General features: G+C 40.5%; 10 protein-coding genes across 18 annotated transcripts; 3 read left to right on the top strand and 7 right to left on the bottom strand.

The window, feature by feature from the left end:
* Positions 1-439: 439 nt before the first annotated feature.
* On the bottom strand, positions 440-8,682 carry pcgf6 (polycomb group ring finger 6). Its single transcript, XM_072391477.1, has 10 exons — positions 8,199-8,682; positions 7,927-8,026; positions 7,639-7,735; positions 7,297-7,352; positions 5,992-6,051; positions 5,595-5,712; positions 4,247-4,274; positions 2,577-2,675; positions 1,381-1,467; positions 440-1,290 (listed from the first exon to the last, which is right to left on the bottom strand). Exons 1-10 carry the CDS (start codon positions 8,271-8,273, stop codon positions 1,240-1,242), a joined length of 771 nt encoding a protein of 256 aa, XP_072247578.1. The 5' UTR covers positions 8,274-8,682; the 3' UTR covers positions 440-1,239.
* Positions 8,683-13,265: 4,583 nt separating this feature from the next.
* Positions 13,266-26,240, bottom strand: LOC140313391 (RING finger protein 122-like). 2 transcript variants are annotated; one of them, XM_072391476.1, is made up of 6 exons: positions 26,186-26,240; positions 20,880-21,036; positions 19,852-19,894; positions 18,090-18,131; positions 17,605-17,687; positions 13,266-16,996 (listed from the first exon to the last, which is right to left on the bottom strand). In XM_072391476.1, exons 2-6 carry the CDS (start codon positions 20,987-20,989, stop codon positions 16,876-16,878), a joined length of 399 nt encoding a protein of 132 aa, XP_072247577.1. In that variant the 5' UTR covers positions 20,990-21,036; positions 26,186-26,240; the 3' UTR covers positions 13,266-16,875. The 2 variants fall into 2 exon arrangements, with proteins under 2 accessions (XP_072247577.1, XP_072247576.1); XM_072391475.1 differs by lacking the exon at positions 26,186-26,240 and adding an exon at positions 24,722-25,737.
* Positions 26,241-33,697: 7,457 nt separating this feature from the next.
* On the top strand, positions 33,698-52,988 carry xpo1b (exportin 1 (CRM1 homolog, yeast) b). Its single transcript, XM_072391481.1, has 25 exons — positions 33,698-34,089; positions 35,586-35,717; positions 35,894-35,995; positions 38,663-38,735; positions 40,246-40,307; positions 41,478-41,522; positions 43,032-43,213; positions 43,451-43,499; positions 43,607-43,726; positions 43,825-43,953; positions 44,043-44,201; positions 44,357-44,554; positions 44,971-45,109; positions 45,698-45,879; positions 46,089-46,245; positions 46,356-46,519; positions 46,622-46,756; positions 46,842-47,025; positions 48,014-48,120; positions 48,443-48,637; positions 49,544-49,712; positions 50,006-50,140; positions 50,449-50,608; positions 50,699-50,795; positions 51,503-52,988. The coding sequence occupies exons 2-25, from the start codon at positions 35,592-35,594 to the stop codon at positions 51,647-51,649; spliced, it is 3,216 nt and encodes a 1,071-aa protein (XP_072247582.1). The 5' UTR covers positions 33,698-34,089; positions 35,586-35,591; the 3' UTR covers positions 51,650-52,988.
* Positions 52,989-54,462: 1,474 nt separating this feature from the next.
* sanbr (SANT and BTB domain regulator of CSR) lies at positions 54,463-69,310 on the bottom strand. Of its 3 annotated transcripts, none has more exons than XM_072391482.1 (21): positions 68,549-69,310; positions 67,856-68,007; positions 67,536-67,710; positions 65,234-65,330; positions 64,851-65,089; positions 64,575-64,633; positions 64,008-64,168; positions 62,254-62,340; positions 62,050-62,160; positions 61,830-61,953; positions 61,537-61,689; positions 59,687-59,829; positions 59,471-59,564; positions 59,335-59,367; positions 59,127-59,226; positions 56,667-56,752; positions 56,357-56,385; positions 56,099-56,172; positions 55,901-55,989; positions 55,604-55,686; positions 54,463-55,519 (listed from the first exon to the last, which is right to left on the bottom strand). In XM_072391482.1, the coding sequence occupies exons 1-21, from the start codon at positions 68,592-68,594 to the stop codon at positions 55,483-55,485; spliced, it is 2,172 nt and encodes a 723-aa protein (XP_072247583.1). In that variant the 5' UTR covers positions 68,595-69,310; the 3' UTR covers positions 54,463-55,482. The 3 variants fall into 3 exon arrangements, with proteins under 3 accessions (XP_072247583.1, XP_072247585.1, XP_072247584.1); XM_072391484.1 differs by having other exon boundaries at positions 68,670-69,310; XM_072391483.1 differs by having other exon boundaries at positions 68,675-69,310.
* Positions 69,311-69,533: 223 nt separating this feature from the next.
* pex13 (peroxisomal biogenesis factor 13) lies at positions 69,534-72,913 on the bottom strand. Its single transcript, XM_072391474.1, has 4 exons — positions 72,408-72,913; positions 71,090-71,796; positions 70,727-70,849; positions 69,534-70,445 (listed from the first exon to the last, which is right to left on the bottom strand). The coding sequence occupies exons 1-4, from the start codon at positions 72,479-72,481 to the stop codon at positions 70,078-70,080; spliced, it is 1,272 nt and encodes a 423-aa protein (XP_072247575.1). The 5' UTR covers positions 72,482-72,913; the 3' UTR covers positions 69,534-70,077.
* Positions 72,914-82,650: 9,737 nt separating this feature from the next.
* rel (v-rel avian reticuloendotheliosis viral oncogene homolog) lies at positions 82,651-95,968 on the bottom strand. The gene is made up of 11 exons (XM_072391471.1): positions 95,896-95,968; positions 95,475-95,510; positions 94,235-94,374; positions 93,953-94,101; positions 93,139-93,230; positions 86,776-86,916; positions 85,929-86,033; positions 85,487-85,705; positions 85,285-85,356; positions 85,094-85,159; positions 82,651-84,977 (listed from the first exon to the last, which is right to left on the bottom strand). Exons 1-11 carry the CDS (start codon positions 95,900-95,902, stop codon positions 84,079-84,081), a joined length of 1,926 nt encoding a protein of 641 aa, XP_072247572.1. The 5' UTR covers positions 95,903-95,968; the 3' UTR covers positions 82,651-84,078.
* Positions 95,969-98,599: 2,631 nt separating this feature from the next.
* Positions 98,600-116,654, bottom strand: papolg (poly(A) polymerase gamma). Of its 5 annotated transcripts, none has more exons than XM_072391466.1 (24): positions 116,194-116,654; positions 115,279-115,437; positions 114,349-114,415; positions 114,100-114,181; positions 112,329-112,438; positions 112,156-112,209; positions 110,475-110,586; positions 110,216-110,305; positions 109,561-109,699; positions 109,355-109,427; positions 107,475-107,595; positions 107,250-107,334; positions 106,868-106,921; positions 106,523-106,642; positions 106,318-106,427; positions 105,204-105,325; positions 104,941-105,098; positions 104,413-104,823; positions 104,004-104,166; positions 103,810-103,893; positions 103,648-103,707; positions 103,422-103,525; positions 103,203-103,303; positions 98,600-99,302 (listed from the first exon to the last, which is right to left on the bottom strand). In XM_072391466.1, exons 1-24 carry the CDS (start codon positions 116,208-116,210, stop codon positions 99,127-99,129), a joined length of 2,772 nt encoding a protein of 923 aa, XP_072247567.1. In that variant the 5' UTR covers positions 116,211-116,654; the 3' UTR covers positions 98,600-99,126. The 5 variants fall into 5 exon arrangements, with proteins under 5 accessions (XP_072247567.1, XP_072247566.1, XP_072247569.1 ...); XM_072391465.1 differs by having other exon boundaries at positions 104,004-104,206; positions 104,417-104,823; XM_072391468.1 differs by lacking the exons at positions 98,600-99,302; positions 103,203-103,303; positions 103,422-103,525; ... (9 more) ...; positions 107,250-107,334; positions 107,475-107,595 and adding an exon at positions 108,285-109,136 and having other exon boundaries at positions 109,233-109,427; positions 116,194-116,594.
* Positions 116,655-118,581: 1,927 nt separating this feature from the next.
* haao (3-hydroxyanthranilate 3,4-dioxygenase) lies at positions 118,582-123,280 on the top strand. Of its 2 annotated transcripts, none has more exons than XM_072391462.1 (10): positions 118,582-118,752; positions 118,966-119,044; positions 119,975-120,058; positions 120,248-120,354; positions 121,514-121,603; positions 121,699-121,742; positions 121,842-121,987; positions 122,116-122,184; positions 122,264-122,346; positions 122,527-123,280. In XM_072391462.1, the coding sequence occupies exons 1-10, from the start codon at positions 118,664-118,666 to the stop codon at positions 122,624-122,626; spliced, it is 891 nt and encodes a 296-aa protein (XP_072247563.1). In that variant the 5' UTR covers positions 118,582-118,663; the 3' UTR covers positions 122,627-123,280. The 2 variants fall into 2 exon arrangements, with proteins under 2 accessions (XP_072247563.1, XP_072247564.1); XM_072391463.1 differs by having other exon boundaries at positions 118,585-118,752; positions 122,554-123,280.
* Positions 122,525-125,781, bottom strand: LOC140313385 (transmembrane protein 229B-like). Its single transcript, XM_072391464.1, has 2 exons — positions 125,528-125,781; positions 122,525-123,811 (listed from the first exon to the last, which is right to left on the bottom strand). Exons 1-2 carry the CDS (start codon positions 125,574-125,576, stop codon positions 123,339-123,341), a joined length of 522 nt encoding a protein of 173 aa, XP_072247565.1. The 5' UTR covers positions 125,577-125,781; the 3' UTR covers positions 122,525-123,338.
* A 6,134-nt stretch (positions 125,782-131,915) lies between these two features.
* LOC140312511 (hydroxycarboxylic acid receptor 2-like) lies at positions 131,916-133,834 on the top strand. Its single transcript, XM_072390306.1, has 2 exons — positions 131,916-132,069; positions 132,872-133,834. Exon 2 carries the CDS (start codon positions 132,881-132,883, stop codon positions 133,832-133,834), a length of 954 nt encoding a protein of 317 aa, XP_072246407.1. The 5' UTR covers positions 131,916-132,069; positions 132,872-132,880.
* Positions 133,835-140,980: the final 7,146 nt, after the last annotated feature.

The following is a 140,980-nucleotide window of genomic DNA, read 5'->3' as shown; positions in this document are numbered from 1 at the left end:
ACGCATGCAATGCCTGAACATCCATTTCTGTCCACAGTAGCTCAAACTTCTTTGCCGAGACCATTTGCTGATGGTGTGAAGGTCCAACTGCTGCGTCGTCTTCTCCAGCACATTCCAAAGATTCTAACCGGAGTTAAGGGCTGGATTCTGGTGTCCAATTCACATGTGAAAAGGATGTTGTGTGCTATCTGAACCACTCTCCAGAAACTGAGCCCAAATCGTGGCATTGTTATCTTGGAAAAAAATGTATTCATTATATTCTGGCTGTAAGCTCACCTCATTTTCTGCTAAACCTCGACCTGATCAACTGACCCTCAGATCAATTCCTCAGTTCCAGGTATCTAAAAAAAACAAAAAAAAATTTTTCCCATCATACCCATTTCCCACGCCCCACATAAAACAGCAGACATGAGCGAATTAGGAATTTTTCAGTGTTTTATTATTTCAAACTGACAAAAGCAAGTAGAAAATCTATTTGCTCCTAAGCTATATCAAATAGATTTTTCTACAAACTCCTTTTAAATAACCTCTCTGTTGCGATGAAAGCATTTCTCATCGAGTCAGTTTGATCAGTTTACATCAGACAGCTTTAAAATGCCTCAATCAATAGGAGGCAGGTTGCAACTCAGTACTGTACATCTGAGCTTTATTCACATACAGACCTTTGGTCCTTGTAGCCCTTTTGCATGAAGCCCTTTGAAAAGTCATTTGAAATCACAGTTAACTCATGAGGTGATTGATAAATACAGGTTATGGTTCCCAAATAAATAGGTTAAACAAGAAGGATGTCACTTGTGTTGTCTTATAATAGTCAAGAGTTTCTGAGGCATAAATAGCAGTTTAGTCCAGTTTCAGCTCCAGCAGCAGTCACATTCCTGTAACTCAACAAAACCTTTGAAGAAATTCAGCAAAATATATTTTGTGCATGCTGGTCGAGTAAATATGTCCCATGTGTCCTGCAAAATCTGGGCACAAGACACAAGGGTTGTCCTGAATATTAGACAAGAATGATGTCGCTACAAATTAGATGAAAAGATAAGCTTCCTTTTTCATGCCAGCATGTTCACACAGAAGGAAAAAGAAATCCAAACAACCTAAAACAATCGGAGTTTAGACGCTTTCCTCGTACACTTAAAGGTTTTGTCAGCAGCCCGCTAAACCCTGCTATATTCACTTTAAACGGTCGATCAAATGTTTGGGAAGCAGATTCAGACAAAGAAGGAAATCCGCTTCTTGTGTTCAAGGCTGCGTGGGCAGGACCAAGCCGAAGTGGAGCACCAACAGGCCATCCTGAGGCAAAGCAAAGCCGGACAAACAGTCATTATTTCAAACCTTAAAATAGTCAGGGTTGTTTCTACTGTGCGGTTTCTTTTCTTTTACCTGTAGTGCGTCTTCACCCACAGAGCTCTGTACGTCTTTCAGTGACTGATAATGATCGAGGAGGTGATCTCCACAAACCACATCCACCTGCAGGAAGCACAAGCATTTCCGACCATTACAGAAGCAACACTCGCTGCTGGGTTTGAAAAATAAATAAATAGAATAAAAAAAAAGGCATTTCAATCTCAACTCATCAAAGCACTCAAATTACTCTTGATTACTTGTTTAAAGTGAAAAACTGGAGGGACAGTGAGTTGACTCAAACTTTTAAGTGTTTTTAGCCAGTTCCACAATGGAAAAAGTGCTGTAACAGCAAAGTTGACATCACTGCAGGGAACTGTGCTCGAGTGAACAGCGGCCTCCAGGTTTGTCCAGACTGATCACAGCAGCGCAGCACTGAGAGCAGGAAATTAGTCTAAGCTGCTAATCTTCATCCTGTGTCCCTAAACACGCCCCCGCACGCCTTCATCTGATCCTACCTGGACATTTCTGTTCAGGAAAGCAGGACACTTCCAATTAGAAGATAAAAACACAAGCTTTCTATCAAAGCTTGTCCATCTCTCTGAGGCAGACGTGGTCTCACTGTAATGATAATTTGGGGGTCATGAACAGATTAAGGACTCACACACACAGCACGTCTTAAGATATACATAACTACGTGCTTTCTAATCATTCACACACATTCATACCCCCAATGAAACACTGGGGGGGTTCAGTGTCTTGCCCAAGGACGCTTCGACATGTATCCTGGGGAAGCCAGAGTCGAACCACCGACCTTCCGATTGGTGGGCGACTGCTCTTCCTCCTGAGCTACAGCTGTCACATCTCAGGAAGTAAGACGTGCAAAATGATTCAATATGAAAACTCAAATAGTCCTTTTTTCTATCGACATACTAAGAATTTATGTTAAAGATTTTTTCCCCTCCGTTTTCAGAGCTCTTTGTTTAGATGGGATTTCATACTTGTAATATCGGACTCATTTCTCCCAGACAGAGAGAAACCAAGCAGCTGCTTTGCTGCAGGCACAAAAGTCCTTTTAAACAATAAATCCAGGTTGACCGGCGTCTCCCTTGACTCAGTGAGAGGAATAGGGACCTCACCCTCTCCCCGTGTGCCAGTGTCTCCTTTTTGAAACCAAAGCACCGGATTGTGCCCATGTTTTTGGGGCAGTTTGGACCGATAAGCTGCAGACTCACCTGGCATGTTGGACTCAGCTCCATCTTCCTCCTGATGAACAGCTCTACGTGGCGGACAGTGGCCTCACCAGACACACGGACGTACCGCCTCTCTAGTGGCTAAACAGAGGTGAAGCGGTTAGGACGGAGAACACTCATTTATTCTTATACATCTATCATTTACAGAGAACACTGGTCCATCCCTTGAGTGAATTCTCTTCTTAATGCTTTAATGGTTCATAGGTCATGTTGAACAGTTACAGGTGTGGTTAACTCAAGCTACAGTTACAGCTTGGCTTGACCATTTAACTGGTCCATCGTCCTTGTCCCAGAATACAGTCATGGGAGGAGAATCAAGTAGTTGGCTGAAGTTTGTCGGACAGCGCAACAATATGGACTGTGTGAGAAAGTAGGTTTGTTTCCATCAGCCTGCTGAGATGCACATAGAGTATGGAATCGGAAAATTATGATGGAAACGCCATCATTCGAATTAAAATCCCCTGATTCTAACAAATGAAAATATGCTCGCTTGCGCCGGGTTTTGGTTGATTTGAAAGGGATGGAAACAGCTGTGTTCGCATCAACTCTGATGTAGCACACTTTCACCTCTGCTTGGGCATTAAATAACACTTCTTGCCACCTTCTCCTCATCACAGCCCCTCTAATCACCTGGGCTGACATCTCCAATACCACTTGTCTGATTCTTAATAAAGGTTCAAGTCCTCTCTCCATGGTGATACACTCCGGGTCGGGAAAACATTTACAGGTTGGTTGTCATGCCAACCTGCGGAAAACTTGCGTGAGTTAGAAGTTTTCACCAAAGTCCGTACTTTTGATGGAAACACATGATTCAAATTTGTTTTAATGTGCATTTCCCAATGATTTGAATCACTTTTGGATGGAAACATGACTAATGTTAAAGACATTCCGGTGCTTCCAATGTTCTCTGTGGGTGATCATCATACATGCAAGTATAGCTAAATTCACTGCACAGACATTCTCTTAAAGTTACTCGAATGACGCTCTGGTTCTGATTTTATTAGAGCAGAGCGACAGTCTGAAAATACTTTAAGCAACCACGAAGTGACGTTTAGTCTTAATAGGCTGAATTTGACCAAAGACAAAGAACACAATCTACTGTTTTAGTAAAAAGATGCAACTTCCGAGCCTGTATGGAGTGCTTATTCCCATCTGAGTGTAGCAGAGTGTATACATGCAAGTTTCCCCAAATAATTATCATGGTGTGTTCAGTCCAGTTTTGACAATCACCATTTTGTACGATTTAAATCAGAGACAAGTGCACCAGAGCAGAAGAAGCCCCTGACTGAACACACTTTGTTATGTAGAGCGTGTGCAGTGTTGTCCAATACATTCTTTTTTTGCCTGATCAGTTCCAGGTCCTTTATATGAGGGTGGCTCAAGATCCTTCCACAGCAGTACATATTGTTTTTAACTGTCAAACATCAGTACTGAATCCCAGGCACACTTGACATCACTTTAAAATAGGAATTTCTGTGACTCCTTTTTATATTGCATTAAATCATATGCAACTCAGAGCAGATGCAGCTATGACCTCTCTTCATTTGTCATCCATTTTGTCCTTGTACTTACTGCAGTATAACTATACCAACTACACTCTGTTAACTGTGCTCCAAACACTTGTTCAGTTTCTCAAGATTTAAAGCCTTTACCTTAAAGTTGGAGATGCCTTCTTCAGCCCTAAAAACAAAGCAAACAGTCAAGAGGAGCACAAACGTTTGATACTAAGTTTCTGTATTGAATCCATGTGAGACAATGGGACAGCCTGCTGGCATATGTATGTAACTGCCAGATGTTTTCATTCAGCTTTAAAATGACTTTACAACAGTTACAACACAAGGCAAATACACAGCAAAAATAAATAATGAACACCGATTCTGCTTCTACCTACTCTGCCCCACCGTAGCTCAGGAGTGGCCCCCAGCCTTTTTTTCCCCTAGAAGATCGTGAGACTCCCACCTTACACACACTGGTGCGCACATGTTATGAAAACGATCTCCAAAACTTTACCAAAACCAGTGTCTAGTTCTGAATTTTCTTTCCAGAAAAAAAAAGCCCAAGTAAGATAAGCTGTCAGGTGTAATGTTTGCCTGTTACAGGCTTCCTTTTTTATTAGAAGGTGCTGAAGTTTTTGCCAGTGTGAAGAACGGCGTGTTCTTTGAAAATCCAAACCATTGTGTATGTGCTCTCCTTTTTTGACACTGTATCGGGTTGATAGTGAGCAAGCTTTACATTTTCGAGGCTGCAAACGAAGCCAGGCACTAACGATTCCTTTAACAAGTTGCCTATGCATCAAACTCTGTAAACCTTTCATTTCCTCCTGAAAAACGCTGATTTGCAGAGTAAATGGACGTGCAAATGGGCGCGTAAATCAGCCTGCACAGTGCCACTGGGGAGAAAATGTGTTATGGCTTCCCTTCTGACAGTTTTTCCAACTCTGATCACCAGCTTGTTTCTGAAGAGGGACGTTTTATTGCATATTTGATTCAGGACCCTGCATCTGCTGTGGAGACTGAATATGTCCGCTGAGTATGCCGTTTTAATTAAAAAGGCATCACTCAGCTGTTTGCACAGTGGTACATGCACTTTTTCAATCATTCTTTTATTTCCTGTAATCCCATAAACCACACAAGCATGTGTGCATGTAGCAGCCCATGTACCTCTGCATGTTTCATGTGCCTCATCCTAATCCAGACCAATAAAAATGCAGGACATTTTTTATGATTTAGTACACACGCAGGACCAAATTTTGGCAACCTCTCTCAGACCTGAACTGAAAAACCCCCTGTAGTATTTGGCAGAATAAACAGAATAAACCTCATATACAGAGACTTACGTTGTGGTCTGCAATGTATAAAAGAAATTAGGTTTTCTTTTGTCCAACAGTTGCACAAGTCCTGTAGGGCCTTCAGTTACATTTAAGTGGTTCTACTCAAAGATGCTGGATACCTTTAATAGCTCCTATATTCAGGAACATGAAAGCACAGTGGAAGTTATTACCCCACAAACTCCAGAAGCAGAGACACATCCAGCTCAGGAGGAATGGTAAACACAGACTGGGGATAGCTATCCTTCTTCTGCCTCCTCGATGCAACGGGACATTGAGGGGAAAGAACCACTGCAAAAGGAGGCAACACAGAGTTTAAGTCATGAACGTACATGCTTTTACTACTGCGTCTTTACAGTTTTATTCCAGAAATATTCATACTTTAAATTTTAAGAAAAATAGAACGAGCAAAATGCCAACCACATTCTACCCGCTTCGGTCAAACACGGCATGTTGCAGAAGGATCAGTTATAATACGCTCCTTCAGTGACATGCTGTACTTTAAAGTGTGTAATCACAGGTATTATTGCCACAAATGTTTCCTTAAGCTTTTATGCTGAATTATTTTACCTGGTTTAGGCACTGGCAGCCCTCTCTCTTTGTAGAAGTTACACATTTGTTCTCTTTCCACTGTTGCAAAAAACGAAAAAGAGTTCAAATAAATTTGAAAATGGAAGGTTAATAGAACACAACACAAGTCAATAACACCTAACAGCAAATTCATGTCCACCAGTCTGCCACAACTTTAAAAACCAGCCGTGTTAAGGGCTGACCATAGATCTCTGTCCACTCGACAAACACACGTCTACATTAGGGACGGGCAATGATTTTTAGATACTAATGGTGCACAACAAGAGAAACCTGCAAAGCAAAAGATCGCAGCTGTCAACCACTTCTGTGTGGAACACAAATGAGAATAATGTCCGGTGCTACAACTCTTTTTCAGGTAAAGCTAGCATTCTATAAGTTTACCACAACTAAAAAGGTTTGTGATTTCAATCAGGATTTTCACGTGAAACGCACATGTTATAGCTTTTTTTTTTTGCTGCCACTATGGGGAAGTATAAAAAGTAGTGCTCTTGGTAGTGTTAGTGCTATTGTTGTTCCTTTAGCTTTGCTCTGCTGCAGGGAAAGACTGAAATCAAAGCGCATAATGATCAGCTTTGTGATGGTGTGAATCATATTGTTAAGATAATGAAGATTAACCAGCGCAGCTGTTTTCATCGTTTCTCTTCTGTTTCTTTGCTGTTTATGGTTTTCAGTGCTTTGTCCTCTTTGTTATGAAATTGATTGTAGCTCCAGCTAACTTTCAACCAATCAGCATTAAAATCAAAGCATGGTGGCAGCTAGGGGCCTTTGGATATGTGCGATGTTTGTTACCCATCCACGTGTGATGTTACAAAGTAGCCAAACAAGCTTGGAAATTTCAGTGGGATTATTTTGCTGTTTGTTGTATAAGTCTGCTAAAAGTGTTGACAAGCGGTCAGGGAGGAGTTTCTCTTAAACGGTGGGAAAAATGTTGGCAAGTGGGAGATGTAGCCTTTAAACAACCATTCACTGTGTCAAATGCTGCCAAGATCAATATTCCACAGAGGAAGAAAATACCAAAATACAATCAATTGCTGGTTAATGTACAGCTTGAAATTAAACCTATTCAGCGAAGTTATTAATTCAAGAAAACCTTAAGTGTTTGGCATCCAAGCAAATGCTGTTGTGATTGTAAAAATATCTGGTATATGTACAAGCTTATACACTGCTATACAGTATAATGTTGAGACGCACAGTCTATTTGGCATGCTTGTGGTGTGGGCCCAGAGGTTACAATGATGTGGCTAATCGGCATAAATACAAACACTGAGACACAGACATACTTACATTCTTCCAAATAGGGAATCATTTTGTAAACAATATCCTGCAGCTGTCTGTCAGGCCTGAGGACAAATTAAACATAAAACCTATTAAGCAAAAAAAGTCTGCTTTAGTACATACAGGAGTGGCAACAGTTTCTCAGCATATTCAAAAGGTCTGTTCTTACATCGATCGCAACTGGGTTTCAAAACTTACACGAAATACCTCCATATGCTTCTTTATCTTAATTCCATGCCATTCTGCTTTACTTAAACTCAGCTACGGAAAATGTGGTAGACATCTAACTATTCATTAAACAGTTGCAGAAAATAAGGAACTCGTCCAGTCTGACAACAGTAAGTGACCCACCTGATGTTGTAAAGGGGCTGTGTCTGGTGGACCACAATGCTGCATGTGGGACATCTGTTGCTGTAGAAGAAATGCTTCACAATGCAACTTTTGCAAACTGAGAAAAAGACAGACCACAATATAAACTTACATTAATGGTACATTTTCAAGGAGCATTCTTTTTTTGATCAGTTAATATTGGCTGAACTATTTGGCAAGCCCAATCAATACCCATCGGTGGCAAATAGAATGGCTTTGAATGGACAACTGAAAACTCAGGATCTAATTGATGGCTTTGTTCAAACTTACATGTGTGCAGGCACTCTGTGATGGTGGTGGCATCTATAAGGAAACCGCAGCAAAGGGCACAACGGATGTATGGATAGAACTGATTGAGAGGGAGCTTGGGCTGTTGAAAAGTGACAAATCACAGTAAATTACTTCTGCATTGAAACACATGAAGAGACTGCCTCTTTGTCAGTTGTCTGAATAGATTTTTTAATTTCTTTTTAAAAACAGCTCCATTATTAATGAAGTTTGGTGTAAAGACCTCTATTAAGAGAAAACCCCTGAGAAAATACCTCTTCGTCCGAGTCGCTGTCTGATATGTTCGTTGACGTGTCATGACTCCTGTGACCAAGGGGAGGCGATGACATACCCAACAGCTTCCTACAACTCTACAAGAACTTGTCTGTTATCTTTCAAAATTGAAAACAAAACACCACATTAATATGTTCGCATAATAAGTTTAAAATTAGCCGAATACGCCGAGGTTTTTTTTCTTTTCCTTGTGTGTCAACAAACTTTCGGTAAGTTAGCTACGCGTGGCTGGTCGGCTAATGTTAGCCTCCGTATTCTATAGCAGAATAAAACAATAGCATGAGTGTACTGACTGCAGTCTGGGTGTTAATGTCACCGACGTCGGCACATTGGTACCTGCCTTCTAGTACTAACGCCGTGAAATAACCCGTGACCTCAAAATACTATACTAAGTTCTCACGATAGAGAGGCTACTTTGTTGCTTTAATCTTTCCTATGTAATTTAATTTCCCTCGTCGTTGGCGAGTTGAGACAACACTTCCGGGCTAGATTTTTCAGAATAAATGTAGCTACAACAAAGTAAAGAAATTCGGTTTACATTTTTTTTACAAACTCCGTAAGCGTTATTACTTACTCTGAATAAAAAAAAAAAAAGGCCCATAAAAGCTAGAATTAGGAAATAATAACAACATATAACAAAACTTTCCAGTAAACATGGCTGTTTCTACAGTTTAAACGTTACTCAGTTGTATGAATTGATGAATAATTTGGGAGAATTTGACTTAATTTAAACCAGCAGCATAGGACAAAATTACTAATGGGACTAAAATGCATAAATATGCTTTAATGTTTGCCTTATACTAGAATGTGTTGTTGAAAAAAAATCGTGAATTATTGTTATTTCTTTAAAAATCGCAATTTCTAGCACATATTCTCGCCTATGGGCACAGCCATTGTTTTATGCCATCGGCAGGAGACGCTAAATGTTCTCCTGTCCTCAACCTGCTCCTGCAAAAGTAGCCTCTGATGGCGAACCATCAGGCACGATCACGGAGGAAGCTGATGAGAGTCACCCGATCAGTCAACACAATAGTCCCTAAGTCTACAGTGTTCTCCTACTCACTTACAGCTCTCTCAGGTTCAAATTGAAAACGTTGCACAGATGACATGGTTTTGCACCGCAGGGTAAAATGAATGGGATTAAGCTCAGTGCAACGCTGTGACGTCACTAACCAGACAGGATTGCGATGTAAACAACAATGGCGGCCTACGAATGAAAACATTTTTTCAAATTTTATTCAAACTAAGATATTTTGAGAGACTTTAATGTCGTTTTTATATAGCTGGTACAAAAATGTATCATATAGGACAATAAGTGTTGGTAGCCGGGGTTCTTTTTAATGGATTTATTCTGAAGGCGTGATGACGTCCAAATCGGTTAGAGCGAAAGTAACAGGGCGGTCAAAACCGGACGGTGCAAGTTTTTTAAAACTCTATTTACTTTATTTTTTAGATGAGAAGCCATTCGTATCATTCTTGTGTCTGTTTGCGTTTGTTTGCTTTCTTTCAAACATTTTTATATGTCTCTACTATTTTAGAGAAATCGCTGTCACTCCTACGCACGTCAATGATCAACTCCACAGGAAGTCAGGTGTCACAGCACGAGGCCACCCGAGACGATCCCTGGGTCAGGAGCGAAACGAGAAAAACCCAGCGGCTCTGTGCAGTCCAGCAGTTTGATTGATTGCTATTATTTCCAGCTGCGTGTCAGGGGCAGTTCATTCACTGACATCTTATAAAGGCTGTCTAGCACTTGAAGTCAATCATGTTTAATGCTTCTTATGATTAAACTTCCTGTGATGGAGTTGAAACGAATCCACATTTCTTTATATTTTTTAATATTAAACTTCAATTTTCAGTTGATGATAGTATAGAAACAACATGCTTTTGAATGTCCATTAAACAGGCACAGGTGGTCTGATGTTATTTATCAAAACCTGCTACTGTCCTAACCATATCCAAAAATGAAACCATTTCATTAAACCTTTTCATTTGTCAGGCTTATTTTCTAACGAGATTTATTCAATGATAAAACTGTCCTCTGGTTGTATCAATATGATACAAGAGGAGGCCTATTATTTGGAAGAAGAAGAGCAGCTATCTCACATGGTTCTGAGGAACCTTTTCCGTGCAGTGCCGTCCAGAGTTGGCACTGCGTTTCCAGATAGTGTGGCTGCTGTTATATGCCCCTGCTGAATGATTCCCAGAGCACCTTGACGTGGTCTAGGTCTGAATTTACGGCAGAACAAGGAAGAAGGTTGATATTTGTTCACCACAAGCTATGCCAGATTTGTGCCTTGTTGTCAGGTATTGCGATTAAAGGGTGGAACAACTGGATGCAGTAGTTCTTCACAATATAATTTAGATTTTACCTAATGAAATTAAAGTTGGTGTGAAGGTCAGAAATTATACTGACCCACACCATGAGGCAGGCAGATTTGTTGAACCTGGCCTGGATAAAACTGCCAATGCCCCAGTCGTGTTGTAGCAGCGGGTGCACAGGCATGGAATGATTTGACATTCATTTGTTTGACTATGGCCTTGAATTTAGCACTGTACAACTTGTGATTTTGTGGGCAAAGGGTTTGTCATCGTACTCAACTTGAAACAAAATCAAGATGGTTTTCTCTTACAAATTAGTGTAAGAGAGAAATTATCATATGCATTTAAAAATAATTTTTTTATTGAAGTGGGTAAACAGTTGCAGGTAACTTAAATATTTTTGATTACATTCTTTAAGCTTTAAGCCAGAATTAAGTTCTTTATATTGTAATTAAGCTCCAGGTATAATACAAATTTCCCACTTCCCCTTTTTAACAATAACCCACTGGCAGCTTTACAACTTCAACACACTTTGAGTATCAGTCAATCAGCCAGTGTTTGGGAAGCTTGTCTTATTTTGCAGGGCCACCTTTTTCCCCTCTGGCGAGCATTGGCAGGAAGGTGCAGCTCAACAGGAAATAATAGTCAACGTAATTGCTGTGGAAAGATTTTGTGCTTTCGTTAGATAAAGATGAAAGGAAATTAGACAAGGTATGATGTGCAGCAAATGTCTCTGGCTAGACTCGAACACAAACATTTCAGATAACGACTGCAGGCTACCAGAGAATCCCTCAACTTAAAGGACGTGTTTATTGTTTGATGCATTTCAAATCGAGCCATTGCACTTTTTCATGTACATGTCAATTTAAAGAATTGATTGTAATAAATTCTTAAACGTTTAGATACATTTCAGAGGGAGAGATACTGGTGTTTTTAAAGAAATCGATGTTTGTCCTTAAAGTGCTGCTCTCAGTTCTCCCACATTTTCAGAGAAAAAATGAAAGCTACAAGACTAGAAAGGGCAAGTCAGAAGCTGAGACAAACCAGCATGTGGTTAGATCATTTTTTTATACTACTTTCTGCATTATGGAACATTGTTGACCAATACACAAGATAACTAGAAATAACAGACATGGAACGATGTGGTAAATAGAAAACTGTAAAAAATAAAATAAAATTTAAAAAGAAAGAGCAAAAGTATGGTTCATATAGTTTTCAAAGTAGCCAACTTTGGTTTGAAATCAGCTTTATACACATTTAGTTTTTTCTTCTCATCCAGCTTCCAGCTTCTCATCCAGATACTCACCCAGAATGCATTTCCATAAACAGGTAACTGTCAAAACCTAACTAGTTGAACTTATTGCCCTCCTATGGTGTTTTATTTACTAGTAATACCACTTGATTAGCTTATAATGTACTATGTGACCTATAGATGAACGTTTAAGATTAAACGTTCCTTTTATTGCAAGAAAAAAAAGTTATACAGAATTATTTGTACCATATTATATTCAACTTTCACGTGGGCAAACATTTGTGTTTGTATTCTGTTTAGCTGAGTAAATGGGAATTGCATCATGCAGGATGAGGCAGGTAATCCTGCATCTGGGGGATAAAAACCACAGAACAAATCAGATAGCTATATTAAGCCATTTATCTGAGAAGAGATATTTGGCGAATAAGCAGCCCTAGAGACATGATTTCCTGCATATGCATTGTTGCGGACAAAAAAAAACCCCACCCTGAACCAAAAGTCCAAATCAAGCAGCATACTGTGCCCAGTTTGTCAAGTTGGAAACTGAAGTCAAGAGTCTATATTGAGAGAGCTTGTGAACTTGAACGCAGAGATGAACGAGCCATCTCCGTTCAAATAAACCAATTCATGTTCCAAACATTCCCTCTACACGATGTAATCTGGCATTTTCTGTACAGAGCACGGAATGCTAATGGATATCTGGGATGTTTTGGTTAAACATTTACTTTGCAGAGCTTTATTATGAGAAAGTAGGGACTGCTTTCCATCTGTCAAGGACATTTGAAGTGTTTCATTTCTGGTATTTTGATTAGATTTCTGCCTTTGTCTGCAGACAGTGTTAATAAAAGATCATCAGTCTTACTGTGTGGTGTGGTGCATATTTTTTTTGCATCTTCACATCTGCACATTAACTCATTGACATCATGAAAGGCCCAGTTAAAGAAAACGGACTGCAACTAAGCCAAGCAGCTGGCATCTGAGTGATGCTGTGCTTTCAGCTGGTAAGCATTCAAGATAATGCTTTCAAATAGATACCAATTTCTGCAGGCTTGTAAATTTACAGGGGCATTGTTAATATTGCCTAACAAGATTTCACCAGTTTGTTACTGACGTTTATCATCTGAGTTTAGCATGTCAGCATACTCACATTTGCTCAGTAGCATCAGAACGTAAAATACAACCGATACAAACCAAGTGCAGTTTCGACCAACTTATGGATGAGAGGACAACAGTCATTAAGGCATTGTCCATGGTTACTTTTTAACCCTGTTGATATATATTATATATATTATTCATAACTATAGGATGTAGAGTCAGCTCCTTAGTTGTTATCTTACACTTGATGGTGTTGCATTCAAGTTAGTTATTTTACTGATCCACGCTCCTCAGAAATGTGGAAATAGGATGCATTCCTGCACTGTAAAAAGATGTGTGTAATAACAGCATTTGGACGAGTAGCTAGAAATAAATAACATTTTTGGTTTCATTACCTGATTAGGACCATGTTTATTTTGTAATTAATTTACATAACTCTCTTACACACAGTTAGTCAGTCCCCAACTCTGGACACGTTTGTTTGGAACAACAAACATCTGAACAAAATTGAAGCCAAACCATCTCATGTTGTGAGTGACATATTCACTCTTTCATTAACTATATTGACCAATACAATATGAATTAATCCTTTTTCAGATTATTAATGTATTTACAATATTTAATTGCTATCAAATCATTCAAAATATGTCAATACAAAGAAAAAGTGATGGACTGACAGAACAAACAGCTAACAGCAGGCCTACATTGCTATCTTAAGTGCCACAGTGTTAGAATATCGCCAAACTATATGACTTTTGGCTTTTTTGTTGTTGTTGTTTCAGGCACATTCAAACAGCAGCGGTGGCACCTTATCTGTGATGATACTGTGATTACACTGTTCACACCAAAACGGTTAACAAGATCAAAACCACCAAAAGATAAAACTGGTCACCAACAGCACAATTGTGTAACATTTCCAGATATTATAATGACTATATAAAAACACACAACTGTCCAAATGTATGAAAACTAGATTAAAAAATAACTTGGTTCAAAACGACCTTATCAAAACACTGGTTGTGTATACCTTATCTAAGGGATTTTACACAGTAACTGCAACATATAACAGAGCATACTGAGTTTATGGTGTGTGTCATGGAAACAAGAAACCAGGTTAAACAGCTTCTTCGTGTCACAAGAGAGCAGGACCATTCTTTGGGCACTGGGAGCCAATATGACAAATGACAGAGTGTTTAAGCTGACACACTATGCATTTTATTGAAAGGCAGCTATGATACAAAATAGTTCCTTAGAAACAACTTTAAAAAGTTACGCATATATGTTATTTTCATGGTCGAGTCATTTAGGACCCTTAGTTGTAGCTGACCAAGCATGTGACAGCACATAGTTATCCTTTCTGTCAGATTCCACATGACTGAACTGCCTTGCCATTTAGGCCATCACAAATGTCACTCAGCCTAACAGCAGGATGGAGCTGATTGACTTTGAGAGGATGGTTGCAGCCAGAATACACAACATCTGCCCTGTTAGCTCACAATGATCATGCTATGTTAGATTAAACAGGCCTTCCTGCTCATTTTTATAAATTAAGACAAGCATACACACTCTTGATTACATTCTCTGTACTCTATCTTCTTGAGTTATTGTTGTCTGGAGACTGAATCACCTTTCTTCTTCCGTCTTAAGTTGTAAGAAAAGGATCAAAACACTTCACTTTCAGGAGGAGTTATATGCCATTTTTTGGGAAAACCGAAAAAGCAGAGCAGAGTGAAATTTGCCATGCAAACATTTCTCAGAGGCAGAGCTACTCTGGAGGCAGCAGTTAATCTCATTAGGTCAGTTACAGCAGTAACGCTGCCCATCAAGACTCCCAGCATACTTAGGGCCCAGCGCAACTGACACAGTGAAGGCTTAATGCTTGAAGCTATATTACAGCATCTAACTCCCCATGAATATTTACTCTCTGTTGACAGTGTGCTGGAATCGCAACACTCTGTTGAGGATCGGCCTCTTGTTATCTGATATTTCAACAAAAATCTTATGTGCTGTCCCAATGATGTCTTGATGCAAACACTTTTTAAAAATTTTACCTCAGTTTAGTTATTGAAATCAGAATAGAGTAATGTAAAGTAATGAGTTAATGTTAAACCCACTGAAACAGAAACCAAGTATAGTCCCATGTACCCTCTTTCATTTCTGATGTCATAAGGACATCATAAAAAATCATCTGGTCTTTAGCAGGTCTTAGACTTAAGTAATATAGCCTCAGATGAACAACAACAGCATGACATTTTACACTGTGTAATGATCTATTTAACAAAAATGTAACCAATGCAGCAGCAGTGCATTCAGAACACTCTCACTGCCTCTATAAGAATTAAGAGGGTAAGAAGAAGCCAGGCACTGCTAATCAAAGGTAATTTATGAGCTGAGCATCAGCAAGTGTGAGCACCTCTATAAAAGCATACGTTTAACTGGGGCATACTGGAGCATACTTTTCTGGGGCATTTAGGTGTGGCAAGGAGGAAATGCATCAGCAATGATCTTAGAGAAGCAATTGTTGCTGCCTATTAACCTGGGAAGAGCAATAAGGCCATTTACATACTATTTGGAGTCCATCATTTTATAAGGTCAGACCATACAACGATCAGAGAAATACAAAAAAAGAAAAGATTATACAGGCCTCAGTTAACATGTTAGATGTCAAAGTTAATTCAATTAACATTAGAAAAAGATTTAATAAGTGTTGCTTGTTTGAAAAGGTTGCTAGGAATAAGCTCTTTTCTCTGAAAGAGAACATGGCAGTACAGCTTGAGTTTGCAAAGTTGCATCCAAGCAAATCAGAACATCTCTGTCCTTAGGACAGATGGCAACCAAAATAAAGAGGTTTGTTGAAATGCGCAGTGCCACGTTCAGAAAAATCAAACCTCTCATACCAACTGCCCAGTGTGGTAGTGGACATGGTAGCATTTTGGCTTTGTTCAGTACTGTGGGGATATGGTGTAATATGTCATGTGTTGTTATTTATCTGAGGCTTTATTAACCACATTTTATGACCTGCAAATGACCAGATGACTATTTTATTTGTTGATTTGTAAAACATTCAAACTGAAAGAGGCTGTACTTTCTTATTCACATGACATTTTTTTCTTGCACAGATAATTCAAATGACTGTAAATACTCTTTTGCTTTTTCCTCTTTCAGCCAGTTGAATCAAATGACAGTCATGCAAATATAACAATTTTAACCATTTATCCTCCTAACAGATTACATTTAGAGATTGTCAGAACTGCACACGGGATGAAATTAGCAAGCTGACAGCCTGTCATGTTAACACAATAAGCTTGCTTATTGTGGGCTTTAACGGTAATCAGCTTTAAGGCACTTGTGCATTAGATTTAAGCATCAAGTTATTCACTGAAAATGACAAAATAATTAGGGGAAAGTTAAACTGAAACACTCCCCCACTCGGTCAGAATCCCAACTTGGAATGTCAGAAGAACCTCACCAGCTCCAGCTTCAAACTCCAACATGTTTGGAGTTAGTTCTGCAATTAGAAAGTGGTAATGGCAGCAGCGATAAAGCGGTTTATTAGCACTTCAGTCAGTATGTGTCTCATTCAATCAGTTACACACAGGGCTATACAGTCTGAGTCAGACTGCTGCAGCATTTGTATGCAAAAAAGTAGGCATATTGCATTGTTATCAACTGGTTTTGCTAACATTAGCTTGACTTCTGAGGCTGCTGGATTGCAGCATTAGTCCTACAGTACATCATGACTATGCTATGTTGTGTAATAGTGAAATATGATTATAGTAACCTACTATCTCTTATTGTCGCGCTGCCTCCTCACACAGTTTTCCATGCATGGTCTTACATTTACATTAAACTCCACATCCAGGGCAGCTCTGCTTCAAAAATATTGCATCACTAAAATCGTTGCTTGTCAGACAGTGACACAGGATCTTTGTGCAATGGCAGTTCAAGTGTCTGGAGAGTTTTCAGTACTGCTGGACACAGTTCCTGTCTCAGACCTCCAGGAGGCTCTGCGGTCGCTCAGGGGCTTGTGGCTGGTCAGGCTGGATGCGGCAAATAGGCTTGTTGCACATTGGGCACACACTGCGGATCTCTAACCATTTTAGCAGACATCTGAAAAAAAGTAAAGCAATGAGAGATAGCACATGCAAAGTTACACAAGGCGGGTCAAGGCAAAACCAAATTGTAGGAATAAACTAAGGAAACAAAAGTTTTAGAGGCTCAAGTTCAAAGCACTGCAAAAAATGCTAAAAACTGATATTTACACAGCTCAAACACACTCTTGACTCGAATGGAAATGTCAGAAACTGTCCTGAAAACACCTTTGTAACTCACACCTATGCCGCAGGTTAAAAACAGGTCTCAGTTGCAAAAGGTGAACTCATGTTCAAGCATGCAAGGACTTTCTCGGGAATCTGGTGCCATTCTCTGCAGCGAACTCTGCGAAAATCGATGACCGGTTTTTGCTGTTTAAAAGTGAGACCAACGAGAGCGCTGACAAAGGATTTGCATTGTGACTGTAACCCTAACCCTGTTGCACATAGTTCCAGCCTAAGACGTCTGACATCTAAAGCCTCAAACTGAGACAACAAAGTGAGCTGTGGGATCATCAGCTTGGGAAACAGACAACCAAATGAATCACATCTGGGGATGTTTAACTTGACTGTAACTTTGAAATACTGTTGTGCATTTTCACAAACATGTTGTCAGCCACCACGTACTTTTTGTGAAAAGCGTGGGAGCATGGGCACACTCCAAGCTCGTCCCTGCTGCGAAATTCTTCTAAACACACGGCACATGTTTGCTGGAAAGAGAAAATGACAAACAGAGTTTTGCAAGTGTAAAGCATTTACAAAGTCAGACCAATAAAGCATTCTTTCAGCAGCCGCAGCGTTTAAATCTTTGCTAAAATGATAATTACATTACCTGGAGTACTGCCATTATCGTGGTTATCCTGCTAATTTCACTGGCTTGGATCCACATTTGTGTGATAAATGGACATGTTTGCCTCCGGTCACAATGAAAAAAATCTCTGTTTTTCCAGTGAATCTACTGCATCTCAGTATAGCAGCAAATTAGCTGCTGAACATTGCAGTCATATTTAACATTCTTTTACTGTTTTGTCTCTTGAGTGACTTATAATCTTTCATTTTACCCTTTTTGAAACAGAATTCATCCCATCCCTTTTGCCCAGTATTCAACTTACACCAAGAAGACTCAGTTTCTTCCCCGCTCCTTTTAAAACAACCTGTTGATGAGAATTATTTAGTGAAAATTGTGAATGTAGTTTACCAGACTAAAATGCAAATAAAGATATCTTGAAATTACAACTCCTGATGAATATGGAATCATCACACTTATTTTGATTTGCTGATAAAAATCACAGAGGTGATAAAAAAAAGTTTAATTTAACAGCTGGCTTTGTTGAATATAACAATTCAATTAAAAATTTGTCATTAAAGGAATATTTTTAGACCAAGTAGAAGAGAAATTGTTTTTTAAAACATATTCAAAAAATGTAATCCATTTTTTAAAAATCATTGTTAGTACTAGCTTTTATTACAGCTTGAATTTCTTGGAGCATGCACTGATCATCATTCAAGTTTCTCATAGATAGACAGCTGATAGATCACCAGTTTTTAAATTCCCACCATACATTTTCAATTATATTGAGTTCTGGTCCGTTTGCTGTTCATGGCATTGAGTTGATCTGCGTTTCCAGAGGAAAAATTTGAATACTCTTTCTTCTTTGGCAAGATGCATTTTTACCCTGTAAACTGTGTTCAAACTTTCTTTCTTTGGATGAAAGAAGAAAGCAAATTCTCAATGTCCACATGTACTGTCACGTTCCATGGGCTTTTGTGTTTTCCTATTATCTGGCTTTCCTTTTTTCTTCTGTTTACTTCTTGTTCCTTAGTTAATTTACTTCCTGTTTTATTTTCTTAAGTTTGCCCGCTTGTGTATTAATCTGTATTTACATCCTGTGTTACACCTGGTTTCCATTTCTAGTTCACTCATTAATCCCTCTGTATATATATATATATATATATAATGTATATTCCTCTGTTTATCAATATGGGTCATTGTGGATCACTTCATGTTGTATCATTTCACCTTCCTGTGGTATTTCCCCTCTGATCTTTTACTTACATCAACCCCATAAAATCAATGACTGTTCTATTTTGTTTGTTTTCTTCAGGCGATAATCTTTCTATTATTCACTGGACCTGTGCTAAACAAAACTTCCAGCTTCATCTCCTTGCCCAATGTAGATTTCTGATTAATCAGTAAGTATGACTTTCACTCAGTCATCAACAGTCCATGAATATTCTTCTGTTTAGATGTTAGTGATGGTTTTGTTTGGCTTTTCTGGGTGGAACTAATATTGTCTTTAGCCACTTTCTTACAGTTAGGTCACAAATACTGCCTTCTGTTTCTGGCCATTTGTTGTTGGCTTTTTTTTTTATTTGCTTGAAAGTTTATTTTGTTATACATTTTCTACTTTCAACCCTGGTCAGCCTGTATGTTTCCTCTTCAAAACCTTCCCATTTTGTTTGTACTTGCTTCAAATTTTAGATACAGCTGAAAGGGAACAACCAACATAATTTGCCACATTCAAATTCAAATTACCCTTTTTAAAGAGTTCCTTTTTCTTTTCCTGTTTTCTTTTCCTTTTCATTGATTCCACATCCGCCAGGTGCAAGACCATGACAAGGTCTGCAAACTCTCTCTTATAACTGCAGATTAATTTTCATAATTAGGTTTGTGCAGGTGTTTGTTTTGGAGATGCAAATTACAAGATCATTCCACATTTTTTCTTCTACTTTACCAACACTAAAAGAACATTTTGTGTGATACATCTTTTTTTGCCTCTGCAAAATAAAACCCTCAATGAAACTTCAAGAGTGGTGATTCCATATTTTTTGCCTGGGGTTGTAGTTAAACTGGCAAGAATGATGACATGTTACCTCATTGTAGCCATAGTGTTCTCTTGCGCTTTGTCTCCTCAGTCTGTGAAATGAAAAACAAACTTATCATGTACCCATTTAGCCATAATAATTGAATCATACAGTGTGTCTCTTGGTTCCGTATCTGTCTTCATCAGGACATGTCTTATCGTGCTGTATGAATCAGCTGGGATGATGCAAACTTCAAGCAGTCCTGGAATTCACACAATGTCAAATTCAAGTAGAAGCCTGTGCATCTATACCACATCAGGCAGAGCTGTAACACTTCTGCTGTCACAGAAAAATATGTAAAATGATTGACTTGCAAGTTTTCCCGGCACCTTTTCCTCTGAATGATTTTTAACTATACCCCCTCCAGCCAAACACCAACATAACTCAGTCTATTTCAGTCTTTGTTTTTACAAATTTGACATTCTAAATCCATTAGATCAAACTCCAGATTAACGTCACTAACGCAACCTTACCTAATGCTCCATCAGAGGCTAAGCTGAAAAGCCAAATTCAAATACATGCTCCCACAATCCACTATATAATGTTTTTTTTTATAAATGAACAAAATATAACCTCTTCTACAAGGTTAAACAGAAATCTTGAATCTGACAATAGTTCATTGACCTAATTACAGTCTGTTTGCAATTGCCTAAAGCAGTATTCACTTGGAGAAACTTGCATCATTTATAATATTTCCATGTAATTCAATGAGGAGCTACTGCACTCAATTCTGTATTTGATTTAGATGGCATGACACAAATAAGTCAGCTCATGAAAATATTAAAACTTTGTACAGAAGAAAACACTATCTGCTATTGCTGGACTGCTTTTGGCTGATCTGGTGGTTTCATGTGATTGATTCCAGCTATCCCATATGATACCAACTGATGCCAGCAGATGAAGCCTAGTCTTCAGGCAGAAGTGAAGGAGTTTGATTGAATAAGCTCTGACTCACAGGATGAGGCTAATTCTGCCCTCAGTGTACCGTTACTCTCTGACACCACAACTGTGAGTCATTCTTGTCTGTTTTCCTGTACCTGAACAGGTAACAACAGAAGATGAGGCTGAGCATGAGGATGAAGAGGCCGATGCCCAGGATGATGATGTAGACATTGAGTGGCAGGTGGAGGAGCGGTTCAGATGTCATCTTGCAGTAAGGACCAGAGACCTGCTGTCCAAAGTCACACAAACACCCTGAAGATCAGACAAATGGAAAAAGATTAGAATAGAACAGCAGCAAAAGAAACTATTCCTCCAGTGAATAGAATGCGGTTTCCCTTGATGGAAGAAAAGCGGGTATCAAAGAAAAAAGGGCTCTAAACTATTTCTGAATATCTAGAGTGGTACAGAACTCAGTTACACGTCTGTACAGATGATGACACATCAATGATTACAACATGAAGCGCAAACATTCTTACTACTCTCTGTGCGAGTCTGATCCGGCTGTCATCTGAGACAACTTTGTTCTCACACAAAGAACAAGGCGCTCATGAATAAGATGATGGTCATAACACAAAAACACATTGATGTTTCCAAATGCATGTTGAAACATGTAAGAAAATGTCATAATTTAAACATGAACAACCCCAAGACAGTAAACAAAGCATGAATTCAATTGTAGGGATTGTAGCCTACAGTATGTGACATTCAGAATCCAAGTTGAAATCATCAAGAAAGAAAGCTTCCTTTGCATTCATTGTTTCACACACAGCCACAAAATGGTAACATGAATAGTTTGCAAATTTCATGGCAATGTGATCATCCCGAAATGTTTTATTATTTAACTGCTTCTTTTGTGTCTTTGATTCTCAAAGTACCCTGATAGCCCACACAGTTGTGGAGTCCAATTTGCATCCTAGAAGCTTGTGCACCTAGACCTTTGACATTTAATTTGTTTGACAACTTCATTTCTTAACATCCCACTCCAGCAGTTATCAAACCAATAGAAACTCATCTGTGTTCCTGACAAATTGTGCATTTTGAAGGTAGGTTTTGCCAGGGAAAGTATGGCTTGTGGAATTAATCTGCACAATCTTATTCTTTCAGTGAAAGGTCCGAATGATCTTTGAATATCTGTCTGCCAGTACCACATTTCTGCAAAACCTTGTTCCACTGTGCAAAACTAGCTTTGTTATGTTAATTTTGTAAAGACCAAACAGCAATAAAACAATGATCGGCCTTGTTAAAATCACTCACCAAGAATGAGGCTTTTCATGACAGCAACCGCTTGAACTCACTTCATTTTCAGTGAGATGCTGGCAGAGCTGCCCCAGTTTTACTGACCAGAGCAAAGGGGGGCAGAGTGATCTCTGCCTGGGGTGGAGAGTCAGTGAGACCAGGAGTTGGTGAGTCAGTGTGGCCTTTGAGCAATGAGCACTGGCCAGCTGAGAGCTTGCTTCCCCAGCAGCTTGAGCACAGATATTGTAAACGAGATCAGGACAGAAAGATAACACATCAACTGACATGTTAACCTACGTGCTTGTTTGAATTTCTTATGTCTTCCGAATAAATGGCTGGAACAGTGTCTGTCTTCATCATTAGTTAAGTGGCAAAACCTAGCAATTTTTTGGTGAAATTCACTTAACTGATCCTTAAAATGAAGACTGCATATACCCTATGGTATTTAGATGAACCACTGCATTGACTTCAGATAAACTGAAATTACTTTTGTCGTGGTGTAACATCTTTGGTTAAGACATGGAGGCTGATTACATGCTATAAACAGCTATGAACAGAAGCCTGCAGGGCTGCCATTTTGAAATAAGAGCAAAGCACACCAAATAACTTCTGAACCCTAGTTTGTGTTAACTTCTCCTTGGAGCTGAAGAGGTATCTCATTTCAGTCTTAATGTTTACATTTTTCTGAGTGTTCCTGGAAACAAAAAGTGACGCAGCAATTGTCTGTGGTATACTGTGTCTGCTGAATATATGAATATGTTGGGAAATATGAAAGCCATGAAAATGGCATAAGAGGATAATATGCCAGTGTTGTGAGTGGCTTGTCGTATTTTTTTACTGTGGCAAAGAACAACAAAAAAAAAAGAATAATTAAGGATTCAAATAGGGCTTGCAGCTCTGATATTTAAGGTTAGGACACAAGGGAATAAAGTAAAAATTGTGCCCTGCAGGGTAGGTAAGATGACTTTGTATGTACATTTAGTCCTCTCACCTGCGTGATGCGGTCTATATAAAAGGCACATCCCATCATACATTAACCTCTCTGGAAATCTCCCACTTACTGTTTCCAACCCCCAATGGTGAGCATGTGGGGTTAGATTTTGGGAGGCACACTTGTGCCTAACTTGTAAGGCCGAGCACACATGCTGCATCTGCGAAGCCTCTTGTTTCAAATTGCAATGTAATACTGCTTACACTGTAGGGATTCGTTAGCTGGGGTGCTCTGAACTTAGGTGAAAGCAGATATACAAGTGCATGGTTTGTTGTTTGGTGCTCGTTATCCACGTGATGCGTGCTGGTTTTTTCTGAGAGAATCCTGACAAATAACTATCAAATACACGAGTCTCTCAAAAGCACCACACCAGACTGCAAAGCACTTTCGTGTGAACTTTTACAACCATCCATGCGTCACACAGGAATGTGTTCCACTTGCTTTTTGGCTTAACTCTCTGGAGTTTGGGCTTGGGGGAGAAAGAAGTGTTCTTCAGCTTGAGGGAATTGAACACAGCACTTTTCATTCCAAGCAGCATACGTCAGCCTTAACCCACAGCAATGAACTTTCTTGAGGTAAAGTGGCACAACTTATGTAGCAGTGGCAGCTCTTGTTCAGAAGTTGAACTCGAATTGGCAAAAGGTCGCTGCAGTGAGCTACACATGAAAAAGTTGTAGGGGACTGTTTGGCAGGAGGTTTGGCTCAAGGAGGAGGTCGCTGTAATCTTAGCACGATGTTAGTAAATCATTGATAGTGGAGCACTAAAAGGTAGGCCACTGTGCAGATGCACTCAGCGTGGACAGGTCTGTACCTGACATTGTTCAACTAAGGTAGCAGTTTTGGCCGGAAAAACATAAAAGCCTCCCTTATTGAATCTTCCTGCAGCTGACTCATTTATAGAAACGGATATATACCAAAATATGTGTGCGGCCATATTTTCGTCAAGCCAGCCATAAAATCCATAAAAATACATTGTAGTTTTTGTTTGTTTGTCATAACATCTGCTATAAATATTCCCACAAGGATGCTGTTTGGCAAGTTATTACTCAGTCCAGTGGGAAGTTTATAGGGAAAGTATTTCCTAAGTTCTATCAGTTATGCTGAAATTGTGCTTTACCAAACATAAGCAATAAAAATGCCTCAGCTCGTAAAGAGTGCAGTTGAAGTCTGCAATCCAATCAAAAATAGGCTAAAGGAAGTCTCTAAAGAAGGTACATTAATTAACCTATAAGTTTTAGATTGGAAAACAATATATAAATGTTTCTTTATTGTTAAAAGAGACATGCGTATAGCATACATGTTTCAGAAACTGTTGTATTGTATTTGTATCTTACGTATTTATAGTTATACATAGATATCCAAAGAAGATAAACTAACCAACCTCAACCAGTTAGCTAAGTCTCATCTATCATTGTATAGCTTAACATTTTGGAATCTTAGAGATATTTCGTTCTTTTTGAGTAATTCAAATCAAAATGTTCCTTGATTTCATATTTATTGGACAGGATTTATTTTCCTTCTTTCTTTTTTTTCTTTACATTAAAGTCTTTGCAGTTAATCACAGGCCAACATTACCTTTCTCAGTTCCATTAGCAACATTTACATACCCAGTCACAGTAAAGTTAATCGCCGTATAAGAAGCAGTGCGAGTTGAAAACTCTGGAGTATGAGTATAGAAAAAGGAGGTGCAGCTGGCTTTAAAACACTTACCGTGACACCACTGAACAGGATGCATCAAACATGAAGATGTTTGGAGGGCACAGCCAGGAAATGTTAGGGGCTGTGACCTCTTCTGCCAACAGCTGCGACTTCCACAACTTCTCTGTGATTGTTGCCTGGACGAATAATGAAGAAATGTTTCCTTTATGTCCACTACTTCGCAGATTTAGATTGGTTTACTCTGATAGCTAACGGAGGTGTGCAGTGGCTTAAAGCGGTCTAAAATTCAGACATCTGATTGGAGATTCCCAGCTCTTTGTGATGTTTTACCCTCACAAGTGTGATACAATCCCATCAACTGTAAATATATCAAAAGCAGAGATCTGAGTATTGCTTTTTGTCCTCCCAGAGCATGACAAAGACACCAGTGTAGAGCCGTGTGGGTGAGAGGACACTAATGTCATTGACAAGATGAGGATTTATACTCCAAATCTCATCTGGCGAAAGTGAAAACCACTAGCCAAGTCCAGTCCCTGCTTTTTTGCTGTTGTTGTTGCTTTGTCTCCCCGTCAAAACATTGTGAGAAGGCTCTTCTGTCCTTATTCCTTGTCTTTTCTCTTCACCCCTTCCTTTTTTCCTCGTCTTATAACCTCTCCTTCTAGATCTCCACGTCACCTTCTTTCTCTCTGGCTGTGAAAACCTGCTGTAGCCAATTACGCAGAGACAAAGGGAAGGACATGGATGGATTCCCCGGCAGCCTGACCAGCCAACCAGGCAAACAGAGAGAGGCAGGCAGCCTTAGTGCTCCTGTGGAAAGCAGTTCCTCATATCTTCCTCTGCCTTCTTGTTGTGAATGCAAAACACGCAGAGGTATGTAACCCTGGAAGACAATGCGGCTAATGTTAATTCTGATCCAGACTTTCTTCTTGTCTTCTGTATTTCCTTCTGACATCCACTCCTCTTCCTCTTCTCTGCTCCTCATCTGAGGCTCTCAGTTTGTAAACAGATCCCTGCTCATGTGATTTGCTGCCTGCATCACAGTTCTGCTTTCACCGCCCCCTCCTTCCTTCTTCCTCCCTCCCTCCTGGCTCGCCTGCCTGCCCTCCTTTTACCCCCTAGTTTTTTTCTTCCACACACAGCCGCCTCCTCCTCGTCCTATCCTTCCTTTGCAGCTGCAAGCTATTATTGAAATAGCTGCAGAGCAGATGGAAGACAGGCAGATGTGGAGCCAGGCTTGGGGAAAAGCTGCAATATGATAGTCAAAAGGTAGCTTCTTTGCCAAATAAATCAATAGCAGCTATTTCAGAATGACTATATCCTCACATATAGAAAGATCACAACTTGAACACAGGCAGACAGTTAGAGATAGCAGCAGGAGGTTAAACTCGGTGGGTAAACATAAAAGCCCGATAGACAGAGGGTTCAACACAGTTATTATTGATGGATAAATGGATGGATGCAGTCAAAAAAATCCCTCTTTTACATGTGAGCGGAATACTTAGAAGCAACACAAACCCTAATATTTTGAGCTTAGGGTTAGGCTGAGTCTATCTCTGTGAGGAGTTGTTCTGTTGGAGGAGACCTGAGAGACACATTTTCTGCTGGTTTGCTTGTTACTTGCTGTTTTAAATGCACTCACCTGACAACATGAGTTGGGCCAAGGGAGCAAACACTCCACAGTTCAAATAAATCACTGTATACACACTTATACACACTCTGAGGTTATCTGCTTCCAAAATGGCAGATCATCTGCTCACACATTCTTTCAACTTGAAGTTGTCACATTTTCTGTCAGCAAACTGTAAAATGAACATTTTATTCATCTTTGCCTTTACCTAATAGTGACATGCTTGTACATTGCCTCTAATCAGAGAATGCAGTTTTCATTCAGCTGGAAATCAACTCAGCTTATTGTCAGTTGCAAAACAAAACACTACAATGTGTGAAAACGTCATGATACAAAGCTTATTTCAGAGTGACCTAAGGTTCATCTAGAGGCCGATGACAAGAAGTGCAGCACATGACAAAGAGGTGTCCCTTCATACCAAACCAGAAAATGTAGAAACTTTACTGACTAAATTCAAAGTTTTCTTTATTTTATTTTTCTAAAGACTTCTATGAACGCAAACCCCAGCTTTATCCTGATTAGTCTATGTTATTAAACTGTGTAATATCGTCTCAAGCAAAGCTCACTTTCTCTACCTGTCTGGCACAGTTAACAAATGTTCCAGCTGCATTTCTGAAACACAAGCTCATGAGCATAACTGCGCCACGTTGCTTTACAAATAATATGCAAATCGTAATGAATTGCAAAGCTCATGTGAAGTGTCTACTGCAAAAAGTTGTGACCTACAGCAATGTTTTCAGATGACAAAACACTGAATGGGAACGATTTGGAATAATAGATAATAAATAATAAATGTACAGACATCTAAGAAACATTTCCAGCACTTTGACTCGTAATTCCAAATCTAAAACTGTCAAGAGTATTTAAAAAAATAAAACCTAAAGCAGTATAAAGGCCAGGCCATGATCAGTGCAGCTGATAGTTTTTCTATTCATCAGATAAGAAATAAAAAGAAATTTCACTAATCCTATTCTACCTACAGGGATTGTTTTAATATCACTTACTTTTCCTTTTTTTTCCACAGATCCTAAAATAACACCCGCTGGTGTTCTGAAAGTCAGAAAAACAATAAACCCGAGCAGTTGAGCTTGACTTGATAGGGCTGAACCCAAATATATCAAGTTAGCTCTACATATAGTCAGGTACTCACTCATTTAATATGTCACTATTATCAACTTATCAGCCTGTAACCTCAAAACAATCTTAAATCACTCACATAAGCCTTTGTGTTGCTCTCAGAAAGCCATTTAATTTGGTTGATCACTACTAATTCTTAGACAACGACTCATGCATCTGGCTCCTCTCGTAGTGCTCTAGAACGATTTAGCTCACGCTGACACAATGGAAAACTAGCTGTTGTTCTTTAAGGAAACAAGTCTGATCTTATCGTTCAACAGAGAGCTGCGCCGCAAAAGTACCACCGTGGATCCACTTCTATTCTCCATCTTTATTAATGATCTTGTAGATCAGTGGTTCGTTTCCCGGCTTCCTCATGTCGAAGTGACTTTGGGCAAGACACTGAACCTCACACTCCCTCGGATGCGTCTATTGATGTGTGAAAGAGTGTGTTAGAGGAAAAAGCTACTGTGTGTGTGTGTGTGTGTGTGCGTGTGTAAAAGCACTTTGAGTGGGCAGTCCATGTATAAAGCTCATCTACACAAACTCAAAAGGGCCTCTCAGTCAGATGTTACTTCCCTATATGTTTGGCTTTTATCTAATAATCTACTACTTAATAAAACAATAATAATAATACAACCCAGTCTCATGACAAAACTTGAAATAGTTAGTATTAGTATTAGTATTTAGAATTTTAGAATTTAGTGTATCGATTTGTGGCCACCAACACAATCTTTGTCATTTTTTCTCACACTGTAACACACAGAAATAACTCAACTGAGCAACACAGTGTCACACGCAAACTGTTGCATCTCATTTAATGGTAGAAAAAGTCCACATTTTGAGGCCGGAGAGGTTGAAGGATGACGCCACACACCTGACTGACAAATAGGAGAATCAATACCAAATCCTCTTCAGGTATCGTTTTTCAATTCAGCTGCTGTTTCTTTGCATTTCCACTCGCTCGGTTGCTGCCTTTTATATTCCAAACTACATGGAAAACATCATGACTCACTTTAAAAACAAACACTGTGACAATACATCACATCGAAATATTATTTTCTTGGGTTACCGGCCCAGTCACATCCCCTAAACTGAATGTGCAAAACAAGCTGAACACATGAACCAGGCGGCCTATTGCTGTGTAATAACATGTGATAATGTATAATGTACTCAACAGGGTTTCAGTCAATATAAGAATACTGCCTCTCTGGCCTAAGTTAATTTAATTCTGGCTATTTACAGAACTTCTGCGCCTTTGCCACATATATGGCCATCCCCAAAACGCTGTTATTAATTTAGGCCGGGAGTCAAACATAGTCAGTCGTTTTAAAACATCTGTACCACAGCTGCATCATATAGATGATTACCACCAAACGACTGTGTTTCTGGCTTTTGCATTTGAATAAATCTGAGCTGACATTAATGTCTGCTATGAAATAATGTGTCCATTAGGTAGAAAATGTCGAACATAGTGATTGAAATTTGAAATAAAATAAACTGATTAAAATATGTGATGTCTTGAATGTCTTTGGTTGCACTTATAATGCCTGTATAAGGAACTCCAACAGGACACATGTTTTGCCATTTCATTTAATTTCTGTCTATTCAATTCAGTCTTAGGCACTGAGTCAGCTCTGCAATAATGTCTCTTACGCCTCAGAGACTCCACAGGTACTTATTAATGTTAAGGCATTTTTCTATGATGAGAAAAAGATGCAGCAGCATGTAGCAGTCGCCATTCCTTTAGTACATCAGGGACAGAGGGCAGAATCTTGCTGTTGTTACAGTTCACAGTGCCCCAGCCTTGCTGCACAGTATGTGTCCGTAGATTGGACTTATAAGGAAAGATGTAGGGATTTGGAGCCAGTGAATTGATCAGTGGTTCTTGGAGGGAGAAGGTTGAGCAAAAGGGGTCCTTTAAGCTTGGCATAGAAGAAGTCCCATTCTAACAAATGGAAACCAAAAGATTTGATTGAATAAATCCAAACACCAGAAATCATCAACCAAACAGAAAATAGACACTATTTTTGTGAAAGTTTAAATGCTTCGTTACCTGGCTATAACTTGGAAACCGGTTGTTCCACAGAGTGGGTAGTATCTTTGTCAGTGGATTACTAAAGCAAGAGGGAGGTCGGTAACGTGGACTACATTTGTTGTCATGGTGCCCTCTTTCCTCCCTGGTGTCCAACAAGGCCACATGGAAGCCTCTCCTGCCGCTGAGTTTCAGAAAGGCTGTCGTAGCATCCACAGCATTGGAATAAGTCACCACGCCATAAGTGCTTCCGTGTTTCACATATTTCTAAAGGTGTGAGAAGAAAATGTCCAACGACCAAAGAACCAGAGAGGAAATCTGCGTTCCCAAAATAAGTTCAAATAAACTTACCTGCGCATTGATGACACATCCAAAAGGTAAAGACATATTTAGCAGATCCATCGCTGTGAAATCAGTGTCCTGACTTGTACATATTTGTAGTTGCTGTTGAGGCAAACCTTCTTCAAGTGGTTCCAATTTTCAGAAAGCAGTACATGGTACATGTTGGCATGAGTTAATTCCTACCTTAAAATCAGTCTTGACTGTAGGAATCCTCTGAGGTAAAAAGAGGGCTTTAGAGTCCTCCTGTCTGCTGAGCTCACGGGTTGTAGAGTGGTTTGTATAGCTGGGGATGTCCATGATGCCCTCGTTTGTAGAGTTAGAAATCTCTTAAAGAATCTCTTAAATTACATTCAAACGTCAGTCTATACTGCAGGTTTCATCAGAAAACAATGTCAAATGTAGACTAAAAGCAGGTGACATGCAGGTATATTTGTGAATATCCAGGTGGCAATTTTGAAAATAAACACTCTAATAAGTTCAAGATTCTTTAACTCGTCATGTGTCCCAGTGATTCAAATCCAAACTTGCATTAAGTGACAGAGGTGTCTCTTCTTGACATTCTGACATCATCTTCTGGGAAGATGACCTGTAGGTTGAATTTCTTATGGTTGTGCATTCAACAAACCAATCCAGCCTAATATGGAAAAGATGTATTGGGTTGGTTTGTCCACATATTCAAAATGTAGTGACGTCACAACAAAGATGCAGAAATCCTGTTGTGAAGTGTTCCGTTGCCTTATTTTTTGCTTAGGGCACCATTAAAGTGACATGAATCCAACTTTTAATCATGTATTTATTGCTACTTAAGCCCCCAGTGATGGTTGGTTTTATCCATTGTAAAACTGCTCCTCACGATAAGTTTTGGCCACCTCTCTTTTCTCCGTTTCTCTCACCTCCTCACTCCACCTATCCAAAACAAAGACATTAAAGCCTGAAAAAAAAACTAAGAAAACAATACCAAACTCTCATATAATCTGCCCTGACTTGGTGAACGAGGCTCAAATTGTTTGATTCGGTGCCTGTAACTGTGATTGTTAAGTCAGTAGGGTCATGGTTTGAAGAAAACGGTTATCTATTCTACTGGACTGAAACGCTACTGAACATGTTAAAATAAGTTTGTAATTGCTACATCTTTGAGATTGTTTCAGTTCAGCCGGATGTGAGACGCTGTTTCAGAGAGGGACAAAACCATGTCTAATATTCCGGCCAGCAGAGGGCGCTCCGGCATCACAGTACAGCAGTTTTAAACACGTGCAGTGCACATTGCAGAAGATGGCGCTGTTATTTGTTTATATAATGTTCTGTGTTCAACATAGAAAGGGCTCATAAAAAACGAATTGGTGTTTGTTTGCATCCAACTCTCGTCAAACACGCGCAAATTTAGTGATTGCGCTGCTTTTAAAATGTCCGAACAACTTGAGTGACGTCGACTCTTTCTGTCACACTGTGCAATAATACCCAAGAAATCAAGGCAGTTTTCATTTCTCTTTTTCTTGCAAAAAAGAAAAAGAAAAAGAAACCCATTCAAGGAACGAGACAAGATCAGAATGAGCCAGCACGAAAAATTAAGTTTTCTTTTTCTTTTTCTCTCTCTTTTTTTTTGTTAGGTGATTACCTCATGGAGGTCAGCCCCCTAGTGTGGTGCAATGAGAATATATGTAAATGGCCTACCGCGGCCCAACCAGATAGAACGAGATTTAACCAGCTTGCGCCTGACTGAGGTTACTTACCTCCAAACTTCACACGTGTTTGACAATAAATTCCAGCAGTGGCCCGTGAACGCAGCTGACTTCTTTATAAGAACAAACTCACTCTGAATGAAATGTGTAGATTTTCATAGCACCGCGGCTTATATTTTATTTTTTTGTTGTAATGATGTCAGACTGACGTAAACTGCACGAAGTTCGGCCTTCCGTTTGAGCGTGAAGGCATCAATGAACATCCATGTTTTAGCTCGTGGAAACCACTTTTCGAGCTACACCACGTTGTTAATCACCTACAACAATAAAGTCTGCCTGAAACATTACAAGCGACCGGCTGTGGTTGAGATTCCACAGCTTGTGGATTTTATCCATTTGCACTGGAGTATTCTTTTTCATTTATTTAAAACCAGTAAAAATAATAATAAACCACCAGGACAAAGCAGGCTGCTTTTCATGCTCCCAATTCTTTTTTCTGTATGCACAGCAAATATCAGTCAGAAATCTCAAGTGTCCACAACTGAGAATGCAACGCATGTAAATGACACACAGTTAAAACAGCAAACCGTGACTGAACCAGGAGTGTTTCATAGACCTATTTAAAAACCTGTTATCTTCCACTCGAGATGACTGAAGTTGGACTTGAGAGAACTTTTTTTTCTTTTCTCCCCCTCCCTGGACACTCTTATTCCTGAAAAGCGGATGGACCTGTTTGTTTCTAGAAATGTGCAAGACCTCGTGTAAGGAATGATGGAAGGAAATTCTAGAATGTGACGGCACGGAGGGCAAAGCAAATGGCGCTCGTGAATCCACACATAGATAATAGGCTTTGAAATCTTGTTTGTTAATAACAAAGGCTCGGATATAGGCCAACTGTCTGGGGTGCGAGTCTGATCCAAGGGCACTGACACTGCAACGGGTAAACGACGGGAGAAGTGACCACACTTAAATGTGGAGGCAAAACACGTCTAACTTTCTCTCGGGTGAAGCACCTTAAATTATGAGGTGCACTTTCTTTTACGGGTATTGCGCAATGTGCGCGCGTGTGTGTGTCCTGCACTGTGACACGGTATGAGACGAATGATTCTCCCGCACTATTTGCAACTCCCAAGCAACCTATCCGAGGCAATACCAGGGTGGCAAACTTGAGGACAATCCGAAATTCACCTCAGCAACAGAATTAAATGACTTTGCACGGCGTGCAGGTTTCTGAACCGGAGCAATATGATAATACCACATAAAAATTAGTCTATATATTCACATGGGCTGCTAAGACGTACATTAAATGAATGATGGGCAGTGTTGCTGGGTAGACACCCGAACGCCCTTCGAAAAAAATCCTCAGGACTTTACTGGGTTGTGTGCCATCTCCGCTACACACCAAATCCAGTATTTTTCCATCAAGTAGCGCGCTACACCACGTGACCACGGAGGAGAAAAAAAAAAAACGTTGTCATGTTTGCATCATTAGTTGTCAGCGATGCACTGTGGACAGGGCGTTTAATACGCATAACACACGCTGTGCCGCCACACGTCTCGTCTCCGCTGCTGCGGACACTACATATTTGCACTTCCCTTTTCTTTTTAGCACAGTCAGCCACTCGGGGAAACTAAATTCTGCTCCAGGTCGTTTCACTAACCCCGTGCGTTCATGATCATGTAACCACTCCCACTCGTGGCTGGTGGAAAATTACCAGCTTACAAGCAACAGGCAAATGAATGGTATTTGCGGCTCATCGTATCGTTCAAACCATAAGTGTACCTGCGTGTGACAACCGCTCTTCATTTGGGGAAATCTTACATTTTAAAGTAGCAGAACCCCAAATGATGACCTCAGTGGACGAAATCATTAAGCTGGACTCGTTCGCAGCCAATACTGTGCAGAAGGGGCAGTAACTCCATCTCGCACTTAAAAACGGGATCGGTATAAAACTTTTGAGTTGGGGAGTTGCGTTTAAAATAAGCGGTCGCTCAGTTAATCGCTATCATGTTACACGAAGGGATGTAGAAGTCCATTCTGCATGGGAGTCTGCCCTCTTTTTCTCTCCGGGCGGAGTAGTCGCGTGGGCGCTTGAGCGAATTTAAATAAATTGACAGGCCAATCACTCAATGGCAGGCCAAGTAGGAAGTCTCCGCCGAAGGCGTAGCCAATCAATGCGCGAGGTGGGCGTAGCCCTAGTCCAAACTTTACGCGGCGCCATCGGCTGAAAACTAAACCGAGATGGAATCTCCCAGTCTGAACCGGTTTCAACCGGTTGTGAGTTAGTTGCTTGAGAGAGGAGAGAAGGCGCAGGCACAGAACCTCTATACCGCCCCGCTGGAAAATCATAAGAGTAACGAATTAATTAGTGAATCAAGGTTTACTTTGTTTCGTAAAATGTATCGGAGTGATAGATTACTGGGTTTGCCGTAATAGTAGTTTTGGAATCCACATTATTGATTCTTACCAGCCAGACATCCCTCACTGTTGGAGCTGAGATAGTCAACGCTGCAGTAATAGGAAATCTTTTCTAATCATCAGTGATACTGAAGTATTCACTATATCTTGTAGCTCCTTGGGCAAACGCCACTCTTTTTGAGTCAGAGCCTTGGACTTTAGGTAGGTAACTGGGGTGAATTACAAACCTGCCATGCTGTGATTAACATTTCTTGGCTTTACCTGTGAACTGAATAAAATGTACATATAAATATGTGTTATTTGAAAATTGAATAGGCTTTAACAGTGCTTTTGGAAAACCGCTAATTCAGAGTGCAATGGCATCAGTGGGATAACCAAGTAGCTTTCAACCGCCCGCTAGCTAGCATTTACCGCTGTACAAGGATAAGCTAACGTCAGAGAAAGTGCTGTAACTCAGTCTAAACTAAATGCATAACTAACAGAGGCTGCACATCGTGACTTAAAGCGCGACAATGCAGATGAATTAGTAACGAAACGCTGTATGGTTTAATCCTCGCCTCTCCCACCACAGCAGCATCACTCGTGTGCGAGATCTGAGCGGATGTCAAGTTGATGTTGCTCGGCTAGGCACTCAGCAGTCGCGAGCGTTAACTTTACCCGAGCACACTGTGAAGCGTCTGAAAATGGAGCGAAATCTAGATGTCTCCAGTCTCTCTGGAGTGCAGCCGCTCCACAAAACATCAACTTCCCGGGATAGTGGTGATGATACAGTGAGTAAGGCTAATCTGTGGGCGTCCTCAGTCCCTGGCATCGTTGGTGGGAGTGGTTGTAGTGAGCTGCGAAGGACCACATGTGACCTGTTCATGCTACACGCTAACGACTAGCTGGAAATACACTGTAATTGCGAGCTAATTTTAGCACCACGAGTGAGGAGCACTCGTGCCGCGTGCACGCTGTTTACATAATTGTAGGTAAGCATAGTTCTAGTAACAGTTAATGTAATCCGAAGATTAATGCGCATCACTTCATTTAATTAACCGTCCGCGTGTGTAATTTGCGTTAGGTCGGAGTCTGCAGGAGAACTCTTACTTGCAGAAGTAAACAATATGACGTCGCTTAGTATATCCGGCACGTGGCTCGATAAAACCTTAATATGTGGTCAATTAGAGAAAAGAAGGATAACTAGTACAACTGAGCGGGGTTCATGGACAGGCGGTTCACCGACTACCTGCTCGCCTCAATATTTGATGCAACTATAGTTTAAACAAACAGGGTAATGTCACTGGTTTTGGTTTTTGAATGGTTTACTCAACCGTATACTGATCAATATCACCCTATTTTTTGAAGATAATGCAGCTGTTAAATGCTCTTCCATTGAACTGAAAGGTTTTTATTGCAGTGCAATGACTGAGTGAGATGTTTCAGTTTCCTCTAACAAAACCTGAGTCCTGGAGAGGACCAGAGTTGCCTTATGCATTAATTTCCTTCCCTTTGTTTACTTTTTGAACTGTGACAAGCATGTGGCACTGTGAGCTTCACTTTTAAAATGACAGTTCACAGGTGGGTTCAGGGGATGTTTGTGACATGGTCAGCTGTTTGGACTTGTCTCTAAACACACCATTCACATGACTTTGCCATTGAATGTGTTCTATGCACTCACAACCCCCCTCCCCCTCCCTCTACTGTCCTTGTTGCAGAACTCTATGCCAGCAATTATGACAATGTTAGCAGACCATGCAGCGCAGCAGCTGCTGGACTTCAACCAGAAATTGGATATCAACCTGCTGGATAATGTGGTGAACTGCCTATATCATGGGGTAGGACCACAGGTATGTTTTTGGCTTTCTGTGCCACTCTCTAACACAGACCTGATCTAGAACACCCCCCCCCCCCCCCCTTCTTCTTCTCCTTCATGTTCTACTTTACTTTCTCAGACTTGTTTTCAGGTCTTTTTCGCGGGCTCTTGGTCTTAAGTCTTAAGTGACCCTCCATGTTTGTATTACAGCAAAGAATGGCACAAGAGGTGTTGACGCACTTAAAGGAGCACCCGGATGCCTGGACAAGAGTGGACACCATCCTTGAGTTCTCCCAGAACATGAACACCAAAGTAAGCTTGCGCAGACCCCCCCCCCCAAAAAAAAAAACCCTTTACACTTTCAGTTCACGTCGAAGCGTTTTTATGTACCGACGGGTACATATCGTGTGCTGCTCGACTTCAGCAGATTTAATAAAATATTCATCAGTCAGTTTGTCTAATGCCCTAAATGTTGCACTATACACCTTTTTTTTTTTTGTTCTTCTGATTAAAATAAGTCCTTTTGGATCCAAGCCCCCCTATTCAAACAAAAGACTGTTATCTTGTTCTCGCACTATAGTCTAAAGACCAAATAAGGTATGAGAAAGTCTGGCCTGCTGGTTCCAGCAGGGAACGAGCTGCTGCTATTTACCGTCTTTCCTAATTATTCCGGGGATACCAGCCATATTGATCTTGGCTGTCATCATTCAACAAATAGCAATAAAAAGTTGTTTTTTTTTTTTTTTTTTTTTTAAAGCAGCAGAGGTTCAAGCAAACTTCTGCACAAGTCAGTGGGCAGTTACCTCACTGCCCTTCAGACTGGTGAGATGCATTAAACAACTCACAGCTGCATCCACCACAAAATGGCTTATACCTGAAATGATGATCCCTAATCCAAATATCCGCGACAAGGAGATCAGTGTGTGAGTTCCGGCAAATTCACAACCTCCTCCTAGTAGTTTTAGCAAATTAAACTTTTTTTTTTATTATTTTCCTGTAAGATTGTTCTGAACACTTACATCACATTTGCTAATGTCTGAGATTATGTGTCGACGGTACTGTTTCTAGGTTTAAATTTGACAAATTGCAAATGAAATCGGGCATTGAAGGGAAAGATTAAACAAAGGGAAATGCATCAAACTGCATTTGCCTCGATTCATTAGTTTTAAAGGCGCATCATTGCGAAGCACCATGAACTTTTGGCTTTTTGTTAGCAGTTATAATCGTTCTGATTTTTGAAAATGTAATAAATTCAAGTTGTGACTATTTGACATTAATCACAATGTTCCATTATGTTTATGGCTTGTAATAGGAAGAAAAGTGGTGTGTCATCCTGTGCGTCTTGACACAGCTAGGCTTTGACGGCAGGCCTCCACAAGGTCTACCCTTTTTAAATTACCTTTGACTGAATTCTGTTCATCCGTTTCTATTGCATCTGTTTTACTGGACAGATAGAGGGTGCAGGCTGCAGTCAGTAGGATCCATTGTAGAGAGACATTTGTAATGACTTAATTTCACCTGTAGGGATCATGGCACTATTCCTGACTCCCTTCTCTTTTACAGTGCACCCCCCCCCCCCCCCCCGGCCCTTTCTGCTACTCTAATTTATTTTGTTTTCTCGGTCAGCCCCACTCTGAAGAATGTCCCTCTCTCAGCTAAAACGTTGCAAAGTATTCGGCTGTTTGTCCTCGGACCTCTTTTTGGGGCTCGGGGAGTTAAAGGTGAAACAAAGAGCACCAGCGCTCCAGATGACACCTGTAAACGGTGTCGTCAGTGAGCCCGTAAGGAGATTTCACCTTTAATCTTACAGCATTCCTGTTTTGCAGCACATTGTTAATCCTGCTTTATTAACATCCTACACTACAGGTCCTCTTTTATTCATTTCCCCAAAGCATTGTTCTCTTAAAGCGATGATCCCTACAGTTGAAACAGTCAGTTGAAGTTACACTAGATCAAAGATTAACTTGGAAGTAAAGTGTTGACTTTTCTTGCTTCATGCTTTACAATTGAGCAATCATGAATAATCCAAAACTCAACCTGTGGTCGGTCTTGCTGTTCCTTATGACACACCAGTTGAAGGAATCTGGTTTACGTTCACCATGTAAATGAACCATAATATATGTGATAGCTTTTAGAGAACTAACTCATCCGGGGTTGGGTATCGACAACATTTGGATGTTAATTCTGACACTTTAAGATGAGGTTTGGATTCTTGGGTGCTGACCCAAAGTAACAACATTGGTGATAGAAATCCGAACGAAGGAGGCTACCTGTTTTTCATGCATTACTTATGTTGTTCTGAACACTGCGATGCTACTGTAAGCGCTTTATCACAACCCATAAGCTGGTATTTGAGCTATGGTCACATTTCCCTATAGCGCTGTCTTTTTGACCTTGGCTACATCTTTTCAGGATCCTCATACACGCACAGCACAGGCTGAACCTCTGTGGTCAACAGAAACGCAGCTGGTTCAGACTTTGCTGTCAGGGGTCAGAAAGCAAAATCAGATCCCATTAAGGATAATTTCCAACCTTTTCAGGGGTTATGATAATAAGATAAATAAAAAAGTTCTCGATGCCCAACTCTACATGGTTTGTGCAGCCTTGGTAAAATAAATGTTTTAACACAAACCGTGTCTTTGTAGACCATCAGGCTCTCATTTGGAGCATTCCTGGTTAGTGGGTTGATATATTTTTCTGCTGTCTGGTGTGATGCTGTGAGAAACAGCAGGACTTCTGCAGTGTTCCAGCTTAATTCTGCTGGTAGACAGAAAACAAAACCAGTGAATATTGTGCAAAAAAAAAAAAAAAAAAATCTGCATGAGAGACGTGGTTTAATCCAGTCAAATTTAGAAATGAATGTTACGACAGGCTGGTCCACCTCATACTGTTTTTGGTTTGTATTAAAGTTGCACACTGCTTATTATTGAACGTTGTGATGGCTCCGTCCTAACCCCACTCCCTCCTTGCCTGTTGCAGTACTATGCGCTTCAGATACTGGAAACGGTTATCAAAACAAGATGGAAGATTCTGCCCCGGACTCAGTGTGAAGGTAAAACTTTCTTTTGTGGGACAAATCACAGAAGTTGCTGGTTCAGTCAATGTTGGGGCGTTTTTAGAAGTTGTGACGTGCGGTTGCCATGTTGAAGAGTATTCCCTCACGAAGCATGCTGGTTTGTTTTCTGCTTGACTGGTGAGCACCGGCTGCTGCAAAGTGGTTTAATTCAGCCCTTTAGCAACAACCCAAAACTCTATGGCTCTGTTTTGGTGTTCCAAACCGCTCAGTGAGGAGCACCTTCTGAAGATGTAGAGCGAATAAAGTTACTTATAGTTGTTATTGTCTCAATTGCATTAAAATACCAAAAACCCTGTGAAATTTGAGTGTGTTTCTGCCTTTAAAGATGGAACAGTGAGACATTCAGATTGCTGCTTTGAGCCTATCTGTCCTGTCATTCCCTGATGGGTTGTTTGGTTTAACCCCCACCATTTTATTTATTTATTTATTCATTTAAACCCACCAGTAGCTGCCTCCAAAATGATAAGCTTCAGTATATAACACACTGGAACGTGTTATGTGGTTGATCAGGTAGATTCAGCATTCTCAATTTGTTTTTATTCATTCATTTTCTAATAATTGATGTCAAATGCTCCCATGTGTTGTAATATGTTTTTTTTTTCTTCTTCTGACAATGACAAGATATATGTCGAATGTCCAGACTTTAATTGCTGCCTAATTGTTTGCATGTCACCGCCTCCAGCTTGAAGCAGTTAGGATTAGGTTGTTTCTGAGAGTTTCAAAGCAGAGGTTTGACAAAAAGAAGAACTCTGAAAGAAAAGAAATCATTCATTTTTTTTTTCCTTGTTTGAGCAGAAAGCAGCGATAATGGAATAAAATTGCTAATCAATGTCAAATCAGTTGATTCTGCCTCCCGCCATTCTTCTATAATTTTGCTCAAAATTCATTTTTCCCATTGACCTAAGACTTGCCTGCTTCTGACCGTAGATGCCTGAATTTTGTTCAAGTGGCAAACCCAGTGCAGGGCGACCGGCAAGTATGTCTTTTCCCCCCTTGTGTCAGAGTATTGCCTCGTTTTTCGGCTCCTCTCACTGCACCCCAGCACATGATTTTCAGTACAGCTCCAGTCGAGGGACAGATGTGAGGGAGCTGAGAACACAGCGTTTAAGACGTTCTGCTCACATTGACAGTCTCGACTGTGAGAAATGTAACTTCCACTGAACGTTTTTTTTTTTTTTTTTTTTATATAGCCCAGTAGAAGTTCAGTGGCAGTTGCAGCCCACATCCATGTATTTATCAATTGGCTTTGCAACAGTATGTGAATGGGAGACCACACCTTCTGTCAAAGTGTACAAATGTGGGATAACATTGGCAGTTGTAGCTTGTTTGATACCAGCAGACTGTTTGAGGGTTACAGAGTAATGTGCTCCAGGCAACTCGTCATGTCAGGATATGTTGACAGGGATGTTTTTTTTTGTTTGTTTTTTTTTCTTCTTCTTTGGTGCGCGTTAACATTCTTCTTCTGGTGTCTTTGTGTACTTGCCAGGTATTAAAAAGTATGTTGTCGGACTCATTATCAAGACCTCATCAGATGCTTCAAACGTAGAGGTGAGTGAACTTTGAAACTGAATCAGACCAATTAGTTTTTGGGTAACCGTATGAATGTTTTGGTGGAGGACTTGTGTGTGGGACCCATGACATTTACATGTAACTAAAATGTTTGTCTAAGATTTGAGCTTGATTCCAAGATAGATGGATAGATGGAACACAGCAGCCATGGAGCTCTGTAAGTCAGGCCATAAGTGGTTACCTCTGGAGCTTTTCTGGCGTATTCAGCCATATTGAGCACTAAAACTCTCAGAGGTTTTAGATGTTGAGCTCAACACTGATCAAATCATTTTCTATGTTGCATTAAGACAACATTGCATCTGACTTACGAGTGCTGAAGTTACACAAGTGTTTAGATCAGCAGGAAAGCAGAAGCCCTGTTGGCTACATATGTTACCAAGTTTTGTTACAAGCTTTATTTTTCCTGGTGAAGTCTAATGTTGGCAGTGCTGATTTTAAAAATAAAGAATAAGATCTAAAAAGAAAAGAACAAATAAAAATGAAAGTAGTTTGAACAAGGGAAAGGGCGGAAAAGACTTAAATGAAGCTTAAAATTGACTTTCAGTGAAAAATGACTCTGGAATTGAAATGAGATGCTGTTTTGTTGCCACTTAAATGTTGTGAGAACACCACATTTGCCTTTAATAAGAGGTTATTAGTGGATTGGATTCAGTGAGGCTGACCCAAAAATGATGTTTACTACCTGACTGTTACTGTTTAACTGGAAAAGCAACTCTCAGGATGTGTTTCTGCTTTTAATTTGCATCACTTTTTAGTCTGCAACTCACGACACAGTAAAATCCGACTTTTTTTGCATTCAAACCCATTTCAGCAGACTGTTTTGATGCATGGATTGACTTTGAGCTGCGTTTGCAAGGCGGTTCTATATGTTGTCATAGTAAGCTGAAAATTCTACACAGCTTGGAAAACCATAGCCATCATCGATGCATGATGTCATCGCATACTTCACCCAGAACTGTCATTTTAGGATGAGTTGGACTCATGATTTGCATACTTTATGCGTGACCAGTCCCAACATGTTCTCATCCATTTACTCTCTTAACAAGTGGTGGCATCCCTTTTCTCTTTAGTTTGCCGTGTTCAAAATGAGTTCTGCAGGTGAGACGGTGTAACGGAAAGTAATTGTTTCTTGTTTCTGTGTGTTTTTAGAAAGAAAAAGTCTACATTGGGAAGCTGAACATGATCCTGGTTCAGGTAAGTTTCAGGAGAAAAGAAAGTGCCACGTCACTCGGCTGCAGTGGAGGCGTGTTTTTGCAGACTTCAACATGCGGCGTCCAAAATTCCCATCGTCAGACAAATCTTTTGTACACATGCACGGATTCGGTGAAACTTGGTCACACACGGTCCTTGTGAGCTGTTGGTTATGTTGTGAATATGAACTTACGTGTCAGTGAGGATGACTAAAACCAGCCTGAGAGTTTTTATGTCAGCCCCATCGACACAAAGCAATTAGCCACTCTGGCGTTGGAAGCAATTCATTGTGCTCTGTTTTTCTAAGCCCACAGTGCTGGATGGAAGTCATTTTGAGAGGCACAAAGAAAAAGGAAACGAGCAGTTAGAATTTAAGATATCGACCGTAACAAAAAGAATAATGTGACAAAGCAGCGTGGAACATTTTACTCGTTGCTTAGAACCTGTAGAGGATACTGATGAGTATAAAAAAAGAAGATATGTATGACATGGAGGCCACTGTGAGAGTACCGTACTATACGCGTCCATGTTTGAGACGGATACACATATTCTCGCTTCCAAAGTATCACGACGGATCTGTATTCAGGCAAACGGACAAAGGTAGTTGTGGATTATTGATCGGGTGCTTGCAGGTTATAAACTGAGCACTATGAACTTTTAAATCTCTAAAGAATCTGGAAAGCTTGGTCTGAAAAGTAAGAAAATAATCAAAAACCTCACTTGCGCTTTTTGTCCATCTACGTATAGTTTAAAAATCAACACAACCGTCGCCAGTTAAGTGCATGATTCCTTATTTAAAATGCGTGTTCTCTCTTGTTGAATGCCTCAGATAAAGTAAAGGATTTATTTTTTTTAACGAGAACCAGAGAAGCCAAGAAGAAGCATACAGATATGTTTATGATGAGTGAATTAGCCGATAAAACCACAACGATGGCTATCGAGGAATGACTTTTCCTCGATGGCGATATGAAACATGGTCGATATTCTTTTCGATGGATGACATTCTTCAATCTTTTGACAGACAATACGAATAGCCAATGACAGCGAGAGTTGCGCCGCGTGTTCGGTGGTGTGTATTTTGGTTTTAGTGTGCACTGCACTTTTCCCCATGTCCTAACAAACAGAAAGGCTAAATGAGACTGGGGATTTATCAGCTGTGGCATGTGTAAAAACATTTTGACAGACCTCCGTGTCTGTGTTTGATGTATATTTATTTATATGAGGGGGAGAATGACAGGATCATTAACTAAATGAGTGACTTTGCATTGGTATCATTGAGAGTGAGTCACCACTTGCGTCAGCTGAGCTAACATTGCGTTGGCCTTGAAGGACACAAGATGTCCATGTGTATTGGATTTGAACATTTGTCCATCAGAAACTTTTCTTCAGTCTGTTTTTTTTTTTTTTCGTTGGATGTTTCCAGAAAGTTCGTCAGGCCGTTGCTTTTAGCAGCCACAGTTTCATCCCCTCAGTCTTTGTCTGACTCCAGCATGTTTGTGCTTGAATCTGCAGATCCTGAAGCAGGAGTGGCCCAAGCACTGGCCCACCTTCATCAGTGACATTGTAGGGGCGAGTCGCACCAGCGAGAGTCTCTGTCAGAACAACATGGTCATTCTGAAGCTGCTCAGCGAGGAGGTCTTTGACTTCTCCAGTGGCCAGATGACCCAGGTTAAAGCCAAGCATCTAAAAGACAGGTCAGGATCGTCAGAAACCTTCATCATTATGTCATTGTGAAACTTTCTATCAAAATCAAAGCATTGTATCAGCATTTTTAATCCAAATACTTCCCAAACATCAAATGAATCCTACAACTTTCTTGATAAGGAGATCTGAAAATGCTCTTTATTTAATTAGTAATAGTTCAGATCATCATGATCTGAGTATCTCTGTGTCCGATGCGAATGTTCAATTCTGACATGTTTTTCTTTCAGCATGTGTAATGAATTCTCCCAGATATTCCAGCTTTGTCAGTTTGTCATGGTACGTTCACCCACATCTTACTTCCAGCATCAATGTAAAACCTCCTGGGATCTTCTTCAGCACACCCGCTCTTTCCTCATCTATTTGTGTCTTCGGCTGCACTTTAGGAAAATTCCCAGAACGCCCCCCTGGTTCACGCCACTCTGGAGACCCTCCTGCGTTTTCTCAACTGGATTCCACTTGGATACATCTTTGAAACCAAACTGATCAGCACGTTGGTCTATAAGGTGCGGCTACGCCGACACGCACAGAGTTGTTTTATTCTCACTGTCAAACTCCAGATGGTTCAGTGAATAACACAAAACCTGCTTTGAACGTTCTGCAGTTCTTGAACGTGCCCATGTTTCGCAATGTGACGCTGAAGTGCCTGACAGAAATCGCTGGTGTGAGTGTCAGCCAGTATGAGGAGCAGTTTGTTACCCTCTTCACGCTGACCATGTGCCAGCTCAAGCAGGTGGGTTGAAATGTTGGATTGGGATGAAGCGGATTTGACATTTGCCCTCGTCTCTGATTGGCATTTTAACTCGAGCCATCTCTGCACAGATGCTGCCCCTGAACACCAACATTCGGTTGGCCTACGCCAACGGGAAGGACGACGAGCAGAACTTCATTCAGAACCTCAGTCTGTTCCTATGCACGTTCCTTAAAGAGCACGGCCAGCTCATTGAGAAGCGGCTCAACCTCAGAGAGACGTTAATGGAGGTGAGAAGTTTAGCCACGAGATTTTTCTGCTTGGAATAACAGCTTATTTACTAGTTGCATCGGAGGAATTCGGAATAAAACAGAATGTCAGGGCAGTACAAAAAGGATGTAATGTCTTTACTGACTGTGTCATTGTTCCCTTGATTCTTCTTCAGGCCCTCCACTACATGCTCCTGGTGTCTGAGGTAGAAGAGACTGAGATCTTCAAAATTTGTCTCGAGTATTGGAACCACTTAGCAGCTGAACTCTACAGAGAGAGTCCATTTTCCACATCTACGTCCCCTCTGCTCTCCGGCAACCAACACTTTGACGTGCCCCCACGCAGACAGCTGTACCTTCCTGTTCTCTCCAAGGTACCGTCAGCTGTGAAAATCCTTTGTCAAAATGACTAAAGAATGCGTTTTGGGCATGTTGAAGGCAAAAGAGTGTCGTGATTATGGTGGAATTTCTAAAATCTGCCAGCGCCGAAGGTACAGTTTAATTTCTTGGAACCTGCGGCGTCTTAGCTTGCAGTCACACTAGAATCAGTTGGCACCATTCAAAGACAGGTGGCTGCTGCAGTGCTGCCAAAACGGTCGCCAGATACACTATTACTGAAAATCAGCAGCTCTGTAAAGTTTTCTTCTTCTTCTTCTTCTCCCCTGGTGCTGATATTTAATAACAGTGTGTAAATGTTTCTAAGATTGTCTCACATCTGAGCTCTATCGATGTTTCTTTTAGTTTTTTCGTGTGCGTGGATGCTGACGGGTGGCTTTATGTCTTGTGACAGGTGCGTCTGCTGATGGTGAGTCGGATGGCCAAGCCAGAGGAGGTCCTGGTGGTGGAGAATGACCAGGGGGAGGTGGTCAGAGAGTTCATGAAGGACACAGATTCCATCAACCTCTACAAAAACATGAGGGAAACCCTTGGTATGACTCATTAAAGAGGGCATCTGAGATCACATCCTCTTCAGTTATCATTAGTTTTCAACTTCTTGGTCGTAACCATAAACAGTTACAATTGAATACTTCTATACTCACTGATCACACTCATCCTTTAAAGATTAGGTTGTTTCTTCTTAGCACTATTTAGATATTTAGGTATTTGGACATGGAAGGAGAGGTAGGTGTTGGCACTGCTGGCTGGCTGGCGCCTGTTTGTGTGGATTTCCTCCAGATGCTCTTGATTTTCTCCCACAGTCCAAAGAAATGCGTTCTGGATGGACTAAAAACACTGAAAAAGATTGGCTAGTAGTTCAGGGTGTTTTGACCGGATTAGGAAAAGGTGTTTGAATCATGGATGGCTGTAAGGGAAGGGAGAGCTTCAGACTATTGACAGGACGCTGAAAGATGGTAGAATGGTGTCTGTAAGTAAGCAACTGCTGCAGCTGGACTTTGATGGCTTGACCAGTAACACTCACAACACTGTCTCATGTTTAGCATCTTTTTGCAGGTCTAACTCCGTTGAGCAGATGTTGTACACATGTTGATAGTATCTAATGTCTCGCTGTTCTGCAGTGTACCTCACTCACCTGGACTACGCGGACACAGAACGCATAATGACAGAGAAGCTTCACAACCAAGTGAATGGCACGGAATGGTCCTGGAAAAACCTCAACACATTGTGCTGGGCCATCGGCTCCATCAGTGGGGCCATGCACGAGGAGGACGAGAAGAGGTTCCTGGTTACCGTCATTAAGGTATTTAAAACAAAGAGCCGAAGTTATCCTCGCAGAATTCTCACATTCCAAGTTAATTGCAGGCATCAATAGAAAGTATGTGAACCGACATTCTTTTTGCTTTTCCAAACTTCCAGTGTGAATGCGCTCAGTTCTGACTGTCAGTCAGAAGTTAAGCCCTTGAGCTCTGATATGTGCGGAGTCTTAGTGATCTCGTGTTTTATTTTCAGGATCTGCTGGGTCTGTGTGAGCAAAAACGAGGAAAGGACAACAAGGCCATCATTGCCTCAAATATCATGTACATTGTTGGTCAGTACCCGCGCTTTCTCAGAGCCCACTGGAAGTTCCTCAAGACTGTGGTCAACAAACTCTTTGAATTCATGCACGGTAAGAATTTTAAACCATTTAAAGGGGGGGGGGGGTGGCACAGTCGGTTGGATAAACCTGACTGATTTTTGATGGTGTGAAATGCTTCATGTCACTTATTTCTTCATCAGAGACCCACGACGGAGTTCAGGACATGGCGTGTGACACCTTTATTAAGATAGCCCAAAAGTGCAGGCGTCATTTTATCCAGGTGCAGGTGGGAGAGGTGATGCCCTTTATCGACGAGATCCTAAACAATATCAACACCATCATCTGTGACCTCCAGCCTCAACAGGTCAGCAAGCAGACGCTGATTTGCAGATTAGTGACCCGTTAGCAGAGCACACAGCAGCACGGCTCCTCATACACATCTCCTCTTCTTTGCTTTCGTGTGCAGGTGCACACCTTCTACGAGGCGGTGGGTTATATGATCGGGGCCCAGACGGACCAGGCTGTTCAGGAGCACCTGATAGAAAAATATATGCTGCTGCCCAATCAAGTGTGGGACAGCATCATCCAGCAGGCCACCAAGGTGGGAGAGCAGTGCCGAAGCAGTAAGTGATTCCACAGAGAAGCATCAACGTTTGAAACGCTCCTCTGTTCCCTCCTTTGCTCAGAATGTCGACATCTTGAAGGACCCAGAGACTGTAAAACAGCTCGGCAGCATACTGAAGACCAACGTCAGAGCCTGCAAGGCTGTGGGACACCCGTTTGTCATCCAGTTGGGACGGATTTACCTGGACATGCTCAACGTCTACAAGTGCCTCAGCGAGAATATCTCTGCTGCCATTCAGACAAACGGTAAGGGGGGGGGGGGGTTGTTGAACTGCAGCCGGGTGACAACATGTCTGCATGAATCACTGTTTACATGGGCACCACATAACAGGCATTTGAGACCATTGGTGGGGGGGTGTTAGGAGGTTCTTCAGGTGCTGTTCAAGGTTCAAAACCTTTATTACACAGCGATTTACACCATGAACTGAAATTCCTTCTTAGCTTGATTACCTTCACACAAAATGGTGATAAGGTTAGAATAAAACGAATACGACATAATACAAGGTCCCCACCTCTGCCGGCTCAGAGACCTTCCTCCTGTGTACCTGCACGCTGGACACCAACGGGTAACACAGGAGTGTGAATCAGGCTGTGGGAAAGGGGCCAGTGGGTGTGATGGAGCACCAGGGGTGGGGACGGGGACGCTGTTGTTTCTTGGCTGTTCAGAAGTCTGATGGCCTGTTGGTAGAAGCTGTTTATGAGCGTTGTTCTTGATTTCACACTCCTGTACTGCTTTCCCAACAGCCGTGTGAAGAGACGGTGTTGTTGGTGTTTCTTAACCGTGTCGATCCCTTTTGATTTCCCCGCTGATGTAAATGTCCTGCAGGGATGGAAGACTGTTCTGGTGATGAACTGTACAGTCCTGCAGGCCAGCTTCCAGGCTGGCACTGTCTTCTGATTGTGACGTCCAAACTAACAGAACAGATATTAACGGAGGGGAAACCTGTCCTCTGTAATGTCTGCATTTGTTGAGTCCTTGTATGTGTTAAATCTTTCTTCTTTTAGTAATCATAAGTAATCATAATGATAAGTAATCATTTTTATGGTATTCAGCATTTGTATCACTCTGCATTTTCCTTTTTAACATAATCTTGCTTCAATATAAAAACGAAGTGCAAAAATGCAAAGCCTGCTGCAGCTTAAGTCATTTATCAGTCATGCACAGAACCGCCGGTCTGTGGAGTGAAACTTCCTTGACAAGCTTTTTTTTTCCTTTTTTTGGTGTGTGTTGCAGGTGAGATGGTGACGAAACAGCCGCTGATCCGCAGCATGAGAACTGTGAAACGAGAGACACTGAAACTGATCTCAGGCTGGGTCAGCCGATCAAACGACCCGCAGATGGTGAGAAGAGGCTCAGATATGTGGAAGCGCAGAGATCTGTCAACTTGTGTTGAGGCACAATGACCTTATTTTGTGCTGATAAACAATCGTCTGCAAACTTGATTGTTCAAAATAATGGGCTTTAAATGAAATGGTCCTCATTAGAAATTAGAAATGGACTTTAAGTAATAAAACATTTTATGTTGCTGTGGCAGATCTTTCTGCTTCTCTGCTACAATTTTTTTGCAAAGCATCAAAGACTGCTTGAACTATTTATTTTCCTCCAGAGATTTTGGGGGGGCTGGCGTTTTGCTCCTCACTGATCTATCTCACCATTTTCCAGGTTGGAGAGAACTTCGTTCCACCACTCTTGGATGCCGTCCTCATAGACTACCAACGTAATGTCCCTGCGGCCCGTGAGCCCGAGGTCCTCAGCACCATGGCGACCATCGTCAATAAGCTGGGAGGTCACATCACCAGTGAGATACCCCAGATCTTTGATGCCGTCTTTGAGTGCACCCTGAACATGATCAACAAGGTGAGGCCCACAGATCAGCTGATTGTGATGCGAGCAAACATTTAGGTCTGTTTTAGTTAATCGTGGGATGGGTAATTCAGCCCATCGACATGAAGTCTGATAGACTGTTCATATTGGTGAGGAAGCACATTAGTAATCAAGCACCAAATCCCTAAATAAACATTTGAATTAGCAGGTTTTATTGGCAAAAGGGCAGCTCTTTCTCCTGTGTCTTTCTAATATTCTAAAGCCCACAGTATTAGATATTAAATAAAGTATTGGATTGCAACATAATTGGCTTTTATGCTTGAAGGAAGACAAAAAAGATTAGCTGACTCTTTGTTTAGTTGGAGTCCTAAATGGAGGGTTCCTCCAGAATAACACAGCACTTAGTGCCATACAAAGTGGTTTGGTGGGGAAACAAGTGCTGGATGTTAAGGGGCCATTTTTATTTTGCCAGTACGATCCGTTTGTGTACCTGGGGTTTCATCATCTCAAAGTAAAGGCCAGTTTGTCTGCGTAGTTTATTTTGATAATAGTTGTAGTCTGTCTGTCATTCGAGGGAAAGATCAGAGGGTTCCTGCTGCCTGCGTTACAAAAAAACAGGTTTCTGGTGGAAAAACTGACAATCACCAGCTTGTTGCGGTTTTCTTGAGGCTGACTAGTCAGAGCCTGCAGAGAAGTGTTCCCACACTGTATAGTTCATACATTGTCTGCTTGGCAAAGCAGTCTTCGACCCTCTAGATTCAGCCAAAGTGTGTGTGAATCATGCAGGGCTCCGTCAGTGGAAAGCTGCGATGACCCATTATCCTGCATGATACAAAAGATGAATGCAGCTTTCAAACAGCAACCACAGGGGACAAATTCTTACATGATGTAGAAGAAGTAAATCTCTTAAAGCACCGTTTCATGTTTTTTTTGTAACAGAACTTTGAGGAGTATCCAGAGCACAGGACCCACTTCTTCTACCTGCTCCAAGCCGTAAACTCTCACTGCTTCCCTGCGTTCCTCGCCATCCCCCCGGCCCAGTTTAAGCTGGTGTTGGACTCCATCATCTGGGCCTTCAAACACACCATGAGGAACGTGGCTGACACCGGTACGATGGCAGGCCAACTTTCACACACTGCATCGGTTATATATTGAGCAACACTGCCTGAAGTTTGAATACAAATGATCAAAACTACATTTTGATTGACAAGCAGAAATGTGCAGAAGCTCTGGGACACATCCCCTCTGCCTGAAGCTCTGGTTGAACTTCAGAGAGCAGAAACGGTGCACATCCACCACTTCTGAGTGATCATGGCCATTCAGACACTGTAATGCTCCACTTGTTGAGAACTCCTCACTGTGTATGAAGTGGAAGCGTGTTCTGTGTTTCTGCTCCCGCAGGTCTGCAGATTCTGTACACGATGCTGCAAAACGTGGCCCAGGAGGAAGCAGCAGCTCAGAGCTTCTACCAGACGTATTTCTGCGATATCCTGCAGCACATCTTCTCTGTGGTCACCGACACATCACACACTGCTGGTGAGGTTACACACACACACGAGCCACGGGTGCATGGAGGTAATACAAAGTCTGATTCGTTAGAGATGTGGACAGCATGGAAAAAAGAATGCAAACGAGTTAATTTGAGCTTTAATTAAAAGTGGGCCTTCTGTGAGAATGGACTTCTCTGTGCTTCTTTTTGGATTAACATCACCCAACTCCCTCCTACCTCAGAGAAATGAATGCCCTTCAAATGTTATTTAAAGAAAAAAAAAAAGACTGCTTTAACGATCCATTTTCTGCTGTAAAAGTCTTCTTAAGTGTGTTGGTGTGTGTGCGTCCTGCAGGCCTGACGATGCATGCGTCCATCCTGGCCTACATGTTCAACTTGGTGGAAGAGGGGAAGATCACTTCTGCACTGAACCCTGCCACCCCCACCAGCAACCAGGTCTTCATCCAGGATTATGTGGCCAACCTGCTCAAGACTGCTTTCCCCCACCTACAGGAGTAAGTGTGAACACGACATGCAACATCTCTGCTCTGATCAGACTAACCTGTTTGGCATCTTTAATGGATTTATGTCCCTCTATTTATTAGTGCTCAGGTGAAGGTGTTTGTCACAGGGCTGTTCAGTTTAAACCAGGACATTCCTGCCTTCAAGGAGCACCTGAGGGACTTCCTGGTACAGATAAAGGTGAGCCTGCTGGACATGAACGACAGGGCCTTAGGTGGGGGATCAAACTGTTCAGACAGTCTTGTTACATCGTTACACTTTGACTTGATATAATGTGATATTTATTTGAGTTTTGTTTGCTGATGAGAGGAAGCAGATCAAGACCTGCCCGGCAGAGCTGCAGCTTTCATGTTTGTGTGTGCTGCAGGGACTTTGTTTTTGCTCACAGAGGTTATCAGAGCTAACTGCATAGCTCCCGTTTCCACAAATAGCATTCTCCTACATGGCCAGGTTGCCCTTTGAAGTTTATGGATGGTTTTTGGCTGCTTCTGACAATTTATTGTGGGAATAAAGCCGTGTATGCGAGGGACGCACACACACACACACACACACACACACACACACACACACTTAGTGATGGTGTGAATCTCTGAAATTACATCTTATACTCGTCATTTTAGATGATGAAGAGAGTCGCCATGCTTTTAAATGTCATTAAGGCACATTTTGTTTTCTGGCAAAGTTTGAAATCTCATGTTAATAAGGAGTTAAAGTACCAGGGGTGACTAGTATTACATTCTCAAAATTGATAGTGCCTGACTGGGATTTAATGAGACTCGTGGGATAAATGTAACAAACTAAAAATGAAGCTGGGGGCTTGCAGGGTAGAAGGTCTCGTCCTCGGAATCTCAGAGCTAACTCTGGCGCTGGCTTGTTCCCTGTGGTAGGAGTTTGCAGGTGAGGACACCTCAGACCTGTTCCTGGAGGAAAGGGAGGCGTCGCTCCGTCAGGCCCAGGAGGAGAAACACAAGATCCAGATGTCGGTGCCGGGCATCCTCAACCCTCATGAGATTCCAGAGGAGATGTGTGACTGAGCTCCCGCTCAACCAAACTTGTACAGTATCCAGATAACAAACAAACAAACAAACCCTAATCACAGCAAACACAACAAAACCCAAGAGAGGCACTTGTGTATGGTGGAAGGCAGCTCCGCCTCTGCAAAGTGGGCTGTCCTTTTGGATGTTTGTTGACCAAAATAATGCCAATACTATGTAAATGATTACTGTGTCACCCTGTGGCCCTTTTTACATAATCTGCGTTTTGTATGGAGACTTTTTGTGTATTAACTTTCCACAACTGTCAATCTACAGTAATGTTCTGTTGGTCTCTGCTCCATCCCAGACCCGCATGATAAAGTAGTAACAATTAGGACAAGTTAACCATCTTGATTCTGTTCGGTTTCCTTCACCTCCCTCATTCTGTTTCCCAGTTCTTCCCTTTCTTCCACATATTTGTTTATATATAAATATATTATATCCAGTCCGAGCAGGGTGTTTTGTGGAAAAACGGGCCAACGTGTCAAGTCGGCGTAGAAGCTTCTAGGTCGGTGTTGCGACAGACAGGAAGTGGTCTCGTATCAGCACTGCTTGTTTGGTGCCCCACAGCATTGTGGGAGAATGTGAATCTAGCGGAAAATGAATGAAGGCTGAGAGATGCTGCTTCGTGCTTCAGCATCTGTTGCTCATGAGTTGAGCTTCTCCTAAAAACTGGACTGCTGCCAGCAGGAGTTTTTTTTTGTTTGTTTTAGGGAAAGCAAAACCGAATATGTGCATATCATCCCAACTGTATAGCATCTTTAATACCATGGGAACATTTTTTTTTCTTTCCTCTTATTCTATTTTTTTTTCCTTTTTTGTTATTATGGGTGTGTGCGCGTGTGTGCTGTCGCTTAGTCGACATCAGCGTTTTGTTTTCCTCTAAGAGGATTGTTGCTCATTTGTGAGCCTTCATTAATGGGATGTTTTACGGAAGTGGCGGAGGTATTTATGGCTTCTTGGTTGGTTGCATCTTTATAACAATTCCTGTTTAACTCAGATGGCTTTCAGGATTTTGAATTGTACTAATTTAGGTTATTTACCATGCAGTAGTGCTTCAAGACGCTACCTTTCAGAGCAAATTGACAATTAAATTTGGGTTTACATTTAATTTTGTATTTTTACATTTTTCATTTGTACCTGTTTAAGTTCTGTCCAAATAAACAAAAGGCTTTTTTTTTTTTTTTTTGTCCAGAGAGCTAATAAATTGCCAACGAGTTTAATTAAGAAAGAATGTATAAATCCAAATAAGCACCCAATCTCTGATGGCAAATTTCCCTTCTCAAGGTGTTACTTTGTTGTGAACTTTTTGAACTGAATAAAGTTGAGAATTTTATAACCCTGCCTTTGCTCAGATTTAATTAAATTCTTTTTTTTTTTTTTTTCTGTTCCTGCCACTTCCAGTTTGACAAAATGAGGCTGCTTTCATTTGTATCTGCTGCAGTGCAACAGGAATGGTCAGCTGGAGCCATCCTGAGTCCAGCAGTGAAAAACAATCTTTTTTTTTTTGTGTGATCTAATTATAACCAAATTTATTTGGGTCATTATAAGACAGTGTACAATCCATGTTTCTCAGCTGTTAAGTGAAAGTGAAGTTAAACCAACTTCAGGTTTGTGAACATTTTTCTTTTTGATGTGAGGATTCTTGGTCACATTGTAAATCATCTCATTAACGTGCCGTCCCTCCTCTGTTCAGTGCTGTTCTACTCTTGCCGCATCTCATCTACTACAAACTGAGACTTGGGCTGTGCCTCTCTTCAGCCTCTCCCTCACACGCCGGTGTGAGCCCCTGATGATGAAAGCGATGATGGATGACGCCTGCCACACACGCACGGCGACATTCGACCATTTCCGCTCAGACAAATTTGGCCAAGCTTGGGGCCGTGTAAGCTGATCCCGCCACTAATCCCCGTTAACATACTGGTATTACATTAAAGGTTACAATGACGCTCGGCCACTGAAAGCCGTAACACTCCTCTGACGCAATCCCCACAACCTGATGCAACCAGCCAGAGTTGGTGGACTTTAAAGTTTAACCCAGCATCGCACTTCTTGACCTGCTTTGGTTCCTTTGGATAGAAGTCCGACTTCCTGTCACAATCTGGATGTCAGCGACTTCCTGTGGCTGCAGAAAGTCGCATGTACATTTTTATTTCTGCATGATTTGCAGTCTCTGGTGGACTTGAAACGTCTTTCTTCTGGTGTATTACCAGCTCGTGTTTGCTTTGATGTTATTATATACAGCCATCTCTGCAGGACCAGAATTCAGCCCGGCTGTAACCGGACCCCCTTCTCTCCCTTCCTGACCCACATCCAGAGATCTTCAGCCATTCTCGGCATCCACTGTCGAGGAGGAGGAGGAACAGCTGGGATAACCCCCACCTACATTGAAAGGAAAAAAAAAAATCTGCCCACTTTTCCTGCCCTCACACCTTATGTCCCCTTCTGCCCTGTGAGTACGCTGTGGGGAGGCAGGGTTATTAATACCCCTGTGAGCAAGCCTGACAGGAAGAGCCAGGTTACTCTCAAGCAGAGGGCGTTTGACCCTCTACCCAGTGGCACATACCAGCCCTCTGCCGGACTTTCACAAACTGCACACCAACACTGTGGATTAAAGCCTTTGTTGTGATCTTTGCTATCACCTGGCCACGTGTTGGAGCAGAGGTCACAGGTTTGGTCGAAGTAGGGCAAAGTTGATTGCTTAAGAATCATGCAACCCTCTCAAGGTGATCTGCTGCCGCCCAGTGGACAAAAAAGGACAATCGGTTAAAAAAAAAAAAAAAAAAAAATCAAATCAAATGCTCTGCCAGGAGTTTAGAGACATTTCTGTTTTATTGGTCCCAGTGTCATACAGTGCAGTCACATTCCAAAGCAGACAGGAATGACAAAGACTACCAGAACCGAGGGAATACTGGGAAGTGAGAGAAGCATCCATCTCATAAGGTGACCAGGCTTCAAAACAGAACACTGAGAATCAGAACAGTGCACGGCCCCGACAGTGAGATCAGAATCTCATCTATCTGAAACCGAGCTGATGTGGTGAACCGTTCACACACCCCCCCATCTGGACTTCAGCATTATGGATCACCTTCAGAACTTGTGTGGAGGTAAAGATGACTGTTCGAAATACCAGAGCCTGAACAAGTTATTCTATAGAAGCTAATTTCTGAGTTTCTTCTTTAAAATGTTGTATCTCATGATTACATTTTCCTCAATCATTATTTTTTTTTGGCTAATTATCCCCATTATCATTTTCTTTTGACTTGCTGGGACATTTTTAAAATCATGAATAAAATGCCTTTCAGTCACTTGACGTCTGACGTCCCAGTCGACAACAGAAGCCATCTCATGGCACTTGACAGAGAAAGTAAACAAGTTCAGTACAATTCAATTAGAATAAAATTCAGTTCACTCATCTCAAATTCATTACAGTCCAGATAAATCCAGTTATTATTCATATCAGTTCCTTTAATTAAAAAGCCACTTAGTAAAAAGCAGTTGTTTCCCTTTAACAGGCAGACATGACTTTCCGTACATGCTGCAGAACACTGTGTTCCTACGAGCTGAGCGGGACCCAGAGTTCACCTTGTTTTTAAAGAACCGGCCACAGCTGCGCAAATACACACAAGCTGGACAACAGAGGATGCGGCTGACGGTGACCCGTACATGGTCATCTGAGTTAAGCATGGGGGGGGGGTGTGTGGAGTCGGGATGAGGAGGGAGTCCACAACTGGGTGGCCATTTGGAGAATATTTAGCCTTCACAGAAGGATCTCATCTTGTCCTCTATTCCTTTGATCATCGGCTCTATTGGCGGTCTTTCCCAGCAGCCCTTTATGTTGTTCGGATCTGAGCGTAACGTATTTTGGATCTGGAGAAGAGAAGATGTTGTGTGGTTATTGAGCGGGGCATCCACACATGGAGGTGTGTCTCTTTGTTGTGTGCCAGCAAATACCTGGGAGTCTTCTCTGTGCTCGGTTTGGCTTGAGAGGTGCTCTTAAACTGTGATTCCAGCCGTGTGTAGATTCCCCCTGCAAGCTGGATCAGCACACACACACACGCACACAGTCCAGAACATAAAGAATCCAACATCAGGCAGCTGCAAAAATGATGAGAGCAGGTCTGACAGCCAAACACGAATCACCACCACATGACATGAATTATGACAATAAATCCCAGTCAAACCCCCATTTCCAGTATTCTGTTACCAGCTCATATTTTGTATATGTCCAGCACATTAAAAGACACCCACCTCCTTCGTATCCTTGGATTTACTCTGCTCCTGGTCCCCAAATCTCATCTTAGTCAGGTGACCGATGATCTCCACCATGCGGCGCTGGTCTGGCGTAACAGACAAAAGGGAGCAGACAGAAAAAACAGAACTTGGTGAAAGCTCAGCGGGTCAGTGGCTGCTGCGTGTCCAAAAAATATCCTCCGACTCCTCCTTTACCTTCTTCTCTCTGAGCGTCCTGGTTGTAGCGCATTGAGCGAGAGCTGTCCCATTTACTCTTCTGAACGCTCACTCTACAACACACACACACACACACACAGCAGACCCCAGTGTTAACCAGTAGTGAATACAGCGAGCAACAAGCAGGCAGCAAGCTTAATGTACATATGGACAACTTGTCCTTTAAGACTGAATGCAGTCAGGAAGAGAAATGAGTAAGAGGAGGTTCTAAACGCTTTTGTGTTTAGTTGAACTCACGTGAAAGGTGTGTTATCCCTGCTTTGTGACTGAAAGGGGGGAAAAAACAAATAAATAATCGCTTTTAGCAGAAATAACAATGTTCTTTTTAATGGTACAGCTCAACAGTTATACTGTATAAAACATCTGTGGAGACCGAAGGGACCGTCAACAAACAGCAGTTTTGGGGGGGGGGGGGGGGGGGGGGGGGGGGGACCTCCAGATGTATAATGCACGCCTTTATATAATATATGAGGCCTTAGCTGGAAACAGTACACCCTGCTGAGCAGTGGGGCTGAATGGGGTGCAATATTTACAAAATCAGACTTACTTTCTCAGATTTGTCCTTGCGTTGGAAGTTGGGAGAGGACAGTTGTTTCTTCAGAGGTCTGTGGGCCTTCTTGGCCTTCTTAGCAGCTGGAAACAGAAAAACAATGATGAAAACTACAGGGGCCACGAGGCGCCATCTCCCGACTGTAAAGAAGAACGGCTTCACCCTCCATTCCAAAAACAGTTGTGCAGGTAGCAGCGAAGCGTTAAAAATAGATGGGAAGAGGGGAAGACTGGGAGTGGAAGAGTGGTGATGTGCTTTTAATAGAAACATGTCTTGGCACGAGTGCTCGCTTTGTTTCCCCTTATCGAAACTGCATTTAAGCAGCAGAGGCCGCTCTGAAAGGGTCGAAAGAAGGAAAAATGTACTGAAACATGAGGCAGGATGTCCAATACATCAGTTGATTAGTCACAGCGCGTGAAAACCTGAAGTCAATCATAATACAATTATTTTCTGTCGCACTTGTCAGAGCCAGCGTTACTAAGTGCTCTACAAACACTCAGTCAGGTTTGATCAAACGAGCAGGCGTAGGGAACCAAAAAGGAAGTGATGGAAAAGTATTTCATCATGTGGTGTGACTTGAATACTGGGCCCGTCTTCTTTAAAGAGGCGTATTTGCACATTTGAACCACCTCTGAAAAGAAGTTCTACGTCAGAGACGTGCACTCTGAAATTGACCTTTGTGCTTCCAAAGGTGTGGGAACCAAATCCCCCGCCTCACATCAGAGCAGCGAGGGAGGACTGGCAATGGATGAACGGGTAAACCATCTGTGTCAGGAGACACGGGTGTAAACAGCCCCGCGGAGGCCTCCCTGACAGTTAGTAAGAGAAAATCTGAAAAATCCTCCCATTAAAGAGGTCTTCCAGCTGCAGTCGTTAAGAGAATCAGAAAAATAAAACCCCATTATACTGAGGAAGCTCTAGGGAATTTGTTTTATGGTCAATTACGTGGCCTCTTTTTCCGTTTCCACCTCATATCAGGGTTACGCCGCTTCAAAGATTGGTCTGAAGAGAGAGTGAGGCGCACACATTCTCACCAAACACTCCTGGCTGAGAAAGCAAAAAGAGCCTTCCTGACCCAGTGATTAAAGTGCAATGCGTTATCACTGCTGTGGTTATTTCTCTTATCTAGTATGTGGAGACATTATGACACTAATAAATAGGCTGTTGGGCGTTTTAACAACAGGATGGGCCTCGAGCTGATGAAGTGTAAAGAAGCCCGTCTGTGAACTTGTTTCAGCAACAAAGTTAGTTCAGTAAAAAATGTGGCATAAAAGCTGCAAACCATGAACCATGAGACACCGCCGGGATAATAAAACAACAAAAAAAGTTGTGGTCCATAACATAGGCTTTGTAACAGAGTTAATCATCTCATTAACAGCAGAAAGCAGCTCACTTTTCTGCCTATATGTGATAAATCCTCACATAGAATTAATCCTGTTAATTCTTAGCTGTCCTCTCCAGTCCACACACAGCAAAAAATGTCTTCTATCTGATCCTTGTCCTGACTAACTCTGTACATGAATGTACCTCACGCTCGATACTCAAGTGATAAGATAGTAATAAAATAAAACTTTGTGGAGTCAGTTTTGGAACGGCAGCCTGTTATATCCCTATAACAGTTGATAACAGCATGCCAAGCACACTGTGGCTGTGTGAGACAGCATCAGTGGATGGAGGCAGCTGAGTACAAGACTTTCTCTCATACTGAGGCTCATTGAGCGGATAGTGTTCTACTGTTGAAGGTTTAAGGATTTACACAAGCTTTCTTGTAAATAGTCTTCAGGAATAGTTCTCCAGGCTTCTTGAAGGACATCCCAATGCTCTTCTTTGGATGTCGGCTGCCTTTTGTTCCATTATCTGTCAGATGATCCCACACTGCTTCAATAATGTTGAGGTCCGGGCTCTGGGGAGGATTCATCCCTCCATAAGACCTGTTGCCACTGACTTTCAGTCCACTTCCTGTGTCATTTGGCATTCCTCAGCCTTTCCTCCATGTTTCCCAATGAACAGGCCTCAGTGAACAGTGGCTGGATCAACAGAAGGGTCATCTTCTGCATCTCTCAGGTCCTGCGTCAGGTCTTTGCTGGATTTGTTCCCATTTCTAAAGGACATCTTCTGTTCATCTTCTGTAGATCGTTTTTTAGGCCTTCCTTTGACCTCCACTTGTCCAGTTTCCAAACTGGGCTGTCTTTGGGATTTATTTATAGATGCAAGCAGGGATGGGAACATGTGTCTTTACAACAGGCTGCAAGCAACAAAGTGCCTAAAGGTGCAATGATACCCCTCTGCGTCTGTCAGAATGTGGCATCTTTGGCATTTTACATAGATGGGAAATGGGAACAAATTATGTGCTCATTAATTTAGTCGCATCTAAAAAAAAAAAAAAGTCAGGTATTGGAAAAACAAAAGAAACATGATTCGACTACTTTGTCACCGCGAGCTGGAAAGATTTTCTACCTTGTTTCTTGGACAACTCCTCTTCATCCCCAACCTCGTCTTCAGTGACCTCAGACCCTGTGGTGTACTCCTCATCCTCCGACAGGAGAGACTGCTGCCTCTGCAACAGCAAAGGCCCCACAGTTTAGGACAAAAATCTGACCCAATACAATATCCAAAGTTTCTTTGCAACACTGACGTATGAAAGAAAACGAGATAGAAATCCTACCAGTTGAAGACTCCAGTTTTTCAAAAGGGAAAACTGATGGAAAAGACAAAGTAGAAGAAATGAGACCCAAAAATAAAAAAATAAAAAGCATCCAACAGAGAGAGACACAGAGAATCCGACACAGTAAATGACTCACAGTGGTGCCGTCCCCTCTCAGAGATCCGAGGAGTGTTGGCTCCAGGAGAAAGTCGCAGTCCTGGACCTTTTCAGCGCTGGACGGACTCTCCTCACTGCTGACACACACGGTAACATCCGTGGGACATTTAGAAACAGTGATCCCATAAAATGTTGCCAAATCAACACATAAACACAAAGTGAACAAAAGAGATGATCCACTCCCAGCGATACGCACCCGTCTGCAGGCGGTGCGTTGGGCAAACACACAGCGTCTCTGTGCAGCAGCAGGTCATTGAGCACTCTGGTCTGGGCTGCCATTGCCTCGTCACAGTTCTCCTCATCCGGTACGTTCACTATGTGGTCTCGCATCTTACAGCCCTGAACACACACACACACATCCAACCAACTGTATCAGGACCTACTCTGAGTTTGTCAGATGACGTTAAGACACTTCTGTGCAACTTGTTTCACAGTCACCGCTCGCAGCAAACAGTGAGCTGTAGTAACTAATACTACTTAACGTTTGATTTCTTGAGCTCTGTGTACCTACCAGAGATCATAAATGTGCTGAACACTGTATATTCAGCACTAGAAGTGTCTGGATTTGGCAGGCAGACCCTTTAAACAGTGGATTCTGTTACTGGAACACCTTCAGAGGCTGCAGTGTAAACCAAAGGAGTAATTTCTGAATACTTTGCACTTTATCATACTTCAGATATCTGCAACTTTGCCCACTGCCTTTAGAAGTTTCTGGATGGAGTGCGGTCATTTCCGAAGCTGCAGGATCATTAGATACAGCACTAATGAGCTTTGAAAAAGGTCATGAGGTGTCTCTGTCTTATTCCATGATGATTCAGAGCTTGGTTAATAGGGCTTTGCCAACTCTCAGGAAGATGCAGGAGATGGAAGTGAACCTGACACTGGATGATGAGGGGTGCGATGGGATTTCAAACAGCAGGCTGACCAGTAGGGAAATCTTTACGGCGAATATGAATATTATAACTTGGATCTCGAAAAAGCTGGTAGGCGCTTAAATAGACCAATCACCACCAACCAACATAGCTGTTTGTGCCAAGGCCAAAACAAAAGTTAAACTCACATTACAGGTGCCTCTTATATTAATAATATGCTTGTATATGCACAAGCTTTATATGACATTTTAATAACCAAATTAAGCAAATTAACTTCATCAGTTTGCCTCAGAGATGAATCCACATTCATGCGTTTATATTACTTATTGTACAGCATGTTCTTTTATTCTTATCAGACAGATGACAGCTTCACTAATTTTAGTCCATCTTTTGCAAACTTAATGATGACGTTTTCATGTGGTTCTTAGGTCACATTTGCATAGATGTTAGTTCAAAGTCACTGAATGTACCATCACAGCCAGTGAAAAGCATTAATGGATTTGCTTCTTTCGAAATATTACGTGACGTTAAACAATTAGATCAGCATTATCCAATTTTTTATAATTTAGATATGATTTGTGACGCAAAAGTTTTAAGGACTTTAAAAACTACTTTTTCTTGGGAAAAAATAAAAAAACATCCCCAAATATTTCAGCTCTAAAGCTATGATTAGCAATGTTTGTGGCCGTCAGTTGTTTTAAGCAGGAACCAATAACTCTGAGACATAACAGAACCATATTAGGGCTGCACAGAATCCAAATTTGGTTGGAAGACATGGGAGAGTCAAAAATAGTCACATTTCTTATTAATCTAATTACTGTAAAACATTCAGCAACAACTGTTGAGCTCAAATGCTTAAAAAAGAATAACCATAATGATGAAGTTTTTCAAAGTTTTCACATGGACTGGAAGGCTCAGGCAAGATGGCACGTACTGATTGTACTGTATGACATCACCACACATAAGGGATAAGCATCTGTCTGTTGTCATGTTGCGTGGAAATCTACAAAATCTAAGTCGTGAGGACTTTCTGGTTCCCCTAATGCAATTGACAGAATTTTCATATGAAAACTGGGTTTAAGGTTCCCTTCAGGTTGAGCTTTTTGTGCGGAAAGTAGTAATCATTGTGAGGAAAAGTTAAGGTATATATTCCTTTGAAGTGGTGAAAGCGTACCTTTGGTATTCCGGTGGGATCGAAGCGGAGAACCCTTTGGTTGCAGCAGGGATACATTCCCGCACCATGCCAGCCTCTCTCTGCACCCATGCCAGGGTACAGCACACCGTCTGGGTGGTATTTGCAATGGGTCAGCTCTGCACATACAAACACCTACACATGCACACAAATGCACATTGGGTTCATCAACAGGCTCAAAGAATCAGTCTCCCATTGTCTCGCTCTCCTGTTGTACTTCAGAGGGAGATCATTCTATCAGATTACATCAACATTTTCGTCACATTCTCTCTGACCTGCTGGCATCGGGAGCAGGTGAGGTAGTTGATGGTACCCCAGATTCTCCAGTAAGCAAGAACCCAGGACTTGAGCTCTTCATAAAGGCCTGTGATGTAGTCGTGCACATCCCAGCTCTTCTGTCTGCAAATGCACACAAACAAAATGGAAAGCCAATTACATTCTTTATCAAGAGTGAGTGGACGAGCAGTTTGTCACACTGCAGCACCGCTGTAATACCGAGTGTGCGAGTAGATGATTTCTCCTCGAGCATCGATATTGATTTTCCCTGGAACGCAGGAAATCTTCCTCTCTGTGTCTTTGGTCAGCAGCTTAAAGCACAGGCCACACCTGCATTGTGAAAAATAAGAAAAAAAGAAGAGCAGAAAATCTCTGACGTGTGAGTAATGGACGCTTTAAAAAACCCAACAGCTTTGTACTGACCTGTAGAGAGTCGAGGCGTTTCCTGGTGAATCTCTGCTCTGGTAGTTTGGATCGAACAAACGCTCAATTTTCTTTTGGAACAGTTTGCTGTTAAGGGTGAAAGCAAATAAAGGAGGGAGTTTAGAAAAAAAAACAATCAAGCACAGCCATTGTATTTTCACGCTGTCACAAAAAGAAGACAGAAATCCAATTTACAACAAAGCCAGTCGCTCGACATCTAAGGCTAACTCATCGTGAAACCTCACACTCACTTTAGCTACTCTTGTATCAGCTGCTTTCTGCAACTAAGTACATTTAAAGAGTAAGTAAGTAACAATCACACTGATAATACCACAAGGGACCTTTTACTACACAACCGTTAGAATACTTAATGTACATTTTCCTGATAAAATGTTTGTGCTTTTAGTCCTGTAGTTAAAGGAGGATCTTAAAATGAGTCTCATAGAAATGTAAGAGTTGGTAAAGATCAGTGTTCTGCCATGTCCCGTACCTTTGATGGGTCTGAATAAATGAGAAATGTATCAAAACCCGTGTTCAAATGTCTGACACACACTCTCCACTTACACTGTAAATTGTGAAATAGAAGCTTTGCTCAGCAGCTGTGATTCACAAGGAGCATTGGACAAAAAAAAAAAGCATCACAAGCACCAGAAGGGATCATCATCTTATTTTATAGCAGTCGTGTGACAGCAAAAGCCCGCCCGGTCCTGCGACACACAAGCACCTCACAGCTTATACTAAACAAATGATGCTCGGTCTGGGTTTTGGTTTTATACTCGGTGGTGCTTTAAGGCTCTGACCCAACTCCATATCTGTTTTTAGAGCAACAAAACTGTGTCACACCCCTTTAACAGAATGAGCTTATCATTGTAGAATATACTGAGCTTTTCCGATTGTTCACACTGTAGCAATAAGGTAGATGGATTCTACTACAGTGTCTTATTTGAGCTCCCTTTTTAAGGTTTTCCTCCATGTGCAGAAGGATACGGGACCTATGGAGGTGCTCTATTGTGTCTACAAGGACACTGGAATCCTTCACGGATTGGGCTTGTTCTAGTGAATCCTGTAGTTTTGAGACTGGATTGGGATGTCCTGAACTTGGAGACCTGGCTCCTGGACCCACTCCTGAACAGTGTGCAGTGTGGACGGAAGCTCTGTTTAAGCAAGTTCACCTCGCTGTGTACAACAGTCTGCAGCGTTCTTTAGGGAGGTGAGAATCAGCATGCAAGCTGTCACTGCAGGACACCGCCTGGTGATGAGACCCGATGTTCTAACCCTTTTTGTCTCTTTTTTTCTGTAATGAAAAAGTGAGCTGGACCCATTTCTGCAGCTCAGAGTGCAGCGACATCAACAAAAATTAGCATTCGCACACAGGCCTTGTATCCCATCATTGCTGATTAAATATGAAGCTAATTAATACCTGCAACTAATGCAGAGTCATTTGATACGGGACTGAATAAACACCTTCCCTCCACCCTCAGAAGCCAGATGTTAGTAGTTGTTAAGAGGCTTTTAGACTAGTGTGAAAGGCAGATTTAAACACTTCACCTGTGTTTGAAATGTTCTGGCTGATCAGTGTGTCGTTGTGCTGCAATCAACTAGACTTTCCTCCTGGGTTTTTCTCCCTTTTTGGGAATATTGTGCTGATACATCCGGGCAGAAACTATCCAATCAGGCTCTCATTGATTTACATTCCATTGCTGGCCTGATACTCTGGCAGCCAAGTTGTATAAACGCTTTGCCTATTCGCATACCTCTTAAATTTGTCTTTTTTGTCCCGGATGTCATCGGCTTCATTTTGGTTGAAGAGTTCAGCGATCCGCGTGGCCAGGTTGCTGTTGATGCAGTTCATGTTGCAGGGAGTAGCCACAATGGCGCTCATGTGTTTGTGACAGTACTGAATACACTCCTCCACCTGAACACGGACAAACACATACTCGTTCTTAGACATTTCAGTGGAACAGAAAGGTCGGTGATCCTACAAATGCTATCCAAACACTACTTTATCAGTGGTACAATTCTAGAGTACAATTTAGAGTACACTAGTGGAAAGAAACGTTACACCAAACTGTTTAAAAGCAACTCATCATCAAAGAACACCTATACTCTTCACATTCATGCAGCGGTAACTTAGGAAAAGCTCTCTGTGCAGACCTCTTGATTTTCTGATTTTTTTGGAGATTTTCATCCATCAGCTCAGAACCACAAATAAATGTCAAGAAAAGTTTTTTTTGCGTAGTTATTTTTCTAGATCTGAAAAACAAAGGGCCTGAACACCCCCCTCCCCCCACACACTTTGCATCGCAGGTCACAACACTTACTAACGTATCCATCTTCAAGAACTCGGAGGAGATCAGGATTGAGATGACATTGCTGGGCTCTGTAACCGACAAACACCACGTGACCAACCGAGCAAACGACACAGAACACACAGCCAGTGACCCACCAGACACACACCGCGTTTAGTGATCAGTAAATCAGGCACCACCCACAGACACAAACAGGTAGAAAAGGTGAACAGCTCAGGCATTTCCATGTGTATTTCCATGGCATCTATCACTGAATTGCATCTTTTTTTTCCCCTCCCAGAAATTTACCCAGTCTGGGTTTTTCTTTGTTCCCCTCTCCCGCGGAGTTCCTCCTGACGTAGTTCATGAGCCAGTCGAAGATCTGCACGTCACAGTGAACTGAGATGTCAACCTCTTCCCACCTCTGTGGGTCAACTGACAGATACTCAGCAAAGTAACGCATCTCTTTGACTAGAAGATCTCTGGGACATGTGAAGTCCTGCTTCAGGTTCTTGGTCTCGTCACACACATGGATCACCATGTTGGGACTGTAGAGCAAGGTTAATACGCATTATTAAGAAAAGTATACCTCAAACATTTCTTATAAACTGGAGTATCCCGTGTGAGGTTTCAATGTGTATTTTCTTAAGTGGTTTCCGTGTTAACAGCATCGTGAACATCTCTCAGCTTACTCCTGTGGCTTCTGAGGTTTGTCATCCTCCTCTGCTGAGACTCGTTTCTCTTTCTTCTCCACAGGACCACCCCTTCCCGAGGGCAAGGACTTGGAGCCTGCAGACACGAGACGAGATGAGACTCAGCAAATGCAACTAAAATTTTAAAACGCAGTGATTCCAACGGGTTTTTGTCTTGTTTACTTAATCTAATTTGCTAATTTACATCAATTTCTGCATTTTGGGACGATTTAGGACTAGCAAAGAGGTAAAAATAAATAATGATATTATGTTATTGCTGTTCAAACAGGTGAAGTCTAAAAATCTTTGGCGAGCAGTTTGTCTGGGAAAATCATTAACATGTTTCCTCAAATAAAGGCTCGAAGGGATATCTATTTTTCTCCCTCCACAGGGCACAATATCACCAAACATTCAGGCAATCTGGAGAAAGGTCACTGCATAAAGGAAGGGCACAAGCCTAAGTTGAACACTTGTGATCTTCAATCCCTCAGATGTAACTGCATAAAGAGCTGTCCTCCATCAATAACTGACATAAGCACATGGGAATAAGATTACCAAGGAAACCCTTTATCAAGCACAATGATATTGTGCTACATTCACAAATGCCACTTAAGACTTATTATGCAAAAAAAGCAGTCCAATGAAAGTCCTCTCCAGAGGCGGCGTCAACTTCTTTGGGTTCGAGGCATCACACGGTTTGCTGTGGTCACACCAATCAGTATTCTACATCTTTTTTGGAAGAACAAGAAGATTCAACCAAAAAACATTCTGAAAGCATTACAGAAAGGCATGGCTGAGGAAGGAGAGGGTACATGTGTGGCCTGGCCTGGCCTCCTCCCTGACCTGTCCCCAATAGAGTGTGTGTGGAGAATTTTGAAGGAAAAATGCGACGACAACAACAACAACTCCACTCAGGGTCTCTGCAGGTTTCAACAAGTCAAATTTAAGACTTTTTAAGACCATAATGAATGCAATTTAAGACCCATTTCACAACCATACTGGCAAAAAAGTACAAAAGTCATGAAGGTAACTCGGAGGCCTGGAATTACTTGCAAAGTATAAGATTTTTTTTTACAGCTCTTTCACATTGGAATACAAAATGCTTAACCTAACTAAAAACACCAAAAACCTCTCTATTGTGAACTAATATTTGTTCTACTGTTAACCCCCCCCCATTTTTGAATTGCAACACTTATATGTAAACGAAGTGATGAGACATGAAAACACAGTAATTACAGTGACATTAGGTGACGTGGTGCACAGTAACGTGATTTTACATTGTGTTCTAACATCATCACGTTAGGGTTTCTCATCAGTTTCATGCGTGTGTCAGTGCATGTAACGTTAGACTGCTCTCGTTTCCTGAGCGGAATCCAGAGGAAGATACACCGTCAACGGGACACGGGACGTCGCTTATATGCAACAGCAGCTTGTTGCTATGACAGAGAACATATGCAGAGACACCTGCCTGGGTATGAACACATGCCGGGTGCGCCGTGCTGCCGGTGATCCCCCCGCTTCATCAAAACACCACAGAAAAAAGATGTTGTGCGCCAACACACAGGGATGCGCACAACACACTAACTAGTTGTGCTCAATAGAGTCTGACCGGGGTGCACAGGTACTTTAGTTCCGTTTTGTTATGTTATAGCATCCTCAAAAATCTAAATAATTAAAAGCAAGGCTGAAGATTATGCATTTGTTTTAAATAAACGTAACGTTAATACATTTTTAAGACCTTTCAAAAATTGCATTTTAGACATTTTATGAAATTTTAAGATAATTTTAGACATTTTAAGGCCTTAAATTCAAATTATTGGATTTTAGACATTTTAAGACTTTTTAATACCCCACAGATGCCCTGATGGTGTTGCACATCTTAAAGACGTGGCAGAATGGAACAAAATAACAACTGCTTAGTATCCTCAATGCTAGAGCATCTTTGTGAAAGGGATTGGCAACAGTAACAGCTGATAAAAACCTTACTGCCCAATCTTTTTTTGGAATGTATTTCAGTTCTGAAATGCAAAAACAAATTTCATCAACTTGACAAGAAGAAACATGAAATATCTTGGTTTAATATTGTCTGTAATAAAATAGATGTTGATGTAAGAGTAATAATTACGACAAGGCTCACAAAGTTTCTGACAAACAACTTAGCCGTTCTTGAGCTCACTTTATCAAGCAAAGCAAGAGACATAGAAAAAATGTTCATATCAACTCTTAATGTTGGATATGATACGAGGTTGTACAATTATTGTTTTGAGGTGCATCAGTGCATACTCGGACGGCATTAACTCACCTGCAACTTTGCTGCAGCTCAGACTGCTTCCGTCATTTATAACCACCTCTCCAGTGTCCAGCAGTGTGGAAGCGCCGTCTGAAGGCGAGGTGCCTCCTTCTGTCAGAGCGTTACATTGATGGTCCACGTGAGGAAACCCACCCGTGCTCTTAAGCTCTTCAAACCGACGGGCACACTATAAGATCACATCAGTGCCAGTCAATCGTTTCTTCTTAGCAATTAGTGTCTCCAAATGGTGCAGCGGAAGATGGACAAAATGGAATACATGGAAAGGTGGACGGATGATGGAAGCATTTATAGTTACCGAGCATTGCAGTTACCTCCTTGGGAGTAAAGCCAGGTACAAGCTTGGCTACGTTGTCCCAATTTATGGGCTGGGGAACTCCCCACAGAGAGCCCAACACCATGTCCAAAACCAGGACATTGTTGTCGTATGGAAAGTTGTTGTTGTCTGAACAGAAGCGACTCATCTCTACAAAGTCAGGGACAAACAACCAAAAGCATTTAGTCACCACTTATAATTATACATGAAATATTTCAAAGTATTAGACTGCTGGTCATGTAAAAGAAAACACTTATGATATTCAGAGAAACCATTTTGACGGTTGTATTTCTTGCAATAGTTACAGTCCTTATTAAGCACGCAGCTGGAGAAGAGAAGAGTACTTGCTTTAGCCAAGTTAAACGTTAGGTGTCAAATTGCACACTCGCATCATTTTCACATGCATCGCTGGAGTAGATCCAAATTTAGCTAAATTCGCTATGAAACAGATTGTGGCGGATGCTGTGAAGTGACTGATCACATTTGGAGTCATTTAAGTTATTATGATCGTTTTTAATCACCCAATACCACGCAGGTCTTGACATCCTGGAAGCTATGCAGTGCTTTACAGTGAGATCATATCAACAAGCATCCACATTGAACGTTTATGCATAAATACATGCGGCATGTACGTAGATTAGCTGCCAAAGGTCTGCGATATAAATACATTACTGACAACAGAGGAACTCACTATGATTTGTGATGCTATCAAAGGCCGAGTCCTTCTGCATCAACATCAGACGCTTTTAAGTCATTAAATCAATCACCTACTTGATAACAATACACATTTAAACGGCAAGATGGATGAATACTTAACTGGAGCAAGGGGTAGTCTTTATCGTGGTCTAGCACAGTCAAAGAAGTGTGCAAATATTTTATGTCATTGTGTGTGGGGATGACGGTGATGCTGCGGTCTTCTTCTGCCGGCTAACTACATCTATTGCTAAAGCTACTTCACGGGACGGGACAGTAGCTGCTGCCTTTAAGTACCTCTAGTAAATTCCAAACCGAAAACCCCATCCTGCGATTTACGAGCACTGTATGAGCGATGCGTTTGGCACATAATTAAGTGGCTATGTTATGAATTTAAAAAAAAAAAAGCTGACTTGAATATGAGACTTTTCTGTTAAACTAAATTACAAGGTCAAGAAAAACGATTTAAGATGATTTCCTTTCACGAGAGAATATTTCCGAAAATCCAGGAAGGCAGCAGTAGCCTCAATAGCTAGCAAAACTTAGCTATACAAATGGTATTTAGCATAGACTCTTTGAGTATTTTTTTCCGCGTGGTAGTTAAGGGAAATAATATCGACACACCTAACTGTTAAAGTACAAACTACGCCACTTTTTCCCAAAAATATTGACACCTATAAAAGCTCGTTGGCTCCTTCTCTATCTGCAGCGCTGACTCGTCCCCGTTGCCGCACTGCAGCAGGTTTAGGCGTCCTGTTGCTGAGAAACGGTGGCCGTAAAACCAGCGTTTCTGCCATAAATTCCTCTTCGACTTTTTAACCAATTGTACGAAGTCAGAAGTTTGTTCGGGGAAAAAAACGAAAATACTTTGAGGTATTCCAATGTTACTGTTGTGAAAACCCTATTATTGCGCAGTTTAGAGGATCCACATTTCCTTTTAGCTTTCCCTCACCAGCACTCTGTACAACACAATAGACAAAGTACCATTTTGAAAAGATTTATTTTCAAAATTATATTAAATATTTACAAAATTACCTTAAATGATCAATAAACTGCTGAAAAAAGTGCATAGTTAACCACCTGTAATTCCGACTGAATCCAATCCCATTTGCTTCACATGGAAAGCAACACACTGTCTCATCTTTCAAGTGAGGGCCGAAACCACACAGGGTTACATGATCACACACCTCTGTTCTTACAGTGTCACTGAACAGACAGTTGCACAAGGGCGCCTCATTAAATGACATTTAAAGACACTTTCTTGTACACGCTCTGACTAAAAACAAAACGTACAGGAAATCTGTGGTTGAACAAATACATTTTTCACCTTAACAGAGAGTTCCGACCGCACGGATGATTTAAATCAGGAACTACTTTAAGCAATTCTTGATGAAGTCCATTGTGTTACAGCCCAAATGCCTACTATCAGGTGATTTTTAGTCAAGCTCCATACTTAAAGACTGCAAACAAGTATAGAATGAGCTAACCATTGATATAGATTAAAAGCTATTAATTTGGGCAAAATCATCACAGGTCAGTCTTCTCAGGGATGTTTAGCACTGTACTGGAGGGCATGCTGGAGATGGATGTTCCCAGACTGTAGGAGGCTGGTGTTTCTCTGTACACTGACTCCAGCAGCTGCTCTGCTGAGCCTGAGGTGGAAGCTGTGGAGAGGTCTGGGGTAAAATCTTGGGCTGAAATTGACTGTGGTTGTGCAGCCAAGGTTGCTTGGGAGGCCTCTGTTGTCTCTTGCTCGGTCTGAGCGAGCCTTTCCATCTCCGCCTGCTTACGACCTCTCCGCTTGCCGAGGACCTTGACATAGTTGGCTGGGACAAGTCCTGTGGTCTGACCATCCACGCTGGCCAGCAGCCAGCCCCGCATGCGGGGCTGTTGCTCTAAACAAGAGGAGAATAAGATGTTGCAATCTGAGCGATCGATATTGTAGATTTCAAATAGTTATATAGCTTTTATCAAGTCGTTAATTAACTGTGAAACAGTTTGAGAATGAAAAGCAGGGACAGAAGCCAATTTAAACAAAAATAAAATAAAAATATATGTACACACATATTGATTTTTTTTTTTTATATATTATGTATTTTTGAACAGCACATTGTGATTTTCTTGAGCAACAGGGCAGACAGAAAATGATGTCAGGGAATCATTAAAAAGATCTCACCTTTAGGAGCGAGGTTAAGCATATCTCCAGCCCGTAAAGGAATCTCCTGCTCAGAAGCAGCAGAAAAATCGTACTCTGCTCTGGCCACAACATGGTCATCTTCCCCACTGGCCCAGTTCGTAGCTACACAATGACAGAACATTTTTACAGACTGTAGCTCGTAGTAAAAGACAGGCTGCACAGATCAAAACGACACCTTACAATTGCAACTAACTGTCAATTCAGATGTTTTTGTGATTGTCTTGAACAACACCTATATATGTCTAAAGCCTTAATGTTGAGAACTAAAAAAGCAAAGTTACATGTGTTGCCGTTGACTAATAGAGAAGCAGGTCGGAGATAAATACTAAATGTTGGCCTCACCATTTTCTTCAGAGTCAGGGCTGGAGCTTAGAAGTTTCCATATGAGGTAGGGTCCACCCAGGACTACAGCAAAAAACAGGAAGATTGGCCAGGACTTCACACTCTGATCCTCCGTGCCTGCTCCAAACCCTCTGGATGAACTTGTAGCCAGAGCATCACTTGTGCTGTCAGCCCACAAGTCTTCAACATCAGTATCCGACGCCCTTCCCAGCAGCCTCAGCAACCGTCGGTAGAAGTAGCGCAGTGTGCGCACAAGAGCAAACGCTGATAAAACTCTGGTGAGATGAGTACGGAGCCTTGTTAGGTGGTTGGCTACGTCCAGCACTGCACGGAAACTGTTATACACAGCTGAAAAGGTGGCGTCCAGCATCATGCTAACAGATGCAAAGGCTTGGACGATGCTCTCAATGGACTGAAAGGCACCACGGCTGCTCTCCTCCGCCTGCTGCACAAACCGGCTGGGAGCGACGTCTTCTGTGTGGGGTAATCGGCCGTACCCTCCCATGCCATAACTACCACCATAGCTGTAGGGGCTGTAGCCACCATAGATGGAGCTCCCATAGGGGCTGTAAGACGAGTTGAACGAGCTGTAGGACGGACGGTAGGACTGTTGGACGGGGCGAGGAGGCACTGGAGGAACCATCCTGGTCAGGACAGGAGGCCCAATAGAAGTTGAGGGGGCTGCAGATGGTCCAAAATCTGTAGACCTGTTTGGTGAGACAGATATGTCAAAATACAGGATAGTAAACAGCTGTTGTGATTGGGGGAGGGTATATCTGTATATTTCAAGGCAATATTTAAAGTCTTCAAAAACAAAATTGATTGTCAAATGTAGTGAAATGTTATTTGTATAAAACTGTTAGTAATTTAAGACTCGAGTATCACAGGTTTTGCAGGTTGCGGTGTTAAAAGCTAAACCAATTCCGAGAATTAAATGAGGACTTTTGTTTATTTCATGTGTGGCCTGTTCATTAATTGGGAAAAAAATGCAACAGTCTGTCTCGTGTCTGTAGAAAAAAGGTAAATACCATGTCAGGGCCTCGCTTAGCTTAGCTGGCTTGCTAATCTGTCAAACGTACAAGTGAATGAATTCTTGTGAAATGTCTGTCATAGACAGCTCATTCCAAAACGCGCAAATACAAATAATGGATTCGTTGTTACACGTAACAACAAGACGACAACATTTTCAGAACATGATTTACAAATGTTTCGTTTATCCCCTCTCGTTTGCACAACAACTTTAGCATTAGCTAGTTAGCAACAGCTTCGGACCAGTAACAGTAATCGCACGACGGCAACAAAGTTAATCCTCGCTTGCCTGAAATTCAGAGGTACACCCATAGCCCCTGGAATTCGCCTTTCCCATGGTTTTGGCGGAGGGTGCGAATCCATCGTAAAATATTTGTCCTTTAAGTAAAACTAATGTGACGCGTATCTCTGCCCCCTAACTGTTTCCCTTGCTGCCTTCTCTTGCTCCTCGTAATTTCCGCTATGTGAAAATGCAGCACATGTTTAAACATTATGCTTGGGACTATAAATTACTTGGGTTACATTTAATTTCTTACGCGACAAATATCACATATACCTATACCTTTGAGATACTAATCCCTTGCATAGATATAACCTAATGTTCTTAAAAAAAGATCCCAACATCCTTGAAAGGCACCACCGATGTCAGCAGTTGTGATCAGACCAAAATAACTGAAACTGTCTTTATGCAGCCAAATCCATCTAAATCTGTTGACAGCTATTTAGTAAACAAGTAGGCGCGATTGGACATGTACACACACGCACACACACGGTTTCTAAATCTATTAACTAACGATTCGATTACTACGACCTGGTTTCTAAAGCAGTGAGCGGTAGATAGATTTTTCAGTTTTGTCCAGGAGAGGGTGCAAACTTGTCACAAAAGAGAAATCCCCGGTTATTTGTTGTACACTCTTACTAACTTAAAGCCAGTCTCTCTATCTAGGCTTTTTGAATTTTAGAGAAATACTAAAAGTGTCCAGACAGACAGAGGCTTGGATTTTAACCCACAACATCGTTTTAAAGCCTTGAACGTGGAAGTTGGAATGTGAAATGTTAGTGCGGATCATTTAGCGAAATTAAACGAAACCATTCTTGGGAAAAGATAGCAACAAGTCACGGGTTCCTCTGTTAACTCTTTACCGTAAAGGCGCAAAGATCTGATTACTGATATTTTCTGAAACTCTATTCTAAGAAAGAAATACTTGTAATTCACACCTAAAAGTTCATTCCCTATAGCTGACACAGACAGAGAACTTGCTTGCAGAGCAGAATGCTTCTGAGAATATAAATGAGTGACATTGAACCACGTAACTTTTTCTCATGACAGTCTCCTGACTGCTGACAGAGCAGCTCTGGGATTTGACTGACATTGACATACGTGACTTTGATTTGTAGGGACATACCTCTGGACTACCTTGCTAGCTCTCACAAACGTCATTAAACCCTGTAGTAAGGTTAATGAGGGGGTGGTTTGTGATTACACTGCCGCCAGCGTGAAGGAAGCTGTTCTTGACTGCAAACAGTTAGTATAGAGAGGGGGAGTGTGGTTTTAGGAGGGAGTCCTATGATGTCAAGCGCTCTAGTGTAGGTGGCAGAGTATGGGGAGCCACCAGGGGCATTATTCAGAATTGGCTTACATAAAAGCATTTAAAATCAAACTCTCTCACATACAATGCTAAAAACCTTACATACATATACAAATGAAATAATCTCATATGAAATATTCTCATACACACTTATGAAGTTAAACTCTCTCATACTGTATTGAAATCTCTGCATCATACCAATGAAACGCTCTCCTACACATAACTGAAAAATCATGCACTCACACACACTAGTGAAAAGCTCTCATATAAACCAGTGAAAAGCTCTCATATAAACCAGTGAAAAGCTCTCAAATAAACCAGTGAAAAGCCCTCATATAAACCAGTGAAAAGCTCTCATATAAACTAGTGAAAAGCTCTCAAATAAACCAGTGAAAAGCTCTCATATAAACCAGTGAAAAGCTCTCATATAAACCAGTGAAAAGCTCTCATATAAACAAGTGAAAAGCTCTCATATAAACTAGTGAAAAGCTCTCATATAAACCAGTGAAAAGCTCTCATATAAACTAGTGAAAAGCTCTCATATAAACTAGTGAAAAGCTCTTATACATACCTGTGGGGGGGGGGGAAACGTTCATACAAACAAGAGAAATTGCTTTGACATTAGTGATACTAGTGAAATATTTTCAGGTGATTTCACCTGAAATGAAGAGTGCACTTCAGTGTGTTACAGAAGTGTTACAGAAGCAGTGACCTGGACAATCACTTAGCGTCTCTTTTCAGCAGATATCAGTGTGACTCTAACATAAAGTGTGTGCTTTGTAAACCATACTAACTTCCGTTTCAAATATAATAACTTCTGGTTCAGGTGAAACACCTTCCTGTTTAACTGACACGCGAACATGTGAAAGTTTGATAGAGTTTGACATATGTCTATGTAAGCTAATTCTGAATAATGTCCCCCAAAGAGGCTCAAACTGATGATTGCTCTGGTATATAGGTCTTGTGCTGTAGAACTGTAACCTTTAGCAATGTCATTAGACTATAGGGTAAAGACAACATGGTGAATGTTCACCATATCTAAAATATGTGGACACACAAACAGGACACTCATGTGCAGTTGCTGGATTTAATAACATGGCTGCAGGGATTTGCAGCTTGGTCACAGTTGCTCCACCAATCAGTCCCAGAAGCATTCAGTGGGGTTCAGGTTTGAGGTTTGTGCACGATACTTCAAAATCATATTGGGAAAAGTTTTTATGCACGGACCAGATTTAAGACCTGCATGGAGCCACTTCCATGTTGGAAAAAGACAACTGGAACTGGGTTGGATTTTCAACAAAAAAAAAGCGGTTTGTTTAATAGCGGTGTTGCACCTTGGAGGAGTAAAATATATCTGAGGGGTCACAAAGGGATCAACAGAGGAGCAAAACACCTTCATGAATCACCTCCATCTGTAAATGGAGATATTGTCAGGAAACTGTTAGCTTCCCCTAAAGACTGAAAACAAGGGAAAGAGTCCCCCCTCCCCCGAAAAACTAAAAGAAAGTCTTTATCGCTTTATATTCTCTCTAAGGGCAGTTTGATGTTTCATTGTGCAAATACTGATGACCACATTTGGATGGCACAAAAATAAAAATGTGGGGCAGACACAGACCTACCCTGTATATTCCTGTGTTATAAGAAAATAATTTGTGATTATCAGAAAAGACTTCACTCTAAAACGGCAGAGTTTTGAAGTTCCAGCCTTCCTGTTGTATATTTGCTGGGCAGCACGCTGGATTGGCCTGAAAGTGATGTGGGTACTTTTTTTTTTTTTCTTTTCACACACTGGTTCCCTCTTCTTTTCTGGGTATATGTATGTGAGCATTGTACAAATGCCAGAGGGGGAAGATGGATGCTTTCACAAAAGTGGAAGTGTCAAAAGCAAAATATTGGCGGAACGTACAGAACTTGGGTGTATTTAACGCCACAGTACGTTGACGCTGTTGTGTGGCTGTCACTCAAAAAAAGAGGAAACGATAATAAAAATGCCATGCCTGATGCAACCAGAAATATACATTTGAAACTTTTTGTAATTCAGGCTGTGTCATCAAGTTCTGTAACAGGAGGTTAGATTATAAAAATCAATAACTGAAGAGACAGTGATTGTGAGAACAAAGATGAACTAAGTCTTCTGTAAAGTCATAACAATCATTTTTACATATTCTTAAACAACACTGCATGCTGTGTTTGGATGACACAAATGACTAAGCTCGGTTAGTTAGCTTTTAACATGACTTGATTATCAAGTGCTTCTTTTTGTCAATTAAGGAAATAGTTTGAGCCGAATTTGTTATTGATTGTTTTTGTGACAAAGTAAATAGAATAAAAAAGCGATTTCATTCATAGCAAACAAGTTGGGAAGTCCTAAAAGCAGTCTTACATCTACACCTAAATAAATGCCTCATTCTTAGGCAATAAAAGGAAAATTTTTACTTATTTTAATGCATTTCTATATTGCTCACTGGAACGTTAAAGTTTCTCACTTTTGTATGTCACCATAATTTGCATTCTGTCACCCAAAAGTCAAAAGGGGATTATTGTTTTGACCAAATATGTAGTTACTGCTACTGTGGGCTATTCTACTTCTGCTTCTTCTTAAATCAGTACCCGTGAAGCGGGATTCGGGTTATTTACTAACAATGAGCTCATGGATAACTATTGATACCCTTGAAACACACAGGAAAAAGACGCTGAGACTGGTCAAATATTCACAGCAAGAGCTTGGTGGGATTTTCCCTGCTCTCAAACATGAGTTAAGTCTTGCACAAGGAACCTTTTTAGCAATGCATAAGGAATAATACCTATAATTAAAATGTGCTGCAGGAAGTTTGCAAATTGCAGGAGCAGAGCATGAAAGTAATAAGCATTCTTCGTCTTTCATAGAGAAGTCTTGGCTTGACGATAAAGAGAACTGTACTGTATGTGGTTTTTACAGTGTTCTGACATCGTTCAGCTGCTTCCAAAAGAAATCATTTAAAGAGTGAATGAACTTGCACCCTGCATGGTGTGTGATCAGTGTGATCAATTGTTTCCAGTAAATCAAAAAATGAATTTGAACATTTATGGGTTTTGATATTTCATTGTTAATAGTAAATGGACTTGTATATCGCTTTTCTAGTCTAACTGACCACTCAAAGCGCTTCACCCCACGTCACATTCACCCCACTCACACACATTCATACAGCACGTCTTACGTGCTTTTTTTTCTAGTCATTCATACACACATTCATACCCCAGTGATACACTGGGAGGCAACATGGTTCAGTGTCTTGCATTGCCCAAGGACGCTTTGACATGTAGCCTGGGGAAGCCAGAGTCGAACCACCGACCTCCTGAGCTACAGCAGCCCTACATGTCCCTAGTACAGCACCATAAATCATATCACTTGAATATTTCATATCTAAACGAAATGCAGCGTACAAGTCAAATATGTGCGATGTTCTGATGAATCATCAGTAAAAACATTATTCAAAGATAATGTAATCAGTCAAACAGGGAAGTGGATAAATATAATAATCCTACTCTATTTTCAGTCTCGCTATGTTGTAACACCTCATTGATTTCCTGAGATAATAGCTGTTTGCTCAGGTGGAGAGTGACAGTATGCTGGTGTTGTCAGCAAGCGTGTGCAGTTTGCAAAAGGAAGGGGGAGAGCGGTGAGGGAGGGGAGTTGAGAGAAGAGGGAGGAGACAGAGCAGCAGAGGAGGGGCATTACTGGAAATAGGTGGCTACACAGGTTTAGCTTGCCTTTTCCAGAACATGGGTAGGAAATATTAAATGAGATACACTGCAGGGAGCGTCTTTAACTGAGTGTCTCCGTGTAACCACAGCAACCCTGCACACACACATGTTAACACACACTCCATACGCACAAGTCGAGCAGTGTTTGTATTGTGAGAACTTTCTGCAAAGACTTCAGACAAATGCTGCTCTTTGCAGAAGTGAAATATCCTGATGAAATATTTCACTGATCTATATTAGGACATTGTGTCCTCTCACTACTAAACCATTTATCTGGGCATGATGTTGAAATACTTTGCTTCAAAACACAGTTCACTGTGAGAAGTATTTTCATCTGTGTATTAACTCTGGATCAATAAGTTAATAATTAGAGCCGTCCTTTCACTTAGGTCATTTATTTTCTAGATTCAGCAAAACACAGTGTCAAATCTAATTCAATCTCTTCAAATATCAATAAAAAAGTGACACACACTCGATTTCGATGTCTTAATATCAGTGTTTGGTCAAAGGGTCAATGTTGTGACAAAGGCATTACTGAAACTGACACACTGTGTGCATTACCAGCATTTCCTGTACGGATCAAACTCTAAAATGGCAAGAAAATAATTTCACTGAGTGTTGTCACTGCTTTTTGTGTTTTCACATATTTTATTCAGCCCATGTTAAAAAAAAAGCAGATAAAAAACCCCATTATGCTACAATAATCTGATATAATGAAGTAGATTTGTGCAATGTGTCCCTAAGAGAGCAGTAAGTAATTATGATGATTACAGTGGTCACTTTAGCCTATTTCAGCTTATTGTTTTGGCTTTACTGCCTGCATCTGTACAGTTTCACTGGTCCCTCTTTGAAGAAGATGACAACAGGATGACAAATCAGGTTTTATTGTGGTTCCTGACAACAAGACAGGAAGGAAGCTACATACAGCAGCTACATACAGCATTTCTTCTCAGTCTCCCATTACACGAGAAACAAACATCTCCATTGTAGAACATCCTGGGTTCCTTGGTAATGACGCTTTAGGATGCACCGATTACAGCTGTCAGAATTTTTCAAGAAATTTGATACCCATCAAATTGTTGATCTAAAACCTGCAATTTGTCATTACTTTATTGAGGTAAAACTATGAGCAGCATAGTTGAGTTTACAAAACTCCTACATTCAAAATAAGGTACTTTGAAAGAACATGTTTGGTGTTACCCCAGTATGCCTGTAACTTCAATATCAAAACAGCTAAAATATAAGGTTTTGATTCTTCTTTTTATGACTTACTTTGAGGTGAAGAGCCACGGAGAGAAAACAGAAACCTGCAGTCTAAATGCAAATCTAGTGAGATTCTTAGTTTTGCAAACTTTAGCATGCTAAGCTAAGACCGCGGTGAAATTTACACAAACAGAATAGCATATTAGCTCATTGTTGCAAGTCTTTTTAAAAAAATAACACGCAAGAATAACAGCTTGATTACTTTGCTTGACAATATCCTTCCATCCATACATTCACTATACCCGCCAAATACAACTCAGGGTCACAGGTTGCTTGACAAAATCGCCTCTAAAATCCAAGTAATCTGAAAAGTATGCAATTGAGTCTGTGGATCTTTGCACTGTTGAAGTACAACTGAGCAATATATCAAATATTACTAATCATTTACTCTGATTTTAGATTACTGAGGTACACAGTTTCACATGTGTCAGAATAGTACGTCATACTAGCACATGAAAAAGCTTTACGCAAACCTTTGGAGATGACACAGTGACTTTCCCATAGTAGATTTTATCATTTGTTTATCGAAGTCTCAACAAAAGCACGAGATGATCAGATTTCATTTGATTTTTTATTGTCCACCATGAGCACGGTCTGTACTTTACTGATGTATTTGAACAATTAGAAGAAAAATATCACAAACAAAAAAAGATGAAGGATTGGCCATCACATGCAATATATCAGTCATATAATGCATGGTAGTAAACTGAAAGGTAACAAAAGACAGAAAGAGACTGTTTTGATGTGTTTGGATAAAGTACCATATCCTTCATGAACATTAGTCAATAGTAACAACTGTAGTCACATTTCCTTTGTTATGCAATGAGTGACTTCTCAATTTGATCAAATCATGTGGAGAAACTTGACATTTTAGAGGACTGAAAATAAGTTAGTATTGTGGGATATGGTCCTCAGACACAGTATCATATGAGAATTCCCTCTGCTGTAGTCTGTTATGTAAAATGCAAATGATACCGCCAAGATCAGACATGACTTTTTTGGCTGCAGACATTTCAACATTTCAAAAAAGGGAATACATAGATGAACCAATACCGGCTGCATTCATCTTAAGAAAGGGGACGTTGTTGAGAAGGCCGATTTACTGTCACGGTTTAATGGAGTAATAAGGGGAACTGAGCCATGATTATTATTAATTGTCTTCTTTGCTACTGTGAATGTATGCTGTACTTAAATGAGCTGATAGTCTTTTTTTGTAGCTGTGTGTATACTGTACAGATTTCACATTCTGGAAGACTTTTACGTAATACCTTCGTAGATTACCTGTTCAAAATAAATGGTTAGGCGTATCCAAGAGTATGTTTAGGTAAGCATAAAAACTGGGGAAACAGGGAAAAAGCAGGGGAAAAGCAGGGAAAACAGCTATTCTAGCTTTGCCAAACAGTAACAGAGTCTGCCTTTAAGCCCTTCTGCCAAGTTTAGATACTTACAAAACCAGATTTGTTGACATGATAGATGCTTGCTTTGACTTTTACTCAAAGCTAAGTTGGCTGATGATGACTGAAGTTTCCTATTCTACTGGAGTGCTATCAGTCTTATGGTCAGTCAGTCAGTATGTACATGTAGGTCAAGCTATGGTTACAGGTTCCAAGGCCATTTGATAAAAGAAGAGATTGACAATATCCCTCTTCTTCTCATGTGTACTTCTTTTCTCATCTCTCACTACACTTGGGCCGCATCTGACCAATTCAAAACAGGACATAAACCATGCCCAGATCATGACTCTTGGATCCTATCTCGCCTACATAGCAATTGTGAATCCAACCGCTGGGCCATGGGTGCCAGAACTTACGTTTTGGCACTTACATTTACGAGTTTACATTGAATTAAAAAGGTTTTAATCGGATGTTTATGAACATCATGTAAATGTACTGAGCGATTGCTCCAATTCGATTTAACTATACTTAATATAGTATAAGTTCACATGTTTATCATTTATAGTTGTATAAATGATAAACAGATGATGGTAAGGAGAACAAATAGTCTTTTAAAGTTGTCACTGTAGGCAGGAATAAACTCCTGAACCGGTCCTTATTACAGAGGACCTGAAGAAACCTCTGACTGAAGACACTCTTTAGTTTAATCACTGTTAATGTGTTAATTGTTAATCATTGTTAAATTGGGGGAAGTCTATCGGTGGAACGTAACAGAATTTACTCTTGACACTTTTGTTTGGATAATTTGGCAAACTACTTCATGGCAGGGAACAATCGTGTAGCTGTTTTTCCCCATTACACCCTTCATGCTAAACTAGCCAAACTAACTGAAACATTTGTGCCTGGAAACATAACAGTTTCAAGGTCTTAATCAAGACTCAAAAAACAGGTTTCATTCGTTAAAGCTACAGACATTCATTTCAAGATTTTTTATGTTTTTTTTGTCTGACTGAGAGGGAAGTGAACAATGTGTCGTCCATTACTAAAATCAGGAGAAACATCAGTGTGACAGGTTTAGTGTAGCTTAAATTGAAAGTGCAGAATCATGTGGCTTTATCCACTCATTGTTTAGTCATAGGCAGAAAGACATACTCATTCTCATACTCACTGACAAATCAATATCTCCACTAAGGAAAACCTTTTAACACTCCTGCTTGAACATAGCTTATTTAAAGATATACGTCAGATAATTAAGCCAACGTATTGTGTGCCCCCCTTACTTCTGTCCAAGTGTAATTGTTATTAATTGTTATTAACATTTCGACATATCAAGCCCTGTGTTTAAGCTCCTTTTCGTGCAATGGTTGATTTCATCTCACTTCAGATTGCCAGTTAAATATAGGTCAAGACTCATTGATGGAAAGTTTAAAACAGTGAAACCACAACTCCAACTTGTTTCTGTCAAGTCTGAAGCTCGGCTTTCTTTCATTTAGTTTTTTTCTTTCCACAATCTGCACCAACCTTGAATATACCTTGAAGCATCTTAACAGAAGCTAGAAAACTTTTTGAAAATATCGAAAATGTTTGAAAGAAATGATTTTGATGGCTTTGCAGGTTGTCTGTATTTTTTTATAGTAGCACTTCTGGTGCTGATAGACACGTTTTTTCTTCAACCCTTTTCTTGCAGTAAAGCTGTCATTCATAGGTTATTTCATACCACGTGAACATTGAAAATTAACCTCAGTAAAAAAAAAAATTTTGTATTTTCTTTGAGGAATGAGTTTGTACTCATCAAAAGGTTAGCATGCCTTTTTTTCTCTTTTATTTGAAATGCAACAAAAACATAAATGTGACGTAACAATAGTAAAAATGCCTCTTCCAGCTGCTTTTTTTTTCTTTATAGTCTCTAATTGCAGTGCAGTTAGTCGGTGAAGATATTGAAGAGAACTTCCTTTGTTAAATAAAAGGTTCAAAATGAACAAATTAAAGATTCAAGTTTTTGTTGCATTTTAGAAAAATTCCCAACTCCTCTTAGACACGGTTTAGTATTTGTGAAAATATCCTTAATTCTGTTTATTAAATTTGTTATTTTTTGGCCCTAATATTTGTTTCTGATGTCAGGTGTCCCTTATTTAATAATCTGTTCAGGTTATGTTGGAGAGCATCTAAAATTTATCATTTCAATTTACAGTTTAATGGAGAATTGTAGCTTTTCGAACATTTTCATATATTTGGGATGAAGGTTTTTGGTAAAAGCTCAGTTAGTGTTCTGAGACACCAACTGTACACAGTAAGGTCCTGTTGACAATAATTGTCAAAATGATTTGTTATATTTTGTTAGTATATACTTTTATCCTAAAGTGCTTTACCAAACAGGCAACTGGTATTTGTGCAACAATAAAGCTTAGCTTTACGGGTAGCTCCAAACAGCTCTTGGTTGCTCTTAAACATTATCACTTACAGTGATGTATTTTTGCATTGTGTTGGAAGTTAACGCTGTTAGTTCAGATATAATACAAAATCATGATGAACAACAAAAAGATATCGAAACAATTATTTATCTTTTTTTTTATTATTAAGAACTGATCACGTAGAAAAAAATGGTCTTACAAAATGGTTGTCACAATAGAAACTTTCATTTAACTCTAAGAATCCTCAGTAATGCAACAATCAAGAAAACAAGGTTGAACTCAGCGAAAGGCTGACAAAAGCCAGTGTTTGGGAACTGTCAGCCATTTGCAGTCAATTCATCAATATAATTCATCAATAAACAGGATGCTTTCAGCAGGCATCTCCAAGAGACTCAGTTGAATTAATCAAACAATAAAACATAAAATTGACATCTGAATCCATAAAACATCCGTTAGAAATGCTCTGAGCACATCCAACAGCACATGCGATCACTGGTATGACATAGTCATTACAAAGGAAAGACATCACTGTGCTTCCCCCCACTTCCTCAATGGAAATTTCTGTACCTTGCCAGTTCTTGAGTGTTTCAGCATGATGAATGCTTTTACTCTCAGCTGTGGCTAACATGTATGTACAGACTGCACTTAACAAATGCTTAGGTTAGAAAAACAATGAAAAAAAGCAACATACTTCAAAATATAAAGAAATAAAAAGTGAAACCGTGACATTTAACAAGTGCTTCTGCTATACATTGAAAAAAAAAAAAACATTTAGCCCTTGTTTTTCTCAACATCAAACCACCACATAACAAACCATTTAGAATACATTACATTGATAGTGAATCCAGCGTTACTTGAAAAAAAAACAAAGAAGAAAAGTAGTACATTCAATGCCTCAAAGATACAACTTTGGCTTGGAAGCCATTAGCTTGCGGTTTGACCAGGTCTTCATGACAACCTAAAACATGGTTCATCTAATTACAGCTTCCAAACAGAAACCACTGGGGTCTGTGTAAGGCCAGTTATATTAACCAGTCATCAGAGCACCAGCAGCTGGAAGCCTAACCAGCAGATGGATTACATGGATGCAATTAAGCACCTCTTAAAACACTGCAACATATCAAAGTTTGGAGTGGATTTTGTACAACACAACATTAATCATGAAACAATACATTGCTGACAAAAACTGAAACAAAGTTCTAGAACAGCATGGCCTGTTTCTTGTCTGGAAATCATAATTTGCATGAGAGTAATTGGGAAAAGGTTGTCTTTCCTGATGAATAGTTGGAAGTAATGACCAAACACAACCTGAAGTGTTTTGATGGCTAAACAGAAAGTAATAAAATATTTTGCCTTGACACTCAGTGCGACTATGGATCCAACTTCCTGCAAACAACTTTGGTCATACATCCACAGATGTAATAACCCAAGCAAATGCCCGCTAAGCCTTATTGGGTTAGCATGGGTGAAGCACAAATTCTGGGTTTGCAAGGCTAAACAGGATCTGTGTTCTCCATAGAGCTGCTTCTGTTTATGTCTCTATACCAAAATTGCCACTTTTAGTTGCTTTGCTGAGAATCTTTGACCCAGTCAGCCAAATTGGAATAGTGGCCTTCTGATGGCATGCTGTTGTTTGCAAAAGAATTCTGCAAATTTGTTAGGTGCTGCGGCATGACACTACCTTCTTGTCTTCTTAGATCCATGTTGGTGCCATTGCTCATGGGCCGAGGGAGCAGGTTGGTGTATGTATTTCCTTGACTCTCTCTTGGGGACTGCATGAGAGAGGTGTTGCTGTCTTGTCCAACTATAATCTGGGGCTCTTGCTTCAGCTGGAAGCCAGTTTGAGATATCCCTCCGACCAGGCCCTTCAGAAAATCATCCCCTTCCATTGTCTCAAGGAAGGGGAAAGACCCAATCCCTTGTGACCCCCCTCCACCTCCAGGTACTGATTCGTTAAAGTTGTTCTGGACTGTGTTGACTGTGCTGAAGCTGGGCCAAACAGTCGGGACACCTTGGTTCTGGTTACCCATATGGCACTGGGCCTGAGTCTCTTGGGAAATATCCTTCATCTGATGCTGCTGGTGGAAAAGCAGCTCGGACTGGCTCATCACAGGGGACTGGGAAACTGTATCCAAGCACTGCAGATCCCGCATGGAGAGCTGAGGGAGGGCGTTACCCTCACAACTGTTGTGTTCCAGTCTGTGGGGGTAACCAGATCGGTTTGGCTGCTGTTGCCTGCTGCTGTTTGGACGAATACTCATGGATCCAGATGGGTTTATGGTGACTGTGTCCACTGAGAGTGCTGGGTTGGGATTTCCCCATGAATTACTGATTTGTAAATTAGGAGCTTGTGACGTCATCATTACACTCTGAGAGCTTGGCTGGCAGGGCTGATTGAACACAGTAGATTGCTGCTGCAAAGTAGGTGCGGTCTGCCTCAGGTACATGATGCCTGGGTCTGGGTAAGAGAGTGAAATATATAGTATGTAAGCAAGGAAATATTATCAGTTCCCAGATGGCAATCTTGTGTTTGGCTTAATGTCTAATCTTTGCAATTTGGAAAAATCTACATACCTTTCCGCATTTGACTCATTGGCACTGCCTTTGGCCTATTCATCCCCAGACCAGCAAAAGGACCGCCTATAGACAGTCCAGAAAACTTGGTTATAATATAGTATATAGTATATAGTATATATACATATACTTGAAGTAGAACCATAGCAAATGGGTGGGTTGTACTGGTTATAGAGAATCACTTCTCTTACTTGTCAATCCTGCCATCTTCATCAAGTACTCTCGCTCTCGTTTGCGTCTTTTCTCATTGTATCCATAAGGATCTATAAAAAAGACAGAATATCCTTATAAATCAGCTGAATCTAACTGAGATTTGAGCTTCAGCTATTGGCTCAACTGTCAGACACGGTAGAAAAAACACAAGTGTGATAAACAAAGGTGATCACTGCTCACCTTTGTCGTCAGGCAGATATCTGAAATCCATCGGTTCGCTGACTTCCTGGTCGGAGGGTCGGCGCAACTGCATGTGCACAGTGACCGACTCTGTTATGGTGGTGTTGTAGTATGATGGAGTCTTGAACACAATGGCCACTTGGCGATGAACGTCAGCCTGTGAAAAGGAGCCTTTGGCTTCCCAGCCGTCGGAGGAGAAGAAACGCACCTCAATATCGTCTGTAGAAAAGAGGTGTGGTGGTGTGACAGGAGAAAAACACTGAATCAACATGCAAAGAGATGGGAACAATGGCTATGAAAAGCAAAACAGAACAATGGGTTTATGAGAAGATAAATGGAAACAAGAGAGATACAATCTCTGTGAAAAACGTCCAAAATGCAATAAAATGTGTAAGATTATAAAATACAAAGGTCTACAGAGCAGAACACTGATATTTGGTACCTTTTTGTACTTTGTCACACAGCAAGAAGATCTCATCCCCTCCTTTAACACTTCCACTGTTCCTGTTGACCCGACAAATCCTCAGCTCTGCTGTGTTTGGGGCCCCTGATGATTTACAGACAAATGTTAACATGCAAACTAATAAATCTAACAAGTCAAACAGTGTCCTGCAAGAAAGATAACATCAGGATCTGCTTTTACGCGATTTTATTGTTGTAATTCTGCGTAGAAAAAAGAAAAAAAATCTGTATACGTGTATAACTGCCTTAATGTCTGCCTCAGGTTTGAGCAAAAAGACATTATTTTTATATCCGAGGTCTCTGCCGGTTGAGTCATATGTCACATGCCTGCTGTCAGAGGAGGAAGGGCTCCATGGTAACATGGTAGTTTGAGGGTTAGTGTGTATGAAGAACTTCCTCTTTTTGCATGTGAAACAGCATAGAGAAAATCTACTGGACACAGATCTTGCAACAAATATTGATGCTGCAGCTTTTGGCACATTTGGCTGTTGTGTGAACCACAACAGCCAAATGTGCAACTTCTTATTTCTTTCACATTATTAGGATTACCCTAATCGGAATTTAGATGAGGGTAAGAAACCACATGAACATTACTTTGAAATGTGTGCATCTTGACTTCATGTCATATCATTTAGCAGCTCTTGGACTCCACTATCAGCTGACACTCAGGGTAGACATACCTGGCCTCAGCAACACTCTGCACTTCCCCACATACTTTAATACTTTATAAATCCCCAAAACAGGAAATTATTGAATTCATCTATTTCATATATATGGTGATTTAGTCATGTTCTCATAATGTCTGATTGCTCATGACATCCACTCACTGTTGTCGTAGATAGGGTTCGTGACGATCGGGTTGAGTGCTCGGGTGTAGTGGCCGTTCTCGTCCTGGAGGAAAACCTGGATGCACAAGCGGACCACGTTCAAGTCATATTCCTCTGTCTGCAGCAGCTGCTCCCGGGGCACTGAAGTCACATACATACATGCTGATCAGTCAAATGTTACAACTACCCATGGGTGACATGAATCATTTTAACACATTTGAATATCCTGCTCTGAATCATTGGGCCCAAGCATACATGTAGATGGTAATTTGACATATTCTACCAAATTAAACCAACAACTAGGCATTAATCATTTTAAAAAAAAAGAATCTCTTACAACACAGAGTAGACACTGTGTCTTTATAGGGCCAGGTGAAGTGTTATTGCCTCTTTTATTATTAGGAATGGATTTCTTTATGCTGTAGTTTATAAGTATATTGAGGTGGAGTTATTCTAACTAATTTTATACGGAGTTGAAGTGCTAGAAAACTTTTATAGGGATGAGACCATTAGTCTTACTGGGGTGGTACAGAGCTGGGATAGGCTTCTTTCTTCTTTTTTAAATTCTTCTTTTATTTTTTTCAATGCTTTTACACTTTACAAAGCAAATTGAGCTACATTCAGTTTTGACCATCAAAAGAGACCATAAAAACAGAAAACTTTTGCGTTTGGATCAACACGTTTTAATGTCACATGTACAAGACTGCAGTGAAATGATTGAGAATTATGGGTGACAAATATGTGGAAATTAAACTCATCAGGAGGAACATTTTAAGGGGGATAAGAGAACACTGACTGAAGCTAAAGACTGATACTGTTCCAGCCAAACAAGAGGAAGGGTTCTGTAGTGTTAAACAAACAGTACCAAAGATAAAAACATAGTTCTGTGTTATTGCAAATTCCTCAGATTCATTTAGTGGCACTATTTACACAAGGCTCGAAAAGGCCCAAAAAAGTTTTCATAAGAATGGGCTAAAATCTGTGCAGCCCAATAGATGTATGGATGTCAATACATCAACGATATAACGTCACATCTGTAGGCTGCTGCCTAAACCTCACCTTTGGATAAACGCACGCTCTCCACAGATACGTATTTTTTTCTAACTTCCTCAGCCTACTTTCTCAGTGACGTACCTGTACACACACACACACACACACACACACACACAAATCTACATGTGAACCTCACACATTCCGCCTCCACAATCAACATGCAAACACACACACCTAACAGAGGCAGCTCTTGCTGAGAGACGCCCACGCGCACAGGCTTTCACATCTGCCTACTCTCTCTTTCTCCGTCTCTCAATTTCTATCCTGTCGAGGATCCCCGCCTACAATATGTTACCATGGTGACGCTGCGCAACGTCACCTCAGAGTTGAAACAAGTGTCTGCATGACATAAAGGTATAACACGAGGCTTCCTGCATGAGTGACCATGGAGCTGTTGACGTGTGTGAAAGTGGTGGGACACAAAATGTCTGCAGCTCCTTTTTGCTTTTTTGAGTCTTTCATAGGGTATTTTTTTACCATTTCAAAATAGAAGCGCTGACAGTGTAACATTCAAACACGATAGGTGTTAGGGTAACATCTAACACCTTTCTGAGACATAAAAGAAAAGTTTAAAAAAAAGAGCTCTCTCTCTCAATACTAACTGTTCTAAATACTAACAACCTGTTTGTGTTTTGCTTATCGAGTCTGAACCCTAACCCGCAGCAGAGAAAATGAGGAAGTCAACGGCTTCCCCTAACAGCCCTGCAAGTATTTTTAGTGACAAATGATACACTGTACATGATAAATATTCTCTGAGGTTAACATTATGATTTACATTTTGTTAAAAAAGCCCAAAATCAACAGAAATGTATTACAATGTTACAATCAGAGAATCTTTCATGCTGTTTGATGAAATAATCTGACATCTTAGAAGGTGATATGGAGTTTCTTTTAAGATACATTGAAAAACATTGATGCCATAAAGCCTTGCTTAAAAGCTAAAAGGAGGAAGAGCAAACCGAGATGCAGAAGAAAAAATCTGAATGTAAACTGAGCAGAGAAGCTGTCTAAAACAATGATTGTTAACTATTGTCATTTTCTGCAAGTCAAGCAATCTCCCAGCCTTGTAGTATACAGCTCTGCTCTTATATTGAGTTCTTGGGTCATTGGGTTTGTATGCTGTAGGTGGTAGACACACACACACAAACACAGTGGGGAAACTGAAGGAGGAAGGAATGAATTGAAGATGGAACTACCAAAGCACTTACTGGTGGAACATGCTGCATTGATCTGAATGTTAGCATGAGTGTTGGTGGAGTGCGCTGCTGATGGAGGCAGCCGCTGGACGGACAGGTGCAGGAAAGTGGGTTTCAGGGTTGTAGGTGGCAACAGTGGTGTGTATGTACTTGTGTAGTGAAAAAAAACAAAAAGTTGCACCAGGGTTGCCGGGTGCGTTGAGCTGCAGCGTGCAGGCTTCATGCTGAGGGGCAAGTCGTGCGGCGTCAGGGGGCAACGACGAAGGGGAGGGTGTTAAGTGGGGTGCAGGGTGAGCGGTTAGCGTGACAGTAGGAGCAGAGTGTGAGAGTGAGAAAGAAGAGGAGGCAGGTGCCAAGCCTCACCACAAAAAGTGTCTCCACTGCATGACTCATTTTTTGAGGCAGCATTGTGTTTGTGTGACTTCAGCTCAGGCAGTCATTACAGAGTTATATACTGTAGTTAGAGCATATATATCCTACATAATTAGGAATTAAAGCCCTTAAGACCTTTAATTTGGCGTAAAGTGGCATTAACAATAATTTCTGTTTTTCACAGTTTTACAAATATGAAAAAAAAAAACACAAACTTTACCAAAAGCTTACCAATTAATTTTCAGCCCCAGTTGATCAACTCTTTGTTTCAGAGTAAAATTTAAAAAAATAAATAAAATGATAGTGATAATAAACACATTTTTCATGCTGTGTTTTAGAGCAAATTTCTGCCCTGTGTGAAATGAGATAACATGTACCAGGTGTACCATCTGAATTTGTGAGGAAACAGATCACTACGTCACACACACACAGCTGTGTCATTAGTGCCATATGTGTGGTCTCTGGTACAGGTAAAGTGACCTAATTCTCTCCATGAAAGGGTGACAGACATGACGATGTCATGTAGATTTAATCATTACTGAACGATGGCTGGTAAAACAACAAACCCCCCCCCCTAAAACCACAAAACTACAGGTTCCAATTAGGAACAAACCAGGAGCTAAGGACAGATAAAGTTAAACTGTAATATTGCTACAACACACTGATACGTCGCTCAGCACAGGTGAGGTGAGCCTTTCACTAACAGGCCGTCAAAGCCTGTCCATCTCCAGCTGCAGCCGTGTGAGATAAAGGGAGGTCAGCAGGTTCGGGTTTGTGTGATTTCACGTGAATAGGTGGTGGAACGAGTGTGTTGGGTGTGAGGCAGAGGGACCGTCTTAACCCCCCCGACACAGGAAGCAGCTGAGTTTCATAGCAGAAGCGAGTTGTAGAGAGGAGAAAATTTGGCATCCAGCTGCCCCTTTAACTTCTCAGTGGCCATAAATATGTTTCATGAGACTGAGGTGTTGCCATGGTAACTTGCAACCAGACCAATATTATGATTGTTTGAGATTCACATGTATGTTTTATCTCTATGTGAAGACTCTTGTAGTGTCAGATAATAACAGTCTAATGTATTGCCCTGCAACACTGTCATCTCTGATAAGGCATGAGAATAGAGATTTGATCATAGCCGTAGACCCAGTCAGCAGTGCTATGGGTTAATGTATATGTCACAAAGGAGGAATCTGTGTTACTGTGTCAGGTTTCTCTGAACGTACTTGCCTCATCATTCTTTCAGACTCTATGCTGTGCTTGGACAAAGTCAAACATCAAGTATCAAGACTTTTACAATAACAGAAAGCAATGAATGGAAGAGAGAAAATTACAAACATGTGAAATATGTACAGCTTACTGCATTTCTGAATATCTGACAAATTAAGTTAATTCAAACTGCCACTTATTTCCACTTGCCAACAGATAAATTAGATCTCATTTCCACTTACCAACAGGCAATGGTAAATCAGATCTTATTTGTAGTAAACAAAAATACACATATTTAAGTTTGTTTCATATTTGCAGTAAACATAAGATATGATCAACACAAAAACGTAAAAGTATGTATATCTAAATCAAACCTAATCATAAACCTTTCATCCGTCAGTTTTACAGACCTGTAAAGCTCCCTACCCTACTTTTATCATCATATCTGAGAGCTGGGGAACCCCCTCGGTCTAACCCTCCCCCTTTTAATGAATCCTGCATTCCCATCTCTCACGTGGCGTCCTGAACTGCGCTGAATTGAGCAACTGTGACCAAGAATGGGGAAGTAGCTCAACGCCTGTTTGTACACGAGAACTGCTGTCTGTCTGCTCTGGAGGACCGCAGAATGAAAGCACATAAAGGAAATGGCTATATTGTAGATAGAGAGCGGATTTTCGACTTGATCTAAGGAAAATCTGCTCTGCTGCCTGAGAACTGGGTCAACCAACATTTGAAAACAATTCTTGTGAATTGTTTTGAACATGTTTAACATGTTGCTGAGCTGATATTACAGTTTATATTGTTAAAAAGATATCAAAAGCAAAATGACAGTTATACTATAATTCATGTTTGAAACACTTTGGTTATATTTCTGATTTTATTTGTTGCAAATTAATCAGTTAAATGGTCATTTATATAGCGTTTTTTCTAGTCTTGCTAACCACTATATGAGCTTCAAAGACTACATTCCCTTATTCATAAGACTAAAAGTAAATTTTTGTGTTCTTGCTAATTGAACTTCGCTGCCCATGAGGTAGCTTTTGCCTACTTTTTAAAGTTATAAAATATTGCTTTAAAATGAATGATCGTGATGAGGAGCTAGCATTAGCAACAGGGCTCTGGGAGGGCAAGTGTTTCAATTGGAAATTTTGTCGTTACATTGTAGTTACTAAATTCCAGTAAAGCTCCAATACTTTGATGTTTTGGAAGCTAATCAGTTACCTTGTCTTATTCGAAAGTTGTGTGCACTTAGCTGGCTTACTGGTGTTTGCTATAGTTATTGGTAGGTTTGAGAACCTGCATTTTTGGAGAGTTGTGGAATGTATAATAGCTTAAGCTAACAACTGAAACACTCATCTAGAAGTTCCGTATAGAACCTTCGAAAAACACAGAATCTCAGCCCAAAACAAATAACCAAAAGTTAAAGTGAACCTTTAATTACAGCCATTACAGCAGCTCTTAGATAACTATCTTGGGAAAACCAGAGCAAGGTTGACTCTGCTCTTCTCTCTCTTTGTTTTCAGCTCATGGAGGCTTTTCAAGCGCAAGTTTGTTCAGTTGTGGAAAATCTGCAAGTAAGCCCTTATCATGCTGCACAGAAGTGACTCAGATGCGCAAACATGCATGCGCAGACAGACCAGCTGCTATTGAACACAACTGACTAAAATCAAACTCAGGAGCTCAATTTTCAAAGCGCAGAGACGTATTGGGATGCGTACGTCTTTCCCTGGATCAAAACACCATTACGGGACTATGTCTTTACATGGCAAACAGTAGTTTGATGTTGTACTAAGCTTCAAAATATTACATAATTAACTTACTAAGTTCAACATAATTTAGGGTGTGACTGCTTTGAAAGAAGGATGCATGCAGCGGTTGCTACCCAAAGGACATGTATAGTATCCATTTTGTATCCAGCTTGTCAGTCTGATCCGTCATGCGCATTTTGTCACTTCTGGCTCCAGAAAGCGAAAAAGGCGGTGGTCAAACGGCTGACTCAAAGCTTCAAAATGGTGACTCACAAAGCAATGGGTCGTGTTATGGTGTCCATGGACATCTTTTATATGCACTTCATATCGTTAGCATTTTACAGGCTCAATAATCTCCTAAAATAAAAAAATTACTGTTGGTTTTAGGACTATTTTTACAGAACATTTTTGGGAAACTATATTCAGCTGTTGATTCATCTACATTCGATTCTCAAAAGTGAGTATTAACAGTGGCTGAGGTTTTTTTTCTTGAAACTTTTCAGGAAATAATAAACTTCTGTGGCACACAGGAATAAGATTTTTATTGAATATTACAGTAGGATTAGACTTTTGCATTTTTAGATTTACTTTATTTTAAAGAATGCCGCAAATTGTGTTTGAGTTTTAAATAGTTTTTCTTTTGTGCTTTGTTCAAATAACAAATAAAAATCAGTAAGGGTCTGTCATAAGTTAAACGGAGCTCAATCACTGTCATTGTAATGACTCCTCCCAACAACGGAGAAGCAAACAGAAAGAGGCACATTGTGGCAGTTCATAGTAGGAAGACTCACCGTTGAAAGGGTTGATCGTTCTGGTGATCCTCTGAATGATCGCATCTTTCACTTCCCTCCTCCGCACACACTGGATACCCAGATTCTGGAAACTGTGGTAAAGAGAACACAAAAACAACATGAGAAAGGTTCACCCCTGCCAGAACCTGATTAAAGTAAGAAAAAACACATCAGCCCACAAATAAGTGAGGGAAGACTGAAAACAATACAATGCTCTAAATTTTTTATTTTTTTTTAAAAAGCAAGCAGTGATGTAATTATTCTCACCCATCAAGTTTGGTCATTATGTCAGATTACTAATAACACATTTAAGGATTTTCTTTTATTTAAGGATCATGTGCAATCCAAATTTGCTGGAGCAGTAGTAGTGTGGAGTAGATGATTTTGAATTTACTACAGAAGGGATTTGCAAATTTTACACACCAAAAGAAACTGATTCATTCACACCATCGCACATCCTCAGTACTCACACACAAACTTTTTTTTCACTCTCTAACATAGAGCAAATATGGGTGATGTCACTTGGGGAATTCCCATATTGCCATCCTCCTCACAGAGATGGTTTGAAAAATATGCTTTGTATGAGTATGCCTGTGTGTTTTCTTCCTCTGTATTTGAGAGGTCAGCGGTTTACACTTGATGCCTTCCGAAACACAAAATACTGTGAATAGAGAGCAAATCGATTACGAGGCGCTGTGTGTTTACATGTGACAGAGAGTGATTACTTATTTCGATAACTGTGTGCTGAGTAAAATCGAGGCCTGGGGTGATGATTGCTCTTGGTGACAGAGTGTGTTTGGACAGGAGGACTCACGCGATCACTCTGCGGTCTGGACCAAACTCGGCCTCGTAGTATCCATCTCTGCAGTCCTTTCCCACCAGGTCATGTGGATGCGGCCGGTATGGCTCATTTTTTGTCACCAAGTAAACACGCACCTTCCCCTTACCGCAGTAATTTAGGATCTGCAAAGAAGGTAAACATTTGGAAACGTACATTAAAGTTTCTGTGACATCAACACAACGAAACTGGCTCCATGGATCCCTTTATGCAACAAGAAACATGGAAGTGGGAGAGATCAAATTTCTTCTGACTGACCTGCAGACTCGGGTATGTCCTGTTGTTATCAGAGCTCTTTTCACCGGGGATGCTCCCAGCAGAGCGACCCTCACACTTATACCTGAAGCGCATTCCTCTCTGCTTGGGCTGCTCAAAGATCTGGATGGCTGGCTCAGTCACTGTGGAGAGGGCAGAAAGAATTAGCAGTAGTCAGTGGACAGATTTGTAGAGGGAAGTGTGAAATGATGAAAAAGACTGAGTAAGTTGTTTTTTTCTGCTTAGGTTGCCAAACAGCTGCTGATTTCTGGCTGAATCCAACAAAATGGTCATGTTTTGGATAATCAATTACACCATAACATTTAAAAAAAAAAAATTGATTTTCAGGTCTAGATGTAAAGATTGATCAAGATACCTTTAATTTTGCTGCATTGACAAGTATGGTTCGTGCTAATTAAAGTCAATAAAATGTCTGAACAGAACAGTAAGTTCCTGAGACTCCGGTTTCCCCATATAGCTTCCATTTTATGTAAGTGATGTCAACATCTTGAAGAAAACTCAAGGACTGATCCTATCTAGTCAAGATAGTTTAGCACAAACAGATGCAAGCAAATTGCAAATGGTGAAATCAGGTATTACTAACAAGGCAAACATCGGCTTGCTTTCAAAAGAAAGCACAAAATGAGTTTATCAGTCCTACTTTGATCCTCCTGTTGCATGAAACAAAACTAGTTGCACATGATGCCTGTGTGAGAGAGGAACTAAAACTGATCTGAGAAGCATTTCTGGTTTTGGTGTACAGTATTTCGATTTATTTACAAAATGCAAAAATGTGGTTTTGTCCAAAATGACAGCCAAGTGACACACGCTCTCTATTCAAAGTGTGACAGATGTTGTGTAGGCCAGTTTAAAACAAGTGAAGTAACATTTCTGACATATCTAGAGGTTTGGCAAAAAGAAAATGAGATGGTTCTGCCTTCCTCTTTCTGCAGGTACCTCAGTAAAGTATGCTCCAAATGTACGACTGTGGATCACATTTAGGACCCGATATATCAACACATACATTTCTAAATGTAAAGATGTGGATTACGAGACCCTCAGGATGTCATAAACGCTCAAAAAGTATGTCTAAAAAAAGAAATGCTTAACAGTGAAAAAGAGGAAGTCAAATGATATGGCATTCATTTACTGACCCCCCCCACCCCACCCACACACATTTTTAGTTTTCATATGTGAAAACAAGCAACAAATCTCAAAATGAGTGACATTGGTGGGAACTTACTTATGTGTGGATCATCTAGCATGGAGGGCATAAGAACTGAGGAGAAAAATGCGGCAATTAGAAACAAATAGGGCAACTTCACAAACCAAATCAGTTTCTGCCAAAGTTGTCTAACCGCTAAAGCTGCCCAACATTGCAACAAGGAGGAAGTTCAGTGTTGGTAAATAAAAACGATACTGCCGAACACTGACACATTGTATTGAACTTATTACTTTGTAAGCTACACAATTGTATATTTAGAACGAAGCGATAATTGTACTAAATCTATACCCATCTACGTACAGATGTGTACAGAATGCGTTTTCGATTTTTCTTGAGCAACTCTGGCACAGAGGTATGGTTATGTATATCTCTTTCATCACCTCATATTCTTTAAATTCCCGCTGATGTCACATAGCATATAAATTACTCCGCCACTCACCATCCATGATGCACACACTCGTCCCTCTCAAGTTATTGTCCCTCGGAGAATCTCGAACTGAATGACTGACAGTGAGCTTAATAAGTAATTTTTGTCAAGAGGCTTGTGGGGGAATTCCCCTCCGTCACCAGCGCCTTCATCTAAATTGGCCAATGAGAACCGGCAAAGGAAGACCGAACCGCGCCCCTGACGTGGCGCCGCCCGCTGAGCCTCCGCGGAACTGTGAAAGCGCTCTTCAAGAAACAGTTCAGAGTCGTTGCCTCTTCTTTGGAACAGCCGCAAAGTTGCTGGTTGAGATAATTCTTCTGCCCCCGAAGGCTTAGCGTTTCCTTAAATCTACACAGAAGAAATGTGCAAACTTTAAAGATGATGTACTCTTCACTCATTTTGAAGTGCACGGACCTTTGCTTTACACATTCCCGGGCCGGAATGTGCCCTGGAGCGACCAGGGAGTTAATGACTTCGGTTTCCAGTAACAAACCAAACCATTTCGGCCGCTTGACAATTTTAGTGGCCTAATCAACAGGACAACAAATTCGTATATGTGGCTGCACATGTGCCGGACACTCAAAGAGATTCATTTTTATGACAGTGGCGTTATATATCACAACTGTAGTGGGCGCCAAAGAGACAAAAAAAAAAAGAAGAAAAAGAAGTCATTATGAGCTTACTTTGCCCCAAATATTGTGCATTTGAAAAACATCACACTTTAAAAAAAAATAAAAAAAAATGGGATTTTAATTTATTTTAACTTTTAAAAGTACTTTCAGTCCATTTACTGAATTCTGTCTATTTGGAGCCTTTTTTTTGGCCATTTGGCCAACCATTTTCCAGGAAAGTGGTCATAGTGTAAACGTCACCACACGCCCACCCGCTAGCAGCCTCACATGCAAAAGCAAATGATGCAACCATAACTCAAAAGAAACGAGGAAAAAGACTCAAACACAGTTTAGTTTTTAGGGGTTTAATGGGTGTATGGACTCATTTAAAGGAAGTGAAACACATACAAAAATACCTTTCAATACATTTTAGAAACAAACATCTAAATGACCTGTTTTGTTAAATGTTTATGAACAGCAAAAGGAGTCATCTGAAACAGTGGTGCAGATTTCATTCATAAAGACCTACTTGCTATGAATGCTATTTAAAAAAGAAAAAAAAAAAAGAAAAGAAAAAAGCTCACATGGTACAAATATGCAAATATAAATAAAGTGATAAGAAAACCCCCAATAATGAAGAATATGCTTTTTGAAAAAAACTTGCCCTCTGTACATTTAATTTGGGAAACTGATGGTGGGGAAAAAGAGCAGCCTGCATCCCAACTCTCTACCTGCTCCAATGAAGAGGGTGCCTCATCAGCATCACTTTACACATTGCTGTACACATATATCCTCTGTGCTGAAAACAAACTCAAAGACACCCAGCTTCAACATGGAGAGTTGGGGCCCAAAAGCAAGAAAGAAGTTATCTCCTGACCCCCCACCCCTCTCCACCACTCACAACTGATGGAACCAGGAGATGCCTTTTAAGAACCTCCACAGGAGGCACAGAGGGTTAACACCCAAAATGAAGCGGATTCTCTCTTACTGACACAAACGCAGCCACCTATGCATGCTCGCACACAGTCAGTCATATACGCACACATACGCACAAACAAACCGAAAACTCCTCAAAAGGCTTCAAAACCATTTTTTTTGTCTCCCACAAAACGCCACAATCTTTCCAATGGACATGAAATGTGCTTACAACCGAGCCCTGGTTGGTACCAGGATCAGTCTTCGCAAGAAAATGGATCGCGCAAGGGTGGATGGATGGGTGTTCACGTGTGTGACGGTGGTGGGGGGTTATCGAGCAGTATCCTAAATGATTTTCTCCTTTTTCCCTTTTCTTTTCGAGTTCATGACGAATTAGAGGTTAATGTCGGGTGTCAGAATTTGTCACCGACATGTACGTATACAAAACTGGTATTAAAAGCTTTTTCTTCTTCCTTTTTCCTTTTTTTGGACTGTCTGAACTGTTCAGCGCTCAATCTGTCGAGCTTGTCTAACCTGCCACCTTACAGGCCCGTGATAAGTGAGTGCAAAACTCACCAACTAAGGGGAACAACAGAAGGTGGAACACAGACGCTCCACTGAACGGAGGTATTATCGGATGTAGAATTCTAGTACGGTTCTTTTGCTGCTCATCACTAAATCCCACCAAGAAACAAACAATTGCAAAAAAAAAAAGTCAAAAGAGAAAAGAAAAAAAGAAAAAGAACAAACCATTACCACTCCAAGAAAATGCACAACCATTCTTGTTGAGGACGATTTTCTTGCTCTTTCTGGCGCCTGAAGAGCTCCGATGTCACTGCGCATCTACGATCACCGACACACTGCAAGTCCAATACTAACCTGGAGTCCACTTTGGGTAGTCGAGCAGGTCCGAAAGAGTTGTGGTTGTGTTCTCTGTCACATCCAAGCAAACCCTCAATAAATGCTCTCTGCAACTGTATTTAAACCTATACAGTGTCTAAAAAAACAAACAAAAAAAGTATATATATATATCCTGGGCTGGAGACATTTTGTTTTTGACAAGCAGTAGATAGAGAGAGATGGAGAGAGCGAGAGAGAGAAATAAACAAAAAACAAAAAAAACTTTTTTAAACTTTTTTTCCTTTTTAGATAAAACTACAATAGAATGATCAAAAGACTTAACAGTAATCTTTTGTTTTTTTTTAAGACAAAAAGTTATGTACATCAACATTTACTGTACAGGCTTCTGTTTGGGGGGGGGGGGGGGGGGGGGGGGGGGGGGGGGCGGCAGAAATCTTCTTACTCCAGATGTGTGTCTGACAAGCATCAATAACTGTTCTGGGCTTTTTTCTTAAAACATGGTAAGTGAGCAAAGGAAAAGAAGAACAGCTCGTTGACCTTGTGTACATGTTAAACACAGGGAGGAGGAGTAAAGAAAAAACCAAAACTAGTTCTCAAGTCATATCTCCGGGACTCTGGGGTTGAACACCCTCTGGCTCCGAGTGTGAGAGCATTGACTGAATCCATTATCCACTGACAAATCTGTAATCTGAAAGATTTGAGCTGAGGTGTCTGCCCTGCTGCGTCACGTATCAGACTGACCGACCTGAACACGCTACCTGTCCGTCCCCGTGTGCAGTCCTCCTCTTGCTGTTTGACTCGACTGTAAAGCCCCACCTCTGCGTGGGTATGAATTCCAGTCTAGTTAGAGGAGTCTTTAAGCTATGTGGATTCTAGCCTTTTCTGTTTCTTTCAGCCTCTTTGCCTGTTCCTCCAGAGAGGGGGAGTGGGGTCTTTTTGAGGCCGCTCCGTTCAGGGGGTCAGCAACTCGGCTCACCAGAGTGGGGATCGAGCTGCCAACAGGGGGCACCACGTGTTTGGATACCACATGTTCTACAGAGATGAAGAGAAGGATAAAAACTATTAACTGTGCCAACAAAAACAAAACTGTAGTCATATCTTAATAATTCAAATGAGTAAAAATATTTGTTTTTATTCACTGACATTTCAGAGTTTTTATTATTATTAGTTATTATTTTATTGTGCTTTTACTGCGGTAAAGTGTCCATAGTCAACACGTTGAGCCACGGCTAAACTTGGCCATTTAATTCAACTACTGTCCCAGTTTAGATGCATGGAAGTGGAATAGAGGTCGTCACAAACGAATGTCCGATGTCGTGTGCGAAAACGTTCAAGAAAATCTGCTGCTGTCACTGTAGGAGATCATCGATCGTGTAAGATAGTCAAATTTACTGCACAGACTGTCTTTAAGTTGCCTGAATGGTGATTTGAGAGGATGTTAAGAGGACAAAACAGGCTGGTAATGCTTCGAGCAACCACAAGTGGACACATTGTCTTCGCGGGCTGCTTTACGTTCAAACGTCAGACAAAATAAAGAAAAAAAATATGCAAATGAGCGCAGCTTTAATGGGCATTCAGCTGCATTATTTGGGTCTGGTCCAGCTTTAAGAGTTTTCATTTTTGTCAGACTAACCTGTTTACTGTATTTTCTGGACTACTTTATACTTTTTTTCATAGTATGGCTGGTCCTGCGACTTATAGTCAGGTGCGACTTATATATGAAAATATATATAATTTAACATGTTTTTAAAATGTCAAATCATATTGACTGACATGAACCAAGGAGTAAACATTGCCATCTACAGCCACGAGACGACTCTAGGTTTGTGACAACAATATGCTGCTCCTGTACCACTGAACTGAAAAACATTAACTTAAAGACAACTGAGAAAGAAAATCCTATTCTGCAGATTACAAACTGCAGGTAGTAAAATGTGCAGCCGAAAAACAATAATCGAGCGGCAAAAAGAATTTTGGAGTGAGTGAGAAACTGGCAGGACTGGCGAAGAGCAGAGATTAATCTTACTACAATGAAGAAAACAAAGAAAGTTAATCGCGGGCTAAAAGCAAGATGATCAGAGCTGGAGGAACGAGTCCACCGATGGGTGCTTGAACAACGTAATGCCAGGAGAGGCTTGTCAACGATGCAGTTACATCTCCACGCCCTAATACTTGTCAAGAAGATGAATAGAAATTACTTTGCAGGCGGGCCTTCTTGGCGTTACCGCTTCATGCAATGCAACTACCCCTCTATGAGAGCACGGACGACGTTGTGTCAGAAACTGACGGCAGACTTCCAAGCAAAGGTTGACAGTTTCCATGAGCTCATTGAAAAGCAGGTAACTGAACATGTGTCACCGGATCATATTAGTTGAATAACTTGCCTTTCCAGATTAAATGTCTGTTCTTGATCTTGGATTTAGTGAAATAAATTTCTAAATAAATGCGGCTTATATATATGTTTTTCCTCTCTGCATGACGCATTTTTGACTGATGCGACTTATACTCCAGAGCGACTTATAGTCTGGAAAACACAGTATATGTATTTTACAAGTCTGGATTTGGTCTGACTGACAATTCTTTTTTTTGTTTCTGATGGCATGTAAAAGTGTAGACTATATAGTTAATAGGCTGATAAGATGAAGAGGAGGTGGCTTGATTTTGTTAGCATAGAAAATAACACCATCAAAAACACATCAGTCAAGATGACCGTCTTTAAACACATTTTCTGCGATGTTAAGACTGCAGAACACATTTGACCTCTTTAGGCAAGGCAAGGCAAGGCAAGTTTATTTGTATAGCACAATTCAACAACAAGGTGATTCAAAGTGCTTCACAGAGACATTAAAACAGAAGAAATAAAAAGCATGATTTAAAATTTAAACAAAAGAAGGAAATAAGAACAATAGATAAAATCAGAAAAAATTATATATATGAAAGATAAAATCAATAGTTAAAACATGATTCCGTTTTGAAACTCAAGCTTATTCAAATGCAGCTGAAAATAGGTGTGTCTTCAACCTGGACTTAAATACATTGAGTGTTTCAGCTGATCTGAGGCTTTCTGGGAGTTTGTTCCAGACATGTGGAGCATAGAAGCTGAATGCAGCTTCTCCATGTCTGGTTTTGACTCTGGGAACTGATAGAAAACCGGATCCAGATGACCTGAGGGGTCTGGAAGGTTCATAGTGGGTCAGGAGGTCACTGATGTATTTTGGTCCTTGACCATTCAGAGCTTTATAGACCAGCATCAGAACTTTAAAGTCTATCCTCTGATGGACAGGCAGCCAGTGTAAAGACTTCAGAGCTGGACTGATGTGCTCCACTTTTTTGGTCTTAGTGAGGACTCGAGCAGCTGAGTTCTGGATGAGCTGCAGTTGTCTAACTGACTTTTTAGGCAGACCTGTAAAGATGCTATTACAATCATCAAGCCTACTAAAGATGAATGCATTGACTAGTTTTTCCAGGTCCTGCTGAGACATCAGATCTTTTAGCCTTGATATATTCTTAAGGTGATAGTAGGCTGACTTTGTTATTGCCTTAATGTGTTTGTCCAAATTTAGGTCTGAGTCCATCACTACACCCAGATTTCTGGCCTGGTTGGTCGTTTTTAGATTTATAGATTGAAGCTCTGTGGTGACTTTCAATCGTTTATCTTTGGCTCCAAAGACAATTACCTCAGTTTTGTTTTTGTTTAGCTGGAGGAAGTTGTGGCACATCCAGTCATTAATCTCCTCAATGCATTTTCCAAGGGCCTGTACAGGCCCTCTGTCTCCTGGTGACATTGTTATATACATCTGTGTGTCATCTGCATAGCTATGGTAGTTTATTTGGTTGTTGTTTTTTTTAATCTGTGCCAGTGGGAGCATGTAGATGTTAAACAGAAGAGGTCCCAGGATGGAACCTTGGGGAACTCCACATGTGATTCTTGTCTGCTCAGATGTAAAGTTACCTATTGACACAAAGTACTTCCTGTTCTCTAAGTATGTTTTGAACCAGTTTAGTACAGTTCCGGAAAGACCAGCCCAGTTCTCCAGTTGTTTGAGTAATATATTGTGGTCAACTGTATCAAAGGCAGCACTGAGATCCAGTAAAACTAAGACTGACATTTTTCCACTGTCTGTATTCAGACATATGTCATTAAACACTTTGGTCAGAGCAGTCTCAGTGCTGTGGTGCTGTCTAAAGCCTGACTGGAAGGTATCATAGCAGTTATTTTGTGTTAAAAAGTAATTAAGCTGTTGAAAAACCGCTTTTTGCAATGATCTTACTTATAAATGGGAGATTTGAGATGGGCCTGTAGTTGTTCATTTGCGTCTTGACAAGATTGTCCTTTTTCAGCAGAGGTTTAATTACAGCTGTTTTTAGTGGCTCTGGAAACACACCTGACGTTAAGGACAAGTTCACAATCAGTAACAGGTCTGACTCCAAAGTCTTTGAGACCCCTTTGAAAAAACCTGTTGGTAGGATGTCTAAACAGCAAGAGGAGGACTTCAGGTGACGTAAGATGTCCTCCAGGTCTTTACTGTTAATGGGTTGAAATAGTGTCATGGTGTTTAAACCGGTTTTCGGTGGACACAGTACATATGCTGAACCTGCTGCTGATGTACCAACTGCTTGTCTAATATTTTGGACTTTGTCTATGAAGAATTTGGCAAAGTCATTGCCATAAACCAACTTTAAACAACTAAAAGCAGTGGGATGACCTGCGTGTTTTTCTAGTGTTTGTTAACACTACTCCTCCTTAGAAAAAAATGAAGTAAAATATCTTAATACGACTTAGTAATTTTATTGTTGTTTTGAACAAGGTTCATTAATATATTATTTTATTCTTTAAAGGCCGCCCCCCCACTACTCATTTTCCTTGACAAAAAATGTTTTGCATTGCTTAGTACCACGATGGTGCTGGTGAGAAAAAAAACAAATACTCACTTGAGCCAATGACAGGAATGGACATGCCCTTCTCTTCACCAACAGGAGCAGCATCAGTGGCGAGGGTGCCATCAAACACTGGGGGCTTCGGAGGTGTGATGCTGCACGCATACGTTCAAATAGTCAGGCCATATAAAAACAACACCAGAAACTCAATGACTTGACAGCAGCAGTATAATGGAGCTGACAAAAAAAAAAAAAGGAGAAGACGAATCTCACTTGTGGCGGTTGAGGGCCAGTTTAATGGAATTTTTTACGACACGACAGCTGTTGCTGGCTGGGAGAGGTGAGGAGGCGTCTGGCAGCTCCATGCTGGGAAGTCTCTGCGGTAGGAAACAGCAACATAATGAAATCCCCACGCTGATTAGACACAATTTGATAACTGCTTCATAAATGCCCCAGTAAAACCAGAGAAAACTAATAGAGTACAAAATAACTAGGTTACCTGTGTTCTTGAGGTATCGATGGTTGGAATGGGCTTCGCCTTTGATCCAGAAAGAGGTGGCTAACAGTGGAGAAAGAAAAAAAAAAAACAAAAAACATTCAACTTTATTCATGGAGCTGGTTTTACCTTCATGGGTACAGAAGTATTGAGAGGGACACCTACAGTACTGGGTGCTTCTCCATGTGGACTGGAGTCGGAGGATGGTGGATAGGGCTCTTTGAAAGCAGAGTCTTCACTGGACACCACCTGCAGCGAAACAAAGAACAAGTTTTCATGCCAGTCAATTCTATTCAATCTGAAATCAAGTCTAAGAGGACCAGAAACCTGTCCGTCTTAACTGTGTGCTCTTTTCTTACATCTGAATCTTTGTGCCTCTTTGCTACGTCCTCTTGTGTGGGTGAGTGTGGTCTCTTGGTAGGAGCACCATTGACGGGGTCCTCCAGGCCGTTGGGCTCTTCTTTGGGGCTGCTGGTGGCGTAGGGCTTCACATTCCCGCTCAGCGCTGCGCTGATTGAGCTACTCGGTGGTGGAGAAGGCGGCTTTGTTTTAACTGGAGGCTCTGCAGAATGAGGAGACAGATGTGAACAAAATATATTATATATTCATTTAGTCTAGGTTTGAAGATTTTTCTTGGCATTTATTATGTATACAACTGATGGCCAGCAAGTGGTTCTGACTGATAATTCAAAACAATAAATAGGATATGCAGGAAAACAACAGAACTTCATTTTTTTTTAATAGGTTTAATCTGTGTGACATTTGAACTCACTTGAGCCGATGACAGGGATGGACATGCCTTGGTCTTGAGCAGCAGGGGCTGCGCTTGGTGCTGCGTCTGGTGCTGCGTCTGGTGCTGCGTCTGGTGCTGCGTCTGGTGCTGCGTCTGGTGCTGCGTCTGGTGCTGCGTCTGGTGCTGCGTCTGGTGCTGCGTCTGGTGCTGCGTCTGGTGCTGGTGCTGCATCTTGTGCAGCGTCTGGTGCAGCGTCTGGTGCAGCGTCTGGTGCAGCGTCTGGTGCAGCGTCTGGTGCTGAATCTGCTGCTGCGTCTGGTGCTGTGTCTGGTGCGGCAGCTGTCGCGGCGTCGGAAGCGGTGTCAGGTGCTGCATCGGATGCGGTGTCTGGTGCGGCACTTGGTGTTGTGGAGCTCTCCACAAAAAGCTTCTTGGGAGGACTGACGCTGTAAAATATAGAAAAAAACCCCCCAGAAATATCACACATTTTGCTAAGTATCATCTTGTGGACTGAAGCCTTGTCGTGGTCAATAGTTAACATTAAGAAAAAAGGTATTTCATACCCATCATCCGTGTCAGATGTAGGTTTAGCAGGTTTGCTGGTTGGGGAGGTAAAGGGTGTCCCTGAGTCTGTGTCTCTGGAGCTGTCCAGGTGACTGCTGTCCAGAGAGTTACGTTTTGAGCTCCCGCCGTTAGAGCTACGGTTCAACTCTGCTATGCTCTGTAGAAAAAGAGCAGAGATTTCCGAAAAAAACAAACAAAAAGGAAATCAAATAGTGACAAAAGACACCATAACAGCAAAATGACACCAAGGAAGACGTCTTACCCTCTTCTTCTTCTGCACCAGTTCTGGGGGGAGATACTGATGGAGCTGTTTCTTCTTCACATGTGTTGCTTCAATCTTCATCCCGTCCTTCAGCATGTTGATGTTGTTCGCTTGTCTATACACTGTAGGGAAGAACATCAAGTTAAAACCGATATCGCGGAGCAAAAGAACAACAGTCCTTCACTAAGCACTTTTCCTTGATCTGGTCATGAGACGAAGGAAAGCTGGAAGGAAACATGTACTTCGGATAAGATGAATCAGACCACACATGCACTAAAATGTGATGTGGGTCTGCAGTGGTGAAACTTAACAAAACAAAATACTGTATATTCCACAAACTGTTCTTCAAGTGTTACATGTTACACACATAAATCCCATTAGTTTAATAAAATGTATAAAGGATAGTTTAGCAGGTTCAATACTAAAAGAAGCAATGAGGGTAATGTTCTTAGCATTTCAAGAATTCAGCAAGTCATGGCTGCCATTTATACTTCATAAGTATAAAACACAATTTGACTGACCCCAGTGTTCTTGTAGTATGTACAGCACTGGAAAACACGATTCTCAGACAGGTTTTCTGTTATGTGTTGGCACAACTCTGGCTCATCTCTTGAGTAAGGTACCATTTATATGGATTATATGAAATACTGTAAAAGTCAGTGGTAAAGTTCCCACCCCTGTGGTTATTAAGCCTTCAAAAATAATCTGTTTGCTTGTGCCAACTTCTGCTCATGGCTTACTCGCTTGTGGAATCAACGGCTCCTAACAGCACATGCAAATGAACTCGACAGGCCCACCCCGCAGTCTACGTAGAACATTCAGCCTGTCTGACATAACCTTTCTGGGTGGTGCAGGTGGTGCTCTGGAAATTCAAAGCAGAAATCTTGTGCCATTGTGCCGATGGCTGCTTTTGCTCATAATAAACTTTGTAACACAAAAAATCCCCTTGTAAAGATGTTAATTAGGTTAAAAACTTGAATTTTCGGAGAAGTGACTTTAAGTGGCTGAATACAGTTGATTTGGCTGAATTATCTGTGATTTGCAGTATAAATTAACAGTAACTCTCATTGATTGAAATGAGTTCCACTGTTTCACAACCACTTCCAAACATTACCAGTGTCTGTGAAGGACTGGATGTCGTATGTCAGGTCAATGTTCACACTCTCTGCGTTCTCCACCTTCTTGAAGATGATCCCAATGAACCACATGGAAACAAAGTCATTCCTGTTGCAGAAACACATGGTGTCCGTTGGATTTATCGAATAACAGGATACTTTATTGCTGTAGCAGTTGGTGTGCACGGATAAAGTTGGACTCACTCGTTGCGGTTCTCTTTGGATCCGGGAAAGGATTGAGGGTTGACGTGCGCTAGTGTGATGTACTCGTTCCTCTCAAGGTTTCCCACCAGAACGCGGATCTTTGACTCTACGAGGCCAATCCTGTTCGGAGGAGGAGGTTGATGCACAGTGAGTAGCAGCACAGTTTCTTTGCTTCGTGCACATTTTCTTAGAATTTGTAATATGTCAAATCTACACAGAAAGAAACAGCAGGATGGGAAGCTGGCTGGATCACTCAAATCTGCCAATGCAATTTCAACAAGTGAAAGCTGAACATTGCCTTACTTTGTTTAGATAAAAATGGAAATCCTGGCCTTTGTCACTCACCATTCTAAGTGGTTTTCTTCTGTGGATGCACTGGCAGTCAGAACTATGTAATGCCTGCAGCATAAAAAAAAAAAAAAAAAAAAAAAAAAAAAGAACAACATTATCCAACGAACTGAGAAAAGAAAGCCAAACACTTATGAAATATTCTACGAGGACTTTCTCACAATTAATGAGCTCTTGCTAATTGTATACAAACTTTAACCTTTATACAATAGGTCGGTAGGGAAAAATAAGTTGATGCTAGTTTCAATGGCACAAATACAGTTTACTGCCAGCGATAATGGTTGATGCCACAGAAACGGCTCAGCTCCAAACAATTTTCTTGAAAATGGGTCCTACACTGGTATCATGATGAACAAATGTGACAAATATCAACACCTACTTGTACTTTTGGAAAAAATTTGGTGGTTCAAAGAGCTTGGACCATTCTGCTTTGCCTTGGAGGATCTCATCTGTGACATTAAGACCTGTCGGTGACAAGGCACAGAGGGACAACGCAGCAACCTTTTAGGTTCCATATTAAAGTACTGAGAGACACAGCAAGCGCAATATATTTGGCGTTTAGGATGCAGATTTCAATTCTACATCACTCAGTGGCTCTGTATACCATGTTTAAACTCCTCGCTCATGATGCTGCGCGTCGACGTGGAGACGTTATATGTGGAGTTCTGCTGGGGGTAGGCAGGCGTGATGATTGGCATCAGGTGGTATCTGTCAGATGGATTTACCTAAAAAGAGGAACATGGGACAGGTTAGTTTTGCTTTTGGAAGTGAATGACAATCTATGCAAACAAGTTAACACACTCCACCCAACAAACTCAGTAAGTAGGCCTACTTCCCACCCAAGCATCTAATACAAAAGAACATGCACCCTAATTCACTTTTTTTTTTTTTTTTTAATATACATCTCTCTCATTTGCATTTTTCCTCCAATAAGCAACATTAAAAATGGAGGAATCAGGGAAGCAATTTCTGAAGTGATTAGCCTTTTACTGAAGGAGACCATGTAGATGGGTCTTCTCTGTGAGTTGTAACTGATTTATACAAATGATCTGTGCAGCTGTTGCAAATCTTGCTACTTATCTAATACATAGAAAAGTCCTCCGATGATGAAATGCCTTGAAAACTGTGCAAACAGCGCAGCGAAAATAAGCAGCCAATCAAGCACAAACAAATGCAAAGTAAATTTGGATTCTGAAGACATATCAGTCAAGCCAGTACTGCATTTGTAAATATATTGCTTATGCTTTGTTCATAGTCATTACACACGGCGTACCAAGTGAGAATTCACAAATCCTTGAAAACATTACTGGTTTCCTGAAATAACTGACAACTTCAGACTAAATTATGAATCAAAACCTTTTGGAAACGATAAAAGTACACTTTTTCTGTGACTGAACGGAAACAACACAAAAAGTCAATTAAAATGTGTTTATTGCTAAAGGAACACAACAAACATGACAGAGCAGTTCCAAAAGGCTGTGTTACAATGAAGTGTTTTACCTTAAAGCATTGGCACAATTAGTTTGGAAGAAGTAGGTTTATTGACTAAAGTCACACATTTATATTACAGTTCTGGTCAAGGGTGGGAAAGTGACATGTACTCATACTGTGGCTGTAAGAGAACATAATCTGCAGCACCCCCTGGTGAGTGGATTCCACATCCACAGTTTGCTTGCAGCATAATAACCAGAAATAAAGTTGCTTATGAAGCAAAATCAAAACATGCGTATTATACAAGTCTCAACATCATTAGCTCATCAGCTACAAGTCCTAATGTTTTGAAACTAATAATTAAATCTTCCAAACGCCGGTCTCTTTCATTATCGAGTGCACCACGTGAAAAGTCCACGGAAAGGCACAAAACAAATCATTTAATATCACTATCATAGCAAACAAATAAAACACTCCTCCACCCCTCAGGAATATGTTCAATAACTCACCTTATTAAGTCTTCTATGCTGACATAGAGGACCGTTTAAGTGTCTCTGTTAGTTTAAGACATCACCTGTGGCTCTGTGATGTTTACATTAGCGGTCACTGAGCACTAAACAAATCTAAACAGGATAAGGTGGCCATTACAGAGAGGGGTTAAAGCGTAGTGACATTTCAAGAGGATTTTGAGAAAAAAAAAACTGTTCGGTTATGATATTTGTTTGCTAATACACTTTGCATCGAAGGGGTGCGTTTATTTGATAGACGTCCATTTAGGAAGTCTTCCTTGCTTCAAGCTGCTCTGGAGAACTTCCTCTGAGCAGAGTTAGGGGAACTGTCACATGAGGACAGAAGGATGAAAAGAAAGAAATAAGACAAGAAATTGACCTATAATCTAACTGTGAAACTAAAGTAGAAAACACTGACAAACCTTTTACAAGCCTGTCCAGGTAGCATTTCCTGTGTCAACACAGCAACAACTTTGCAAAACAGGGGGCATGACACATAATATAGATATGAAGAGAAAAAAAAACAAAAAACGGCCATACTCACTCTGGGATCCCACACAGGTAAGTTCAAGTTACTGTCCTCAGGCTGTTTCAATAGCACTGGATTGGGCCACTCCCTACAGGGTGGAAATGACAAATACAGTAAATGAACGTGTGTTTTCTGAAATACAAAGATCTGAGCCATGTGAGATGTCAAATACTAACATCAAGTGGAAGATGAAAGTCCGAATCAAAAGACTGGATTCTCACCATTTGGAGAAAACTAAGAAGAACTTGTGGACAAGTGTGGCAGCCACAGCGTTGGGGTAGAGCTGGCAGGTCCTGGCCACCAACATGGCCCATGACACTCCACCTAGAAAGCCCAGCATGTTGGAGTAGATCCCTCGACCTGAAGCCACAGAAAGGTGGGGACATGTGAAACATATTCACCAACAGGACAAGCAAAGTGCGTCAAGTCAAGAAAGGACCATGGTGTTTAACACTGATAATTGAGCATAAAACATTAATTTGTGCATGAGAAAGTGGATATAGCTCACACAAAAAGGACCAAAAAGGATGTGTGACAATTATTATTTTCAAACATGAACCCCACATTACTGCTGTAGAACCAAGGGTGGACTTTCTGTGCAATTTCTGCTTCATGTCCACAGACAGCAGGATGAGCTTCATGTGAAATGCGTGCTCACAGCTGGAGATACTCCAGAGTGTAGGAAAAAAAACTCCCTGCTTGTAACAATTACTGTTCTGTATTAAATCAATGTAAACCTGCATCTGGACACGTCTCCAATTTCAATTAGGAAGATGAGGGCAATGCACTGTTTTGTCTTCTCACAAGCAGCTCCTGAAAAAAACTCCAGTGCTGGAGTTGAAACGGTTGTGCATCAGACATCTGAACGTCACTTACGTTTCGCCCACAGTTTGATGGCTCTCAGCGTTAGCCTGAAGTTTTCTTTGTTTGGCACCAGGTACAAGATTTCATCTGTAACTCGACAACCTGTAACAAATAAACATCAGATTCTGTCACAGTCAGACGCATGCACTTCTGACAAGGAGTTACTGAAAATGTGACACTGTACAAATGTATGAACGTTCCCCATCTTCAGCCTCTCAACCCGCATTAAAACGTGGTCACTGTCACATTGAATAAAAGCCATGCAACATACCGTTAAGGCTGCGGATACATCGAATGTCCAAGTTTTTCAGGATGGAGTCTCCCCTCAGGTCCAGGTTGTCTGGAATGGACTGTAAGGCCAGTCTGGCAAACAGCAAGTCGATCTGCGCAGATGGAGACAAAAAAACAGCACCACAGTAGAGATGAAAAATCACCATCACCTCAGAGGACTTAATATCTGAAAATGATGACTTGAAGAACCAAATTACAGCTCAATGAGCTGATGTCCTGACATTCATCGGTCACATTTTGATCACCCAAAACTTAATTTCATGTTTATGGAACACCAAAATGCTTCTCCTCTCCCACTAGTGGGGCATTGTTGAGATCTAAACTGCTGAGATGAACAGCAATAAACCCCCTCTGATAAGTCCTATAATACTCAGTTAAAGAAAAGGGTCAGTTCAACTGTATGATGCTTCTGGGGGACGTCGTTTAATGGCACTGAAAAACAAAGAAATTGGGCTTCTGATACCCAACCTCCCTGACTGAAGGTGGAGATGCATATTTCAGTACAAAATTCAACAGCACCACTAATAGCAATGACATCAAGTTGAATCAATAGTCCTCCAAGTTTAAACACAAACTGAAGATTCTAATCTTCAATTGCAGGACATCGATCAATCACTGCCAACTGGTGCCATGAACTCTGTGTGTGGCTGCCATCTCCAGAAGTGAACGCACTAACCAATGACAAACCAATGCCGATACATTAAATTATCTGCCACACGGGAATTCTTTTACTGCTAAAAGGACACTGGGAACAGAAAAAGTCTTGCTTTTTAACCTCGGACCTGTTGTTCGGATTCAAATCATCCCAGAGTTCCGCTGCTATAGGCCTTGACTGCTGGGGGCCTCCTATGCCACACCTTTCCTCACTTTGCTCCCTTTTTCCCCACTTTAATTTCCTCATATGACATTATCTGCATTTGGCATTATTGTTGTCATTAACTTGTGTTTCCCTGTTCCAACAGGTATCCTTTGAATGGTGTTATGGTGTTTTCCCCCCTCTTTTCTGTCTTCTCAAACCCCAGCTGGTCGAGGCAGACGGCCACCCTTCCTGAGTCTGGTTCTGCCAGAGGTTTCTTCCTGTTAAAAGGGAGTCGCTCCTTTCCACAGTCGCCACAGGCACGCTCAGGACGGGGGATTGGATTGAAGACAAGTTTCAGTGCAATCTGTTGGTTTCTTTAGCTAGGAAATTGTTTTTGAATTGGCTCCATATGTATGAATTGGACTAATTTTTAATTGGATTATGATTACAATGAATTAGACTGTATCATTGAAGTGCTTTGATATGACATTTGTTGTGATTTGGAGCTGTATGAATAAACTGAATTGAATAACTGAATAAATTTAAAAAAAATCAGTACACACGCTTCAAAAAAATAAAACTCACTTTTAATAGACGACATCGTCTTTGTACCATTTTCAACTAAATACAGTCTGTAAGTGAATTGCAGAACATTGCATTTCCCATTCATATTTCATAGTGTCCCAACTTTGTGAGAAACTGTTGTTCACCCGGCATATTGAGCCCCGTTACGGTCCACTCCAACTCATCGTCACTTAATACTAAACCAAATCCTAAAACAGTGAACACTACACTTGCATACAAAGGCATTTTTAACATGCTGATTCAAATTGTGTGTTTTCTGTGCATTTATATAGCTCACCTCAATCCCATCAAACTTGAATTTTATCACTGGCACAAAGGCATCCTCGACGGCCTTGAAGAGAAAAGAGAACAAATATAACACAAGCAGCACAGACGTGCAAATGTAAGAGCACCACGACACAATATGTCCTCACAAAGCCTCATGAGATAGTGTGGCACTGAGCGACTTACCCTCAGATCTTTAATCTCTTCGTGCTGTTTCAATTTCTCAAAGAAAGACTGGAAAAAGTCAGCTCTCTCTACGTGGCGTGGAGCCACACACAAGGCATCAATATCAGCTCCTGCAAAAACAGTTCAATAGTTCATGACCTCAATAAAATATCAGTGAAGTTGATAAATCCAACATCAAAGAGGTCAGATTATGGAAAACCAGTGTTGACCCCGAGTTCAACATATTATGTTGAGCAGTCCAAAAGAAGAACTGGAGTGGGCTTCCTCGGTTTTTGTTTGTTACTTTCAGAAGTCCTTGTCTACAAACTTCAACCACGGTCAAGAATTCTGAAGCAGAGCCAAAACATTTAGGCAGTGACACAGTTGCGATCTTATCTACAAAATGCTGGCAAGATTGGCCTTGATTTTAATAAGCTCATATAACGCGCTAACTGACACACACACAAAAAAACAAAAAACCAACAAACAAAAAAAACACTTCTTAAGACTGGAAATAAATACAGAGCCCAACTCCCTCAGACTGACAATTCTAAACCACCTGTGCTGTTCTGGAAGCATTATGTCATTCAGACACACAACAACTATAATGAAAACAGTCTCAGTAACCAAGAATCATTAGCATCTAGCTTAAAAATGGATAGTACATCAAGCAGCATAGAGTGTGCGAGTTCAGATTCATCTTAAACAACGTGCTGCCATGACGATTCATATTAGCCAAACAAATGTTTTTGGAATAGCTCTTATTGATGGGAGACATTAAAATATCTGACGTGACACTTTGATAATGAAGTCAGTTTTATCATTTAAAAACCACAACTTGTAGGTTTTGAGGGCAGCTACGCTGCAACAAATGTCAGTACACACCAGCTTAGGATTGTTCACTTCTATCAGAGCTTTTCAAAAAGCACCGTCAGTCAAATATAATAATAGAATGTGCCGAATTCAGTAGGTAACACCTAATAATTCTGACTGTCAGCAGCTTTTCTGTTGCCATGAATACGACTGGTAGTGGACGCTTCTTTCAGGATACTGTCACATTGTACAGGATGCAGTATGGGGGAGCACTTGGCTGTTGTGTTACCTGTTCAGAAATTAAACAGGACATCGGTGATCTTCAATGATGTTTGGAAAAAAACTTGCATATTTACTTTATTTCCAGCAAAATAGAGACATTTCAAACCACTTTTAAACATCGCAGGACTACAGCATCACTGCACTGTCAAATATTCCTGATATTAAAGTCACTTTAAAAAATTTTTTTTAAAAAAATTTTAATTTAGGGACTGTTTTCTGCTGTCAGGATTTACGTAAACTTCCTCCATTTTTATGTACTCTCTCGTTTGATAATAGATTAAAAAAAAAACGATGATACTAATAGATGACACAGCTGTAGACTGGCTTCAAACATGTTCACTCGAACAGTGTGATGAACTTTTTTGTTTGAAATTGTGCTTCAAGTGATGTTTCACAATGCTGACCTGTTCAGAGCACATTCACACTAAAGCCTTCTGTTAATGGTCAGCTTCGTGACCCCAAAACTGTTTTTTTCAAAAACAACAACAGAAGATGAGGACAATGCCATCGTTTTACAGCAGGGCAAACAGAGCTTTTCAAAAACAGCCACGATGCACACCTGCTTAGACATGGCTGCGCGTAGTATGTTGTACTTCCTGTATTTTAAGTTTAAAGTTATTAAAGCAAGGCTGACTTCCCAGTAAATACCAACTGTTCATCGATGACATTAACACCCAGCATTCATGTCTACACATACCTTTTGTGTGCACTCCAAGTCTGTATGAACCAAATGTAAATATCTTGCCCCCAACAAAGCTAATTGCCGATGGTGGAAGGTTCTGTAGGAGAAAAAAAAAAAAACAAAAAAACATATCAATGGCATAACAGAGGTAAGCTTTTGATTGCCTCAGTGTTTCCAAATATAGTTTCGTGAGACATCAGATCATCGCTTTTTTATTTTATTATTTTATAAAACGAAGGCATCTGGCATCGCAGATCAACCTACCTTTAATTCACTGATCTCTGCAATCCACTCCTTAACAAAGTTATTTAACTTCCCAAGAACAGCAAGTCTGAAAAGTAAGAAAAAATTAGAATGATCGTCTTTCCGATTATTTAAGCCAACCCGAGAATGAGCGTTTCAAGGGCACCGAACAGGACTCAAGACTCCAACCTGTTCGGCTAAATTTCATGACTAAGAGTACAAGTGAAATGTGAAAAATACACCCCTATTTTGTTTCTTAAAAAAAATGAGTGTATACTCTTGGACACAGGAGAGAAGGAGCAGAAAAATCTACTGAAAAATGTCCGTCCATGACATACCCAAAATAAACGGAGCCATTCCAGAAGCATGAGAAATAAATGCTTGATTTTAAATCAGTCTCATTTGAAAGCTAACAATCAAAATCCTTTCCCTTACCAGAATCACTGGAAATGTAACTGGCATTGAATGACATATGCTTGAAAACATTGGCAACAATGAAACATCTGAATTTGATTTTGTAAACGCATGCCTGTAGAAAACTGAAATTGTGAGCTCCAAGACAACCCCCCCCCCCCAAAAAACAATTGGTGCAAAGCCTGATGTGCGTCCAAATTTGATGACATTAGCATAAAAAAATTAATGTTCTACAGCTCTTTAAAAACCAGTATGACATTTTGTTGTTTATTTGCCCAGCCTGCGGTGGAAAGATATAGTCACTGTTGGGGTATGATATGATTTCAGAGCCTTGAGTTTGAGAGTAGAGACACCATGTAATAGTTAGAATTCATGGTTTGTGCATACAATAGACACACCCAGGGCAACCTAAGGTGTTAATTTTTTTTTTGTTTGTCCCATTTGTGAGTTCTGCTACGACAGCTGTAACCTTTGGTTACAGGCTCCAGGTTATTATGAGATATGAGAAGGAGTGTAAATGCTCACGCCATTTCTCACCTGTGGTTCAACTCCTCTTCATCTTCAAACACGCCAAAAGGTTTCATAGCATCACACAACTTCTTTGTGTACTCATGGTCTAGTTCTCGTGGGGGTGCAAGGCTAATGGCAGAGGTGATACCATAGTGTTTCTGAGGCTGTTGCCCACCAGGCATGTTGCTGTGAAGAACATGACATAAGAACAAGGCGCAACACATGCAATTATATTTACCTCACATCAGCACTTCACGTTTCTACGCACACTTACTAATAATACCGTTTCTACACCGCGTGTAAGGTAATGGACGTGAAGTAAATCCTCACGAGTTCGGTAACACTATTTATGAAAGCTGTTGATTTTTTTTAAAGATTTGTTACTACAGCACCGTTCAGATCCTTTTCCACTACCGCGAACCCCAGTGTAAACACTTAACTTACAGCAATTAACTTCATTTTTAATAACTTTATCAGTAAGTTTTGAATCCATAAATTATCATAATTCGAAAAATGACAACTGAATTGAACACATCTGCAAAAACTACATAAAACTGACCAAAATCTAACCTCAGCTAAAGGCGAGGGAACGTTAGCTTGAAAGCTACAAACAGGTTGGAAGCGCTAACAAATTGGCTAATTTAGCAAGTTAGCAAATGTTAGCTGTCTGCTACGGAAGAATTGCTTGACTAATGACTCCCTTTCCGGTTAGATGCGTTGAAGACTTGACACTTTCCTATACAAAGATCAACAAGTGACAACAGCTCATTCTTAAAACCATTTACACTATAGTTACACAACAACAAACAAGCTAGCAAACGTACGGTGGCTGCAGGCCTTGTTGTGACAGTTGGCTAACATTAGCCTTTAGCCTATTCTTCGAGATCTTAAACGCGAACAAAAAAGCTTGTTAGAGGGAAACGTGCCACGTGCATGACTTACCTTGACATTTCTTTCATGACACTCTAAAAAACTTGCACTGATTTCTGCTGTAAATCCGTAAAAAAAAAAAAAAAAAACTAAGAAAGTCGGCAAGTGGGAATGATAACAGCCTCGACCTGATTACAACAATGGTCACTTTCTAGAGAGCAGTTCAAACCTTCCCACTGAACCGGAATCACTACTTATAAGATAACGAATCAGCTCGTAGTCCTGAAAGAATATTCATCATAATTCATCTCCAAAACGTGAAAGGTTTTTGGATGCTAGCAGTTAACCGCGCGCTTAATTTCTGTTATGAGTTTTTTTTTTTTTGCAAAACTACAAATGTAACGGTGTTTGTAGGACAACGTCCGCTTGCACCACGCTGAACAACCATCGTCAAGAGGCGCCGCCTCGCTGATCCCAAATCACGTGACCACGGAGGCCTCTGGCTGTTGGATACGAAACACAACTCGGAATGCTAGCTCAAACATGCAATCCACACCTGCTACTGAAGATGGGTTTGAGTGGCCGATGTGCAAGACGTATTTATACTTAAGCTAGAAATTAGGCTGCGTAAAAGCAAATATATGATAATTTCTTGAGAGTTTGGCCAAATGTATGGGAGTTGATATAAAATTTCACTCTGATATTGCCAAAAATGTTCATTGTAGGTACAAATTCGTACATCTTTCACTGTTTACGCCTACTCATAAACTTGATACAGTTTACAGTCTATGGCATCCGCGCATTTTTTATTTTTAAGAACCGACTAGCCTCGTTAGCAGTCTTTGCAGTTAACGTTTTCTCAATTAAACAATATTAAAGTTAAATTCAACTCAGCACAAATATCTTTTTAGTGTTTATTTAAGCAAACCGTGTACACCCTTCCCGTTCGTGTATATAAGGAATATGTCCAAAGTAATAATAATACTTTACAGGAGGGCATTTCTGGTCGCAGAATAGAACCTATATGTCTGAGTTCTAAACTGCTGTGTACTCCAGTGTATCAGTGAATTTTATTTAAGTTGGACTGAAGAAGCCTTGAGGCAAAACACTAAAAATGCAATAGATTCGGTGGTAGTAATCAAAAACTGATTCTGATTTAACCAGTTGCACACATTCTTGCAGCTAGAAACCGAGAAAGACAAAGAAAAGTATTCTAATTTGTGCATTCTTGTTGGGTTTTTATTGGCCCTGTTGCTCACTTAATAGCAATAATTCCACAAATTAGTTAAAAGCCAAAGTAAAAATAAGTAAAGAAAATTAAGAAGAAGTGAAATGGCACAAACACAAGCATTGTATTATTTTTTGTTTGTTTTCTTTTAAACTTTTCTAACAATTTCAAAATGCTTATATACACTTTTTGTCTGTATCTATGTAATGGTGAACTTCTTGTTTGTTTGGGGGGAAGCTCAGTGTTAAAAGAGATTGTGGCAGGCATTTGAAGTAACTTTTACCATGTGAACAGCTCCCTCTAGTGGACACATAGTTTTATTCATTTTCTGCCATCAGCCTTGACAGCTTGACTGAAACGTTCCTTCTCGAACAAAAAGCCCTTAGTTTTTATCTCGCGTAAATAACACTGCATAGCGTTATTAATTAGTCATTTTGCACTTTTTTTTGTGAAGAAGGCCATTTATTAAAAGCAAACAATTGTTGAAAATGATTGATTTCTCTGCCAAAATGGTTAGGTATGCAGCAAGTGTCAAAGTGACGTCCATGTGAATGGCAGAATGCAGGTTTTCCCTGGAGAACATTGCATTGTAAAAGATGAGCAATGTTACTCACTTCATCTGTCTGTAGTTTCAATGATATGGCCAATCAGTTTATAAAATACTGTCAAGTCTCAACCTTTGTTTTACACTTACACTACAGTCTGTTGGAATATTTTGCCATTCGACTGGCTTCGCTGCTGTCAGTTCTCTTTGCTTCAAAAGTTTTATACCGAAGAAAATTCACCACCAACACAGTAGTAAGTCAGTGTACACAATAAAAACTGCGTGGTATTGTCTTTCCATAATCTCACTGAATCTGGATTACACAGTTTTTCATTAGTAAATCTGTAAGTCTAAACTTTTTGCTTACCATTACGTATCCTACAAATATAGATTTACTGCTCATCAAACATGAATTTGCCATGTTTAAAGTTCTGCTGTGTGTTTACTACTTAAATTCTACTACTTTCCACAGATGGTGCCATACAGTAGAAGAGTATGTGAGGAAGCCTAGATTTGACATTGTGGATTTGTTGGTCTGTTTGATATTATATCCAGCAAGCGTTCCGGTGGGTCTGCAGACACATTACTGTGTTACTTATGACGAGAGTGCAGCCAACCTTTCACCTGAACAGGACAAAGAGCTCCTCCTTTACTGGCTTCCGCCCACTTCTGCATTTTGGACTTTCACTATATGCACATTTAAACAGCTGAAAGAAAGGCCAGTCACAGAAGGTTAATACTGCAAAACAAATTCCAATCAGTTTAAAAATATGAGTCACCAACCTCGTCTGGTGAATGTGAACAACTGGATTGCAGAAAACCAGAATGCTTTTCTGCCACCAGTCTGCAACAAACTCATGTAAGTAATGTGTTTTGCTTCCATACTAACCACAAAGATGTGTGATTAGAGTGGGTATTTCTCTGCTAATGTAGATTGTGTGTCACAGCTATTGAGCAATGTGTGATTAATTTGAGCGTTTTACAAAAACTCAGTTGGAAAATCTGTTTTTGTAAAGACAAATGAACTGAAGTAAATGGCAACATGATTGTTTTGAATTCATGTTCTTCTCAGGCACTTTTCCCAGTTGCTCATCATGTTTGTTGGTGGCCCTAATACCAGGAAGGATTATCACATAGAGGAAGGGGAGGAGGTGAGAGATAAATACTGCCTATTCTGTCTTAACTCCAGCACACACATGCACCAATTATTTAAGTTAGCTTCTCCTTACCCTTCACTCTCAGTTCCTCACATGATAATCTTACCCCCCAATAACCAGGGCAAAGTCTACCACAGTGTTGCAACACTAGGTCAAATTATTTTGGCTGGCTGCCACTATTCATTTTTGCTGGGCTCTGATGTTGTTGACATCTTTTGCTATCAGGACCTTTGATGTTTGCAGTGTCAAAGTATAGAGACTGTCATCTGACAGCAACCACATGGAACTAGCTCTTACTCATTAGTGGTTTTGACTTTTTAAAAGTTGTGCGTGACAAGCAGACTTTGTTCAACATCTTATTAGCTGTGTGTGTGAATAGTGCCAATTCACAGCAAAGGTGATCTCAAGATACTTTAAAGATATAATCCAGTTCAGTTTAACTGTAATCAAATCCAGTACATATCATTGTGTAATCCAATTAAATCAATTGAATGAAAATCCAAATAGTCAAATTCAAATGAATAATGCCAGTTCATAAAACGTTACGTTGCTAGGGAAACAGCTAACAGCTCCAAATCTTTTTTTTTTTTAAAGTAATGGTTTAATTACAACAACCTTAAAAGCCTAGGTTACATAGCCTGTTAACAAAGACAGATTGATCAACTCAGCTTTTGTTACTGAGCTCCTAAAACAAAACACAGCTGCTAAAGAAAATATTCAGTTGACAGGTGCTTCTAATAGGCTCGAATCTTCACATTTTAGGACTCCATATTGATGTGGATTTAAACTTCTGGTGCTTACGCTATTCACAACTCAACCACCAACAGTTTGCCCAGAACCCTGCGTGCGTCATGTGCAAACACACTTTAATGAAAAGTATGTGCTCTTTCTCTTCTCTTCTGTCGTCCATCCTGTTTTAAGTAGTTGTTCTACCAGCTAAAGGGGGACATGTGTCTGAAGGTGATTGAAAATGGCAAACACAAAGATGTGCACATCAAGGAGGGAGAGGTGAGTTATAATGCTATTTAATGCATTTTTCATTTACTGATGATTCCTGGGTTTCCTGGTTTTAGCAATGAATAACATTTTCAAAGCATCCATTCTTCCTTTTAATGGTTCCTGTTTATGAAAATAAGGAAGCACAACATGCTCTTTGACCAGAAGTCTGCATTATACAGTTTTCTTCCTCATTTTTAGATGTTTCTGCTTCCAGCCCGGATCCCCCACTCCCCTCAGAGACAAGCCAACACTGTCGGACTGGTGGTGGAGAGGAGACGGCTGCTGACTGAGACCGACTGCTTGAGGTTATTTGCTGTACCTCACCTTTGTCATGAGGACTTTAGTGTAGTTTGCAGAATCACACTGACAAATTAAAGTAATTGCAGAGTAGGTGAGAAGAGAGTGTGGTTTGACCTCTTCTGGCAAAAAAGTAACCATCAACATGCATCAAATCACAAGTTCAAATCGACTGTGGAAGCATCTTCCCTTACAAACCATGGTAAGAACTGTGTGTACCTTTTGGAAATATCTGATTTTGAACATTATTTAGTCAGAAAATGTAAAAAATACATCCGCCGTGGTTAAACAAACCTTATTTGTTAACGAAATACACAAACTAATCATTTACAAATCCGCTGGAAAAATAAAGCAAATCCTTGGGTTTGATAAATGGTTATATTTCCTTTGGCTGCAAAAAACAAAAAACAACTATTTTTCTTTTAGTTGAGGGTCATGTCTACCAAAGTTCAAGAGGATTTAGTTTATTTAACCCACCAGACGGTTTGTTGTAAATAACAAATGTGGAAGTCCATTTGGAAACCGGCTGGCACAGAAAATTAATAGACACAGAAAATAAAGAGCAAGTGGTTGCGCACGTCAAAGTTTGAAGTGCATTCAGCTGCATAACTTTGGACTCGTTGGTCCAAATTTTCAAATTCGGTACCGTTGGAATCCTTGTATCATGACTATGACTTCACTTCCACTGGTCATCATCAGATCCAACACCCATCTGTTTCTACTAGCATAGGATGCTGATTGGTTGAAACTTTTGTGTTTCAGCCACAACGTATTTCATATTACTTTATCAGATATTAGGATGCCACTGAAATGGATTTACTAAAGTATTTTATCTTTAGTCACTCTGACATAATCATGAAAAATATGGGTGAAGTAGGGGGGTAATAAAACCCTTGATGGTAGTGAGATATGCAGGTGTAAAAGTTGCCTAGCAGCCTCAAATAATGATGCTTCCTCTTTCTTGATAGTGGCTGATGTTCACAGGCTGATGTTTATTGTCTTGCTGTGGGTGCTCTGCTGCTGTTGCAAACAGCGTGCTGGTACAAAGACTTTCTGTTCTGCATCTCTGCCCTGGAGAACAATGAAATCCAGTGTTTTATACAGAGCTGCACACATTTTTAAGTGTCTCAAAGCAGTACCAACAATAGTGTATGCTGTTTCTTTCAGGTACCACATAGACAACACCACTGACATCCTGTTTGAAAAATGGTTCTACTGCCAGGATCTAGGAACCCAGTTGGTACCAATAATCAAAGAGTGAGACATACAGTATTCCCTTCTGTACACATGGTGTCCATTACGCCATACAATCAGTTTTAATGCAGATAGTTGGGTTGGTCTTTCACTTGCAGATTTATGGCATCAAAGCAGTGCAAAACAGGAAAACCTGATCCAAGTGAGTTGTTTATAAATGATTCCAAGAGCTCTCTGTCTATTCTGAGCACTTATCCTTTTAAACATTAAATCGCTGCCTTGTTAATCTTTGGATGAACAGATGAAGTCTTCAGAGAGCCTCCGTTCCAGTTGAACACAATGAACGTGATGTCACCATTCTCCTTCAAAGACTGGCTGGATAAACAGAGGTCGTCCCTCAGCAACGGCAGCACTGTCAACATGTTTGGAGTCCAGTTTGAGACAGAGGTGAACACCATGAACGTGATGTCCCAAGCTGCTGCCCCCACGACCCGACCCCTGGAGAAGCGGTAGATAATGGATGGATGGATGGATGGATGTTGAAATACTTCACAAGATTTTAATGTTGCCAACAGGTAATGGTGTTTGGACCTGGGCTAACAGAGACATCAGTGTTGCAAACTGATATGTGGATTTGGCAACAGGTACGTTTGTACAGTAACATCAGTCATTGCCATTATATGCTTCCTCGCTCTATGTTTTTCTCCTCTCTCTTTAACACAGGAGGGATCTTCAAGAGTTATTGTGGATGAGCAGGAGTTTGCTCTTTCTGCAGGAGACAGTTTACTCATCCCTGAGCAGAGCCAGTAAGTCAGTGATATTAACACCTGTCAGCAGGCTCTTCTACTTGCTGTAAAAAAAAAACTAAAAAAAATTTCCCAGATAATCCAGTGTTCTTTGCTTTTTTAAAGGATGTAGTGTGACAGTGTAGTGTGACCAATAATAATGCATTTAATGTTTCATTACATCATTTCTTCGAAAATGAGCACTGTATGTGTCTTCTCGTGTTGCAGATACCAGTGGCAGAGAGATGAAGGGACAGTGGCCTTGTTTGTCATCCAAAATCCTGAGCGGAAGAGATCCTAATTATCAACTGCCAATCCACATACTCACATGAAAATCGACTCTATTTGGAGGAGGCCTTAACTCCTCACTAAGAGATGTTCATTTGAATGTATTGTAATGACACAATAAGTTGTGTAACCGCTGCTCTAATTCGGGTTTGGTGTAATTGTTGCTGAAAGTAAGCATTGTGCCGTCTCAGTGTTAATGAGCAGAAGATGCATTTGAAACTATTCAGACATTTATTTTGTCAATGCATGTCATAACATGTACATATAATGATTTTTTTAGAAGAAAAGGAAATACAAATATGTGATTTTGCATGTCCTCTGTGACAGCCAATAAAATTGAGTTAAAACATTTCTTTATACTCAGCCTCCTTGAAGTTGGAAACATGGTGGGATAACACAAGATTAAACTTACCAGGTATGCAACCCAGTTGCCAGATCTTTAATTAAGGGGGCTTTTCCTGAGAAATGCTTCAGGGGGAGAGTTTACTGTACATCTTCTTGTTGTTCGATGTGCTAATACATCTGTTCACATCCAAAAATGTACTTTCCTGCACGCATCTGTTCACTTCAGTGAGGGAAACACAGTTGCAGCAAAATAACCAAATTTTTAATGTGATACTTTAAATCACAGTAGTTTGAGATTTCTTTCAGTAAACAAAAATAGTAATCGTAAGTGTTTCGTGGGTGGTTTTGGAAGCATATAGCTTGATGATCATGTTTTCATTTCAGTTGTGCAGTCTTATCCTTAGAGTATTCCTGATCACATACTGCTCTGCTATAAATGCTGCCACAGCCCAGGGCAGCGCATACTCCAAAGTCACCAGCCCTGCCAGATTGTACCTATAACCCGAGTAATCCCAGGGACAGGCCCCCAGCAGCCTCAGCCCAGCACCCCAGCTGAACTCCCACAAGTAGATGAAGAGAGTGTAGGCTGTCAGTCTCACAGGCAACGGATAATGCTGAGCCAGCAGCCGGGCGCTCAGACCCTCCATGAGGTAGATTGCAGTGGCATACATAGGCAGAGCCCAGAGGCTGCTGTGACCCGCCAGTCTTCTGTCCTGGGTGCTGAACCAGTCACACACAGCAGTGAAGGCCACCTCACAGAGGCAGCCGTGCAGAGCATACACATAGAGTCGAACAAAGCTGGAGACTGGCTGAATGGGGCCACCGACCAGCACTTCACCTTCAACACCAATCCCTGCCATAAAGAAAAACAAATGACTATTTTAGCCCATTGGTGTTTTTTTTTCCCCAAATAAGATATTTAATTTTTGGCAAATGTGGGACGGTCACAAAATGACACGCGATGGCAAGCAGTTTTAAAAAAATAGTTCCATATTCCATATATTTTTTCAGATAGAACACAACTATATGTAAGCACTCAATACAAAGACATCCACTCTACAGGCACGTTATATAAAGACATATATTTTACCAGAAAGGTGTTTGCTGCACAAACTTCATGGAATGGGAGAGACCTTCATTGATGATCAGTCAGTTTTATGAGGTTCAAGGGTCGCCATATTCTAAAGAACAAGTGTATCCTATGCCTGAGAAGCTCATTTTCAGAGTTTGCCCAAAATACATTTCTCATTTTCCACCATGAATTTTGGATGAAGCATTACAGATCATCTGTCAAAAATCTCGGTACAGTGCCAGGTGGAATGAATAAAGGTGCCCGCTACTAAACCATATCTAAAAATAAAAAGGTGACAGTGTGGCTTTATACCTATTATGTTCAATAGATGACATCTCCCATCCATTGTTTTAAGCTAACCAGTTCAGAAGGTCTACAAGGCTTTATCATATCCTAGTAGGATAAAACCAAAATTTTGCTCAGGAATGGCTCGCAACCTTCCACAAATCTACAAAGTGTCCCTTTGATCATTTTTAAGCCGATATAGTATACAACATATGGCAGGCAAGTTTTGATACACACATCAAAATACAATTATGGAGCACCACGGGAAAAGTTAAACTGTTTTAATGTTAGAAATTTCAGCAAACAATGAACAATCTAATTATCTTTAGCCAAGGCTAAAAGTTAAACTTTTTCCTGTGAATTTTTCCTGCTGTCCTTTCCTCAAATGGACACATTCAATAGTATAAGTCCGTACAATGTAACTGGAAAAATATGACGCCAAAGTCACATTTTGTTCTCTCTCATGAACGTACAACATGGTTATAAAAGACAGGGTTTCATTTGGCGACTGCAGCACCAACACAGTTGTGAAATGGAAACAAATAACATTTTGTGTTGGATAGAGATAGCATTTTAGACATAATTTTTTAATTAAAATCATATTTTAACCTCTTGATAAGGAAATTCTCCAGTTTTAACAACAAATAGCTTTGATTTCCTTTAAATGGGCAGAATATCCCCAGACCCTGTCATAATAGATTTAACACTATGTTTTCTGTGTATCTGTAATGTATATCTGTCTTTGCTCCAATCGTGATACAGTGTCTGACAAAGGGTGGAATGAAATTTTATCAGAATTCGCAGTATTCGTTTTGTTGGAGCTTTCCTCCCTACATTACGCTTCCGGAGTGTAGCGTGTGCATTCCGCTTTTGTTTATTATTCACGGGAGACACAGCGCAGGTCTAATGTGGATTAGCAGTCTAATATCCCTACTTAACAAGGCTTAGAAAATCTTCAGTAGGTTTTCACTCTGAACTAGAAAACAAAGTCATTTATCCACGCTTATCTTTCAGCTGCAAATTATTTCTCCTCAAACAACAATAAAAGAAACAATAACTTAACACTAGCAATAAACTCAACTCCATTATCAAATTATTTAACTCGGTGCGATTAAAAAAAGATGCAAAGATAACAAATGACACCTGGAGCGTTTAAGCATTATATATTAGCATTATGTATTTTAAAATCACATCAGTGGTAATAACTCTCACCTCTGTCATTAGTCCCCTGTGCGCTCACTGTTAGTTTTCTCCCCCTCATCCCTGGCCAGTGTATGGGTCTCTGTACCTTTGTAATCCCTCTGCTTCCTTATGTGTATGTGTGTGTGTGCGTGTGTGTGTGTGTGGATCTTAGGCTAAACATTAAGCTGTTCCATGTTATCAGAGTGAGACGGTGATGTCTCTGTCAGAGGATAAAACCATGAACTAAGGGACTAATGATCCACGCACCAAACCTGGACCACCTGAGGAAAAAGTGTGTATGTGTATTGATTCAATTGAGGCTGCATGAATGTTCTCTTTTAAGCATACAGTAAGTGTGCAAATAGGTTTATTGATGTGGTGTCAAAGGCAAACTTGACAGTGTGTATTAGACACAGAAGTTCTGTATAAAACTGTAGATGAGTCATGTGGGTCATATTAGGGGTTATCAGTGAGCCACAATACATGGGTGTGTAAGCAAGAGAAGCTAGTCAAACATATACATGTATTGATAGACAAATGTTACTGCAGTGACACTCCATTTAAATCACTCCTTTTAAATTTAAACTGGTGATAACTTCCCAAACTGTAACAAACCTGAAAAACTGTCTGATCATCTTGCCATTATAAACACTACTCTGAAGAAAATATGGAGCATGCTTGTTAATATCTCACACAGTAATCTGGCAAGGGCAGAGTATTTTTGTTTATATCTTAGAATGAATACATCCTTGATGTTCTCCTTCAGTGAGCACCTCAACCAAAAAGCTGCTAAATACATCTGTTACCTCCTGAGTTTTTCAGTTGATTTTCATCGCCCACATTTCATTAACACCTATAACATCAAATTTAGTGTTGAAGTCCTTTCACATACTTGTGCTATATTTATCATTTAGTACACAATAAAGGAGACTCAGAAGCTTTAGAATCCCAGCGCATTTCACTCGATGAGTGAACAAAACACTGGTGTGAGCGTCAAAGTTGATAATATTCAAAGTTGATAATATTCATATGAATATGATAAATTCATATTTATGCTCCTATCAGTATGAAATGTAATCCTTTAAGTTTTCTTCTAGTCAAGTAAAAAATTCAGTTTCTTCAATACTTCAATGGATTCGCTCAGCTGTACTTTTTGTTTGGGCTGATGAGCGTTTGTTAGCGTGCTATCAAATCAGCTCTCAGCTGCTACAATATCAATAGACTAATTAGATTTGTCCAGTTATATATATTTTATTGTTATTTCTAATATTTTATGTTATTAACTTGACAGACATGATAATATTTAATCTTCCTCTAAGTTATCCCCACTATCATTTCCAAATATGGAAATTGGGAAGTCAGCTTTAAGGAAGCTGTCACCATACACACACACACAAACACACACACAAGCCCAAGCACAACCACCCACCCACCCACCCACACCCACTCCCACACACACCATCAACGGGGCTGCAGATTTGCTGTAGTTTCACACTTGTATTGCATATAGTCTGACCATAAAGTGTCTCTAAGAGCAGGTGTCGACGTTTTATGTTTGTTCTGTGTGTACTATCATAAAACAGTTGGTCTGATAGCAGACCTCTTGATCAGAGTCCAGTGAGTCCAACAAACACATCTGAAGGCAAATGAAAGGGGACTGAACTGCTGTTAGGAAGTCAGTGACCATTAGGTTACTGAGCCACAAAGGTTGGACAGTGTTGAACATTGTGGCTCTGTGTGAGACGCTTTGTTGCGTACGTAGCTGTTTGTTTCTAAAGAATGTTTGGTTAGAAAAATTAGGATTCTCCCTGTTGCAGAAGTGGTAGCTTGTTGCTTTTATATGCTTCTGAGACCATGTTGGAGTTCTGTTATACTGAACCACAGTAAATTCTAATTAACTATGAGAGAACATGGATGGATGACATGAAAGTTTGTGAACAGAAGCTAATGGTGAGGTGAGATGCAATAAAATGAAACCAAATGAGATGCAATGAGGTCCAACAGGATGCATCAAGGAAATTAACTAAAATAGGGGCTGACCTCTGAAGGTCAGTGGAACCTCATGAAGTGGAAGGCCACGTAAAATGACAGAGCAGGGTCAGCGGATTCTGAGGCGCATAGTGCGCAGAGGTCGCCAACTTTCTGTAGAGTCAATCGCAATAGACCTCCAAACTTCATGAGGGCTTCAGATGAACTTCATGGAATGGGCTGCGATGGTCGAGCAGTTGCATGCAAGCCATACATCACCAAGTGCAATGCAAAGCAGTGGTGCAGTGGTGTAAAGCATGCTGCCACTGGACTCTGGGGCAGTGGAGACACCTTCTCTGGAGTGACGAATCACACTTCTCCATCTGGCAATCTCATGGACGAGTCTGGGTTTGGCGGTTGCCAGGGGAACGGTACTTGTCTGACTGCATTGTACCAAGTATAAAGTTTGGTGGAGGGGGGGTTATGGTGTGGGGCTGTTTTTCAGGAGCTGGGCTTGGCCCCTTAGTTCCAGTGAAAGGAACTCTGAATGTTTCAGCATACCAAGAGATTTTGGACCAGTTCATGCTCCCAACTTAGTAGAAACAGTTTGGAGATGGCCCCTTCCTGTTCCAACGTGACTGCTCAGCAGTGCACAAAGCAAGGTCCATAAAGACATGGGTGAGCGAGTTTGGTGTGGAAGAACTTGACTAGCCTGCATAGAGTCCTGACCTCAACCCGATAGATAGTTGAATTAGAGTGGGGACTGCGAGCCAGGCCTTCACGTCCAACATCAGTGTCATCCCAAAAGCGCTTCTGGAAGAATGGTCAATTCCCATAAACACACTCCTAAACCTTGTGGAAGGTGCAGACCTTCTGGATTAAAAATGGGATGTCACTTAAGTTCATATGCGTGTAAAGGCAGATGAGCGAACACTTTTGGGAATATAGTGTATGGAAAGAGAAGGATCTTAAATTATTTCTGGATTAAAAGGGGAGCCAATAAAGAGAAGCTAAAACTGGAGAAATGTGATCTCTCCTGTTTCGTTCCCATCAGAACCCTCGCTGCACTATTTAAGATCACCTGGAGGCCAAATAATAAACAATTATAGTAATCCAGTCTTGAAGTATCAATTCAATTCAATTCAATTCAATTTTATTTATATAGCGCCAGATTACAACAATTGTCATCTCAAGGCACTTAAGTAATATAGTCCAATTCAAGCCAATTGGAATTCAATTCATTGTAATCATAATCCAATTAATTCATATAGAGCTAATTCAAAAAATTAATATCCTAGCTAAGGAAACCAACAGATTGCACCGAAATGTGTCTTCAGTCCAATCTCCCGTCCTGAGCATGCCTGTGGCAACTGTGGAAAGGAACGACTCCCTTTTAACAGGAAGAAACCTCTGGCAGAACCAGACTCAGGAAGGGTGGCCATCCGCCTCGACCAGCTGGGGTTTGAGAAGACAGAAAAGAGGGAAAAGAGGGGGGAAAAACACCATAACGCCATTCAAAGGATATCTGTTGGAACAGGGAAACATAGGTTAATAACCACAATAATGTCACATGTACATAAAATCAATTTTGAAATTAAACAGGGGGAAAAAGAGAGCAAAGTGAGGAAAGGTGTGACAGATGAGGTCCCCCAGCAGTCTAAGCCTATAGCAGCTTAACTATGGGATGTTTCAGGATTACCTGAGCCATCCCTAACTATAAGCTTTATCGAAAAGAAAAGTTTTAAGCCTAATCTTAAAAGTGGAAAGGGTGTCTGCTTCCCGGACATTTACTGGCAGCTTATTCCACAAGAGAGGGGCCTGATAACTGAAGGCTCTACCTCCCATTCTACTTTTAGAAACTCTGGGAACAACAAGTAAACCTGCAGTTTGGGAGCGAAGTGCTCTGTTAGGAAAATACCTTACAATGAGATCTTTAAGATATGATGGCGCTAGGTCATTAAGAACTTTATATGTGAGAAGAAGAATCTTAAATTCTATTCTGAATTTAACAGGGAGCCAATGAAGAGAAGCTAAAACTGGAGAAACATGATCTCTCCTGTTAGTTCTCATCAGAACTCTGGCTGCAGCATTTTGGATCAGCTGGAGGCTTTTCAGAGAATATGTGGGACAGCCCAATAATAAGGAATTACAGTAGTCCAATCTTGAAGTAACAAATGCATGAACTAGTTTCTCTGCATCACCTTGAGACAGGATGTTCCTGATTTTGGCAATATTACGAAGGTGAAAGAAGGCAGTCCTAGAAACCAGTTTTATATGTGCGTCAAATGATAAATTCTGGTCAAAAATAACTCCAAGGTTCCTCACTGTAGAACTAGAAGCCAAGGAAATACCATCTAGAGTAACTATATAACTAGACAATTTCTCCCTGAAGCGCTCAGGTCCAAAGAGAACAACTTCAGTTTTGTCTGAATTTAAAAGCAGACAGTTCTGAGTCATCCAGGTCTTTATGTCTTTAAGACAGGCTTGTAGCCTGACCAACCTGTAGGTTTCATCTGGTTTCATAGATAAGTACAGCTGAGTATCATCAGCATAACAATGGAAATTTATGCCATGCTGTCTGATAATGTTACCTAATGGAAGCATGTATAAAGTAAAAAGAATCGGTCCAAGCACAGAACCCTGAGGAACTCCATGACTTACTCCAACGTGTGAGGAAGATTCTTCATTTACAAGAACAAACTGGAATCTATCAGATAAATATGACTTAAACCAGCCTAATGCAGTTCCTTTAATCCCAATAACATGTTCAAGTCTCTGTAACAGAATGCTGTGATCGATCGTATCAAATGCAGCACTGAGATCCAACAGGACAAGCACAGAAACAAGTCCGCTATCAGAAGCTAACAGGAGATCATTGGTAACTTTCACCAGTGCTGTTTCTGTGCTATGATGCACTCTGAATCCTGACTGAAACTCTTCAAACAGATTATTTCTATGTAAATGATCACAAAGTTGAACTGCAACTATTTTTTCAAGAACTTTGGACAAAAAAGGGAGATTGGATATAGGTCGATAATTAGCCAACACTTCTGAATCAAGAGTAGGTTTTTTAAGTAAAGGTTTAATTACAGCAACCTTAAAAGTCTGAGGTACATATCCTATCAACAAAGACCGATTGATCAAATCCAATATGGAAGTGTCAATTAAGGGGAAAACCTCCTTGAACAGTCTGGTTGGGATTGGGTCTAACATACAAGTTGATGGTTTAGAAGAGACTATTGCTGTTGTTAGCTCAGAAAGATCAACTGGACAGAAGCTGTCTAAATACAATTCAGGTTCGAAAGATACTTCTAAAGCTCCTCTACTTGATGATACATCAGTGATAATAATGGGAAGGATTCCATTAATCTTCTCTCTGATAGAAACAATTTTATTGATGAAGAATCTCATGAAATCATCACTGCTGAGAGTTAAAGGAATACATGGCTCAACAGAGCTCGGACTCTTTGTCAGCCTGGCAACAGTGCTGAAAAGAAACCTGGGATTATTCTTATTCTCTTCTATCAATAATGAATAATAAGCAGTTCTAGCTTTACGAAGTGCTTTCTTATACGTTATTTCTTATAGTATCAAAGGCATGAACAAGTTTTACTGCATCACTTGGTTCTAGAAATCTGTTTTATAAGCGAGTCAAAGGATAGTTCCTGCTGAAAATCAACTCCAAGGTTCCTCACAGTAGAACAGGATGTTAACGTAATGCCATCTAAAATAACCATAAAACCAGACTTTGTCTCCCTGAGGCACTCGATCCAAAGATAGCAATGACAGTTTATCTCAAGCAGAAAATTGAGGTTCATCAGGTATTTATGTTTTCAAGACATGCTTGTTGTCTAACCAAAAAGACTGGTTTAATCTGGCTTCATGGATAATAAAACCCGAGCATCATCAGAATAACAATGCAAGTTTATGGCATGCTGTCCAATAATATTACCGAATAGAAGTATGTACACAATTAAAACTATCAGTCTAAGTACAGAACCCTGCAAAACTCCATGAGTAACCCTGGTATGTGTAGAAGATTGTTAATTTACATTAACAAAATATAGTATAACTATGACTTAATCCAGCCTAACATGGTTCCTTTAATCTCCAAAAACACGTTCAAGAGCTCTGCAATAGAATGTTGTGACCGACTATCAAAAGCAGCACGGAGATCCAACAGGACAAGCACGGACATGATTGCACCATCAGAAACCATGAGGAAATCTTTGGTACCTTTCAGCAGTGGTGTTTTTGAGGTAGGTAGTGCTAAAACAGTTATTTTTTAAAACTTCAGATAAAAGAGAGATTTGGACATAGTTCTATTATCTGTCCAGGATCACAATTAATTTTTTTTCTAGAGATAAAGCCTTAATTACAACCTTAAAAGCGTGGTTTACATAGCCTGCCAACAAGATGCATGTGAATTACGAGTAGTGATTGTTTCGCTGGAAACTTCATCATCCTCATGTTATGACAAGCCCTAAGGAAGCCTACACTCATAGAAATATCACAGATCTTATCAGATCACTTTCATTACGACTCTGACAACGACACATCACTGTCTTCGTCTGCTGAATGAACAAATTCATTGTTGACTTCAGGTAAGTACTAAAATCTACATTTATTTGATACTTTACACTTTATTGCATATCTGTTTTGAGTTTAGACCTAAAAAAATGCAAGCTTTCATAAACTGACCAATAGTTACTTTCGATGCAATACCAAGAAAACTGAACGATAGAAGGGTCTGAAAGATGCAAATAGACTGTAGAATGTGAATATTTTCTTGGTATTGTACATGTTAAAGCATCTGCTGTACAAGTTCTGAAAGTAAATCTTCTAAAAAACAAGACGCATAATTTACAGACTAACATACTACTTCACCTGTAAGTAAGATTCTGACTGAAAGTTGCATTGGCTCTAAACACAGCTACTTCCTCAAAGCACATTTGTTTTTCTGGAGTGTTCGATATGTTAAGACTTGTCAAAAGTCTTGTCAGTACATTAAACAGATCGCAATGGTAGCCAGTGAGCCGAGCTCAGGGAAACAGCTGAAGCTACCCTGACTCTATACAAATACAACAGACTCTCCCCATCATCACCTGTAATAAGTACAAGTTGACTTCACAACATCTTTATCCAAGACCTGAAATATACACTTGTTTATTCGTGAGCAAATGAAAGTAAAAAAGTAAAAAAATAGGCTAATGATTACTTTTACACTCCCATTCAGATATGTTTGGCTGCTTTTGTCGAAGGCTTATAGAAACCTAGGGCACCACATGGAGAAACAAATATTGTGTTTCTCAAAATGTCAAACTTTTGCTTTTATCACTTGTGACATGAAATATTAAGGTTTTAATCCCTTTTTTTTCTCCATTTCTCTTCTCTTTGTCTACAAAGACTGCTGAAATGAGTGAAAATGAAACTAGTTCCCAGTTCCATGACAGCAGCATTGGAAACATGTTCCTGCAAATTGTCCTGATCATTGAGTTGATTGTGGGGCTACCAGGAATCATCATGGCATTGTGGATTTTCTGTGTACGAATGAAGCAGTGGAAACCACATGTTATCTTCCTCTTTAATCTGGTTCTGGCTGACTTCCTGCTTCTTATCAGTGTGCCCTTCCGCATTGACGCCTACAGACAAAACAACAACTGGAGGTTTGGATCGATCTGGTGCCGCATTAATCTTTACATGTTATCTGTTAATCGCTCTGCCAGTATTGCATTCATGACAGTTGTGGCTGTGGACCGTTACTTTAAGGTGGTCCATCCGCATCACTGCATCAGCCGACTTACTACGACGCAGACCGGCAGGCTTGCAGGTCTTTTATGGGCTGTTGTGATTGCCCTTCGGATTCCACTGTTGACCACCGACCTCCTCCAGAAGTCAGGCAACATCTCTCTGTGTCGCAGCTTCAACTCTTATGAAGTAATCCCTAAGTCAGTGCTTGTGCACTATGTGGTTTATATTGTAGAGTTCTTCCTGCCATGGTTCTTGTTGCTCTTTTGCTCAGCCAGAATTGCCTTCCACCTCTGCAAACGGCACATGGACAGGCTAAAGATGGTGCGGAAGGCCATTCGAACAGTAATAGTGATCAGCATGGTGTTCACCTTTTGCTTCATGCCAAGTGTTGTCACAGGCCTGGTAGGGTTGCACATCAAGACATTCTATCCCAAAGAGACGGCATATTACAAAACATGTACTGAGCTCTTCATGATATGCATTGGTTTCACCTACCTGAACAGTGCTTTGGACCCTCTCATCTATTTTTACTCCAGTTCCACATTTAATGTTACTTTAAAGAGATCCCTCAGTTTGAAAAAGACTGTCAGAGCCGCTAACAGACCTAAAAGAAAATGATCTAATATTGTAATATTACTGCAGTTACTGCAGTTTGCTGCAGTAACTGTGAACACATTGTGTCCTTGTTCGCATTTTCTTGAGATTTTGTAAAAAGCTTTCCTCTGTGAAAACACTGATTTCTTAAAAACATTATTATGTGTTGCTTTGGAGGCTGTGTTTCTGGAATGGTTTCAGCTTTCTTCTCTTAAGGGTGATTCAGGACCAATCTGAGAGCAACTCTAAGCCAGGAAAAGACAAAACGTCTTATCTTAGTGGGAAAGCAGACCTACTCACTTAGATAAGGCAGCCACATTTGTTTTGATATGCTCTTTTTTGTCCTTTACACATTTTAAACTATTTCATTTGCCTTTTTAGTTTTATTGCTGATTTTATAAATAATTAACAAATTGAAATTGAATTTTAATTTAATTTTCTTTGTTTATTTCCTTCCTTGTCTTCTTGTATTTGTTTTATAAAGCCCTGCATTGCATTTTGTTTGAAAGAATGCCGTATGAATAAAAACGGACTGGCAAACATGATCCCTGTACGATCTGTGATTAAGTTTAAACAACCCATGTGGGAGAGCAAAGCCTTTACTCTGCTCCACATATTGTACCTGACTCTTGATCCACATATTGCGTGAATAACATGTTGCTGAGGTCAGAATGAACCCTATCTAGATAATGACGAAGATGCAGAAGCATCCTCTGACAGCAGGCGCCAAATAGAGATTGGGTTTGAGCCACATACACACTGAATGATATAGAAAGGTATGAATAGTTGTCCCAAAATTGAGGTCATTGGGAATTTCCGTGTATGCTGAAATGTCTCTGTGACGGTCTGTTCAATAAATTCCCCATAAGAATTCAGGATAAATGTTTAAACGTAATAAATAAATCTTAGGTCTATTAATGTATTAAAATCCACTGGGGCAATTCTGACTGCACCTGCCCACCACTGACCCATAACTGGCCCAACCCATCCCCTCCACCTCCCATATATCAACTACACAAACAAAATGTATGGACTTAACAGAAATATGACCACTATATGGCAGAAGGCCATGTAGTGGTCAGACATCATGACATCATGCCCAATACTGGATGAATCGCTTCCAGGAACTGAAAGACAAAATTTTTTTTTCTGGAGAGTCCTTGGACGAGCAGCTTGTATTGTTTAGCTGCCTGGCCATCATCCAGATTAGGCTATAGATGCAAGCTCCATCTCGTGAGTGTGAGAGGGAGAGAGAGAGCAAGAGCGCATGTGCATGCGTAACAGGCAATCAAAACTCACAATTTATTCAATGATTCAAGGATTCATGGAAGTTTATTTGTCACTGTATCACTACAAAGAAATTTTGGTGGAACTAAAAAAAAAACAACAACGCAGTTTGAAAGTGTCAAGTGACTAAATAAAGTGTTGAATAAAAGTGACTAAGTGGTCAAGTACAAGACAGTGTGTCAGATAAGGTGCTTTTAGTCAGTAGGAAGTAGAAGTAGTAGTTATAGATATGTAACCAGGTTATAAATAGGATATGTAAACTGTCATAAATATATAGATGGCAGTATCCATAGGATAGCTATAAATACCTGCAGCCCTGAAGCTTTGATAAAGAGCCAATAACAGCTAATTTAGGCTACTGTTTGTTTTCACCATGGTTACACAATATTGCAGGCAGTAGACCTTAGGGCCACATGAGAACGTTTTTATCGAATCCACAGAAATACTTTATCGTTTTGGCCTCATGTCCAGATGGATCCGGCTTTTTCGAGATGTGAAACCAGTATTTTTTGAAAATGGGTCCCAGAGTGGGAAAATCTTTATTACCAAGTTTAGTTATTTTGAAAGGATATGTATCAGAACCATGGAGATTTTAAGATTGATCCATGTACCACATCTATGAAACAACTACTAATTATGCTTGAATATGATCAGTCAATAGTAACAAATCTATCTGTACAAGAAACTATTCAAACTTGCAATTTATGTTCGAACCGATGGACTGGAATAAGTATGACTGGTACAAACATTGTTAAATAAACACGATTTTATTAAAACATTATTGAAACAAGAACAATTGTGTGTGTGTGTGTACAAGAAAAATAAAAAGAATAGGAATAATAAATAATGTACATTGTTTTTATTACTATAAATAATACATATTATATCAATGATTAATAATGATAATAATAAAAAGTAATGGTTACAGTCATAGCAGTAGCATCTTAGTATTAGCAGTAGTATTTTGGTAATTTTTTAAAACCTATCAATGAAGACAACTTTACATAATGTCACCTGACAACAAAAAGTTAACGGACTTTAGTGAAATTATCACGTTAACGTCATGTTAGCATGTGTTAACACGTTAGCTTCTGTTACCAAGCTTTTCAGTTAGGTCCCAAAATCAATTACATTTTTAACATTAACATCGACATTTCATGAAAACCAAATATAAAAATAATGATGTCTAACAGTGCAGTTCCGATGTAAAAAAACCCCAAAACTTCTCAATGTGTTTCTCAATTCCAAAATGATCCTGGTTTTATGTTTCCTCCTCCACCACACCTGATTCAAATGAATGGCTCCTTATCAGGCCACTGCAGAGCTTGATGACGAGCTGATCGTTTAAAATAGGTGTTTTGGAACATGCAGAACAGCCGCAGTGGGTCCCGAGGAGTCTCGGAGTTGAGAAACACTGCAGCAATGTGGCTCAACGGCTGCTTTCATGAGGCTCAAACAGCCAGTATCCGAGAGCAAATATCAATGGTGTAAATATTTTATAACAAATTTCGCGGTCATGCACGTTGGCTGTCTAAAATGTAATCAAGCATTAGTGAATCGATCATTGAATCAATGGGTTGGTGCTTTTTACAGAAAGTTTTTCTTTTAATTATATCATGCACTTGTCCATATCATTCAAAAAAGATTTGTGCCATAATAGTAACTTTTGAAATGATAGGGCCGGCTGCCGGCCATATAGTCTACACAACTAAGTCTAGCCGGTTACTTTAATAACTGCTATTTTTACAGCATATAGGCTATAAATATTATTTTTTCGTTTTTAATATAATTAAATATTTTTCTAACAGACTGACAATAATGTCAAACTGAACCGCATTCATTAAAGCTGTGATTTGCTCTGCTTGTACTGATAATAACCTCAAATTACTCTGATCACTCCTCCGACATGCGGTGCATTACTCAGGCTATACACAGCTAAATTTCAGTGTAAAGGCCACAGAGTTCAGTGGACAGGAATGTGGGACTCAATGTACCGGGTTGATAGTCTAGGAATACTACAGAGAATGTCAAGCCTCGGATGTGTTGTGAAAAAGACCTACAATGTCGCAGCTCCTCTGTCACTCGTACATATAAGATACTAACCACAAGTTGATCAGGTAAGCTGACAGCAGAGGACATCACATGGACATTATATATTCAATTTTTCAATTGGAATTCAATTCATTGTAATCATAATCCAATTAATTCATATAGAGCCAATTCAAAAAATAATATCCTAGCTAAGGAAACCAACAGATTGCACCGAAACTTGTCTTCAGTCCAATCTCCTGTCCTGAGCATGCCTGTGGCGACTGTGGAAAGGAACGACTCCCTTTTAACAGGAAGAAACCTCTGGCAGAACCAGACTCAGGAAGGGTGGCCGTCTGCCTCGACCAGCTGGGGTTTGAGAAGACAGAAAAGAGGGGAGAAAAACACCATAACGCCATTCAAAGGATATCTGTTGGAACAGGGAAAAACAAGTTAATAACCACAATAATGTCACATGTACATAAAATCAATTGAGAAATTAAACAGGGGGAAAAAGAGAGCAAAGTGAGGAAAGGTGTGACAGATGAGGTCCCCCAGCAGTCTAAGCCTATAGCAGCTTAACTATGGGATGTTTCAGGATTATCTGAGCCATCCCTAACTATAAGCTTTATCAAAAAGGAAAGTTTTAAGCCTAATCTTAAAAGTGGAAAGGGTGTCTGCTTCCCGGACATTTACTGGCAGCTTATTCCACAAGAGAGGGGCCTGATAACTGAAGGCTCTACCTCCCATTCTACTTTTAGAAACTCTGGGAACAACAAGTAAACCTGCAGTTTGGGAGCGAAGTGCTCTGTTAGGAAAATACCTTACAATGAGATCTTTAAGATATGATGGAGCTCGGTCATTAAGAGCTTTATATGTGAGAAGAAGAATCTTAAATTCTATTCTGAATTTAACAGGGAGCCAATGAAGAGCAGCTAAAACTGGAGAAACATGATCTCTCCTGTTAGTTCTCATCAGATAATGTGATGTTAAAAAAATGGTCTATGGCATACATTCTCCAGATTTCTGGTAGCTGCATTAAACAAACTAATATTTGGTGGAATAGATGGCTTTTCAACAAAGGTCAGTGTCCCCATGGAGACTATAGTGTGTGATATAATATTCAATTTAATTTTGTTAAAGCTATACTTATCTTTCTGGCATTTTAACACTTTTCTTTTGTAATCTTAAAATGCTCCTAATAAGCTTATGGCACATTAAAATGTAAAAGCAAGCCACCAGGTGTTGAAACTACACGCGAACTACAACGCAGGCGGTGCTAACATTAGCCCGGTAGATCACAAGTTGTTTATATTCGGACACGGCAAGCACAAGAATAGCTTTGATAGACGTGGTAACTGGAATGCTGATAACTCGGCTGTGACGACTTTCTCAGCTCCGACTTCCGGGGTAGATGGAGCGCACCATCACTTTCATCACTGTCAGGGGAGGAGGGGAGCGTCACAGGTCAGGCAGGGGGTGGGACTTTGGAGGGAGGGGGAGTTGTTCATGTTTAAATTTTTACTAAGTGCTGTGCTAGAAAGGTAAGTATAGCTTTAAGTCTAACATCACACGTGGAACAGTATTTCATTCATTTATTATTCTTATATTATTGTAGTTAATGTTTAATCTGTTTCTGTGGTGTTTGTGTTTTCCAAATGCTCACAAAGATCATTTACCTACACGCTGCCAATAACAACAAGGCATCAACAGCCCGAGATTTCTTCCTTCAGGCTGTAGAGACGCATGGTTTTCCATCCAGGTAACATGCTACGTCTTGTTTTGAAGTTTATGTTTACAAAAAAAAAAGTAAAGTTGCCTTTACAAAATTGTTGACCCACTGACATAATCACAATATTATATGTACATCTTTACTCTTATAATATAAGCATCTGTCAGGTTCGTTGGTGTGACGGGAGGGCCCAGATGCAGACTTAAAAAATAACTTGATTTTTTACAAAAAGCACAAGGCAAGAACAAAAAACGAAGCTGAGACGGATATCAAAAATACTCAAACTGTGACAAACAAAACGAGACAAAACAAGACTGTGGATAAATAAACAAAGACTTGATTATGGCTAAGAGATAACAAGACAAAGGGGCAAAAACCTGACCTGACAAGACTGTGGAAAACCATGGCATGAGAGGTAAAGTGAGGATTTTGGAATGACGAGAGCGGACCTGGAATCTAAGTACTGTGGGGAGGTGATTAGTGATGACGTGCAGCTGTGGAACAGAAACAGGTGACTTGAGTGAAACTTAACGAGACAGGTGAAAATAATATTACAAGAAATAAACCAAGACCTGAAAACAAAACTCAAAATGTGACGGCATCTTTATGTATCTATAACCTGCAGTGTCGTCACCCAGATTTATGTCGAATACTGGTTAGTATTTCCTGTTTATTTTCTAATTGGCTATATGTTCTGTATACAGATTGAAGAATGAAGAGTTAAAATATGTTAAAGCACCTAGAAAATACATGAAAATATAGTTTTCACAGGGAATCAGTTCCTGTTTATGGTATTTTGTCCTCTATGTTTTTTGTCATATGTTTTATGAAAAAGCGTTATTGTCAAATATAATTTTTTAAAGGACAGTGGATTTGTTAACCTAAGTTGATTATTTATGTTAGTATTATGTTTATCATGCACATAACAACATACGTAATAAATAAATATTTATGACTTGTACAAATACATTGCAGTTCATGAGAATAATAATAAGAAGAAAAGGCTGCAGTATCGCGATAATACCTGGAACAGTGGTATAGTATCGTGGTTAGTTATTTTGGTATCATGACAACTCTACATATATATATGAATGTAAACTATTATTTATTATGTCTATCTATTCTTTGCTGCTTAGGTCCCTGCTCCTAGTCAGAGTAATTTGTGGTTATTATCACTACAAGCAGAGCGAATCACAACTTTAATGGATGCGGTTCTGTTTGGCATTATTGTCAGTCTGTTAGAAAAACATTTAATTTTATTATATCGAAAAATAAAAATGGATAGCCTACAGGCTGTAAAAATCATTATTGAAGTAGCTGACTACAAGGAAAGCCCTGATTATGAACTGGGAGATTTAGCATTATCTGGTTGGAAGTCAGCACAGTTATGTCAGTGGAACTGCAGTTAAACAACGCAACCACGCACGCGTGCACACACTCACTTAGTCGGCTCACACAGTGACACGGACGAGCGCCCCTCTCATACGCGTACTGTCACGCGCACGCATTAAACGACAGTTTTTGTCAGAAGAGCTGTCATGTCACATGTTAGGCCTAAATTACCACTTTTATGACGACATTGAGAATCTTTTGATTTGACTATATCGTGAAATTGCCGATACCTTCAACTAACTTACCTGAGCACGGGCGTTTGACTCCATCCTCTTTCTTTCTCCTAAATCAGTACCAACTTGTGCCCACTGCAGGTAGTTGGCGCTCAGATCCCGGCCGGCAGAAATTGCTGCTCCTTGATTGGATGGTTGGTTGGCGCGTGGGTGGACACCGGGTAGAGTATATACTCTATAGCTCTGCACCGGGTTAATTGGCAAGTCAGTAAGCAACGTGCTGATTGGCTAGTCACTCAGGCGTCAAAACCGGGTCAAAATTAGTGCTTGTAACTTGAGTTTTGTAAACTTGTAACTTCAGGGTCACACTTGAAGGTGGGAAATTTGTGTGTTCATCGGATTTAGTTTTACACATGCACAAAATATTCCCACAGATACAAATATGTTTTACACAAACTATTTTTACAAGTTCAAAACTTTGTTACACATGCACAATTTTTTTTTACAAGTTCAAAATCTTGTTACACATGCACAATTTTTATTTTTTTTTACAAGTTC

Source organism: Leuresthes tenuis, unplaced genomic scaffold, assembly GCF_036924035.1.
Source record: "Leuresthes tenuis unplaced genomic scaffold, fLeuTen1.0.hap1 SCAF_8, whole genome shotgun sequence".
In the NCBI taxonomy this organism is placed as follows: Eukaryota; Metazoa; Chordata; class Actinopteri; order Atheriniformes; family Atherinopsidae; genus Leuresthes; species Leuresthes tenuis.
This window is presented reverse-complemented; position numbering and strand designations above follow the sequence as displayed.

Excerpts from the sequence above, each read along its gene's own strand:
- pcgf6 (XM_072391477.1), bottom strand. The coding sequence starts at position 8,273 with ATGTCATCGCCTCCCCTTGGTCACAGGAGTCATGACACGTCAACGAAC. Across the intron at positions 7,736-7,926 it reads CACAGAGTGCCTGCACACAT|TTTGCAAAAGTTGCATTGTG; the intron begins GTAAGTTTGAAC and ends TCTTTTTCTCAG. Across the intron at positions 2,676-4,246 it reads AAGGCATCTCCAACTTTAAG|CCACTAGAGAGGCGGTACGT; the intron begins GTAAAGGCTTTA and ends ACCTCTGTTTAG.
- LOC140313391 (XM_072391475.1), bottom strand. The coding sequence starts at position 24,746 with ATGCATCCTGTTCAGTGGTGTCACG. Across the intron at positions 19,895-20,879 it reads TTCTGTTGTTACCTGTTCAG|ACTGAGGAGACAAAGCGCAA; the intron begins GTACAGGAAAAC and ends TTCATTTCACAG. Across the intron at positions 16,997-17,604 it reads TCCCACGCTTTTCACAAAAA|ATGTCTGCTAAAATGGTTAG; the intron begins GTACGTGGTGGC and ends ACTTTTTTTCAG.
- xpo1b (XM_072391481.1), top strand. The coding sequence starts at position 35,592 with ATGCCAGCAATTATGACAATGTTAGCAGACCATGCAGCGCAGCAGCTG. Across the intron at positions 43,500-43,606 it reads AGCTTTGTCAGTTTGTCATG|GAAAATTCCCAGAACGCCCC; the intron begins GTACGTTCACCC and ends GCTGCACTTTAG. Across the intron at positions 44,555-44,970 it reads ACCTTCCTGTTCTCTCCAAG|GTGCGTCTGCTGATGGTGAG; the intron begins GTACCGTCAGCT and ends GTCTTGTGACAG.
- sanbr (XM_072391482.1), bottom strand. The coding sequence starts at position 68,594 with ATGTTGATGCAGAAGGACTCGGCCTTTGATAGCATCACAAATCATA. Across the intron at positions 62,341-64,007 it reads AAAAAAGACAAATTTAAGAG|CAAACTGTTCCAAAAGAAAA; the intron begins GTATGCGAATAG and ends CACCCTTAACAG. Across the intron at positions 55,687-55,900 it reads AATCCAAGGATACGAAGGAG|CTTGCAGGGGGAATCTACAC; the intron begins GTGGGTGTCTTT and ends GTGCTGATCCAG.
- pex13 (XM_072391474.1), bottom strand. The coding sequence starts at position 72,481 with ATGGATTCGCACCCTCCGCCAAAACCATGGGAAAGGCGAATTCCAGGG. Across the intron at positions 71,797-72,407 it reads GGTGTACCTCTGAATTTCAG|GTCTACAGATTTTGGACCAT; the intron begins GCAAGCGAGGAT and ends CTCACCAAACAG. Across the intron at positions 70,850-71,089 it reads CCCTGACTCTGAAGAAAATG|CTACGAACTGGGCCAGTGGG; the intron begins GTGAGGCCAACA and ends GTCATTGTGTAG.
- rel (XM_072391471.1), bottom strand. Across the intron at positions 86,917-93,138 it reads AACGATCAACCCTTTCAACG|TGCCCCGGGAGCAGCTGCTG; the intron begins GTGAGTCTTCCT and ends ATGTGACTTCAG. Across the intron at positions 85,706-85,928 it reads GTGTGACAAAGTACAAAAAG|ACGATATTGAGGTGCGTTTC; the intron begins GTACCAAATATC and ends TCTTTTCTACAG.
- papolg (XM_072391465.1), bottom strand. Across the intron at positions 107,596-109,354 it reads TACCTGTGTGGGATCCCAGA|GTAAATCCATCTGACAGATA; the intron begins GTGAGTATGGCC and ends TCCTCTTTTTAG. Across the intron at positions 104,207-104,416 it reads CATCCCTGTCATCGGCTCAA|AGCCTCCAGTTAAAACAAAG; the intron begins GTGAGTTCAAAT and ends CTCATTCTGCAG.
- haao (XM_072391462.1), top strand. The coding sequence starts at position 118,664 with ATGAGTCACCAACCTCGTCTGGTGAATGTGAACAACTGGATTGCAGAA. Across the intron at positions 118,753-118,965 it reads CCAGTCTGCAACAAACTCAT|GCACTTTTCCCAGTTGCTCA; the intron begins GTAAGTAATGTG and ends TGTTCTTCTCAG. Across the intron at positions 122,347-122,526 it reads CTCATCCCTGAGCAGAGCCA|CACTGTATGTGTCTTCTCGT; the intron begins GTAAGTCAGTGA and ends TTCGAAAATGAG.
- LOC140313385 (XM_072391464.1), bottom strand. The coding sequence starts at position 125,576 with ATGAGGGGGAGAAAACTAACAGTGAGCGCACAGGGGACTAATGACAGA. Across the intron at positions 123,812-125,527 it reads ACAGGGGACTAATGACAGAG|GGATTGGTGTTGAAGGTGAA; the intron begins GTGAGAGTTATT and ends TCTTTATGGCAG.
- LOC140312511 (XM_072390306.1), top strand. The coding sequence starts at position 132,881 with ATGAGTGAAAATGAAACTAGTTCCCAGTTCCATGACAGCAGCATTGGA.